The 109,291-nt window shown below is 46.4% G+C and overlaps 3 protein-coding genes across 9 annotated transcripts; 1 reads left to right on the top strand and 2 right to left on the bottom strand.

Moving 5' to 3' along the window:
• The first annotated feature begins 20,783 nt into the window (after nt 1–20,783).
• Nucleotides 20,784–37,682, top strand: LOC138821642 (semaphorin-6C). 5 transcript variants are annotated; one of them, XM_070014097.1, is made up of 21 exons: nt 20,784–20,999; nt 22,940–22,992; nt 23,752–23,852; nt 24,664–24,841; nt 28,510–28,624; nt 28,914–28,977; nt 29,135–29,191; nt 30,076–30,177; nt 30,388–30,478; nt 30,674–30,793; nt 30,934–31,022; nt 32,231–32,448; nt 32,733–32,864; nt 33,146–33,298; nt 33,524–33,697; nt 34,189–34,335; nt 34,615–34,692; nt 35,138–35,193; nt 35,330–35,374; nt 35,719–35,814; nt 36,189–37,682. In XM_070014097.1, the coding sequence occupies exons 4-21, from the start codon at nt 24,718–24,720 to the stop codon at nt 37,217–37,219; spliced, it is 2,892 nt and encodes a 963-aa protein (XP_069870198.1). In that variant the 5' UTR covers nt 20,784–20,999; nt 22,940–22,992; nt 23,752–23,852; nt 24,664–24,717; the 3' UTR covers nt 37,220–37,682. The 5 variants fall into 5 exon arrangements, with proteins under 5 accessions (XP_069870198.1, XP_069870199.1, XP_069870197.1 ...); XM_070014098.1 differs by having other exon boundaries at nt 20,784–21,003; XM_070014096.1 differs by lacking the exon at nt 23,752–23,852.
• A 14,878-nt stretch (nt 37,683–52,560) lies between these two features.
• Nucleotides 52,561–97,809, bottom strand: LOC138821500 (GA-binding protein subunit beta-2-like). 2 transcript variants are annotated; one of them, XM_070013793.1, is made up of 9 exons: nt 97,531–97,809; nt 85,727–85,866; nt 81,884–82,051; nt 80,706–80,900; nt 73,895–74,045; nt 66,706–66,813; nt 62,009–62,194; nt 58,008–58,138; nt 52,561–57,583 (listed from the first exon to the last, which is right to left on the bottom strand). In XM_070013793.1, the coding sequence occupies exons 2-9, from the start codon at nt 85,832–85,834 to the stop codon at nt 57,284–57,286; spliced, it is 1,347 nt and encodes a 448-aa protein (XP_069869894.1). In that variant the 5' UTR covers nt 85,835–85,866; nt 97,531–97,809; the 3' UTR covers nt 52,561–57,283. The 2 variants fall into 2 exon arrangements, with proteins under 2 accessions (XP_069869894.1, XP_069869895.1); XM_070013794.1 differs by lacking the exon at nt 66,706–66,813 and having other exon boundaries at nt 97,531–97,806.
• Nucleotides 97,810–100,527: 2,718 nt separating this feature from the next.
• Nucleotides 100,528–109,002, bottom strand: LOC138821501 (protein AF1q). 2 transcript variants are annotated; one of them, XM_070013796.1, is made up of 2 exons: nt 108,809–109,002; nt 100,528–101,781 (listed from the first exon to the last, which is right to left on the bottom strand). In XM_070013796.1, exon 2 carries the CDS (start codon nt 101,777–101,779, stop codon nt 101,507–101,509), a length of 273 nt encoding a protein of 90 aa, XP_069869897.1. In that variant the 5' UTR covers nt 101,780–101,781; nt 108,809–109,002; the 3' UTR covers nt 100,528–101,506. The 2 variants fall into 2 exon arrangements, with proteins under 2 accessions (XP_069869897.1, XP_069869896.1); XM_070013795.1 differs by having other exon boundaries at nt 100,528–101,785; nt 108,809–108,997.
• Nucleotides 109,003–109,291: the final 289 nt, after the last annotated feature.

Below are 109,291 nucleotides of genomic sequence, written 5' to 3'. Positions count from 1 at the left end.
TTAACCTCCTCCTTTATTTTTCCCGTACCATCCCTTCCCTCCCCTTGAAATCCTATTTCTGAGATACTGAGAAAGAAGCAAAGTCCAAATGGCTGCATTCAGATCCAGTGGGGAAATTTGTGAAGCCTGAAGAGTTTTTCAGAGAGGCAACATAACTTCAGGCATCTTCTTTTGCCTGGCAGGTAATGGTACAGATTGTCCCACTTGAAGAAAGTTACTGGAGCCAGACTGCTGAACCACCTGTGACCAGCAGGGGTCAGGAGTGCACTGAATTACTAGAGGATCAACCCTACAAAGTGGTGTAGCAGTTACAGAGAAGCAAACATAAAGGGGAAGTTCTTGAAAGAAGCAAAAGTATTTGCTATCAAGAATCTTACAGTAGTGCACAGCTGTTAACTCAGCTGCTTGGGAGGCAGAGTTAGGAAGATCTTAATCTCTGACTGTCCAGGGCAAATGCTTTGAGATCTTATATCTAAAACAGTAGTGAAGCTGAGCAGGTGGCTCACGCCTGTAATCCTAGCTACTCAGGAGGCTGAGATCTGAGGATCACAGTTCAAAGCCAGCCCAGGCAGAAAAGACTATGAGACTCTTATCTCCAATTAACCACCAGAAAACCAGAAGTGGCGCTGTAACTGAAGTGGTAGAGCACTTGCCTTGAGCTGAAGAGCTGAGGGACAGCGCCCTGGCAAAGAGTTGAAGCCCCACAATGGACAAAACAAAACAAAACAAAACTAGTGCAAAAAAAGGGTTGGGAGTGTCTCTCAAGTGCAAACCTGAGGCCATAAATGCAAACTGTAGGACTACCAAAAAAGAAAAATCTTACAACCTGGTCAGGGAGAAGAATTTAAGCATAGATAATGATAATACCAACAAAGTCCATTAGCCTTGATGGAGGTTTAAAGAAGCTTGGATTCACTTCGACAGTGGAGAAAAAAAGACTTGCAAGGGTAGATTAAAGTCTCTAGTAGAGATGGGGATGAAGCACTGTCCAGAAGATGGGAATAACCTAATAATAACACATGGAATAAACCTAATCCGTGGCACTCACCAGAAGCGATGGCTTGTTTTGTATGTCTGGAGAACAGGTTGTCTGAGAACTGAAGGAAAAAAGTCCAGGATATGAAAGGCTTTAAAGCATTTATGCTTAAGCAAGGTGCTGGTGTGGCTCATGCATAGAATTCTAGCTACTCAGGAGGCTAAGATCTGCAAATCCAAGAGTAGACAAGTCTCAAGAGATTCCTATCTCCAGTTAACCAGCAAAAAGCTAGAAATGGAGACACGGCTCATCTGGCAGAGCACTAGCCATAAATAAAAAAGGCAGAGTAATAACCAGGCACTGGTGGCTTACGCCTGTAATCCTAGCTACTTAGGAGGCTGAGATCTGAAGATCTCCGTTCAAAGCCAGCTTGGGCAGAAGTCCATGAGATTCTTATCTCCAATAAGCCACCAGAAAACCAGAAGTGGTGCTGTGGCTCAAGTGGTAGAGTGTTTGCCTTGAGTTGAAGAGCTGAGGGACAGCGCCCAGGCCCAGAGTTCAAGCCCCACAACCGACAAAAAAAAAAAAAAAAAAGCAGAGCAAGAGTTCAAGGCCCTAAGTTCAAGTGTTTCAGTTGTGGCAAAAGAGCTCGGGTTTACCAGGTACCGATGGCTCATGCCTGTAATCCTAGCTTCTCAGGAGGCTGAGATCTGAAGATCTTAGTTCAAAGCCAGCCTGGTAGGAAAGTCTGTGAGGTGTATGTGGACACACGTACACATGTGCTCCAATCCTGGAGCTTGAACCCAGCGCCTGGGAGCTGTCACAGAGCTTTTTTGCTAAAAGTTCATGGTCTGCCCCTTGAACCACACCTCTTCTTCCAGCTTGGTGGTTAATTGGTTTTGTTTTGTTTTTTGGGGGGGTTCCAGTTGTGGGGCCTGAACTCTGGGCCTGGGCGCTGTCCCTCAGCTCTTCAGCTAAAGGCTAGTGCTTTACCACTTGAGCCACAGCACCACTTCCAGCCTTTTTCTTTTTACTTATGTGGTGCTGAGGAATCGAACCCAGGGCCTCATTCATGCAAGGCAAGCACTCTACCACTGAGCCACCTTCTCAGCCCCTGTTTGGTAGTTAATTGGAAAGAAGAGTTTCACGGACTTTCCTATCTGGATTGTCTTTGAACCATGACCCTCAGACATTTCAGCCTCTTGAGTAGTTACGATTATAGGCATGAACCACTAGTGCCCAGATCTGAGCTTCATCTCCAATAAATTACTTTAAAAAAGCTTGAAACCAGGCGATGGTAGCTCACACCTGTAATCCCAGCTACTCAGGAGACTGAGACTAAGGATTGCTGTTCCAGCCCAGGCAAGAAAGTCCGTGAGGCTCTTATCTCCAATAAACCACCAGAAAACTGGAAGTGGCGCTGTGGCTCAAATGGTAGAGCACTTGCCTTGAGCTGAAGAGCTGAGGGGCAGTGCCCAGGCTGAATTCAAGCCCCTTGACCACACACACACACACACACACACACACACACACACACACACACACACACACACACACACACACACACACACACACACACACACACACACAGCCTGAAGTGGAGCTGTAGCACAAGTGGGAAAAAAAGAAATTTTAGTCAGAGAATAGTGGAACATGGCTGAAATCCCAGTATTTGGGAGGCTGAGGAGGGAAGATCTCAAGTTCTAGGTCAACCTGGGCTGCATAGTGAGACCATGTTTAGGATAGGGTGATCCTAGAAGGGAAAGTATTAAAAAAAAAAAAAACAATTGGTTAAAGAATGTATAGAAATTTAGAAGTAAAAGTAGTCAGCGTGCTTCTGATCTGAACCCATTTGTTCTCCACTTTGAAGACTTTGTACACGTATTCTCGCCTCTTTATCACCCTGAGTGGAGCTGAAAGTCCTTGTTACAACTTGGATTGTGAACAGTTGACAACTCCTTAAATTAATAGATAGGATCTCATTATGTAGTCCTTTGATGACCTCAAACTCAAGATCCCTTTGCCTTAGTCTCTCAGTACTGAGATTATAGTCAAGTGCCACTCTTCCTAGCTGGTTGACAACTCTTTGAAAGAGTTTAGTGACAAGGAATGAAGAGAAATAGAAAGCTTAAGGGAATGGAGAACTGGATTGAGAGGAAGACTATTTTTAGCTTTTGGTTTAGTATACTTGTCATTGGCTAAGAAAAGCGCCAGTGGAGAGATAGGCTAAGGAAATACAAAGGAGAACCATTCTCTTGCTGTTCTTACTATTCAGGAGGCTGACATCTGAAGAAAGAGGTTCAAAGTCAGCCCAGGCAAGAAAGTCTGTGAAACTCTTATCTCCAATTAAACAGCAAAAAGCCACGAATGGAGGTAAGGCTCAAGTGGTAAAGCTCTCACCTTGAGTAAAAAAGCCAAATGAGAGCATGAAGCCCTGAGTTCAAGCCCTAGAACTGGCACAAAAGAAAAAAAGGAAGAAAAGAAAATGGAAAAGAGTAAGGTGTAGGGGCAGATGGAAAAGAATGACACTGGGTAGTGGTGCATGCCTATAATCCCAGCTCTTAGGAGGCTGATACAGGAAGATTGTGAATTTGAAGCCAGCCTGGGCTACATAGCAAGACTGTGTCTCAAAACTAAAAATAAATAAAAACAATGAACTAAATGTTCAGAAGAAGGAAGTGAGAGGTGAGGAAAGGGACTAGCATTTGTGTAGTTTGTTAGATGTTACCAAAATCGCCTATTTAATCCTCATGGTACTTTGTGAATTAAATGTCACTACGTCCTTTTCTGCTGATGGGAAAAAAACCCGAAATCTTAAAGAGGTCAATGAGCTAGCACGGGGCAGAATGAGAATTTTATATGATTCTCAAGCACGTTTGTCAGTCATGGGGCCTGAACTCTGGGCCTGGGCGCTGTCCCTCAGCTCTTCAGCTCAAGGCTAGCACGCTACCACTTGAGCCATAGCACCACTTCTAGTTTTTTCTGTTTATGTGGTGTTAAGGAATCAAACCCAGGGCCTCATGCATGTGAGGCAATCACTCTACCCCTGAGCCACTTTCCCAGTCCCTCTCTTTTCTTTTCCTGATAAATTACCTGGCAAGTTTATGAAGTCATACATCATCAGCATGGCACAACAGTGTTCTGCTTCTGTATGCCCTATCAATACACTGAGCACATTATACTCTGGGGACAAAACACTTGGTGACACCACCAAAATCACAGAAGTAAGTCATCTTTATGAGAAACATATTACCTAGTTGGAAGATAAGAAGAAGAATAAAAACACAAGATGTGGGGGGGCTTGTGACTTACACTTCTTTGCTTTGCTAATTGCCCTAGACTAGACTTCCCATTAGACTGTAAACCCCTTGAAGACAGACACCAAGTTTTATTGTGCACAGTAAATACTTGCTGAAAGAATAATTTCAAAACATGTCCAGGCTTGGCTGGGAAGGTGGCTCAGGGGTAGAGTGATTGCCTCACATGCACTTGCCTTGCATGCCTGAGGCCCTGGGTTCGATTCCCCAGCACCACATAAGCAAAAAAATAAAAGAAAAAAGCCAGAAGTGGTGCTATGGCTCAAGTGGCAGAGTGCTAGCCTTGAGCTGAAGAGCTGAGGGACAGCGCCCAGGCCCAGAGTTCAGGTACCACACCGGACCCCCCCCCCCAAAAAAAAAAAAACATGTCCAGGTTTCAAGAGGGAAGGGAGGCTGGTGCTGCTGGCTCACGCCTATAATCCTAGCTACTCAGGAAGCTGAGATCTGAGGATCATGGTTCAAAGCCAGCCCAGGCAGGAATGTCCCTGAGGCTCTTATCTCCAGTTAACCACCAGCAAACTGGAAGTAGTGCTATGGCTCAAGTGGTAGAGTGCTAGTCTTGAGCTGAAGAGATGAGGGACAGCGCCCAGGCCCAGAGTTCAAGCCCCATGACCAACCAAAAAAAAAAAAGGTAAGGGAGAAGCTAGGCTCCGGTGGCTCACGCCTGTAATCCTAGCTACTCCAGAGGCTGAGATCTGAGGGTCAAGATTTGAAGCCAGCCCAAGCAGAAATGAGCTCTTCTCTCTAGTAATGACCAAAAAGCCAAAAGTAGAGCTATGACTCAAGGTGTAGAGCACTAACCTTGAGCAAAAAAGCTAAAGGTCAGACTCCCTGGCCCTGAATTCAAGACAAAGTAGCCTTGCGCATGTGCACACACATAACACACACACACACACACACACACACACACACACACACACACACACACACACGAAAGAAAGCCAGGTGCTGGTGGTTCAAACCTGTAATCCTACCTGAGATCTGAGAATCACAGTTCAAAGCCAGCCAGGGCAGAAAAGTCCATGAAACTCTTACCTCCAATTAATCACTAGAAAACTGGAAGTGGCACTGTGGCTAAAAGTGGTAGAGTGCTAGCCTTGAACAAAAGAAGCTCAGAGACAGCGCCTAGACCTTGAGTTCAAGCCAGTGACTGCTACCAGCAGGGGGACAGTCTCAGAATGTCCATTTAAATTTACATCGGAATAAGGCTTTCTTTTATTTTCTCTCAATCTATACTTCCTTATAGCAATCTCTGAACTTATCACATATAATTAGCAAATTAAAAGAGAAAGGAGGAACTTTTAGAAGAACAGTGATAATAAAATTAATACAATAAGAGAAGACTAGGGAGGGGTTGGGAATGTAGCTTAGTGGTACAGTGCTTGCCTAGTATGCACGAGCCTTTGGTTAGATTCCTCAGTACCACATAAACAGAAAAAGTCAGAAGTAGTTGGGCGCTGGTGGCTCATATCTGTAATCCTAGCTATTCAAGAGGCTGAGATCTGAGGATCACAGTTCAAAGCCAGCCTGGGCAGGAAAGTCTGTGAGACTCTTATCTCCAATAAACCACTAGAAAACTGAAGTGGTACTGTGGGTCACGCGGTAGAGCACTTGCCTTAAGCTGAAGAGCACAGGGACAGCACCCAAGCCCAGAGTTCAAGTCCCACAACTGACAAAAAAAAAAAAAAAAAAAAGAAAAAAGAAAGAAAAAGAAAAGTCAGAAGTCGTGCTGTGGCTTAAGTGATAGGGTGCTAGCCTTGAGCAAATGAAGCTAAGGGACAGTGCCCAGGCCCTGAGTTCAAGCCCTAGAACAAGAAAAAAAAAAAAAAAAAGGAAGAAAGAAAGGAAAGAAAGAAAGAAAGAAAGAAAGAAAGAAAGAAAGAAAGGAAGGGAAGGAAGGAAACACACAAAAACTAGGGAAACAAAGCCGGGCGCTGGTGGCTCACGCCTGTAATCCTAGCTACTCAGGAGGCTGAGATCTGAGGATCGAGGTTCAAAGCCAGCCCGGGCAGGAGAGACCGTGAGACTCCTATCTCCAATAAACCACCAGAAAACCGGAAGTGGCGCTGTAGCTCAAGTGGTAGAGCGCTCGCCTTGAGCTGAAGAGCTGAGGGACAGCGCCCAGGCCCGGAGTTCAAGCCCCATGACCGACAAAAAAAAAAAAAAAAAAAAAAAAAAAAAACAAAAAACTAGGGAAACAAGAAGACAGTTGGATATTGCAACATCTGTGGTCAGAATTCTCTATATAAATTCTAGGCTTTGGGGTACTTGCTGTCATCTGGATGATTTTAAATGCTACTCTGAATAAACAAAACCTGATTCAAGGGCTGGGAGCCTGGCTCCAGTGGTAGAGTGCCTGTCTAGCCAGCACAGGCCCTGAGTTCAAGCCTCAGTACTGCCCAAAACAAAAACAGAACAAACAAAAACCTGGTTCAATGATGGCATCTTAAATGTATGTACCACTCTGAGTTTATGAGACATTTCACAACCTCCATGAAGTAGGCAGTTAGGCACAACATCCATTGAATATAACTGGTTTGTCCAAACCTGTTAACTAGAAGTTAATCTAAGTCTTAATATCTCCAGATTGTACCCTTTTTACTAGTTAACCACAGGAAGCCAGTAATACCTTTTTGAATCATCTCTCTTTGATTATATTATATTTATTTATATACGGTAAAACTGAGGTTTGAACTTGGGGCCACGTGCTTGCTAGGCAGGCTGTCTACCATCTGAGCCATGCTACCAGCTCTTAATAATCTCTATTTGAAACAGAATAAAAGTTATGGGTAAAGCACAGTGGTAGAGCACTTGCCCAGCATGCATGTGGTTCTGGGTTCAATCTCAAGCATTAGAAGAAGAAGAAGGAGAAAAAGAAAGGAAGGAAGGAAGGAGGAAGGAAGCCGAGGAGGAGGAAGTTGTTGCCAGTTACAGTGTGGTTCATACTTGTAATCGTAGCTACTTGAGAGGCAGAGATTGGAAATATGGAGGTTTGAGTCCAGCACAGGTAAAAAGTTAGGGAGGACTCATCTCAATGAAAAAGCATGGTGGCTACGCCTGCTATTTTTTGCTTCTTAGGAAGCTTAAGTAGGAGGATTGAGGTCAGACTGGCATGGACAAGAATGTGAGACTCTACCTGAAAAATAACTGAAGCCTTAAGACATAGAGTGAGGATAGCTCAAATCATAGAACAGCTGCTTCCCAAGCATGAAGCTCTAACTCAACCCAGTATCACAAAGGAAAAAAAAAAAGCAGAATAAAAGCACTTAGAATGGAAAAGTCCCAAATTTGGCTCAGCTGAGGTTCATGTTTGGGCAGGAGATTGAACACAATACTTCATACGCTAATCTGCTTGTTTGCTTGCATTTTTACTGGTTTTGGGGCTTGAACTCTGGGCCTACACACTGTCCCTGAGCTTCTTTTGCTCAAGGCTAGTGTTCCACTTGAGCCACAGCGCTACTTCTGGCTTTTTCTGAGTATTTTACTCAAGATAAGAATTTCAGGGCTGTGAAGTTGGCTCAGTGGTAGAGCACTTACCTTGCATGCCTGAGGTCCTGGGTTCAATTCCTCAGCACCACATAAGCAAAAAGAAAAAAGCCAGAAGTGGCGCTGTGGCTCAAGTAGTAGAGCGCTAGCCTTGAGCTGAAGAGCTGAGGGACAGCGCCCAGGCCCAGAGTTCAGGCCCCACGACTGGACCCCCCCCCAAAAAAGAATTTCATCCGCCAGGCTCTGGTGGCTCACCCCTGTAATCCTAACTACTCAGGAGACTGAGATCTGAGTATCTCAGTTCAAAGCTAGCCTGGGGGGCTAGAAGGGTGGCTCAGTGGTAGAGCGCTTGCCTTGCATGCATGTGGCCCTGGGTTCGATTCCTCAGCACCACATAAGCAAAAAGAAAAAAAAGTTGGAAGTGGCGCTGTGGCTCAAGTGGTAGAGCGCTAGCCAAGAGCTGAAGAGCTGAGGGACAGCGCCCAGGCCCAGAGTTCAGGCCCCACAACTGGACCCAAAAAAACAAAAAAACAAACAACAACAACAATAACAACAACAAAGCTAGCCTGGGCAGGAAAGGCCATGAACCTCCTATTTCCAATAAACCAACAGAAAAATTGGAAGTAGCGCTGTGGCTCTAGTGGTAGAGCACTTGCCTTGAGCTGAAGAGCTGAGGGACAGAGCCCAGGCCTAGAGTTCAAGCCCCACAACTGACAAAAAAAAAAAAAAGAATTTCATGGACTTTCCTGATCAGGCTGGCTTTGAACCATAATCCTCAGATCTCAGCCACCTAAGTAACTATGATTACAGGAGTGAGCCACTGGTGCCCGGCCTAACATGCTTTCTACCACTGGCTATACCCCAGTTCTAGTCGAGCATCACCATTTTTTAAATTTTATTAAGGTGTCATACAGCTGGGCACTGGTGGCTCATGCCTATAATCCTCGCTATTCAGGAGGCTGAGATTTGAGGATTGCAGATTGAAGCCAGCCCAGGCAGGAGAGTCCATGAGACTCTTATTGCCAATTAACTGTCAGGAAATCTGAAGTGGTGCTGTGGTTCAAAGTGGTAGAACACTAGCCTTGAGTAAAAGAGCTCAGGGATAGTACCCAGGCCCTGAGTTCAAGCTACATGACCAAAAAAAAAAAAAAAAAAAGAGGTGTCACTCTGTAGGTCAGATAATGAGTTCATTGCTGATTTGGATAATATCACCCCTCCCTTTGCTTTCCTCATGTTTCTCCCTCCTGTCCCTGTTCACAAGTTACATAGTTCATTTTCCAGGGTTCACCATTTTAAAGATCAGTTTCTTTTGTCAGTTCAGGAAGAGAAAGTTCAATGTGACTTTAAACAGTCAAACGACTTGCAGCTGGAGATAGTTCACAGCTTTTCATCTTTTGTCCCTCTTTAATCTTTGGTGCATTTATTTCTTCTTTTTCTTGCTGCATGCCAGAGATTATGACAAAGTGCTAGGGATAGAAAGATAAAAGGCAAGCTTCCTAGCTTCACACTAAGTGGTAAATACACATTAAAAAAAATCCAAATCAAAGTATCCAATCAGCAATGAGTCTGGAGCTCAGGAGAAAGACCTGAAGACTTAGATTTAGTGGAGAGAAGCACGTCATTATTTTAACTTGGCGTGGATTGTTTTAACCAATGGGAATGTCCACAGCCAGGGGGTGGCTAAGTATGACCCCAGGGATCACCAACATTTAAGAAGAGGTCAGAGAAAGTTGAGAAAGACCACATTATTAGAAGGGAAGCCATTCATTCGCTTGAGAAATATATATGTATTAAGCCCCTCATCTCAGTCAAGAGAAAAAAGAACCCCAGGAGGCAAAAGAGGAGAAAATTTCAAGGAAGGAAAGGTCAACAGGGTCAAATGCCACAAAGAGGGCAAAAGGAAAAAGACTGAAGAGCTGTTCATTGAATATGACCAGGAGGTCTTTGGTGGCCTTGATGAAGCAATTTCCATGGACGGTGGGGGCAAAAATGAGATGGCCAAGTGGAAATCCTGAAGATGGATGTAGCCATCCGATAGAAAAGACACTCTAAGCCGGTGCTGATGGCTCACGCCTATAATCCTAGCTACTCAGGAATATGAGATCTGAGGCTCACAGGTCAAACAAAGCCAGCCTGGGCAGGAAAGCCTGTGAGACTCTTATCTCCAATAAACCACTATAAAACTGGAAGTGGCACTGTAGTTCAAGTGGTAAAGTGCTAGCATTGACCTGAAGAGCTGAAGGGCAGAGTCGAGGTCCAGAGTTCAAGAGAATTTAGGGGTGTAGAGGATTGAACTCATGGCTTCCTACTCTACCACTAAAGCTACTCCCTCAGTCTTTTTTTTTTTTTTTTTAAGATTTAAAAGAAATTAGCATTTAAAAGATTTAAAAGAAATATGCCTGGTGCTGTGGCTCATGCCTATAATCCTAGCTACTCAGGAGGCTGAGATCTGAGGATCATGGTTTGAAGCTAGCCCAGGCAGAAAAGTCCCTGTGGAAACTCTTATCTCCAATTAACCACTCAAAAAGTGGAAGTGGCACTGTGGCTCAAGTGGCAGAATGCTAGCCTTGAGCACAAAGAGCTCAGGGACAGTGACCAGGCCCTGAGTTCAAGCCCACAACCAACAAAAATAAATAAATAAATAATTAGCATGTATTGGGGCTGGGAAGGTAGATCACTGGTAGGGTGCTTGCCTTGCATGCAGGAGGCCCTGGGTTTGATTCCTCAGCACCACATAAGCAGAAAAAGCCAAAAATGGTGCCATGGCTCAAGTGGTAGAGTGCTAGCCTGGAGGTGAAGAGCTGAGGGACAGTGCCCAGGCCCACCCAGAGTTCAGGCCCCACGACCAACAACAACAACAAAATTAGCATGTATTACTGGTACAGGGAGAGTGTTCACTGTGACATTTCTACACATATAAGCATTCATAATACAATGTACCCCTCCTTCTCTCTCCCTCATTCTCCCCTCTTAAAAACACTATCATCAGGTTTCAAGATTCTGTTTTCATTTTTTTTTTTTTTTTTTTTTTTTTTTTTTTGTCGGTCGTGGGGCTTGAACTCTGGGCCTGGGCGCTGTCCCTCAGCTCTTCAGCTCAAGGCGAGCGCTCTACCACTTGAGCTACAGCGCCACTTCCGGTTTTCTGGTGGTTTATTGGAGATAGGAGTCTCACGGTCTCTCCTGCCCGGGCTGGCTCACCACGATCCTCAGATCTCAGCCTCCTGAGTAGCTAGTATTACAGGCGTGAGCCACCAGCGCCCGGCTTTCATTTATTTTCAAACACATAAAAAACATCCCACTGTATTTACCCTCTCCATTGGCCCTTCCCTTTTCCACTTGCACCTGCTGCCCCTACCCTATCACAGCCTGTTTTACTTTCCTGCGATTCTTTTTTCTCTTTTTCTTTTTTAATGAATATTAGTTGTACAAAGAGGTTTCACCATGGTAATGTGCACGTGCATACATTATACTTTAGTCAGCTTAACCTCATGTATTGAATTCTTGTTCCCCATCCCCCTTCCCACTCTCCTATTGTTCAGTAGCTGTCAGTGGATTTTTCTATGCCATCTTCATACAGAGACACTATGTATTTTAATATCCTCAATCATTCCCCTTCCTTCTCCCCGTCTCTCATCTCCCCAAACAGTCCTTCAGTTACATTCATTTTTTTTTCTTTTTTTCTTTTTTTTTTGGGGGGGGGTCTGGTCGTGGGGCCTTGAACTCTGGGCCTGGGTGCTGTCCCTCAGCTCTTCAGCTCAAGGCTAGCGCTCTACCACTTGAGCCACAGCACCACTTCTGGCTTTTTTCTTTTTGCTTATGTGGTGCTGAGGAATCGAACCCAGGGCTTCAGGCATGCAAGGCAAGCGCTCCATCACTGAGCCACCTTTCCAGCCCCATTCATTTTCTTTCTATATGGATGTACATACAAGTATGTATCTAAGCCGGGCGCTGGTGGCTCACGCCTGTAATCCTAGCTACTCAGGAGGCTGAGATCTGAGGATCTCGGTTCAAAGCCAGCCTGGGCAGGAGAGACTGTGAGACTCCTATCTCCAATAAACTACCAGAAAACCGGAAGTGGCACTGTAGCTCAAGTGGTAGAGCGCTCGCCTTGAGCTGAAGAGCTGAGGGACAGCGCCCAGGCCCAGAGTTCAAGCCCCACGACCAACAAAAAAAAAAACAAAAACAAAAACAAGTATGTATCTATGTATATCCTTTAGATCTAGACTCTGAAAATGTGCAAATATGTGATATTTGGCTTATTCCACTCAAGAAGATGATCTCCAATTTCACCCACCTTCCTGAAAATGTCATTCTTTTTTCTTTATGCCTGAGTAATATTCCTATCTAGCTAGCTAGCTAGCTAGCTTTTTTTTTGCCGGTCATGGGGCCTGAATTCTAGGCCTGGGCGCTGTCCCTCAGCTCTTCAGCTCAAGGCCAGCACTCTACCACTTGAGCCACAGCACCACTTCTGGCTTTTTCCACTTAGGTGGTGCTGAGGAATTGAACCCAGGGCCTCATTCATGCAAGGCAAGCACTCTACCACTGAGCCACTTTTCAGCCCTAGCTAGCTTTTTTTTTTGGTTAGTCGTGGGGCTTGAACTCTAGTCCTGGGCTCTGTCCCTGAGCTCTTCAGCTCAAGGCTAGCATTCTGCCACTTGTGCTACAGTGCCATTTCTGGTTTTCTAGTGGTTATAAGAGTCTTATGGTCTTTCCTGCCTAGGTAGCTTTGAACCGTGATCCTCAGATCTCAGCTTCCTGAGTAGCTAGGGTTACAGGCATGAGCCATCAGCGCCTGGCTTAGATGTCAGTCTCTTGAATAGGATACAAGTATGAGCCACCAGTGCCCAGTTTGCTAATTTGTTTGTTTTTCTGAGACAAAAAAAAAATCTCAATATGTGTCCCAGGCTGGCCTTGAACTCATGATCCCTCTGCGTCAGCTTTCTGAGTGCTGGGATTATAATGTCTAGCTGGAAATTTTTTCTTTTTGTTATCAGACTATGTATATATTAAAGGTAAGAAAGAGTTAAGAAATAAAAGAAGGAGGGCTGAGGGTATGGCTCAAGTGGGAGCGCCTCACCAGACCAGTGCAGGCCCTGAGTTTAAACTCCACTACAATAATAATAACAACATCTAAATAATAATAATAATATCTAAAGATGAAGGAAAGAAGGACCAGAGCATGGTGGTGCACACTTGTAATTCCAGCACTCTGGCGGCGGAGGCAGGATTGAAAGTTGAGGGTCAACCAGGGTTCCATAGCGAGTTCAAGGAAAGCCTAAGTTACGTAGTGAGATCTGCCTCCGTTTCCAGGGCAGCCCAATGAATAGCTCCCAGCCTTCTCATTTCTTTCCAGATCCAATGCTGTCATCCTAGCCGGCTGCCCCTCCTCCCTGGAGCTCTCCATTTGTTTTCTTGCTAATAGAGTTCTCTGTCTTCTTGCTTCAAAACAAATAAAACATTTCCACAACTTCAACCTTATAAAGAAAGGGCTTAAAACGATGCCCTACGCCTACTGGATCACTTGAACTCCTCACCTGAGTGTTGTGGGCCTTCCCGAATTTAGTTCCCCTGCTCCCAGCTAACCTCGCTGGGCCGTTCTCCACGAGCCTCACAGGACTTTGCTAGTCAGACTTCGGTCTCCAGGCTCACCAGCTCAGAGTTTTTTTTCTTATCTCTGTCCCCCTTTGGAACATTTTCTTCATTTTCCAAGTTAACTCCCACCAAAGTTCCCTCGTCCTCCACAAGAAAATGTATCCAGCAGGCTAGAGATGTGACTAAGAGTAGAATGCTTGCACAGTGTGCTCAAGGCTGACGGTTTGGTCCCAGAGCTGAAAAAGAAAAACAAAAATGTATCCAGCATCTTTCTCTAGAGTCTTCATGAGAATGAATTTTGGTATGGGTTGTGTGTGTGTGTGTGTGTGTGTGTGTGTGTGTGTGTGTGTGTGTGTGTGTGTGTGTGTGTGTGTGTGTGTGTGTGTGTGTGTGTGTGTGTGTGTGTGTGTGTGTGTGTGTGTGTGTGTGTGTGTGTGTGTGTGTGTGTGTATTATTTTGTAGGGTTTTTCCTTTTGTGTCAGGGTTTCACAGTATAACCAGGTTGTGCTCCTACCTTAGCATGTAATTGATTGACTGATTCATTAATGAATTTTGTGCCCTATTGGAGCTTGAACTCATGGCTGTGCACTGTCGCTTCACTTTTTTGCTCAAGGCTGCCACTCTACCAGTTGAACCACAGCTCTACTTTCTGCTTCCCTCCCCCCCCTTTCTTTTATGGTGGCCAAGCGGAGATGAGAGTTTCACAGGCTTCCTTGCCTTGTCTGGCTTTGACCTGTTATCCTCAGATCTCAGCACCCTGAATGGCTAGGATTACAGTTATGAGTCATTAGTGCCTGGATTGTCTTAGTTTTTAAGAGTGCTACGATTACAAACGCATACCACCATGCCCTGCTTTTGATATTGCTTTTTGACTACTTAGTAAATGCAAATCTTGTTTTAATTCAAATAAATGGTTATTTTCTTGTTTTTGCTGGTCATAGGGCCTGAACTCTGGGCCTGGGCGCTGTCCCTCAGCTCTTTAGCTCAAGGCTAGGACTTTTCCTCTTGAGCCACAGTACCACTCCTGCTTTTCCTGCTTATGTGGTGCTGAGGAATCAAGCCCAGGGCCTCATGCATGCAAGGCAAGCGCTCTACCACTGAGCCACCTTCCCAGCCTAAATGGTTATTTTGAAAACTAGGATAAAACCCACCATGAATTTTGCAAGAGATTATGCTGGAATTAAATGTTTAATACTTATTGGATTGATTAAAATCTGAGTTAGGCCTTAAAAACTTTTTTTTCTGTTTTTTTTTGTTGTTGTTGTTGGTCATGGGGCTTGAACTCTGGGCCTGGGCGCTGTCCCTCAGCTCTTCAGCTCAAGGCGAGCGCTCTACCACTTGAGCTACAGCACCACTTCCGGTTTTCTGGTGGTTTATTGGAGATAGGAGTCTCACAGTCTCTCCTGCCCCGGCTGGCTTTGGACCGAGATCCTCAGATGTCAGGCTCCTGAGTAGCTAGGATTACAGGCGTGAGCCACCAGCGCCCGGCTTAGGCCTTAAAACTTTTATTTTTATTCCAATGAACTGTGTTTTGTTTTGTTTTTTAAGAATTTACATAGAGCCGGGCGCTGGTGGCTCACGCCTGTAATCCTAGCTACTCAGGAGGCTGAGATCTGAGGATCACAGTTCAAAGCCAGCCCAGGCAGGAAAAGTCTATGAAACTCTTATTTCCAATAAACACTCAGAAAACCAGGAGTGGTGCTGTAGCTCAAGTGGTAGAGTGCTCACCTTGAGCTGAAGAGCTGAGGGACAGCACCCAGGCCCAGAGTTCAAACCCCATGAACTACAGACAAAAAACAAAAACAAAGATAGAAAGAAAAAGTATCACAGCTCCCTAGCCAGGTACTAACACCTGAAACTAAAACATTTTTAGTTAGTTCCCATCTTCACCTGTCAAATGTAAGAGTGACTTGACTAGGAAACAGCTGTGGTGGAGAAATTTGTAGGGAGAAGTTGGTGTCTTTTCCTTCCTTCCTTCCTTCCTTCCTTCCTTCCTTCCTTCCTTCCTTCCTTCCTTCCTTCCTTCCGTTCTTTCATTCTTCCTTTTCTTTTCTTTTCTTTTTTTGGCCGTCATGGGCTTGAACTCTGGGCCTGAGCCCTGTCCCTCAGCTCTTCAGCTCATGGCAAGCCCCCTACCACTTGAGCCACAGCGCCACTTCCAGTTTTCTGGTGGTTAATTGGAGATAAGAGTCTCACAGACTTTCCTGCCTGGGCTGGCTTTGAACCTCAATCCTCAGATCTCAGCCTCCTTAGTAGCTAGGATTACAGGCGTGAATCACCAGTTCCTGGCTTGCTTTATTTCTCTCTCTCTTTCTCTCTTCCTTTCTTTCTCTCTTCCTTTCTTTCTCTTTCTTTCTTCTTCTTCTTCTTCTTTTTTTTTTTTTTTTTGGTTGATTGTGAGGCTTGAACTCTGGGCCTGGGGACTCTCCTTGAGCTCCTTTGCTCAAAGCTAGTGCTCTACCACTTTGAGCCACAGCATCACCTCCTGTTTTGGGGTAGTTAATTGAAGATAAGAGTCTCACAGAATTTCCTGCCAGGGCTGGCTTTGAACTATAATTCTCAGATCTAAGCTTCCCAAGTAGCTAGGATTGCAGGTGTGAGCCACCAGTGCCCAGCGTGGTGTCTTTTCATTTGGGAAGAATGGCCACCTTGTACAATCCAAGGAAAAGGGGTCCTGAGAAGAGACTGCTTTTTAGAAAACAGACCTCAGAGAGGGAGGACTGAATTCTACCTAAAATGATGGGTGCTCACTTGAATGTAAATCTACTCCTATTTTCCTAGTAATATACCATTCAGCAGTCCTCAGAGTTTTTAACAAAAGCCAGTAGCAAAGTCAGCCTGGAGCCCCTCCTAGCCTAAGACAGCCAATAGCATAGCCCTTGCTCTCTGTGTCTTAGGCAGGGAGTTGGGCAGGACTTGTAGAGTGGGTCTGGTTCTCGATTTACTTGAGAAACTTCTACTGATGTGCAAATACTGGAGTTTTAGGGGAAAGGCTCGCTGATCTCAAGTGCCCCAGACATGCAGCCTGATATTTAAGAACTTTAGATTATCTAGGAGTCTGGGTCAGGGAGCTGTGAAATAATATCTAAGCCTCATAAGCAAAATATCAAAAGTGTTTTCCTAGCTACTTCTGGGCTTAAGGATGAGAATGAGGGTGAGGAAAATATAGGCACCCAGCCAGCTGGGAAGTCTAGCAAGAAGACTATTGCCCTTCAGAGTCCAAGATAAAAGTATTGGAAAGGGAAATATTGGGGCTTTTTACTGAAAGATGATATGTAAGCCACCTCCAAAGCCACAGACCCTCAGATTCTGGGGCTGTAGGCATCAAACTCAAGAGTTAAGAGTCAAATCAAGGTTGTGCTAAGAGGGCATTATAGGCTGAGGGGCATGGCTCAAGGGTAGACTGCCTCCCTACCTAGCTTGAGGACTCGTGTTCAGCTTCCAGGACTAACAACAAAACAAACAAACAAGAATAAGGCATATAGATCCAGTCTGATGGATTTGCTGGTGACATGACCAGCAGATTGTCACAAGTGGAGGCTGCTGCCTGAAGGTGACCATCCACTCAATGTGCTGCTTCCTGGTCACTTGGAGGGGCTGGGCAGCATCAGCTGCAACAGCCAGGGGTTCAGGGAGAGGAGAGTCATTGAGAGGAGAGTTGTTTCTTTTGCTTTGTTTTGTTTTAGTTTGTCATGGGGCTTAAATTCAGGGCCTGGATGCTTCTCCTCCAGCTCCTTTTGCTCAGGACTAGAGTTCTACCAGTGTGAGCCAGAGTGCCACTTCTGGTTTCTGGAGGTTAATTGGAGATAAGAGTGAGTCTCACGAACTTTCCTGTCTGGGCTGACTTTGAATCTCAATCCTCAGCCTCCTGAGCACCAAGGATTGATTTACAGGTATAAGCCACCAGCACCTGACAAGGTTTTGTTTTTTGTTTTTTGGCCAGTCCTGGGGCTTAAACTCAGAGCCTGGCCCTGTCCCTGAGCTTCTTTTGCTCATGGCTAGCATTCTACCACTTGAGGCACAGTACCACTTCTGTTTTTTTCTGTTTATGTGGTACTGAGGAATTGAATCCTGGGCTTTATGCATGCTAGGCAAGCACTCTACCACTAAGCCACATTCCCAGCCCTTGTTTATTTGTTTTTCTTTGTTTTTGTTTGCTTAGATCCCTCACTGACTATTTGAAGGTGTTTTCCCATTACACTAAAGGATGGATCAGAGTTCCTCTGCACAGCCATCTTCTGTAGGCGGTCCCTCACCTTGAGTTCCTTCCTGTCTCTCCTCTGACTCAAGTACTACAAACTCAGCCTTCCAATGGGCCTTGATCTCCATTTGCAGGCTCTTCTTCCTGTCACCCGCCTCTTCTCCCTTCTCTCTTCCCTGGAGGATCTTGTACTCCCGCCATTTACTTGCTCTGCCAACACTTTATTACTTGAACCATGCTTATACCATGGCTAATGGCTTTCGCTGATAATTTTGGAGGCAGAATGTCACAGCCTTTTCTGCTTTGCTGGCTTCAAAGTTCAATCCTCTGCATCTCAACCTACTAAACTACTAGGATTATAGGCATGAATCACTGGTACAGGTTCTTTCCAAACTTTTTAATGCTTTCCAGTTTGCATATGGTATTTTGCTCATCTGCCCTACTTTTCTCAAATTTATCTCCTGAGTAACTTACAAATGCACAGCTAGGGATACAATAGATATAATGTCTTAAAACTTTAGATGAGTCAAATCTTGGCTCATACCTACTCAGGAGGCTGAGATTTGAGGATTGTGGTTTGAAGCCATCTTGGGCAGGAAAGTCAATGAAACTCTTACCTCCAATTAACAACCAAAGAGCCAGATGGGGAGATGTTGCTCAAGTGGCAGACTTCAGTGAAAAAAATTCAGGATCAGCACCCAGGCCCTGAGTTTAAGTCCTAGTACTCACAGTCTCACACACACACACACACACACACACACACACACACACACACACACACACACACACACACACACACACACACACACACACACACACACACACACACACACACACACACACACACACACACACACACACACACAAACACACTTTTTTTTTTTTTTTTTTTTTGTCGGTCGTGGGGCTTGAACTCTGGGCCTGGGCGCTGTCCCTCAGCTCTTCAGCTCAAGGCGAGCGCTCTACCACTTGAGCTACAGCGCCACTTCCGGTTTTCTGGTGGTTTATTGGAGATAGGAGTCTCACGGTCTCTCCTGCCCGGGCTGGCTTTGAACGGCTATCCTCAGATCTCAGCCTCCTGAGTAGCTAGGATTACAGGCGTGAGCCACCAGCGCCCGGCCTAACACAAACACACTTTAATGAATTGTACTTTAATCTTTTTCACTAATCTATTCAATAAATACATATTTGAATAACTAAGCCCTGTGTTAGGAGCTGGAGAAATTAATTTTAACCTTTAAGTGCTTCTACACTTTGAATTATCTTTCTCTTAAAACTTCTTTTCAAGCTGGGCACCGGTGGCTCATGCCTGTAATCCTAGCTACTCAGGAGGCTGAGATCTGAGGATATATGATACAAAACCAGATCCAGATTCATATCTTCATTTAACCACCAGAAAACTGGAAGTGGCGCTATGGCTCAAGTGGTAGAGTGCTATCCTTGAGTTGAAGAACTGAGGGACAGTGCACAGACCCAGAGTTCAAGCCCCATGACTGACAAAACCAAAACTAAACAAAAAAAAAGCCTTCTTTTCAGCCTTTTAAACAATTCCTAATTTAACTATCTGCTAAATTGGCTTCGGTGGGGCTGGGAAGGTGGCTCAGTGGTAGAGTGCTTGCCTTGCATGCCTGAGGCCCTGGGTTCGATTCCCCAGCACCACATAAGCAAAAAGAAAAAAAAAGCTGGAAGTGGTGCTGTGGCTCAATTGGTAGAGCTCTAGCCTTGAGCTGAAGATCTGAGGGACAACACCCAGGCCCAGAGTTCAGGCCCCACGACTGGACCCCCCCCAAAAAAAATTGGCTTGGGTCCAAAATCCCTCAGTGGTTTACCAGGCCTGGATCTCTGTTTCTGTGTGTGTGTGTGTGTGTGTGTGTGTGTGTGTGTGTGTGTGTGTGTGTGTAGGTGAGTGTATTACTCACTAATGTACTTAGCCCAGTTGTTGATGCTCTACACCTTCATCCCCATCCAGTCAAAGCTGGTGGAAAAATGGTACCTGCCCTTCCTTTCCTCTAATCTAATGTCCAAGATGTGGATGGAAGTGCCAACTCAGATAAAACTGTCCCAGAATGTCAATGTCTCCCAGGCCACCTACTTTCCTGGGAACTTTGAGAATGTCTTTTGTTCCAGCCCCACGCAGGGAAGAATCTTAGCAGCCAATTTTAGGGTGGAAACCAACAGTACTGTTTGAAGTCGCCTATTCTCCCTTCTCATGGACATTCCTAAAATCGAAGGTCTTTATGGAGGAGCAGTTTTGCTAATTGGAGGGATGTTCAAGATCCTCCCAGGAGAGGTGGGATACTACTGAGCCTGTGCTAATGGCATAGAATGAAGATAGGATAGCTGGTCACTTTACGTCTTTTAGATCTCCAGAGTGGCTCTTCCTTCTCTATTTCTCTGAATCAGTTAGGCTCAGTTCCATGTTTCTCTCTTGGCTTCAGCTCTCTCACCTGTCTTCTTCCATCAGCCAGCAGCCTGACTACTAACACTAGTTTCCTGACTTGCGTATGGTGGCCCAAGTCCATCCTGCTTTGGGAGGAGATGATGGGGACAAGGAAAACATGCCATGGGTACTTTCTTTCCTTTCTCAGGCCTCACGCCCCCAAATATGAGCTAGGCCTTCCTAGTGGGGTCAGGATGAGCTGGAGGCGGCACATGGGCATATAGAGGGAAAAGCACATAGAGGAGGAACGGAGGGTTGGAGCAGAGAACAGAAGAAGCAGGAGGAACCCCTAGGGGACGTAGTCGCCAAAGCCATTGAAGGGAAGTGAGGGAGGACCGCGCAGGCTCTGACAGCCCAGCCCATTCGAGGCCCCCAGGTTTCCTGTCTCTATTTCCCTCAGCTTCTTTTCCCTCCTCTCTTATGACATTTCTCCCCAGGGCCTCTCCTCTGCCAGCTTGTCTGTTTCGGTGTGTGTCTCCTCTTCTGTCGGAGCGGGGAGGAGGGGGTCGAGGGGAGGGTCTCAGCGACTGTCCGTGGGGTCTCTCCATCTCGCCCCAGTCTCACCCTCCAGGTTCCGCCCTCTGGGTGGACGGTGCTTCTGGAGCTCCGCCCTCGAGCCATGCTATTGGTGGAAAGGTGGAGAGAAGGCGGAGTCTAGGCGACCTCTGAAGCCGCGATTAGTTGAGGCAACCTAGAGGCGGGCGGGAGGCGGGTCCTGCCAGGAGGCGGGCGGGGCCGCTGGGGCCGAGCCCAGAGCTCCGGGCGGTCGCATTGTTTTCCTCCGCGGATCCGAGGAGGGAGTGGGGGCCGCGACTCGAACCCTGGGCTCTCCTAACCCGACAGCGCCTGGGCGCCCACATCCAAGTACCGTTCAACCGGGACGCTCATCCCAGCTCACCTGAGCCCCAATCACGGATTTCGAACTCTGCACGGCGCGGAGCTGCTGACCGCCTGCTTCGAGCTCGAGCCTACTGACCCGGATCTCGAGCAAGTACCCCGGGGCGGGAATGGAGAGGTGGGGGGTGTGACGGGGGCGCTTGCAGGTCGGGGTCTGGCTTCCGCTGTGCCACAGCGACCCGGGAGGGGTCGCCGGCTTGCAGAGGGGGGGGTCAGCAGAGTTGGGTGCTGGGGGGGGAAGGGGTCCGCGGCGGAGGCCCCCCCCCCGCCCACCGCACTGTTGGGCGCTGGGGCTGCGCTCCGTGCTCCTCTTCCCACCATTCTCACTTGTGTCGCCTCCTGCAAGATTCCAGGAGCACCAAGATGGATTTTTTTTTTCCCCGAGGCGCGCACGGTACAGAGGGTGGAAAGCCGCCCCCCCCCCGCCTCCCCCGCAGGGAAAACTGAGGCTCGGAGACCCGCGGAGGGCCAGACTCCCGAGGCCCCTGCAGCGATGCCAAAGGCGATGTGTGGTTCGGACTTGGGTGTCAGGGCTGCAGCTTCGTCCTTGTGCAAGCAGACGTCCGAGCACTCCCTGGGGGATCGGCTTGAGTAGAGTCGGGGTCTGGGGCATCGTCCCAGCTCCCGTCTCCTTCCTTCGCCCCCTTACTCGGTCCAGGGCTTTGTTAAGAGGAGAACCGAGGAGGAGGAGAACCGGGCATCGCCGCTCGGCGATGCCGCTCAGCGCCGGCCCGGGGCCCCGGGGTCCGCCCTCGTTGGTGCTCGGCTTCTGGCGCCGGTTCCCGGGGCCGGGGAGACCCGCCTCCGCTCCCCCACCCCCGCCCGGTCCCCGCCGCTCGGCGCCTGCAGGCCCCTCCAGCCCCTCCTCCCGCTAACGTGGCTCTGGGACCCGGTCCCGGCCCAGACTCTGCTGCCCGCCCCTCCTTAGCTTCACTGAGCGGGAGACGTCGAGCCCCTGGCCCGGAGCCCCGCCGCCCGCGAAGCTGGGGACACCTGGCTTCTCCTCGTTGGGGGCTGGGTGGGAGGGAGGCGGGGTAGGGGCCGAGCGCGGAAGGGCGGAGGGGAAAGGTCTTGGAGATCCGAACGCGCCCCCGACTCCCCCTAAAGAAGGTGGGCTGAGGCGGGAGACCAGCCCCAGGGCTTCCTGCTATTGTCCCCAGCCCGGCCTCCTCGGTCCCTTCCTCAGCTCCGCTACACTCAGGCTGTGACCTCGGCCACTCCCCAGAGGTGGCTGCTTGCCCCACCGAGAGGAGGGCTGAGTCCTTCTCCCAGCCTGGGGGCTGGGGGGGAGGGATCCGAAAGGGGAGGACAGAGTGGCCAGGTGTGTTCCTAGGGTTCCCCCCAGTCCCTGTGAGCCTCTCCCCCACCCAGACGCGAGGTTGGGTGGGAGCCACCCAGATGCTGCTTCCCCCAAGCAGCTATGGGAAGTCCTCTTAAAGATGTATCACTGTTGAGTCTCCTGGGCCAAGGCAAAGGCCAACCAAGTGTTTTTAGAGGCTGGACTAAGCCAGCTGAAGTGTGTGCGAGGGGGGCGGTGTGGGGAGAGGTTGGTGGAAGGGGCCGGGCCTGCTTTCTGAAGGAAGAAGGGACTGGGGTGTGTGTGAGGGGGGTGCTCGCTATCAGAGCATTTTGCCTGGAAATGAAGAGCATGCAAATGAGATGTAAATTAGCCTCTATTGTCCCTAGCTAGGGCGCTTTTTGCTGAGAATGCTGTTGGATGTTGAAGGTTTCAACATGGGAGTGGTCATCGTGTCCCACAAACTCTCCCGGGCACCCCTTTTCCCAAGGCTGGTGCCCAGCTTTCCGCAGCTTCTGGCTCGGGGCTCTCCCCAGTATGAAGATGTCAGTGCCTTTGTCACCGAACTAAATGTCAGCACCCCTCCTCACCCACGAGGTCCCCCTCCCAAAGCAGCATCTCCCCGATACTAGCCTTGGCAGACTTTGCCTGAATTCTCACATTGACTTTTAAGGGATGTGTTCAGGAAAGTGTAACTTAGTCTTTTTCCTCCTTTTGTCCCTTCTTCTGTCAGGTCAGAGGTCTCCTAAGCCCCCCTCCAGTCCCCCACAGGACTCCCCACCCCAGGTAAGAAAGGGCAGCCGAGTCTTGGGGGCAGGGGCTACAAGCAGGCCACTGCCAGGGAGCAGGAAGAGGGTCTGGCTATTTTCCCCACTTGTCAGAGACCAAAGTTGTTTCCAGGGTGAAGATACCAGTTGCCCTGGGCAACTTGAGGGGGGGCAGGTAGGGGAGCACAGGAGACAAGCTGTGTCCCTTTCTCTTCCCCTGGGAGCATCAGCATCCGGAATCATGGGCTGCGGGAGAGAAGGAGGCTAGACTTTGCCACACCGGAGGGTCGTTAGCTCGCTGACTGTCTGCCTCTGGGGAAGAGGGGGTCATCATTAGGTGTTTCTACCCCTTCCCTTCCTCCAGCTCTCATGGGGCTCCACCTGACGTCAGCCTCCCCACCAGTGACGCTGGAATGGGGGTGGGGGACAATGGGTCCTGGCTTCGAGAGCAGAATTACTGGGGAGATGGAAAGAGACTGGGCTTTGGTTTCTTCTTTAGAGGGGGACATGGGCTGGCCATGATCTGTTCACAAAAGAAAGGATGCTTCCCCCCTCTTGACCTGATTTCCGGCGCCTCCTCAGCCCCTCATTTCAATGTCAGGGAAAGGCAGGAAGCTGGTGTGCGCCTCCCACTGTGGGTCCAGCCAGGGTCAGCTGGCTGGGGGGGCTGATGAGTGGGAAGGAGACCCGGCTCATCATCCCTTCCACCATATCCGTCTTTTCTCTGGACTTTGGGCTACAATTGCCTGTCATTGAATTATTTATATTTCAATTTCAGAGGCAGCCCAATGAGGGAAGAAAGGAAAAGAGAGGCGCGTTGAGCTATTAAGCTTCACCAGTCCCTTCTCTCCCCGGCTCCTCATAGTTGGGGAGGAGGAGGTCTGTTCTCCCCCAAATCAAGTCCTTAGGAACCAGGGAGGGAATAAGGGGCTAGAGAGGCTGGGAGGGGGCCCAGTGGTCGAGGAGACAGCTGCAGCCAGAGCTAAATTTAGCCTCTGATCTGGCTTTGATGCAGATTCATTTTTGGCTAAGATTGTCGCCCCCCCCCCCCCTTTTCTCCCTCCCTGCCCAGCTTCTTCCCTAGCCTTGGAAGGACCCCTGAAATAGAAGCTTGGACCAAGACAATACCCCCCCCCCAGACTATCTGCCCCTGCATTCTGGTCTTCTTCACCCCCTAGAGAAGCTGGGAGCTGCCACCCAGCTGTGGGTGCCTGGGCGTGGTGCTTGCATTGCTCCCAGGGTGCCGTTGGGGTCTGGGAGGGAAAAGGAGCAGACTTGGTGCCCTCTGCCTCTTCCTCGTGCCAAGGAGTCACTATTTATAATTTTAAGGCTTCAGCGTCTAATTATAGCTGGAGAAGGGGTTAGCACAAGGGGGGCCAGGAGGTGTCACCTACCGAGTGTCCCAGCCAGTCAGGAGAGAAGAGTGAGAAGTCTGGGAGGGGGAATGGGAGCTAGCGTGTCCTGTCCTTACCTGGGGTCATGGGGGGGGGGGCTCACACAAGCCAGTTTGGGCCAGTTGGAGAGGGAAGAGCCTTAGTGACAGTGACAGCTGGTTGGCACTGGGACAGTGCGGCGAGGAGGGCTCTAACCCCCACCTTACAAGGTCTTCTGGGGATAGGCGTGGGGAAGAGCCTACAACAGGGGTAGAAGGAAAGGGTCTCTTCCCCCACTTTTCTGTCTCCCTTTTCAGGGCCAGCTTATGGGTGAGGGGGCACCCCCTGGGGCCTGAGCTGCCCCGCACAGGATGCCCCGGGCCCCCTACCTCATGCCCTTGCTGCTACTGCTACTGCTGCTGCTGCTGTCACTTCCCCACACCCAGGCTGCCTTTCCTCAGGACCCCCTCCCTCTGTTGACCTCTGACCTGCAAGGTGAGTGCCCTCTACCCACCTCGCCCTTCTCATGAGCAAGGGGAGACTGAGATCCCTATGTGGGAGGCAAGGTACAGAAAGGCTCTGAGAAGCTAGGAGCCCAGCCAGCAACGGGGAAGAAACAGAGTGAGCTGGTACCTGATATTGGTTACTTCTCATCCTGGGGTCTGTATTTTTTTTATTATTATTTAAAAGGCAGTATCATTTAAGAATATGAGCTTTTGCCAGGCACTGGTGGCTCACATCCTAGCTACTCAGGAGGCTGAGATCTGAGGATCAGGGTTTGAAACCAGCCCAGGCAAGAAAGTCCGTGAGACTCCCATTAACCTTAAAAATGGAAGTAGAGTTGTGGCTCAAAGGGGTCAAGTGGCCCGGGAGCCCGGTGGCTTGTGCCTATAATCCTAGCGACTCAAGAGGCTGAGATGTGAGGATGGTGGTTTGAAGCCAGCCCAAGCAGAAAAGTCCCGATGAGACTCTTACTGTCAATTAACCACTCAAAAAAGTGGAGTGGTGCTGTGGCTCAAGCACAAAATGGCTCAGGGACAGACAACACCCAGGCCCTGAGTTCAAGCCCCAGGACTGGTGCACACACACACACACACACACACACACACACACACACACACACACACACACACACACACACACACACACACACACACACACACACACACACACACACACACACACACTGGGGAGGTTGAGACAGGAGGATCTCAAGTTGAAGGCCAGCTTGAGCTACATAGAAAAACCCTACTAACAAACACACACACACACACACACACACACACACACACACACACACACACACACACACACACACACACACACACACACACACACACACACACACACACACACACACACTGGGGAGGTTGAGACAGGAGGATCTCAAGTTGAAGGCCAGCTTGAGCTACATAGAAAAACCCTACTAACAAAACAAAACAAAAAACTTGAGCTCTCAGCCAGAACAAAACTTAGCATACTTGAGTATCTGCTAAGCTGGTTATTCGCTGTGTGACCTTGTAAGGTTATCTAACCTCTCTATGCCTCAGTCTCCTCATCTGTAAAATGAAGATAATAATAGTATTCTACTTCACAAAGTTATTTGGAGATTAAATGAGGTAATAGATACAAATGAAGTAAAGTGCTGAGAACACTGTCTGGCATGAAGTAAATGCCTTATATTTGTTTGTTTTATTTTTGGCTACAAAGTAAAAGCCTGGGACTACTGCAGTGGTTCCCAACAATTCTTACCTCCCTGTCAACTGCTTGTACCACCAATAAGCCTGAGTCCCAACATGACAAATTAGAAGCCCACTTTTTCTTTTTTTTTTTTTTGGGGGGGGTCCGGTTGTGGGGCCTGAACTCTGGGCCTGGGCGCTGTCCCTCAGTTCTTCAGCTCAAGGCTAGCACTCTACCACTTGAGCCACAGCGCCACTTTCTGGCTTTTTTTGTTTTTGCTTATATGATGCTGGGAATTGAACCCAGGGCCTCAGGCATGCAAGGCAAGCACTTCTACCACTGAGCCAACTTCCCAGCCCTAGAAGCCCACTTTTTCTAAAACTTGTATCTGTTGACAGGCCCTTGCTTATATATTTAGGTTTCTGTTTGTTTATTATTGTTGTTTTGGTCTTTTTTTTTTTTTTTTTGGAGAGGAGGGTCTTACTCTCAAGCCCAGGCTGGTCTGGAACTCATGATCCTCCTGCCTCAGCCTCCCAAGTGCTAGGATTACAGATGTGCACCACAAGCCCAGTTATATATAAGACTTGGAATAATTTTAAGGAGTTAGGAAATGCAGTTGAGATACTGGAGGTAATTGTTGGGGGACAGATAAGAATAACTGACAAAATGCCAGATGCAACCCTCTGTCATTTTATGAATAAAAAATTATCTATCCCTAAACTCTGGTCTTCCTTTGAACACTGATGACAGTGGGTTCAAATTACTTTTTTTTTTTTTTTGTCAGTCCTGGGGCTTGAACTCTGGGCCTGGACTCTGTCCCTGAGCTCTTCAGCTCAAGGCAAGTGCTCTACCACTTAAGCCACAGAGCCACTTCTGACAGTGGTTTCAATGATGAGACCAAGTCGACAGCTGGAGTGGGTCTGAAGTGGCAGAAGCAGCTGGGCGCTGGTGGCTCACGCCTGTAATCCTACCTACTCAGGAGGCCGAGATCTGAGGATCATGTTCCAAGCCAGCTCAGGAAGGAAAGTTCATGAAATTCTTATTTCCAATTAGCCATTAGAAAACTAGAAGTAGGGGCTGGGAAGGTGGCTCAGTGGTAGAGCGCTTGCCTTGCATGCCTGAGGCCCTGGGTTTGATTCCTCAGCACCACATAAGCAAAAAGAAAAAAGCTGGAAGTGGCGCTGTGGCTCAAGTGGTAGAGCGCTGGCCTAGAGCTGAAGAGCTGAGGGACAGTGCCCAGGCTCAGAGTTCAGGCCCCACGACTGGACCCCCCCAAAAAAAAACAAAAAAGAAGGAACTGGGCTCAGCTCTGGAATCAGTCTAATCCAAACGAGCTCCTAAGTTCCCTGGCGCTGTGGCTCAAGTGGTAGAGCGCTGGCCTAGAGCTGAAGAGCTGAGGGACAGTGCCCAGGCTCAGAGTTCAGGCCCCACGACTGGACCCCCCCAAAAAAAACAAAAAAGAAGGAACTGGGCTCAGCTCTGGAATCAGTCTAATCCAAACGAGCTCCTAAGTTCCCTGATGCTCCCAGCCTTATGCTCCTCATCTGTGAAATGGGGCCAAAGTGAGTACCTGCCTCAGAGGGTTTGTGTACTAAATGAGACAGTGCATCTAAAGTGCTATGTAACCCAAGTGTGGCTCAAATGGTAGAGCACTAGCTTTAAGCACAAAAGCTTCAGGGACAGTGCCAGGCCCAGAATCAGTACAAGAGAAAATTTAAAAAAATAAAGTACTAAACAAGTGCTTGGCAGGAATTAAGTGCTCAGGGTTACTGGTATTATTAATTTGTGTGTGTGTGTGTGTGTGTGTGTGTGTGTGTGTGTGTGTTAGGGGGTGGTGATAGTAGAGATGGAGGTCTTGGGGCTTAAACTCAGGGCCTGAGCATGGTCCCTGAGGTTTTTCTGGTCCAGGCTAGTGTTCAACCAACTTAAGCCACAGCTTCATGTCTGGCTTTTTGGTAGTTAATTGGAGATAAGAATCTCATGGCCTTTCATGCCCAGGCTGGCTTTGAACCTCTGTCTTTTTTTTTTTTTTAATATTTCTTTATTTGATTTGATTTGATTTTTGGGTCCGGTCGTGGGGCCTGAACTCTGGGCCTGGATGCTGTCCCTCAGCTCTTCAGCTCAAGGCTAGCGCTCTACCACTTGAGCCACAGCGCCACTTCTGGCTTTTTTCTTTTTGCTTATGTGGTGCTGAGGAATCGAACCCAGGGCCTCAGGCATGCAAGGCAAGCGCTCTATCACTGAGCCACCTTCCCAGCCCCTGAACCTCTGTCTTAAGATCTCAGCCTCCTAAGTAGCTAGGATTATAGGCATGAGCCACTGGCTCCCGGCTCACTGGTATTACTTTTATGAATAGCCTTGGGGCCCCTCTTACTTCACCTCTCCACTCTGTACATGGCCGTGTGTCACTGGTTAGACAGGGAGTCGTGGAAGAGGGTAGCATCCTGGCTGCTCTCAGCAGTCCACTTCTCTGTGTCTTCTAGGTACTTCCCCGTTAACTTGGTTCCGGGGCCTGGAGGATGATGCTGTGGCTGCAGAACTTGGGTTGGACTTTCAGAGATTCCTGACTTTGAACCGGACCTTGCTAGTGGCTGCCCGGTAAACTGGCCGAGGCCCAGTTGTGGGGCACACATGCATGCTCCTGGGCAGACATGGGACTTGCATGGCCACTGCAGCATCTTGCAGGGGACACATGCAGGTGCACAAGCCATGGGACATGGACATGCTTGGACCCAGTGCACAAATGCCAAGGCATGGAATAAAGGGGAGGGGAGGGGAGGAGGTCCGTGTGGTTTGTCCCTAAGCAGGTGATGAGGAGCAAGGTCGGGTAAGGAGCTCAGGCAGGGTGCGTTGGCTCAGCTCTGATCCCTCCTTACTGCCTCTTCAGGGACCACGTTTTCTCCTTCGATCTTCAAGCCCAAGAAGAAGGGGAGGGGCTGGTGCCCAACAAGGTGAGGAGCTGTGTGGGAGGAGGTGCAGGCCTGGAGAAGAGGCCGAGCAAGTTCTCCTGGGGGGCACGAGGGTGGGGAGAAGGCGCTGAAAAGAGCTGTAATGTGCAGAGAGGTCAAGGTTGTTCCATGGTTTGCCTTCTTTTGTGTTTCCTTTCAGTATCTAACATGGAGGAGCCAAGATATGGAGAACTGCGCGGTGCGGGGGAAGCTGACGGTGAGGAGGGGATGAGCACCGGAGCGGCCGTGCTCTGCTGCGGCCAATTCCTTACCCACTTCTCGCTGCCAGCCCACAGAGGACAGAGGGAGGAAGGAGAGCTCTTGCTTCTTATTTCCCTTTGGACACGAGAGAGAAAGAGAGAGAGAGAGAGAGAGAGAGAGAGCACGAAGAGGGGCTGAATGTGTCTTAGTGGTAGAGTGCTTGGCTAGCATGCATGAAGCCCTGGGTTCAATTCCTCAGTGCCACATAAACAGAAAAAGCTGGAAGTGGTGCTGTGACTCAAGTGGTAGAGTGCTAGCCTTGAGCAAAATAAGTTCATGGACAGCTTCCAGGTCCTGAGTTCAAACCCCAGGACTGGCAAAAAAAAAAAAAAAGAAAACAAAAGGAAGGAAGGAAGGAAAGAAGGAAGGAAGGAAGGAAGGAAGAAAGAAAGAGAAAGAAAGAAGGAAAGAGAGAAAGAAAGAAAAGTCGGTTGCTGGTGACTCACACCTGTAATCCTAGCTACTCAGAGGCTTAGATTTTAGGATTGTAGTTCAAAGCCAGCACCGGTGGAAATCCATGAGACTCTTGTCTCTAATTAATCACTTGAAAACCTTTGAGCAAAAGAGCTCAGGGACAGTGCCCAGGCACTGAGTTCAAGCTCCATGACTGGGGGGGGGGGGGGGGGGGGAAGGAAGGAAGGAAGGAAGGAAAGAAGAAAGGAAGGAAGGAAGGAAGGAAGGAAAGTGAGGCTCAGAGAGGCCAGAGGCTAGCAAATAGCTTAGTCTGGAAGCTTAGCCACATAACTCTGACTGGCTTAAGGATAGTAACCTTACTTCCTGTGACCCCCAATCCCAGTCAAGGGGTCCCCTATCACTAACCTAGAATTTTGGATTCTCTAGGACGAGTGCTACAACTACATTCGTGTTCTCGTTCCCTGGGACTCCCAGACACTCTTGGCCTGTGGGACAAATTCGTTCAGCCCTATGTGCCGCAGCTATGGGGTACAAAGGAGGTCTGGGGCGGGCCGGGGTAGGGAGGAGAGCTCAAGAGGAGCGATCGCTTTGGTGGGAAGGGACTAGCAGTTGGGAACGGGCCTGCATGGCATGCAAGGATTCTGAGGGTTTGGGGAAGGAGGCGAGGGGACAGGAGAGGGGGCTGCAGAGCCAGATTCCAGAACCCAGGGTTCTAGAACCTGCTTCCTCTGTCTCCAGATAACTTCGCTGCAGCAGGAGGGTGAGGAGCTGAGTGGGCAGGCTCGATGCCCCTTTGATGCCACCCAGTCCAATGTGGCCATCTTCGCAGGTGTGCACCTGGGCGTGAGGAGCCGCATATGGCTGGCGGGAGCTCCTTCCCCAGCTTGGTGTTTTCTCTGTGTCCCTGAGTTGGAGGGGTTGAAATAGGGGCCAGGGCAAGTCCTAGGTAGGGTGTGGGGGCCCATGCAACAGACAGGGAACAGACTTCTGAGCCCTTCCCTCACCTGCCTCCCCATATCTTCAGAGGGCAGTCTGTACTCAGCCACCGCCGCAGATTTCCAGGCCAGCGATGCTGTCGTGTACCGAAGCCTTGGGCCTCAGCCCCCCCTCCGTTCGGCCAAGTACGACTCCAAGTGGCTCCGAGGTCAGGGCCTGCCTCGGGAGGGAGGCTGGACTGTGTGGGGACAGTGGGAAGGTACTTGCCGAGGGAAGAGGGGGAGGAGCTAAGAGTGTCTGAGCAGCTATATAAATGCTCTTCCCTCCCCTTTCCCGTCCCACCCCTAGAGCCACACTTTGTCCATGCCTTGGAACATGGAGAGCATGTTTACTTCTTCTTCCGAGAGGTCTCTGTGGAGGATGCCCGGCTAGGAAGGGTAAGGAGATGGGCATCAGGGGTGGGTAGCCGGAGAGTCCTGTTGACCCTGAGGAGCTGGTTTGAGTCCAAGGGAAAGTTTCAGGTTCTAATCTCTACCACACAATTTCCTGAATGGCCCCCAGCTCTCTGCCGTGACAGAAGCTCTGAGCCTTATCCAAATTGACCCTTCACATCATTCCCTCTCTTTGCTATGGCCCATCTGCTTTTTTTGTGGAGGGGGGGGAGGGGACCGGTCATGGGGCCTGAACTCTGGGCCTGGGCGCTGTCCCTCAGCTCTTCAGCTCAAGGCTAGCGCTCTACCACTTGAGCCACAGCACCACTTCCGGCTTTTTTCTTTTTGCTTATGTGGTACTGAGGAATCGAACCCAGGGCCTCATGCATGCAAGGCAAGCACTCTACCACTGAGCCAACTTCCCAACCCTTTGTTATTTTCTTAAAGAAGCAAATGATGAGCCTAGTGCTGGTTATCTCCTACTAACCACCAGAAAACCAGTAGTGGTGCTGTGGCTCAAAGTGGTAGAGTGTTAGTCTTGAGCACAAAAGTTCTGGAACAGGGCTGGGAAGATAGCTCAGTAGTAGAGTGCTTCCCTTGCATGCATGAGGCCCTGGGCTCCATTCCTCAGCACCACATAAACAGAAAAAGCTGGAAGTGGTGCTGTGGCTCAAGTGGTAGAGCATTAGCCTTGAGCTGAAGAACTGAGGGACAGCGCCCAGGCCCAGAGTTCAGGCCTCACAACGGACAAAAAAAAAAAGTTCTGGAACAGTGCCCAGGCCCTGAGTTCAAGCCCCATGACAAAAAAAGCAGGGGTGGGGGTGTGTGGGGAGGTGGCTCAGCGGTAGAGTGCTTCCCTCAGGGTTCGATTCCTCAGCACCACATAAACAGAAAAAGCCGGAAGTGGCGCTGTGGCTCAAGTGGTGGCAGAGCGCTAGCCTTGAGCTGAAGAGCTGAGGGACAGCGCCCAGGCCTAGAGTTCAAGCCCCACAGCTAACCAACCAACCAAAAAAAAAAAGGGTAGCAGTATTAATCACTTTGTCAGGTCACAAATTATCAATGTTTTTATATACTTACAATTTAAAATGGCTAGCCTTTTCACTTAAATATTTACGTAATTCCTCTTTCCCCCGCATTTGCTTCTTGGTGCTGATCGCTCAGCACGTTCCTTCCAGCCAACTGGCCCCGTGGTTCTCCGCCTCTCTTGCTGGCAGGTGCAGTTCTCCCGGGTGGCCCGGGTGTGTAAACGGGACAGGGGTGGCTCACCTCGAGCCTTGGACCGCCATTGGACATCCTTCCTAAAGCTGCGGCTCAACTGCTCTGTTCCTGGGGACTCTACCTTTTACTTCGACGTCTTGCAGGCATTGACTGGGCCTGTGAACCTGCACGGTCGCTCTGCGCTCTTTGGAGTCTTCACCACTCAGACCAATAGGTTGGTCCTTGGCTGACTAGTACTGAATCTGTTCCTTGTTCTACCTAAGTTCAAACTCCCCTCTTAAGTTCTATTGTTGGAGACAGTGAGGGTGTACTTTAAACACATCTGGTTTTCTGTTCTGCCCACTTGTTTTTCTTCTTCTCCTAGCATGGCAGCCAGTGGCCGCCGAGCCCCGGCTCTGCCTCCTGGCGTAGTGCATGGAGGAAGGGCGGCCGCTCTTCTTACAGGCAGGAACTTTGCAGGCCCTTTCTTTCATCCTGCATTTTCTCTGGCTTCCTCAGCATTCCTGGCTCTGCAGTCTGCGCCTTCTACCTGGATGATGTTGAGCGTGGGTTTGAGGGCAAGTTCAAGGAGCAGAGGAGTCTGGATGGGGCCTGGACCCCTGTGTCTGAGGACAGGGTCCCTTCACCCAGGTACCCAGGATGGGGGTGGCTTTTGCTGGGGGGCAGAAGCAAAGTGTCTCGTCCCAAGATGGGATTAGGAGAAAGCCTAAGGTGGCCACGGCCTGAGCAAGGAGCTGGTGGGGGTCTGCAGTGACACTTGGGTTGCAAGAGGAAAGGGATGCAGTGGTGCCAGTGTCTGTGTGGAGGAAGCAGAGGTTTTTACCACCCCTGTTTGGGAGCAGCACTGGGGGCACGGCTTCGTGAAGGTCAGCTTCCCTGCCCTAAGGTGCTCCTTCCCACGTGCCCGCCAGGCCAGGGTCGTGTGCAGGTGTGGGAGGCGCTGCCTTGTTCTCCTCTTCTCAAGACCTCCCTGATGACGTCCTGACTTTCATCAAGGCGCACCCACTGCTAGACCCCGCTGTGCCACCTGCCACCCATCAGCCTCTCCTCACGCTCAGTAACAGGTATGGGGCTATGAAACACTTGACCATTGCCCCCTGTCCTTAGCCGCTCTTCCTTCTCTGGCTTTACAAAGTCAATTCCATTGGTGGGAGTAAAAGCTCGCGAAGGCAGAAGGGGGAGAGCGAAGAAGGGAGCCCAGAGGGTGCAAGGGAAGGACACTGGAGCGGGAACCTGGGTTCTCACCTTCAGCTAGACAGGTTGCCCTCACCCAAGGCCTATCACTCCAGGGCGCTATTGACCCAGGTAGCTGTGGACGGTATGGCTGGCCCCCATAGTAACACCACCGTCCTGTTCCTTGGCTCCAATGATGGGACAGTGCTGAAGGTGCTGCCCCCAGGGGGGCAATCCGGGGAGCCTGAGCCCATCCTATTGGAAGAGATTGATGCCTACAGCCCTTCGCGGTGAGTCTCTGGAGGGCTGCTCTCCGAGGGGCAGAGGTGGGCTGGGAGGAGGCGCATGGCTGTGTGGGAATGGACTAGGAACTCTAGTGATGGCTTTTGATGGGCCAGGAGCGGTGGGTCGAGAAAGGAGCATGGTGAGGAGAGCACCCAACTTAGTTTGTGATCTCCCTTCCTGTTCATCTTTTTTTTTTTTTTTGTCGGTCGTGGGGCTTGAACTCTGGGCTTGGGCGCTGTCCCTCAGCTCTTCAGCTCAAGGCAAGCGCTCTACCACTTGAGCTACAGCGCCACTTCCGGTTTTCTGGTGGTTTATTGGAGATAGGAGTCTCATGGTCTCTCCTGCCCAGGCTGGCTTTGAACCACGATCCTCAGATCTCAGCCTCCTGAGTAGCTAGGATTACAGGCGTGAGCCACCAGCGCCCGGCCCTGTTCATCATTTTGGGGAAAAGGGAACCTCGTTTGCTGCATTCTGATTCCTTCTGGCCTCACCCTAGGTGCAGCGGGAAGCGGGCAGCCCACACAGCACGACGGATTATAGGGCTGGAGCTGGACACTGAAGGTCACAGGCTTTTTGTGGCCTTCTCTGGCTGTATTGTCTACCTCCCTCTGAGCCGCTGTGCCAGGCATGGGGCTTGTCAAAGGTAAGAGGGGCCTGAAATCCAGTGCCACTGCCTCCCCAGGCTTCCTGGGTAGCAAGAGCACAGAGTGGGCTGGAGGGTGAAATGTAAGGGCATGCTTGGGGTAAAAGGGTACTTGAACGTTCTAAAGGGGACTAACAACCAAGGCCTTGAGGGCAGGCTGGGATGGGAATATGGGGCCGGGAACTTCCCGTAAGCCAGGGGAAGATTTGAAAAGGCTGTGAAATGGAATGTGACTGGAGTGAAGGGGGTCCCAGTCTCACATGACTCAGTTTCCCTTAGGAGTTGTCTGGCTTCTCGGGACCCATACTGTGGATGGCATAGCTCCAGAGGCTGTGTGGATATCAGAGGACCTGGTGGGTAAGTAAGGAGCCCGAAGATCTCCTGAGGATAATATTCTCCACCACTAAAGAAGGGGAGCCTGGGAAGCGGGGAGGGAGGATGAGAGGAGAGTAAAGCTAGGGGACTGTGTGCTAGGGAGTGGGAACAAGGGAGGGTGAAGAGAGGGTGAAGGAGGGGTGAATGTGATTGAAGTGCTTCTTGAGCAGGTATGAAAATAGAATAATGAAACCTGTTCCAAGTGTTCAAAAGGGGGAGGGGGGGTGAGAAAGATTAATAGGGGGGATGAATTTTATCAAAGTACATTATATGCATGTATGGAAATATCTAATGAAACTCTGTTCCAATTAATATACACTGATAATATATTAGAGAGAAAAGAATTAAAAGAATTGAGAAATAAAGGAGGTGTGGGAGATGGGGGTAAGGCACAGAACTGCTCTGAGTTGCCTCCTTTTCCTTCTAGGGCTGATGTGGCCCTCGCTGGGAACCATGAGCCCATGGAGCATGGTGACTGTCGAGGTAAACAGAGGCACACAGCTGCATGGTCTCATGGCCACATCTCAGGCTTTTGTCTCTCTTACCTTCAGTTCCACCTCCTTCAGTTCTTTATGAAGCTTCCTCCTACCCCCGTGTTTACCCTCTATTTTCTTCATAGATGGAGCCACCGGGAGTCAGTCTGGCCCTGGGGATTCTGCTTACGGTGAGTTCTCTCGTTCCAGCTCTCCTTCCCCTTGCTCAGCCTCCATACCAACTCTGTGGCCAAGAGCAGCAGCAGACAGCACTCTGCACACCTCATGGTCCCAGAAAAGGGTCAGCATCCTCCAGATACCAGCATCTGGCTCAATGCCTGGGTGCTTAATAAATAGGACTTAAACAAATAAAGGTTGTGTACGGTGAGCCCTTCCACCCCAAAAGGAAGTACAGATTAGAGTTCTGAACTCTTAGGTTCCCAAGATGGGGGCAGAGGGGAAGAGAACCTTTGTATGGGGGTGGCAGGGGGGAGAGCAGGAGCCTCACCGGCTCTGACCTGGTCTCTGTCACCAGTGCTTCTGGGTCCTGGCCCTTCCCTTGAGACCCCCAGTTCCCCCAGTGATGTCCACCCCGGGCCCCTGTCTTCCACTCTTGGAGCTCACACTGAGGGTAAGGGGACTTACCTGGGAGGGACGAGGAGTGCAGTGTGGGGCTGCTGATGGTTGGAGAATCCTAAGGCTGGTGTGGGGTGCCCACTAACGCCTGTGTGGGGCCTTCCTTGCCCAGAGCTGGGCATCGCAGCCCGCCTCCCCCTGCACGAGCAGTTTGGCAGAGGTTCTTGGCATGGCTCACAGGGGCCAGGCTGGGCTGGAGACCCCCCAGACCTACGGCCCAGCAGGTGTGGGGGGGGCCGCGGGGCGGGGTGGGGCAGGTGGTGAGGTCTGATCCGAGGCGCCAAGCGACTGGTGTTAAGACTTGCCCTGGAGGCCCAGCCTCGGCGGCCTCCGCGGGGCTGAGCCTCCCTCCTCCCTCTCGGTCGGCAGGCGTGCGCCGGGACCTCCTCCCCGCCTCGGCCTCCCGCTCCGTCCCCATCCCGCTGCTCCTGGCCAGTGTGGCGGCAGCCTTCGCCTTGGGCGCCTCGGTCTCCGGCCTCCTGGTCTCCTGTGTGTGTCGCCGCACCCACCACCGTCGGAACAAGGACGTGGAGTCGCCGGTGCTCCCGCGCCCGCTCTCGCTTCGCAGCCTGGCGCGGCTGCACGGGGCCGGCCTGGAGCCCCCGCCGCCGTCCAAGGACGCCGACCCGGCGCCGGCGCCGCAGCTCTACACCACCTTCCTGCCTCCGCCCGAGGCCGGGCCTCCGCCCGAGCTGGCCTGCCTGCCCACGCCCGAGTCCACGCCCGAGCTGCCCGTCAAGCACCTCCGCGCCTCCGGGGGCCCGTGGGAGTGGAACCAGAACGGGAACAACGCCAAGGAGGGTCCGGGGCGCGCGCGGGGCGGCCACGCGGCCGGCGGGCCCGCGCCGCGCGTGCTGGTGAGGCCGCCGCCGCCGGGCTGCCCGGGGCAGGCGGTGGAGGTGACCACGCTGGAGGAACTGCTGCGCTACCTGCACGGCCCGCAGCCGCCCCGCAAGGCCGCCGAGCCCCCGGCCCCGTTCACCTGCCGCCCGCTCCCGCCCGAGCCGGCCCCCAGCCCCCCCCTCTTCGCGGACTCGGGGGCGCTCCCCCGGGAATGCGCGCCGCCCCTCCGGCTGGACGTGCCCCCCGACGGCCAGGGTGCCGCGCCCGCCGCCCCCACGCGGCCCGCGCTCTCCGCCCCGGCTCCCCGCCTCGGGGTCGGGGGGAGCCGCCGCCTGCCGTTCCCCACGCACCGGGCGCCCCCGGCGCTGCTCACCCGCGTCCCCTCCGGGGGCCCCTCCAGGTACTCCGGGGGGCCCGGGAGACACCTCCTGTACCTGGGCCGGGCCGAGGGCTACCGCGGCCGCGCCCCGAAGAGGGTGGACGTCGACAAGTCCCCGTTGTCCCCCAAGTCTCCCCTGGTCGGGGCCGCCCCTCAGGGCAGCCATTTTAACTTTTAGAGGCTGCTGCTGGGGCGCCCGCCCCCCCCCCCCCAGCCTCCCCGAGGATCGCCACCGCCCTCTCCGCCCCGCGCCTCCAGCCTTCCTGGACTCTGAGAGTCTCCCGGGGCCCCCGTCTGGCCCCGGGCTTATTTATTACCGTCGATTGTCTCCCCCCCCCCCCCGTCTCCGAGAGGGGGGTGGGAGGCGCGAAGCTCGTCCTCCCGGTGAGCCAGCGTTTTGGGGGGAAACGGCCGACTCCCACCTCCCCCCCCTTCCCTTCCAGCCAAGCTGCCTTAACTCGCCCCTCCGGCGTCCTCGGAGGACTGGGCCCCGGGCGGGCCGCACGGCGGGCCGGAGGGGGGATGGACCGGGCTGGGGCCACGCGCGCGTTGTGTACAGAGTTCTCGGCCCCCCCGGGACTGGGACGTGCCTCCTCCTACTATGTAGGAGCCCCCGCTCCCCAATACAGCTGTGTCCCCGAGCCGCTGCCTGACTTCACTCGCGCCGGGGCGGGCGGGCAGGGCGGGCAGGGCGGGGTCGGCCGGCGCCCCCCCCCCCCCGCGGCCCCCGCCGCCGCCCTCACCGTGGCCTCGCGCGCTCTCCCGGGGCGTTGGGAAGGCTGCAGTCCCGCCGGGGTTAATCAGGAAAGGTTTCCTGAAGGAGACGCGCGAAGACACGGCGCGTGGGGGATGAGCCGGGGCCCGCGGGACCCGCGGCGAGAGGTGAGGGACGCGCAGGAGGGAAGGGGCGGTCTCCAGGCCTAGGCTGGGGGGGAAGAGGGAGTTTTCTTTTTTTACCCCCTTTGAGAAATAAAATGAAGCAGCTTGATCGGAGTTTCACATCAGGAAATCTCGTCCTAAAGAGAATTAGACTTGTAGAGTCTGCAAAAACAAACACCCAGCAGAGAGGATTCCTCAGCCCTGTTGGGGGCAAGAGTTTGCCCCAGCAGTTTGGGGGGGGGGGAGCAGCTCCCCTTCAGTTAGCGGTAGAGGGTTTCATGCACGCATGCGCAGCCTCCCCTCCTGGAGCCTCCTGGCCGGCCGCTCGCCCAGAAACCCAGCGCGCCGCGCCGGGGATCAGTTCGCGTGTGCCCGTCGTGATGATGCTCCATTCCTTGGGCCGGTGCTGGCTGCAGATACCTGTTTATAGACCCTTGGGTACCGATGGGAAGCACCGGACCATCTGCCCCGCCCACCCCTGGAGTTAAGGACACTTAAGGCCTCGCGTGGGCGGCGCCTGCACTGGCGGATTTGCAAGTCCGGCTTTTCGCCCGCGCGTGGTGAGAACCATCCGCCCACTTGCAGCCCTGAGCCATCTCCAGCGCGCGCCGCCTGGAGGTAGGCCCAAGTCCTGCAGCCCAGGGACTCATCAGTTCCTCTCTCCATTAGCTTAAACGGTCTTGGCTCAGACCAAGAAGAAGAAAGAATTACTATCCCTCCTCCCGTCACTACTTGCGAAATAATGGGGTCGCTCAAGTGCTAAGGAGAAAGCGTGTTGGGGGTTCCTACAGAGTCATGCTTAGCAGTACGCTTTTACTAGGCAACAGTTTCCTTTTGCATCCTTATAAGCTTTGCGTGCATATTTTCCCCTCTGAATGGTTCTCGAATGTCACTTAAGCTTATTTGGACAAATTTGGTTGTCCTCCAGAATTTAATCTTTCTCCTTAGCAAGTTTTCCAACCAACCTCGGTTTTTCCCTTCTTGGATTCTGCTTTGGGGCCATCGTTACTGAGACTGTATAAAATAGGGGCGGAAGGTTTTTCCAGTCACCTGACTTCATTAAAACTTCTTCAAATCAGTATGGTAAAGCAAGGATAAAGAAAAGAAAACCTGAAGCCTAAAAACAGCCTCTGAGGAACTACTTTCACAGTTCTTGCCCTGAAGGTAGCTATAAGCAAAGGGGTAAATGATCTTAAGGTTTAAAACAAACTGAGAACTGGCGCTGGTGGCTCACGCCTGTAATCCTAGCTACTAAGGAGGCTGAGATCTGAGGATCTCGGTTCAAAGCCAGCCTGGGCAGGAAAATCTGTGAGACTCTTATCTCAAATTAACCACCAGAAAACGGGAAGTGGTACTGTGGCGCAGGTGGTAGAGTGCTCAGCTCGAGCTGAAGAGCTGAGGGACAGCACCCAGGCCCAGAGTTCAAAGCCACACAACCAACAAAACAATAAAACAAAAGAGACAGATAACTATAGCTTATGTTTGTAATCCTAGTTACTAGAGGCTGAGATTTGAATTGCAATTCAAAGCCAGACAGAACTGGAAAGTCTCAGACTTTAATCCATCAAAAAGTCAAGAATGAAACTTTGGCTCAAGTGGTAGAGTGCTAGCCTTGATCAAAAAATCTCAGGGAAAAAGCCGGGCAGTGGTGGCTTAACACCTGTAATCCTAGATACTCAGAAGGCTGAAATCTGAGGATCATGGTTCAAAGCCAGCCTGGGCATGAAAGTCTGCAGACTCTTATCTCCAGTTAAACATCAGAAAACCGGAAATTATGCTATGGCTCAAGTGATAGAGTGCTAGCCTTGAGCTAAAGAGATGAGGGACAATGCCCAACCCCAGAGTTCAAGCCCCAGGACTTGCACAAAACAAAACAGACAACTGAGAAGGAAGTCTTTTCATGGGGGAGTTGGTTCTACTAATTGGTTCATACTAAAATCTGTGGATACTCAAGTCCCTCATATAAAATGTCATTGTAGGGGCTGGGAAGGTGGCTCAGTGGTAGAGTGCTTGCCTTGCATGAATGAGGCCCTGGGTTCGATTCCTCAGTACCACATAAGCAGAAAAAGCTGGAAGTGGCACTTTGGCTCAAGTGGTAGGGCGCTAGCCTTGAGCTGAAGAGCTGAGGGACAATGCTCAGGCCCAGAGTTCAGGCCCCATGACCGACAAAAAAAAAAGTCATTGTATTTGTATATAACCTATGTGTATATACTTCAGTATACTTTGAAGCATCTCTTGATTAAAATCATAATCTCTCAAAACAATAATCCCTAATGCAATATAAATACTATGTAAACTGCTGTTAATACTGTATTGTTTAGAAACAATGGCAAGAGATAAAAAGTCCACATATTCAGCAAAGACAGTTTTTTCCCACCAAATATTTTTGACCTGTGGCTAGTTGAATCTGTAGATTCAATCCAGACACACTGAGGTCAAGTATATATGCAGTAGAAATTTAGTGTTATAATTCTTTGCGAGCAGCAGCAATTTACAGATAAAGTCTTGGTTGTAATTTAATTGTAAAGGATGGTCATTTATTAGTACATATGACTATGGTGACTTCTCTTGCCCATAGTGTCTAATCTGGACTCTCAGGGCCAATAGAAACTCTTATGTTGTATTAAGTATAATGGGCCAGGCACTGGTAGCTCATGCCTGTAATCCTATTTACTCAGAAGGCTGAGAGCTGAGGATCGTGGTTCAAAGCCAGTTTGGGCCGTAAAGTCCATGAGATGCTTATCTACAATTAACCACCAGAAAACTGAAAGTGGCACTGTGTCTCAAAGTGGTACAAGGCTATCTTTGAGCAAAAGAACTCAGGGACAGCCTGGCCCCTGAATTCAAGCCCCACTACTGAGCAAAACAAACAAACAAAAAACAGCCCTACTACTTGCTTTGTATGTGATGTTAGCAATTCAACTAACTCTCCTAGACAGTTTCATTTATTTATTTATTTATTTATTTATTTGCCAATCGTCGGACTTGAACTCTGGGCCTGGGCGTTGTCCCTCAGCTCTTCAGCTCAAGGCTAGTGCTCTAGCACTTGAGCCGCAACACCATTTCTGGCTTTGTCTGCTTATGTGGTGCTGAGGAATTGAACCCAGGGCCTCATGCATACAAGGCAAGCGCTCTACCACTGAGCCACCTTCTCAGCCCCTTTTATTTATTTTTTTGTTTTGTTTTTTGTTGGTCCTGGGGCCTGAACTTTGGGCTTGGGCGCTGTCCCTCAGCTCTTCAGCTCAAGGCTAGCACTCTACCACTTGAGCCACAGCGCCACTTCCAGCTTTGTCTGCTTATATGGTGCTGAGGAATTGAACTCAGGGCCTCATTCATGCAAGGAAAGCATTCTACCACTGAAGTCACCTGTGAAGGGGCTCAGTGAGGGGGTTTGAATTCAGGGCCTGGGCACTGTTCCTGAGCTCTTTTTGCGTAAGGCTAATACTCTACCACTTGAGCCACAGAGCCTCTTCCAGCTTTTTCTATTTACATGGTACTGAGGAATCAAACCCAGGGCTTTATGCATGCTAGGCAAGCACTCTGCCACTAAGCTATGTTCCTAGCCCTGCAGTTTCTTTTGTAAGGAATGGAGAGAACATATAACTTTTTTTTTTTTTGTCAGTTGTGGGGCTTGAACTCTGGGCTTGGGCGCTATCCTTGAGCTCTTCAGCTAAAGGTGAGCTCTCTACCCCTTGAGCCACAGCCCCACGTCCAGTTTTCTGGTGTTTAATTGGAGATGCCCGGGCTGGCTTTGAGCTTTGGTTGATATCTTCATATATCAACCTCTTGCGTAGCTAGGATTATAGGCATGAGCCACCAGGCCTGGCAAGAACATATACTAATAGAGGTTTGTGAAACACTATATAAATAAATATTTAAATTACGTACTTCAGTCTGGGGATCTGTTTTCGTGGTAGAGTGCTTCCGGAGCATGTGCAAGACCCTAGGTAGATTCCTAGAACTGCAAAATAAAAACCTCAGTTAAGTTATTTAGCCAGTCATGGTAGTATATGCCTTAATCACAGCTGTTAGGGAAGTTAGGAGGATTGTGAGTTCAAGGACAGCTTTACTCTGCCTCACAAAAACCCAAACAAGGGCTGGGAAGGTGGCTCAGTGGTAGAGCACTTGCCTTGCAAGCATGAGGCCCTGGGTCCGATTCCTCAGTACCACATAAGCAAAAAGAAAAAAGCCGGAAGTGGCGCTGTGGCTCAAGTGGTAGAGCGCTAGCCTTGAGCTGAAGAGCTGAGGGACAGTGCCCAGGCCCAGAGTTCAGGCCCCATGACTGGCAAAAAACAAACAAAAACAAACAAACCCTGCTATTTGCCTCAAAGTACAATACTACCAAGTATGTAATTCACTATACTTGTGAGATACTTCCTCCTGATAGATTACAATAGTGAATAAAGGGGATGAATTCAAGAAATTATTATTGTGGATGACAGAAGTATAAACATCTCTTTAGCCAGGGGCTGATGGCTCACAACTGTTATTATAACTGCTCAGGAGGCTGAAATCCAAAGGATTGAGGTTCAAAGCCAGCCTGGGAAAAAGATCAAGAAACTTTTTTCTCCAAAATAACCAGCAACAAATGAGGTAGAAATGTGGTTCAAGTGGTAGAGCACTATCCTTAAGCAAGAAGACTGAGAACTTGAGGCTCTGAGATTAGGTGCCTAGCAAAAACAAAACAACAAATGTGTCTGCAGAAAACTAGAATAGGAGTGGGGTGCCCTTAGCTCATGCTTATAATCCTAGCTACTAAAGAGGCTGAGATCTGACGATCATGGTTCAAAGCTAACCCAGGCAGGAAAGTCCGTGAGACTCTTATCTCCAATGAACCACCAGAAAACTGGAAGTGGCGCTGTGGCTCAAGTGGGAGAGAGCTCACTTTGAGCTGAAGAGCTCAGGGACAGCGCCCAGACCCAGAATTCAAACCCCACAACTAACCAAAAAAAGAAAAGAAAACTAGAATTGTCAGGGCATGGTGGTTCTAGCTTGCAATCCCATTTACTCAGGAGGTGGAAGCAAGAGGGTTTCTGTGCCAGCCCTGACAAACTAAGTCAAGACCATAGCTTACAAACAATCTAAAAACAAAAAGTATGGGTATGGCCGGGCGCTGGTGGCTCACGCCTGTAATCCTAGCTACTCAGGAGGCTGAGATCTGAGGATCACGGTTCAAAGCCAGCCTGGGCAGGAAAGACTGTAAGACTCCTATCTCCGATAAACCACCAGAAAACCGGAAGTGGCGCTGTAGCTCAAGTGGTAGAGCGCTCGCCTTGAGCTGAAGAGCTGAGGGACAGCGCCCAGGCCCAGAGTTCAAGCCCCACAACCGACAAAAAAAAAAAAAAAAAAAAGTATGGGTATGCCTCAGGTGGTGGAGCAGTTGCCTAGCATGAACAAGGCCCTGAGTTCCATCCCCAGTACTAGGGGGAAGTGCCAACCGGAGGATAGCGTTGTCATCCTTGGGGATTTCTAAGCTGATTTCTCAGAAGTATTCTAGTTATGGAGAAACCAGCTCCCCAGCAGACAGGGCCTATCAGCTTGAAAAAGGCTTTGGGGACCTGACACACAAAAGGTTCCCAAGTCACAGGGCTTGAAAAGCTGTTTAACATATTGAGTTCTTTGGGAGCTAAGTCACAAGGGCCTGAGCTATTACTATCAGAGTTGTTGTTCCTGATGCCACCATTCCATGCCTTCAAACACACAGGTGTGAGTCACTCTTTACTACATTATCCAGCATTTGATTCTTCAGAAATGTTGAGTCATAAGAATTTAAGGTTAAATCTGGACGCTGGTGGCTCATGTCTCTAATCATAGCTACTCAGGAAGTTGAAATCTGATGATTGAGGTTCAAAGCCAGCCTAATCAGGAAAGTCTATGCCACTCTTTGTCTCCAATTAATCACCAAAAAGCTGGAAGTTCAGCAGTGGCTCAGTGGTAGAGCAGTATACTTGAGCAAAAAAACAAGGGACAGTGCTCAGGCTCTGAGTTTAAGCCCCAGGATCAACACACACACACACACACACACACACACACACACACACACACACACACACACACACACACACACACACACACACACACACACACACACACACACACACACACACACACACACACACACACACACACACACCCACGTGAATTTAAGCTTATACATATAACAGCTAGCCTCACGTGCATGGGTAAAATATGAGACATAAATTCAGAAGATCAACTACCTTTTATTAGGTGTATTAGGATTCCAACAGGGTGTAGATGACATGCTTAAAATAATGAAGGTGCTTAGATTACAGTCTTGTATCACCATGCCTGACTCTCCCATATTTATTTATTTATTTATTTGGGTCCGGTTGTGGGGCCTGAACTGTTGACCTGGGCGCTGTCCCTCAGCTCTTCAGCTCAAGGCTAGCGCTCTACCACTTGAGCCATAGCACCACTTCCGGCTTTTTTTTTTTTTTTGCTTATGTGGTACTGAGGAATCGAACCCAGGGCCTCAGGCATGCAAGGCAAGCGCTCTACCACTGAGCCACCTTCCCAGACCCTCCCATATTTATTTATTTGCTATTGTTGGTTTGAAATGAAGGGCCTGGATGCTCTCCCTTAATTTTTTTTTTTTTTTGTCAGTCATTGGGCTTGAACTCTGGGCCTGGGCGCTGTCCCTGCGCTCTTCAGCTCAAGGCAAGCGCTCTGCCACTTGACCCACAGCACCACTTCCGGTTTTCTAGTGGTTTATTGGAGATAAGAGTCTCACGGACTTTCCGGAGCAGGCTGGCTTTGAACCGAGATCCTCAGATCTCAGCCTCCTCAGTAGCTAGGATTACAGGCGTGAGCCACCAGCACCCGGCTTTCCCTTTTTTTTTTTTTCTTTTTTGCACAAGGTTGGTACTCTACCACTTGAGCCACAGTTCCATTTCCAGGCTCTTGCTGGTTAATTGGACATAACTATCTCATGCAGCCAGGCGTAGCCTGTAATCCTAGCTACTAAGAAGGCTGAGATCTGAGGATCACCATTCAAAACCAACCCAGGCAGGAAAGTCTGTGACACTTAGCCACCAGAAAAAACAGAATTGGCTCTGTGGCTCTAAGTGGTAGAGTGCTAGCCTTGAGCAAAAGAACTCAGGGACAGCATCCAGGTCCTCAGTTCAAGGCCTGTGACTGACAAAAAAAAAAAAAAAAAAAAAATCTCAGAAACTTTCAAACCTTGATCCTCAGATGTCAGACTCTTTTTTTGGGGGGTCCAGTTGTGGGGCCTGAACTCTGGGCGTGGGCACTGTCCCTCAGTTCTTCAGCTTAAGGCTATCGCCCTACCACTTGAGCCACAGTGCCACTTCCGGCTTTTTTCTTTTTTTTTTTTTTTTGGTCGGTCGTGGGGCTTGAACTCTGGGCCTGGGCGCTGTCCCTCAGCTCTTCAGCTCAAGGCAAGCGCTCTACCACTTGAGCTACAGCGCCACTTCCGGTTTTCTGGTGGTTTATTGGAGATAGGAGTCTCACGGTTTCTCCTGCCCGGGCTGGCTTTGAACCACGATCCTCAGATCTCAGCCTCCTGAGTAGCTAGGATTACAGGCGTGAGCCACCAGCGCCCGGCTTCCGGCTTTTTTCTTTTTGCTTATGTGGTGCTGAGGAATCGAACCCAGGGCCTCATGCATGCAAGGCAAGCGCTCTACCACTGAGCCACCTTCCCAGCCCCAGATGTCAGACTCTTAAGTAGCTAGGATTACATTTGTGAGCCACTGGGTGCTGTCCCCGTGTTCTTCAGCTCAAGGCTAGCGCTCTACCACTTGAGCCACAGCGCCACTTCTGGTTTTCTAGTGGTTTATTGGAGATAAGAGACTCATGGACTTTTCTGCCCCGGCTGGCTTTGAACCGTGATCCTCAGATCTCAGCCTCCTGAGTAGCTAGGATTACAGGTATGAGCCACCAGCGCCCGGCTCTCTCTTATTTCTTAAGTGCAATCTGAGATAAATGAAGCTGCCTAAATCCAGTGAGCAATATTCTGACTAAAGGACAAACTACAGAGGGATTAACACTAACAACTAGTATAGAAACTGTAGTTTTAGAAAGACTAATGTTTACAAGTTGTGAGGATAAGCAAAGACATAACTTGTATGCACTATATGAATGAGGATATACCTTGCAAGAGAGGTGTGTGTGTGTGTGTGTATCCATGCAAAGTGCTAAACTCATTGCCAGATATGTAGCAAAAATTTAAAGCCTCATAATTATTATTTATACATTGGGGCCTCTCCCAAACATCACTTTTTCTTCTTTTCTTCATTCCTTCCTCTTTACTATGCTGGTCCTGGGGCTTGAACTCAGGGCATGGGTGCCATCCCTGAGCTTTTGGCACAAAGGGTGCTCTACAGTTTGAGCCACACCTCCACTTCCAGAATTTTGGTGGCTAATTTTAGGTAAGTCTCAGGACTTTCCTGGGGAGGCTGGCTTTGAACCAGGATCCTCAGATCTCAGCTTCCTGAGTTGCTGGGATTATAGGTGAAAGCCCCTGATGCCCAGATTATTATTTTTCTTTATAATAATCTTTCATAAATTGAACAGCACCGTGTTTTTGCTCAAAGGTCCCCTCTCATCTTACTCACTCATGCCTCCTAGATGTCTTGCCTAAGGCGTTCATAGGTGTAGTTATCACCAGGTTGCTCCCATTCCAGTCTTTTTTCCTCTTTTCTTTTGTGCTGATACTTGGCTTTATCTCAGGGTCTTCAGCTCTTCAGCTTTCTCACTCACAATTGGCCTTCTATCACTTCAGCTATACCTCTAGTTCTAGCTTTTTTTCTGCCCCAGCTGGTTCTGAACCTCAATCCTCATTTTTTCGGCTTCCTGATTGGCTAGGATTATAAATGTAATCTACTGGTGCCCAACGTCTTCTGCATTTTCTATCAATCTAGGAGTAGAGGAATCTCGTCACAAAGAAAATATTAGTGGTGCCGGGGGCTGGTAACTCACGCCTGTAATCCTAGCTACTCAGGAGACTGAGATCCGAGGATCATGGTTCAAAGCCAGCCCTGGCAGGAATGTCCATGAGACTTTTATCTTCACTTAACCACCAGAAAGCCAGAAGTGGCGCTGTGGCTCAAGTGGTGGAGCAACCACTTTGAGCTGAAGAGCTGAGGGACAGTGTCTAGGCCCAGAGTTTAAGACTCAGGACTGCCAAAAAAAAAAGAAAGAAAGAAAGAAAATCTTAGCAAAGTCACCATAGTTCTTGGGGTTTTTTTTGGCCAGTCCTGGAGCTTGAATTCAGGGCCTGAGTTTCTTTCCTTCAAGGCTAGCACTTACTACTTCAGTCACAGTACCACTTCCAGCTTTTTCTGTTTATGTGGTACTGAGGAATGGAACCCAGGGCTTCATGCATGCAAGGCAAGCACTCTACCACCAAGCCACATTCTCAGCACTGGTTCATTGTTCCCCCCATTACTTAGGAATATGATATAGAACTTTAGTTGTTGTTTTTTGTTTTTGTTTTTTGGGTCTGGTCGTGGAGCCTGAACTCTGGGCCTGGGCGCTGTCCCTCAGCTCTTCAGCTCAAGGCTAGCGCTCAACCACTTGAGCCACAGCACCACTTCCGGCTTTTTTCTTTTTGCTTATGTGGTGCTGAGGAATCGAACCCAGGGCCTCATGCATGCAAGGCAAGCGCTCTAACACTGAGCCACCTTCCCAGCCCCTAGGATTTTAATTCAAACAGTTTGCTTCTCAAGGCTCCAGTTTTCCTACTCTCTTTCTTTCAGTATAGCAATGATCACGTATACATTTGTAAGGTACCTTTCAGAAGTACTTTGTAATTCATATATACATATTTATTCAATATATGTATTTACCAAAAAGTAATTTACCGGGCCGGGAAGGTGGCTCAGTGGTAGAGCGCTTGCCTTGCATGCATAAGGCCCTGGGTTCAATTCCTCAGCACCACATAAGGAAAAAAAGAAAAAAGCTGGAAGTGGTGCTGTGGCTCAAGTGGTAAAGCACTACCCTTGAGGTGAAGAGCTGAGGGACAGTACCCAGGCCCAGAGTTCAGGCCCACAACTGGACCCCCCCCCCCAAAAAAAAATTTTACCTATAGTCTAAATATATACTTTGAGAGTATCTGAGATTCTCATTGTTGAATCATAACTTTTTGTTGTTGTTGGTTGTGGGGCTTGAACTCAGGGCCTGTGCTTAGCCTCTGTGCTCAAGGCTAGTGCTCTACCATTTGAGCCACAGTGCCACTTCCAGTTTTTGAGTGGTTAAAGAGTCACAGGAGGCCTTTCTGCCCAGGCTGAGTTTGAACCTGGATCTTCAGATCTCAGCCTCCTGAGTAACGATTACAGGTGTGAGCCACCAGCACCCAGCTCAAAGCCAGACATTTTTGTTTTTGGCCTTGGTATTATGACCATTTTTTTCTTTTTCTTTTTGCAGGTCCTGGGGCTTGAACCCAGGGCCTGGGTGCTGTCCCTGAGCATCTTTTGCTCAAGGCTAGCACTCTACAACTTGAGCCACATTGCCACTTCCAGATTTTCTGAGTAGTTTATTGGAGATAAGTCTCTTGGACTTTTCTGTCTTGGCTTTAAACCAGGATCCTCAGCTTTCAACCTCCTGAGTAACTGGGATTACAGGCATGAGCCCCAGCGACCCAGCTTATTATCATCTTTGAAGAAAAGCATCCTTATTGCCAATGGAGCATCTTTTATGTGTGTGTGTGGGTGCCAGTCCTGGGCTTGAATTTAGGACCTGGGCGCTGTCTAACTTTTTTGCTCAAGGCTAGCATTATAGTTGAGCCATGGCTCCATTTTTGGCTTTTCAGTAGTTAACTGGAGATAAGAGTCTCATAGACTTTCCTGCCCGGGCTGGCTTTGAACCTGGAGCTTTAGACCTCAGCTTTCTGAGTAGCTAGAATTACAGGCATGAGTCACTGGTGGCCACTGGATAGAACATCATTTGAAAACACTATACATTAAATGGGAGCACCTCTCACTGGCCTAATCAGCTTATTCAACCCTAGCTAACAAGGGGATCATGCTACTATCAGACCGCTCTTTGTATATAATTAATAAATGGGTGCTGAATTTGGGCTGAGAGCAAACACCGTATTATCTAAGCAAATCCACTCTTTCCAAGCCTCCCTGAGCTCAGTGTTTTCCTCACTCTGGCTCAGCAATGACTCCCACATAAGACATAGGACACTTTCAGTTACCATTCTCCTCTCGTAGACGTCTACTGCTAGGCAAAGGGTAGAATTAATTTGCTCTGCCTGTCAAGAATACCCAGCCATGGAGTCACTAGATAAGGAGAAGGCAGAAGGTAGGAATACGATCAGAAGATAAATGTAATTTTTGCCTATGTGATGAAAAAGAATTCAATGACACTGATGTTTTATTAAGAAACATTTTTATTTTAACTGACAGTAGAAAAATTGTATGTATATATAGATCTGTGTAAGTGTATATTCACATAGCTGCTCATTCACACACACATCCACACAAACTTATCAGAATCAAACTATTTTATCGCAAATTTTAAAAAAAGGAAAGGATATTTAAGTTTTCCTAAAATTGAAGTTTCTGTACATAAAGCTGTCAGATGCCCTGGAAAACCAAGGACATTGTGAAGAGTCTAGGGACACGCCCCTGCCTGAAAAAACACAGTGGCCTTGGCAGAAGGAGAACACACAGGGCAAAGCCAGGAACAGAGTTGCTACCATTAAGCCAGGGAACAGAGTGGCTACCATTATTGTTGACAGAACAAGACGCTACAACCAACTGGGAAGAGGGTGTGACCTAGATTAATTCTCAGAAACAAATCAACGGCAGAATAAACAAAGTATGTGGTAATGGGGAGAGAAGGGGTCCAAAAGATAAGGCCCAAGGATTAAAGATGACCTACTAATTAGGTTCTAGTGCCTGGGAAAGCCTCAGTGAGATAAGAACAATGGAACCACAGAAGCAGTCGTGGGGCAGGGGGAAGGGGAAGGGAGAGAGATAGGGAATACAATTTCCTGCTATTAACAAGCCAAATTGCTACTGTAGAGTCTAGGAATGTCACCCCACCCCCTAATCCTAAAGAGGTTAATTTTTTTTTTTTAAGGGCAGCACCAGAGGCTCAAAGCTATTTAATTCCAATTCACATTCTTCTCAGTTCTGGTCTCTTGTTAGATAAATTGGCATAGCAAAGAGTACAAACTTAGAAGGGGGAAAGAATCACCACACAAAGTGGAGATAGATAAGGGCTGAAAGTGCATACAGGTGTCTTGACATGTATTCCATTTGGGGCTGCACAAAGACTAGAGAACAGCAATTCTCTAATAAACTAGGGCAAAAACTTATCCCATCACATTGTTAAACTTCTGGGCCAAGTTCATTCTGTGCTGTAAATCTTCTAGCCTGAAGGATCTTAATGTGAGGACATGGTCACACAGGCTTTCTCAAAATGAACATCATTTGTCAAAATGATGAGATTCTGAACCACAAAGGTAGCTATATTACAGAATGTTTGTTCTGTTCCTTTTACCATGACAGTTTATCGGGAGACTTCTGACTTGCTGGGATGTATAAGGGATTTTGTGTCAAAGTATCTTCCATAGGAGTAAAAGTAGAACTCTCAACCTTTCTGCATACATCATGTCATCACACTGTTGGCTAATCAATTCCATTTATTTATAACTTTTTAATGTTGTTTTTCTGGGGCTTGAACTCTACCATGTAAGCCACATCTCTACTTCCAGCTTTTTGGCTGGTTAACTGGAGATACAAGTCTCTAGGATTTGTCTGCCCAAGCTGGCTTCAAACCTTGATCCTCAGATCTTAGCCTCCTGAGTAGCTAAGATTACAGGAATGAGCCACCAGCACTTGGCAATAATTCCCTTCACAACCAGGCACTGGCTCTCCCTGAGACTTCACCCCTTGGGTTTCTCTTTACTGCTTGACAGAGAAGGGCAAGGTAAAGCAGTCTTCCTCATTTTCAGCCCATTCATTGGATATAAAGAAACCTCTGTGTTTCATTAAATTTAAAATTTCCAGGTTATACCAGGTAATTTAGAGATGAACCTAAAATGAACAATAGTGGGAAAATCCATATATATATATATTTACAAACATGTACACTAACTTACATCTAGAAATACATATAAAAACTACCTATCATTCAATACCAAACAAATGGAGTTAGCTAGTAAATTTCTTTTATATCAGTATAAAAAAGGAAATCACTTTGTATGTCACAGATTTCTAGTATTATTGAGTAGACAAACATTTAATGCAATAGTAAAGCTGAAGTAGAGGGAAATCAAAGTAAAAAATAATAATATTTGACAAAAAAAAGTATCTTTTAAGGCACTGAGTTCAAAACAGGTAACCCTATAGCCAAATATTCTTACAGTTCAATCAAGATATCTTAACTCTGGCATTACAACTTAGAGGTCCCACAAAGTTAGGCACGGGAAGGGAATGTATATTTATACATTTACAATTAATTTCCCTGAAGTTAGGAATAAGAACAGAAGTATTAAAATTCTTTTTTTCCATCTTTTTACAGCAAAGGCTTAAGACCAAAATGCAAACATAGGGTCAAAATTCCTGACATTAATACTGATATTGCTAAAGCAGCATTATTTTAAAGCAAGCACCACTCTAAACTCCAAGTTCTTCTGGTTCAAACGCCAACTCTGGACTACTTGTCTGATGATTCTCAATAAACCAACTACGCCAAAAAGAAAAAAAAAAAAGGAGGGGGGCTGGGAAGGTGGCTCAGTGGTAGAGTTCTTACCTTGCATGAATGAGTCCCTGGGTTCGACTCCTCAGCACCACATAAACAGAAAAAGCCAGAAATGGCACTGTCCCAGGACCAGACCCCCCCCCCCCAAAAAAAAAGGCTAGCGCTCTACCACTTGAGCCACAGCACCACTTCCGGCTTTTTCTGTTTATGTGGTGCTGAGGAATGGAACCCAGGGCCTCAGGCATGCAAGGCAAGTGCTCTACCACTGAGCTACATTCCCTGCCCGAGCGCTAGCCTTGAACTGAAGAGATGAGGGACAGTGCCCAAGCCCAGAGTTCAGGCCCCATGACGGACCCCCCCCCCAAAAAAAAAAAAAAAGTATCACCAGGTGTTGGTGGCTCCTAACTACTTAGGAGGCTGAGATCTGAGGATTGTGATTCAAAGGCAGCCTGGGTGGGAAAGGTTATTAACTATCAGAAAACTGGAAATGGCACTGTGGCTCAAAATGGTAGAGCTCTAGACTTGAAGGAAAAAGCGTAAGGACATTGCCCAGACCTTAAGTTCAAGCCTTATAACTGACAAAACAAAAACAGCTGGAATCTTCTAAACTGAAAGAATTAAGCCACATCTTAATGACTTCCATGACTGATTGAATTATGTAAAGTCATAAAATGGTAGTGCACTAGTTTGTTCGCTATTTACTTTTTTATGCTGGTAACTGAGGCTTGAACTGAGGCCTCAGTGCTGTCTTCTAGCTTTTTCACTCCAGTGCTCTACCAAACCTGAGTCACAGCTCCACTTCTGGCAGCTCTTCTGGCTTTTTGCTGGTTAATTGGATCCTTTTGTCTGGGTTGGATTCAAATTGTGGTCCTCAGATCTCAGCCTCCAGAGTAGTTACTAGGATTACAGACATGAGCCACCTGTACCCAGCTTTCTCCGCCACCCCCCCCCCCCCCGCCCCACTCCTTTCAAATTTATCTTTTATTTTCAGACAATATTTCTATGTAGTCCAGGCTGGTCTCCAACCTCAGCTTTCTGAATGCTGGGATTAATGGTCTAACCCTTCAATATTTAATTTTTTTCTTGTGTGTGTGTGTGTGTGTGTGTGCCTGCGTGCGCGCACGCACACATGTGTTACTGGGGCCTGAACTCAGGGTCTTGCACTCTTACTCTTGCTCCAGGTTAGCCCTCTACCGTTTGAGCCACACCTCCAGTCTTCAATATTTAATTTCTAACTACTTGAAGGCATCCTGACCCACCCCCCTCTCCATGGTAATATAACTGGAGATCAAATCCTATGTCCCTTCTCTGGGATGTTAAACGGCCTATTCCTGTGCACCTCTTTCAAACATTTCCATTCTCTCCCTCCCTACCTTTTCTCTAACAAACTTCTTTCTTACTCTATTGTCAAAAATGACTTGACCTGTATTACAGGTTTTTTTTTTTTGTCGGTCGTGGGGCTTGAACTCTGGACCTGGGCGCTGTCCCTCAGCTCTTCAGCTCAAGGCGAGCGCTCTACCACTTGAGCTACAGCGCCACTTCCGATTTTTCTGGTGGTTTATTGGAGATAGGAATCTCAGGGTCTCTCCTGCCCGGGCTGGCTTTGAACCACGATCCTCAGATCTCAGCCTCCTGAGTAGCTAGGATTACAGGCGTGAGCCACCAGCGCCCGGCTATTACAGGTTTTTTTTTTTTTTTTTTTTTTTTTTAGTGCAAACATATCTTTTACAATTCTCCTTATAGGTGGAGACTCTTTATGCAGGAAAGAGAGTGTCAGATGGATACTCACCATCCCCAATCAGTATAGCCCACAGAATGAGGTGGTTAGACTTGGGTGTGTTGGGTTAACCTCTACTCTCCCTTAATGGTGGAGGAGGAGTAAAACCAACATGTACACAAAGAACAAAAACAACTAACATCTAAAATGATTCTTGGTCCTTGTAGTTAAGCTAAGGTTTGAAATGCTGTACATAACAGCCTAATTATTAGCACTTGATTTCCAAAGGGACACAGAAGAAAAAAAAAAAAAGCACTTCAAATGGGAACAGGATAATTTGATAGCAGATACAATTTCACTTTTTCTCTTATTGATGCATTTTGGAAGTGCTAGGTACTCAAAACCACAGAGAAAACCTAGCTTAGGTGGCTAGAAGCCAAGATTAGTTTCAAAACCAATCCTTTCTCTAAATGCCTCTAAGCCAATTCTGTTTGCTAAATTTGGTTTTGGGAATTATATTTTCAGTGTATTTTGAGCCCAAAATGATTCTGCAACTTGAAACACTACAAATTACTTCACTAATCAAGGTAAAGAGAATCAAGTTAACTTGTCAAATTCTTTTTTTTTAAGGTCAGTCGTGGGGCTTGAACTCTGGGCCTGAGCACTGTCCCTCAGCTCTTCAGCTCAAGGCTAGTGCTCTACCACTTGAGCTACAGTGCCACTTCCCACTTGTCAAATTCTTTTCCAAATTAAAAATCCATGTGTTTGATTGGTGCTGGTGGCTCATGCCTGTAATCCCAGCTTCTCAGGAGGCTGAGATCTGAGGATCACAGTTAAAAGCCTGCTTGGGCTCCAATTAACCACCAAAAAAAGCCTGAAGTAGAGCTGTGGCTCAAATGGTAGAGTGCTAGCCTTGAGTAAAAAAAAAAAAGCTCAAGGGGCTGGGAAGGTGGCTCAGTGGTAGAGTGCTTGCCTTGCATGCCTGAGGCCCTGGTTCGATTCCTCAGCACCACATAAGCAAAAAGAAAAAAGCTGGAAGTGGCACTGTGGCTCAAGTGGTAGAGCGCTAGCCTTGAGCTGAAGAGCTGAGGGACAGCGCCCAGGCCCAGAGTTCAAGCCCCACGACCGGACCCAAAAAAGAAAAAAGAAAAAAAAAGCTCAAAACAGGGTCCAAGCCCTGAGTTCAAGTCCTAGGACTGGCACAAAAAAAAAAAAAAAAAGCATGTTTTCCCCATGACCTTTAATTAAGAAAACCATATTCTAAACAATCATTCAAATGTTTACTTGGGGGCTGGGAATGTGGATTAGTGGTAAGTGCTCACATAGCATGCATGAAGCCCTGGAAGTGGTGCTGTGGCTCCAGTGGTAGACTGCTAGCCTTGAGCAAAAGAAACTAGGGACAGTGCCAGGCCCTGAGTTCAAGCCCCAAGACTGCCCCCCCCCCAAAAAAAAAAGTTTCTCTCAAGTTTCTTCTCATTTACAAACAAGCAAGCAAGTCTAAAATGGTGAGGGCTGGATTTCAAAGGCAATAATCTATCCAATGTAACCTCCTCACAACTTTTCTCTCTCCATCCCTTTCTCTCTTTCTTTTTTAAACCCTCATGCTGACATACCAAGAAAACCGAGCAATGAAACCACTTAACCAAAGCCTCTGGACAGATGGAGTAGGCAGTGGGAGAAAAAGGAGGAAGGTAGACAAAGGGGTCAGACACTGGTTTCTTACTTTATCACACGAATAGTTGCTATTCCCCTGGTCATACATACTGAGAAGGCATAAAGCTCTGTATTAGGCCCAAGCTTAGAGAAACAGAGTGATTTACTCACTCAAAATCAAATGGAAATGAAAATGATAGTCATCAGCATTCATCATCTCTACTCCATGACTTTTTTTTGCATGTAAGATACAGGGCCATAGAAAAGTCCATGTATCCTAAATGACAGGAGATTCAACAAAATTTCTAAAATTAAAGAGTTTGAGTTCAATTTTATATAAATAAATGTCTGGAAACAAGTTGTTCAGACTATCCTCCTGATTACAATTTTCTACAATACAGTCAATGTTAAGTTTTTATATCAAGACTAGTTTCACAGCCCAATAAGCCTCTTGTTGGCCGTTTTCCAGCACTCTGAAACTATAGACAGAGGACTTGGGTTTTATATACAACACTTCTCCCACATAAACAAGTGTTCTTTATAGTTTTAAATTTTTTGATTTCAGATTTTTTTTTCTTCTTTGTGCCAGTACTGGGGCCTGAACTTATGGCCTCGTGTTCTTGCAGGGCTTTCTTGCTCATAGCTGGTCCTCTATTAAACCTCCAGTCTGGTATTTTGCTGGCTAACTGGAGACTGTGTGCTGTGCTTTTCTGCCAGGTCTGGCTTCAAACATCAACCCTTTAAGTCTCAGCCTCCCAAGTAATTAGAATTATAGGCAAGAGTCACTCTCACTCAGCTATTTTTTTTAAAATTATGTATATGTTGCTAGAAATAGAACCCAGCTTTATCCATGCTAGGTGCCCATTCTACCACTGAATTACATCTCCAGCAATATTCCCACTTTTTAAACTGATATCTGAGCTATGGACACATAATGGAGACAGAGCTTAGTTATGTAGTCCTGGCTGGCCTACTACCTAAGTCTCCTGAGTGCTGGGATTATTGATGTACACCACCATTCCAAGCTCATAATTTATTTTTGGTAAAATTACCTCAGGATAGTTGAGAGTGCCTCATTCTTTAGAAGTAGAATACATTCCTTTTTATTTCCCCAAAGTTTGCTTCTAATCTCCCTGCTAATCAGTTCCAAAGATATAAGGCAAAAGGCATTAGGTAACTTGAAATTTTCAGGCACAATTATTATTATTATTTTTTTTTTGTCGGTCGTGGGGCTTGAACTCTGGGCCTGGGCACTGTCCCTCAGCTCTTCAGCTCAAGGCGAGTGCTCTACCACTTGAGCTACAGCGCCACTTCCGGTTTTCTGGTGGTTTATTGGAGATAGGAGTCTCACGGTCTCTCTTGCCCGGGCTGGCTTTGAACCGCGATCCTCAGATCTCAGCCTCCTGAGTAGCTAGGATTACAGGCGTGAGCCACCAGTGCCCGGCTCAGGCACAATTATTAAAGGCTCTTCGTGTGTGTATATTAGAAGTATTATTTTGAAACCTTTTTATATAAAACCAGTTATTTATAAAAATAATCAACTTACAACATTCAGCACACATTTGCTTCTATGCTTAAAGCATTCACGATAGCTGAGAAATTTGGTCCTAATAAGTTGGGTCCCTTAGAAGTGTTTCCAAATATGGCTTTGAATTTTCCAGTTGCATACAGAGCCTTCGTGGGCCCAACCACTGTATCTTGCTATAGTTTTCTTCTTAAATATGTTCTTTTTCTTTTTTTGGTCAGTCGTGGGACTTGCACTCTGGGCCTGGGTGCTGTCCCTCAGCTCTTCAGCTGAAGGCTAGTGCTCTATTACTTGAGCCACAGTGTCACTGCTGGTTTTCTGGTGGTTAATTGGAGGTAAGAGTCTCACAGCGTTTCCTGCCCAGGCTGGCTTCGAATCACAATCCTCAGATTTCAGCCTCCTGAGTACCTAGGATTACAGGCATGAGCCACCGGCGTCAGGCATTCTTAATTATTATTTTTTTTGTGTGTGTGGTCGTGGGGCTTGAACTGAGCCTGGGAGCTGTCCCTAAACTCTTCAGCTTAAGGCTAGCGCTCTACCACTAGAGCCACAGAGCTACTGCAGGTTTTCTGGTGGTTTATTGGAGTTTCATGGACTTTCCTGTCCGGGCTGGCTTTGAACCACAATTCTCAGATCTCAGCCTCCTGAGTAGCTAGGATTACAGGCGTGAGCCACTGGAAACCAGCTCCATTCTTAATTTTTATTCGTTTGTCTTTGTATTTTCTTCTTAAAAGGAACAAGATGTACTCAATGCAAGTTGTGGCCCCTGCATGTTAAGATGAAACAGTTTCTATGGAAACTCCAATGTTGTTTTCTGTGGTGCCTCCTGACCTCCTCACTTCTGTTTCTCTTTCTTCCACCTCCCCCTCTGTTACTACTACAGTGTCCACTTCAGCTATCTCTTCAACCACAGTGAAATCAACTCCATTAGGCTGGTGTTGGGCCATAGCCTCTAGCTTAAGGCGGTACTGTTCTGCCTCCTGCTCTTTCTTTAGGAGCTGGTGTCGGTATTCTTGAGCTCTTCGATTGGCCTCCTGGAGTTGCTGCTGTAGTAATTCTCTTTCACTGCCTTCCTGTAAAGTGAACCGTGTCACCACATGGTAAACATTTCTTAATCCTTATTACCCACATCATATCACATATTATCCAGAAAGTAGATAAAAAAAATGAAGAAAGGTTCAGAGCTTAATAGTTACAGTTTTGGGTTTTCTCTTTTCTTTTTCTTTCTTTTTTTTTTGATCGGTCGTGGGGCTTGAACTCTGGGCCTGGGCACTGTCCCTGAGCTCTTCAGCTCAAGGCTAGCTCTTTACCACTTGAGCCACAGCACCACTTCCACTTCCGGTTTTCTGAGTTGCTTATTGGAGATAAGAGTCTCCTGGCCTTTCCTGCCCAAGCAGCCTTGAACCACAATCCTCAGATCTCAGCCTCCTGAGTAGCTAGGATTATAGGCATGAGCCACCATGCCTGGCTTCTCTTTTCTTCTAAAAATTACATTACCTTGCTCTCATCCACATTGTTTATTAATTCTTCCATCCTTGCTTTCTTTGTCAGTGGCAACTTCTCTGCCTCTTCTTCTTCCTCTTCAATTATAGTCTCCTCTGCAACCTGACCAGCAGGTACAGTTAGAACTATAAGCCAAAGGACACCAATTGGAAGTGATGAATACATAATAAAACAAAGAAGCTTTGTTTTTGTTTTTGGTTTTTTTTGGTCAGTCCTGGGGCATGAACTCTGGGCCTGGGCGCTGTCCCTCAGCTCTTCAGCTCAAGGCTAGCGCTCTACTACTTCAGCCACAGTGCCACTTCCAGTTTTCTGGTGGTAATTAGAGATAAGAGTCTCACAGAGTTTCCTGCCTGGGCTGGCTTTGAATTGCAATCCTCAGAACTTAGCCTTCTGAGTAATTAGGATTACAGGCGTGAACCACCAGTGCCTGGCTAGTTTTGCTTTTTACAAAAAAAAAAAAAAAAATGAAGTGAAGGGGGCTGGGAAGGTGGCTCAGTGGTAGAGCGCTTGCCTTCCATGCATGAGGCCCTGGGTTGATTCCTCAGCACCACATAAGCAAAAAGAAAAAAGCCGGAAGTGGCACTGTGGCTCAAGTGGTAGAGCGCTAGCCTTGAGCTGAAGAGCTGAGGGACAGTGCCCAAGCCGAGTTCAGGCCCATGACTGGACCCAAAAAAACAAACAAAAACAAAAAACAAAAACTGAAGTGAAATATATCCTGATACATTGTTTTTGATATCTCTGGGGTCTTAGAATCCACAGGTGTGGAAGTGGTGCTGTGCTCAGGTGGTAAAGTGCTCACCTTGAGCTGAAGAACTCAGGGACTGCGCCCAGGCCCAGCAGAGTTCAAGCCCCATGACCAAAAAAAAAAGAAAGAAAGAAAGAAAGAAAGAAAAAGAAAATTAGGGATAAAAATAGAGTCAACAGGTAAGTTATGGCTGTGTGTGTGTGTGTGTGTGTGTGTGTGTGTGTGTGTGTGTGTGTGTGTGTGTGTGTGTGTGTGTGTGTGTGTGTGTGTGTGTGTGTGTGTGTGTGTGTGTGTGTGTGTGTGTGTGTGTGTGTGTGTGTGTGTGTGTGTGTGTGTGTGTGTGTGTGTGAGAGAGAGAGAGAGAGAGAGAGAGAGAGAGAGAGAGAGAGAGAGAGAGAGAGGTCCACTTGTGGGGCCTGAACTTTGGGCCTGGGTGCTGTCCCTCAGCTCTTCAGCTCAAGGCTAGCGCTCTACCACTTGAGCCATAGCACCACTTCCGGCTTTTTTATTTTCTGCTTATGTGGTACTAAGGAATCGAACCCAGGGCCTCATGCATGCAAGGCAAGCGCTCTACCACTGAGCCACCTTCCCAGCCCGAGAACTAGTGTTTTATGTTGTTGTTGTTTTTTGTTTTTGCCAATTCTGGGGCTTGAATTCAGAGCCTGGGCACTGTCCCTGAGCGTCTTTTGCTCAAGGCTATTACTCCACCACTTGAGCCACAGTGTTACTTCTGGCTTTTTCTGTTTATGTTGTACTGATGAATGGAACCCAGGGCTTCATTCATGCTAGGCAAGCAGTCTACCACTAAGCCACATTCCCAGCCTGAGAAAGAGCTTTTATCAGACTGCTTCTTATCAGACTGTTTCTTTTCTGAGAGATTCTTTGTATCTGGCATTCTCCTGCTCTCACTATTAGTCGTTTTTTTGTTTTTTGCAGATCCTTGTACTTGCTGGGCTTCTTTGGCTGGTGCTTTACCACTTGAGACATGCCTTCCAGTCCTGCTTTTTGCTGGTTATTTAGAGACAGACCTTCAAGGACATTTCTGCCCAGACTAACCTTGAATTGTGGTCCTAGAGGTCTCAGCTACCTGAGTAGCTAGGATTACAGGCATGAGCTACCTGGTTCTATTATTTGTTCTTTTTTTTGTTTGGTCTTGGTGCTTGAACTCAGGGCCTGGGCGCTATCCCTGAATTCTTTTGCTGAAGGCTAGTGCTCTACCATTTTGAGCCACAGTACCACTTCTGGTTCTTCAGTGATTAATTGGAGATTAGAGTCTCACAGGAACTTTTCTGCCCAGGCTGGCAGAAAATCCTCAGATCTCAGCCTCCTCAGTAGCTAGAATTACAGGTGTGAGTCACCAGTGCTTGGCAAATATTATTTTTTTTTAATATTTCTTTTTGCTGGTCGTGGGGCTTGAACTCTGGACTTGGGCATTATCCCTTCGCTCTTCAGCTCAAGGCCAGCACTCTACTGCTTCAGTCACAGTACCACTTCTGGTTTTCTAGTGGTTTATTGGAGATAAAGAGTCTCACAGAGTTTCCTGCCTGGGCTGGCTTTGAACTGCAATTCTCAGATCTTAGCCTCCTGAGTAGCTAGGATTACAGGTGTAAGCCATCAGCTCTCGGTAGCAAATAGTATTTTTATTGTTTTGTTTTTGGCCAGTCCTGGGGCCTGAACTCTGGACCTGGGCACTGTCCCTGAGCTTCTTTTGCTCAAGGCTAGCACTCTACCACTTGAGCCACAGTACCACTTCTTTGTCTATTTTTTGTTGTTGTTTTGTGCCAGTACTGGGACTTGATCTAAGGGTCTAGATGCATTGTCCAGAGCTTTTTCACTTAAAGATGGCACTCTACTACTTGAGTTCAGCCTCCATTTCCAGCATTTGGTGGTTAATTGGAGATAGAGTCGCATGTACTTTCGTGCCTTGTCTGGCTCTGAACCTCAATCCTCAGATCTCAGCCTCCTGAGTAGCTAGGATTACAGACCCAGCAGGACTAATTCTTTTTATTTTATTTTTTATTTTTTATTTTTTTGCCGGTCATGGGGCCTGAACTCTGGGTCTGGGAGCTGTCCCTCAGCTCTTCAGCTCAAGGCTAGTGCTCTACCACTGGAGCCACAGCGCCACTTCCGGCTTTTTCTGTTTATGTGGTGCTGAGGAATCGAACCCAGGGCCTCATGATTGTAAGGCATGCACTCTACCTTCCCAGCCCCTCTTTTTATTTTTTTATTTATTTTTTGGTTGTGGGGCCTGAACTCTGGGCCTGGGCGCTGTTCCTCAGCTTTTCAGCACAAGGCTAGCGCTCTACCATTTGAGCCACAGCGCCACTTCTGGTTTTTTTTGTTTTTGCTTATGTGGTGCTGAAAAATCGAACCCAGGGCCTCAGGCATGCAAGGCAAACGCTCTACCACTGAGCCACCTTCCCAGCCCATGGCTCTCAATTCTTGCTTAGGTTTTCTTACTCAAAGCTGGCACTCAACCACTTGAGCCACACTTGTACTTCTGGCTTTTTGCTAGTTAACTGGATCCTCTATGATCCCCATATTGAGTTTCTTGAATAGTCAGGTTTATGGGTGTGAGCCTCCCAGTACCTAGACTACTATTTGTCTTAATGGATCATTTTTGGGAACTGTTGAATGTCTAAAATACCTTTTTTACAGTTTTATGTGGAATTTGGGATTGAATGTAGGGCCTCACACATCCTAGGCAAATGCTCTACTACTTGAACCATACCCCAAGTCTTTTTGTTTGTATTTTACTTTTGAGATAGGGTCCCCATAAATATACCTGGCTGGTTTTGAGCTTGTCATCCTTTTGCCTCTCTCTTCAGTAGCTGGGGTTACAGGTACGTACCACCATACCGGGCTTAAAATACCTTTTTTTTTTTTGGGTCTGGTCCTGGGGCCTGAACTCTGGGCCTGGGCGCTGTCCCTCAGCTCTTCAGCTCAAGGTTAGCGCTCTACCACTTGAGCCACAGTGTCACTTCCGGCTTTTTTTCTTTTTTTTTTTTGGGTCCCATCCTGGGGCCTGAACTCTGGGCCTGGGAGCTGTCCCTCAGCTCTTCAGCACAAGGCTAGAGCTCTACCACTTGAGCCACAGCGCCACTTCCGGCTTTTTTCTTTTTGCTTATGTGGTGCTAAGGAATCAAACCCAGGGCCTCATGCATGCAAGACAAGCACTCTACCACTGAGCCACCTTCCCAGCCCCTAAAAATATCTTTTAATAAACAATTGTCTATAGGCGATAACTTACCTTGATGTCCATCTTGCATAGTTACAATGAACGGCTGGCCAATGCCTCCAGTAGGAATTGCCGTTTGGATATTACTCAGAGGAACTCCATCCGTCACTATGGTGATAACTCTCTGGCCTCCACTGCCCATCACTTGATGGATTGATGAATCAACAGAATTCCCCTCTATGAATTCCTCTGAATTAGCTAGAGAAAACAAAAGTAAATTTAAGATTTCAACTTTTTAAAAAATAAGAATGTAATTTCAGCTGGGAGCTGGTGGTTCACACCTGTAATCCTAGCTATTCAGGAACGCTGAGATCTGAGGATCATGGTTCAAAGCCAGCTTGGGCAGGAAAGTCCATGAGTCTCCTATCTCCAATAAACGACTCAGAAAACCAGAAGTAGTCCTGTTTCTCAAGTGGTGAAGCGCTAGCCTTGAACTGAAGAGCTGAGGGACAGCGCCCAGGCCCGGAGTTCAAACCCCACAACCAACAAAAAAAAAATGTGTAATTTCATTCTCTTAGAAAAAGACACTATTCAGAGAAAGGAAAAACTGAAAAAAATAAGTTATTCCCAATACTTTACAAAAGCTTTCCTGAACAATGCTAAGTCAGAGAAGAAAAGAAAATAGGGAATGGATTAGAATGTATTTTCTGAAATGTCTTTGTTGAGATGCTAATTGCTTTCAACATGGATGGGTTTGATGTATAAATACATCTTCAAAATGCTAATTTAAATATATATATATATATATATTTTTTTTTTTTTTTTTGTCAGTCGTGGGCTTGAACTCTGGGCCTGGGCGCTGTCCCTCAGCTCTTCCGCTCAAGGCCAGCGCTCTACCACTTGAGCTACAGCGCCACTTCCGGTTTTCTGGTGGTTTATTGGAGATAGGAGTCTCACGGTCTCTCCTGCCCCGGCTGGCTTTGGACCGAGATCCTCAGATCTCAGGCTCCTGAGTAGCTAGGATTACAGGCATGAGCCACCAGCGCCCGGCCTAATTTAAATATATTTAAACTTTTTTGTTTTGTGGCAAGTATCAGAGGCTTCAGTAGGCTAAGGAACATTGTGATTCTCCTACAATGTGTAAGATATGTTGAGTTTCCCCAATATATTTGTCTTGGAACCAATTTTTAGAAACATTTTATTTTTTTATTTTTATTTTTTTTTGGGTCCGGTCATGGGGCCTGAACTCTGGGCCTGGGCGCTGTCCCTCAGCTCTTCAGCTCAAGGCTAGCGCTCTACCACTAGAGCCATAGTGCCACTTCCGGCTTTTTTCTTTTTGCTTATGTGGTGCTGAGGAATTGAACCCAGGGCCTCAGGCATGCAAGGCAAGCGCTCTACCACTGAGCCACCTTCTCAGCCCTAGAAACATTTTAAAAGTCTAAATATATCTATGAAACTTAGAAAAATAACTGTAAATGAGAGTAGATAAAATGAGAACATTTAATAACAAGTTAACAAACTACCATGTATAGTAATTAAAAGATTGAAGTTTCACAGAAAAACATATGATACAAAGCTTTCCCATCTGATAAATCAACAGTAATATAAATAAGTGTTGAGCTAGGAATGTGGCTTCGTGGTAGAGTCCCTGCCTAGCATGCATGAAGCCTTGGGTTCAGTTCCAAAGTACCACATAAACAGAAAAAGCCGTAAGTGGCACTGTGGCTCAAGTGGTAGGGTGCTAGCCTTGAGTAGAAGTTCCATAATAGTGCCCAGGCTCTGGGCTCAAGCCCCAGGACTGGCAAAATAAATAAACAAATAAGCATTACATTTACCACTTACTATGTGGCAGGTTCCTTTCTAAGAGTTTTATATGAAGTATACTGAATTCCTATTTTGTTTAAGTATCTGAGCACACTAAGAAATATTAGACACACAGTTTCTACCACTGTGGGTAAGATTTTCTCTCTCTCTCTCTCCCCTCCCTCCTTTTTTTTTGAGCCAGTTCTGGGGATTGAACTCAGAGTCTGGGCACTGTCCCTGAGTTTCTTTTGCTCAAGGATAGCACTTTAAGCCGGGCGCTGGTGGCTCACGCCTGTAATCCTAGCTACTCAGGAGGCTGAGATCTGAGGATCGCGGTTCAAAGCCAGCCCGGGCAGGAGAGACCGTGAGACTCCTATCTCCAATAAAACCACCAGAAAACCGGAAGTGGCGCTGTAGCTCAAGTGGTAGAGCGCTCGCCTTGAGCTGAAGAGCTAAGGGACAACGCCCAGGCCCAGAGTTCAAGCCCCATGACCGACAAAAAAAAAAAAAAAAAAAGGATAGCACTTTATCACTTGAGCCACAGTACTACTTCTGGCCTTTTTCTGTTTATGTAGTACTGAGGAATCAAACTCAGGTTTTCATGCATGCTAGGCAAACACTCTACCACTAAGCCACATTCCCAGTCCTCAAGGCTACCTCTTGAGTCATACTTCACTTCAGGCTTTTTTGGTAATTAAATGGATGTACAATTCTCAGGGACTTTCCTGCCTCAGCTAGCTTTAAACTAAGATTCTCATATCTCAGCGTCCTGAGTAGCTAGGAGTACGGTATGAGCCACCAGCACCTGGTTGTACTTACATTTCTTGGGAAGAAATAGTAGTTAAATGTTAGATGTAAGGGCCTTGATAATTTAATACAACTATCATGCCAGAGATGAGAAAACTAAAGACTTAGTGAAGTTAAATGATTTATCCAAGATCAAAATAAAAGAGCAGCATGGATAAATTTAAGGTGAACAAATGTGACAGTGGTCTCACTAGACACTTTGCTGAAAATGAATTATATAACTTGTGGGTTGGGATGGGAGGGAAAAACAGAGAGAATGAAGGAAGGGGTATTACTTTCCAAAAAGAAATGTACTCATTATGTGGCTTACATAATTGTTACCTCTCTGCATATCACCTTTATAATAACAATAAAAAATAAAAATTAAAAATTAAGCTGGGCACTGGTGGCTCATGCCTGTAATGCTAGCTACTTAGGAGGCTGAGATCTGAGGATCGTAGTTCAAAGCCAGCCCAGGCAGGAAACTCAGTGAGACTCTTTTTTTTTTTTTTTTTTGTCGGCCGTGGGGCTTGAACTCTGGGCCTGGGTGCTGTCCCTCAGCCTTCAGCTCAAGGCGAGCGCTCTACCACTTGAGCCACAGCACCACTTCCGGTTTTCTGGTGGTTAATTGGGGATAGGAGTCTCACGGTTTCTCCTGCCCGGGCTGGCTTTGAACCGCGATCCTCAGATCTCAGCCTCCTGAGTAGCTAGGATTACAGGCACGAGCCACCAGCGCCCGGCTCAGTGAGACTCTTATCTCCAATAAACCACCAGAAAACTGGAAGTGGCACTGTGGCTCAAGTGGTAGAGTGTTCGCCTTGAGATGAAGAGCTCAGGGACAGCACCGAGGCCAAGTTCAAGCCCCACAACCAACCAAAAAAAATTTTAATTAATTAAAAATAAATTTAAAAAATACTTCCTTTCCTCAAGCAATGTCACTCATTCATACATATCTGAGCAGATATCCTTTATAGTTACTGATAGTAAGAAAAATAAGACTAGAATTAGAAGAGTGTTCTTATCACCCTACTGTCAATAGCACAAAGAAATCAGAGCAATCTGCTTTCATTTATTATAGAGTAGAACCCTATCAGAGTTCTATAAAGATTTCTAGGTGATTACTGAGCCCTACCTTTGACAATCTGCCCCCAGGTTTTCCTTTACATTAAACTATCTGTGGCTAAGTGATTTGGAAACTTTTATGTTTTTAAATATTAGAAGGGATATAACCTATAGATTCAAATAAATCCATTGAAAATGCCAAAATAAAACATGTTCAAAAACCAAAGCACATCAAAATTAAGTTCACAGGGTAAGACAATAAGAATGTGTATATTTAATTTAACTTAATTTATTTATTTATTTTTGTGGTCGTGGGACTTGAACTCTGGGCTTGGATGCTGTCTCTCAGCTCTTCAGCTCAAGGCGAGCGCTCTACCACTTTAGCTGCAGTGCCACTTCCGGTTTTCTGGTGGTTTATTGGAGATAAGAGTTTCACAGATTTTCCTGCCCAAGCTGGCTTTGAACCATGATCCTCAAGATCTCAGCCTCTTGAGTAGCTAGGATTACAGACGTGAGCCACCAGCACCCAGCTAAGAATGTATATATTTTAGTACTTTAATACAAGATATCTAGACTGCTACTTTGAATAGTTCTAAGATAGTTTTAGTCAAAACACAGCACAGATTATCTTTAAAAATCTAGGAATTTAAAACAAAACATTTCAATCCAAAACTATTAGTCAAGGCAAATCAATTTTTTTTTTAATCAGTCATGGGGCCTGAACTCTGGGCCTGAGCTCTGTCCCTCAGCTCTTCACCCCAAGGCTAGCGCTCCACCACTTGAGCCTCAGCCCTACTTCTGGCTTTTTCTGCTTATGTGGTGCTGAGGAATCGAACCCAGGGCCTCATGCATGCAAGCAAGGCAAGCACTCTACCACTGAGCCACCTTCCCAGCCCCGGCAAATCAATTTTTCGTAAAAATACAAAGAAATAAGTCATTCTCTGTTATTCAACTCTCTGATACTATCTCTTTCTCATTGATTCAGTGATTCCATATCCTTTTCTCTAGCTTCCTTTAATTAAACTACAATTCTTTGATATTTCATGCAAATTAAATCTGCTGGAGATTTAAAAACAAAAGAAGACTGGAAATTCACCCAGCAGCTATCCCTTACCTACCTCTGTGTGAGCTGGCGAAGGGGGCTGAAGCCTCAGCAAGGGCTGCGAGGGTGGCCAGCACTGAAGTGGTGGGATGTGGGAACTGTACTGTTGATACATGGGGGTCACCTATTTCAGTAGAAAAGGCAAATGAGGTGCAGCGGAGTGAATAAATGGAGGCAAACTGAAAATGGCGTATTAAAAACTTCAGCTTTTCTCACTAATGTTCTTAATTTTGTTTTCTAATCCAAAATGATGCAAACCAATGATATCATGGTATCAAAACTCTTAAGAAACTAGAGTGTGGCTCAAGTGGTAGAGCTCCTGCCTAGCAAGTAGGAGGCCCTGGGTTCAAACCAGAGTACCAACAAAACAAAACCTTTTAAAAGTTTTACCCTGGGGGCTGGGAAGGTGGCTCAGTGGTAGAGTGCTTGCCTTGCATAAGTGAGGCCCTGGGTTCAATTCCTCAGCATTACATAAGCAGAAAAAACCAGAAGTGGTGCTGTGGCTCAAGCGGTAAAGTGCTAACCTTGAGCTGAAGAGCTGAGGACAGCACCCAGGCCCAGAGTTCAGGCCCCATGACCAACAAAAAACAGTTTTTCCTTTAAAATGGATTAATTTAATATGCTTGGTAGTAAGCCACTACAATCTCCTAATTGGATCATTCTCTTAGCACTGCCAATGCTGAGCATTTTAGCATTTTAGCAGTTTAACAGACTACAATCCACCCACTCATGAGTCTGGTTGTACATCTCTCCTTGGCAGCAGGTTTACAAGCATGCTTCACCTTGAGCTAAGTATGGAAAGGGAGCATGCTTTTCCTGCCTTTGTTCTACCATACGACCTCCGTTCATCAGCTAGAAAGATGAGAATAATATTGATCTCTAGTGCAAGGACAGTTAAAAACCTGGCATTTCATTGGCAGTACAATGGATTAATATACAAATTGATCTATTTTATAATATGATTTTTTTGTGTGTGTGCTACTGAGGTTTGAACCTAGGCTTTGTGTATGCTATGCCAGTGTTCTGCCAGTTGAGCTACATCCATAGCCCATGATGTGCTTTGTTTCTGAGGCAATTTCATTAGATAGTCCAGGCTAGCCTTGAACTCACAAGCTTCCTGCTTCTGCCCCTGAGTGCTAGACTTGATGAACTTTTAAATAACTCTATTTATAACCTTTTACTCACAGAGGCCAGCTCAGACCTGTAATCCTAGATACTCAGGAGGCTGAGATCTGAGGATCACAGTTCAAAGCCAGCCAGGGCAAGAAACTCTGTGAGACTCATCTCCAATTAACCACCAGAAAACCGGAAGTGGCACTGTGGCTCAAAGTGCTAGAGTGCTAGCCTTGAGCTAAAGAGTTGAGGGACAGGGGCTGGGAAGGTGGCTCAGTGGTAGAGCGCTTGCCTTGCATGCCAGAGGCCCTGGGTTCGATTCCTCAGCACCACATAAGCAAAAAAAAAAAAAAAGAAAGAAAGAAAAAAGCCGGAAGTGGCGCTGTGGCTCAAGTGGTAGAGCACTAGCCTTGAGCTGAAGAGCTGAGGGACAGTGCCCAGACCCAGAGTTTAGGTCCCACGACCGGACCCAAAAGAAAAACAAAAAACAAAAACAAAAACAAAGAGCTTCTTGCTGGAGCTGGCTTTGAACCATGATCCTCAGATCTTGGCCTCCTGAGAAGCTAGGATTATAGGCGTGAACTACTGGCACCAGCTTTTTTATTTTTTCCTTTTTCTCATGGCTAATACTCAACCGCTTAAGCCTTTTTATTTTTCATTTTTTCCCTTTTCTCATGGCTAATACTCAACCACTTAAGCCATTCTTCCAGTACCACCTTTTTGCTGGTTAGCCGGATGTAAGAGTTTCTCAAATTTGTCTGCCATGCTGGCTTTGAACCTCAATCCTCAGATCTCTGTCTCTAGAGCAAAGGCATGCACCAATGGGATCTGGGCTCAGTAATACTGCATTGTGCTAGACATGAGCTCTTCAGCTCAAGGTGAGCGCTCTACCACTTGACCCACAGTGCCACTTTCAGTTTTCTAGTGGTTTATTGGAGATCAGAGTCTCATGGACTTTACATGAGCCACCAGCGCCCGGCTACCCAGCCCTGATTTTTGCTGGTTATTTTGGAGATGGAATTTTCTTTTTTCTGGTTTTCTGAGTGGTTAATTAGAGATAAGAGTCTCACAGAGGGGCTGGGAAGCTGGCTCAGTGGTAGAGCGCTTGCCTTGCATGCCTGAGGCCCTGGGTTCGATTCCTCAGCACCACATAAGCAAAAAGAAAAAAGCCGGAAGTGGCACTGTGGCTCAAGTGGTAGGGCACTAGCCTTGAGCTAAAGAGCTGAGGGACAGTGCTCAGGCCCAGAGTTCAGGCCCCACAACCGGACCAAAAAAAAAAAAAAAAAAAAAAAAGTCTCACAGAGTTTTCTGCCCAGGCTGGCTTAGAATTGTAATCCTCAGATCTCAGCCTCCTGAATAGATAGGATTATAGGCGTGAGCCACCAGAAACCAGAGAGTCTCAGGACTTTCCTGCCCAGGCTGCCTCCCAACTGTGATCCTCACACCTCAGCCTCCTGAGTAGCTAAGATTACAGTTGTGAGTCACTCACACCCAACTGGCTAATGTAAGTAAACTTACTGGTAAACTTATTTATATATTTATTTTGTGGGTTGTGTTGTCACTGAGCTCTTTTGCTCAAGGCTAGCACTCTACCACTTTAAGCCACAGCACCTCTTCCAGTTTTCTGGTGATTGAGGGTAAGATTCTCACAGACTTTCCTTCCTGGGCTGACTTCAAACTGTGATCCTCAGATCTCAGCCTTCTGAGTAGCAAGGATTACAGGCCTGAGCCACCAATGTCCTGCTGGTTTTTACTTTAAACAGTTAGGTAGAGCCAGGCACTCACTCAGACCTATAATTGTAGCTACTCAGGAAGATAAGATCTGAGGATCTCAGAAGCTAACCTGGGCAGGAAAATCTGTCAGACTTTTTTTTTGTTTTTTTGGTCAGTTGTGGGGCTTGAACTTAGGGCTTGGGTGCTATTCCTGAGCCTAGCCTCTTTGTGCTTAAGGCTAGCACTCTACCACTTGAGTCACAGCGCCACTTCTAGTTTTTGAGTGGTTAATTGGAGGTAAGAGTCTCATGGGGACTATTCTGCCCAGGCTGGCTTCAAACAATGATCCTGAGATATCAGCCTCCGGAGTAGCTAGGATTACAGGCATAAACCATCAGTGTCCTCCCAGATTTTTTTTTTTTTTTTTTGATGGTCCTTGGGCTTGAACTTAAGGTCTGAGAGCTGTCTCTGAGCCTCTTTGTGCTAAGGCTAGCCCTCTACCACTTGAGCCTCAATGTCAAGTCTGGCTTTTTCTGTGTAGTTTACTGGAGGTAAAAGTCTCACAGACTTTCCTGCCAGGTTGGCCTTGAACGGCAATCCTCAGATCTCAGCCTCCTGAGTAGCTAGGATTATAGGCATGAGCCACTGGCACCCTGCCAGCCATGAGACTGTTATCTCCAATAAGCTACCTCCCCCCCCCCCAAAAAAAAAGCTAGAAGTGGGGCTGTGGCTCAAGTGGCAGAGTGCTAGCCTTGAGCAAAAAAGCTCAGGGACAATGCCCAGGCCCTGAGTTCAAGCCCCAGGACAGGCACACAAATACATACAAATGGTAGATAGCTTGGCATGATAACTGTTGCAGTGGAAATGAGGGGGAGACACGATACCATATCAATTTCATTCTAATTCTCTCAAAAAACCCAGGGAACTAAGTGATAAGGGTGGAGCACAGTGTTTCACCTCCAGAAGATTCTGTATGTATTTAAAGACTCCCATATAGGGGAACATTCAGTTACCTATCCCTGAATTTTCCTGGTTAATGCACAACTATCTTATTATTTAGCCTGTCTTACCAAATGCTAAAATAAGAACTCACAATTCTTCCTGGATAATAGGGCATAAATGAGAGACCCTATTGGAAAAATAACTAAAGCTAAATGGGCTGGAGATATGGCTGAAGTGGTAGAGTATCTGCCCAGCAAGCACAAGTCCTGAGTTGAAACTCTAGTACTGACACACAGCAAAAATAAACTTATCTGCATGGGTAAGTCAACTCTAGTATGTGATTGTTTAGCAATGTCAATTTGCAGTTGTCAACACAGAAAAAGCAAAAGATCTGCCAACAGCTACTGACAACAATACTCATCTAAAGGGACCAAAGCAATGAATCTCTATTGAGAATATGTTTGGCTTTATTCCAGATCAGATAAGAAAAATTTCAGTAGTTAACCTAAAGACCATCTCTAGCTCTTTTCACGAGTTTTTGAACATATAAATATTAGCTTCTAAAGACTTTCTGGAGGTTGGAAGCATGGATCCTGAGTTTGAGTCCTGGTCTCAGACCAAAAAAAAAAAAAAAAGACTTTTTGGATTATAAAAGCACTTGCTTCTAAGTAATATAACCCAAACCACTAGGAACCAAAAGGTTTTGAATGTTTTAGATTACAAATGTATATATATATATATATATACACACACACACATGTATATATATATATATATACACACACACATGTATATATATATACACACACATATATATGTATATATATATACACACACACATATATATGTGTGTATATATATATATATCACATGTATATATATATACACACACATATATATGTATATATATATATACACACACACACACATATATATGTGTGTATATATATATATATGTATATATATTTAACTACTTTTTTGGTTAGCGCTGGGGCTTGAACTCAGGGCCTGGGCACTGTCCCTGAGCTGCTTTTGCTCAAGGCTAGCACTCTACCACCTGAGCCACAGCACCACATCTGGCTTTTTCTGTTTATGTAGTAGTAAGGAATCAAACCCTGGGCTTCATGCGTGCTAGGCAAGCACTCTATCACTAAGCCACATTCCCAGCCCTTAACTGCACATTTTTTTAAACCATTGAAATAAATTGACTTTAACTATTGATAGTCTATGAAATGAAAGTCACTATTGCCCCCTTGTGGGCATGGTATAGTCACCCTTCATTGAAAAGTTAAATTTTCTTTTTCTTTCTTTTTTTGGTTGGTGATATGGTTTTTGTCGTTATTTGTTTGAGGCGTCTTACTATGTAGTCCAAGTAGGTCTCAAACTCACTATGTAACCCAGGCTCATTTAATCTCAATTAATCTTCTTACATCGGCCTCTCAAAGGCTGGGATTATAGGTGTTCACTACCATGCCCAACACTATGTCATTTCATAGCTATTATTGAAGTATTGTTATAAAATTATACTGATATACAAAGCCTCAACAAGAAACTTATAAGAAAGTATCATTATATTCCAATTCCATGGACATGTAAACAAGGTTTATTAGAGAAGTACTTTTCCTATGTCAAGCAACTAGTTAGTCAATCAATAAATATTTCTGTCTGAAGTCTAAAATTCTATATGTATACCTGTTTCTTCAGTTTTATCAAACTGCCTTTCAATAATACCTCATTCAGGATACTTCCTTTAGCTGGGCACTGGTGGCTCATGCCTGTAATCCTAGCTACTCAGGCTGAGATCTGAGGACTGTGGTTTGAAGGCAGACAGACAAGCCTGTGAGATTCTTATTTCTACTAAACTATGCAACTATGGCCCAAGTGGTAGAGCACTTAGCCTTGAACAAAAGCTCAGGGACAGTGCACAGGCTGAGTTCAAGGCACAGGACTGGTATGAAAAAAAAAAGATACTTCTTTGATGTTACACAATTTAACTGGGAATATATTTATTTATTCTTATTTATTTTATTTATTTATTTTTCTGCCAGTTCTGGAGCTTGAACTCAGGGCCTAAGCGCTGTCTCTGAGATTCTTTTGCTCAAGGCTAGCACTCTACCACTTTGAACCAAAGCTCCACTCTGATTTCCTGGTGGTCAATTGGAGTTAAGAGTCTCATGGACTTGCCTGACTGGGCTGGCTTAGAACCATGATCTTAGATCTCAACCTCCTGAGCAGGATTACAGGCTCACTTTTACTGATGCCCAGCTCACTTCTAGCTTTTTGCTGGTTAACTATAGATCAAAGTCCTTTGAACTTGTCTGACCAGGCTGGCTTCAAACCATGATCTTCAGATAGCAAGTTACTAGCATTTGGCTATATTTTACTTTTTCTTTTTTGGTTGGTTGTGGGGCTTGAACTCTGGGCTTGGGCGCTGTCCCTGAGCTCTTTAGCTCAAGGCCAGCACTCTACCACTTGAGCCACAGGGCCACTTCCAGTTTTCTAGTGGTTTACTGGAGATGAGAGACTCATGGACTTTCCTGCCCGGGCTAGCTTTGAACTGTGATCCTCAGATCTCACCCTCCTGAATAGCTAGGATTAAAGGCATGAGCCACTGGCACCCGGCTTATATTTTACTTTTAACTTAAGTACTTTATGTATAATCCTAATGTGTGATCTTCCTTTCCCCCAGAAAGAATAAGTGCCTTGGCTTCAGAAGCTTTTTATAAATCTTTTGTTCAGGATTTTTTTTTTTTTTGGGGGGGGGGATTTATACCCAGGCCTTGCACATACTAGGCAAGTGCTCTACCTTGACCTTTAACCCCAGCACTGTTTTGGGAATATGTTAACAAAACAATGAGTATCAGCTGGGCACCAGTGGCTCATGCCTGTAATCCTAGCTACTTAGGAGGCTGAAATCTGAGAATTATGGTTCCAAGACAGCCTAGGCAGAAAAGTCCATGAAATTCTTTCTTTCTTTTTTTTTTTTTGGTGGGGGGGTCCAGTCATGGGGCCTGAACTCTGGGCCTGGGCGCTGTCCCTCAGCTCTTCAGCTCAAAGCTAGCGCTCTACTATTTGAGCCACAGAGCCACTTCCGGCTTTTTTTCCCCTGCTTATGTGGTGCTGAGGAATCGAACCCAGGGCCTCAAGCATGCAAGGCAAGTGCTCTACCACTGAGCCACCTTCCCAGCCCCTCCATGAAATTCTTATCTCCAATCAACCACCAGAAAACCAAAAGTGGAGTTGTTGCTCAAAGCTGTAGAGCACGAGGCCTAAGCGAGAGAGCTCAGGGACAGAACCCATGCCCTGGAGTTCAAACCCTACAACCCCCCCCAAAAAAGGATGAGTATCATACCTTTAGAGTATTCATTCATTTCTAGAAAAACTTGGAGTTCTCTTCATTTTAGGTCTAAAAGCAATGTCATGTTATTGACCATTACCTGAGGTTGTTTTGGTGCTGGTTGAAGAAACAAAGCTAGCGAGGTTAACTACCTCTCCTGAGGTGAAGATGAATGGAGCAGCCACAGTCACAGGGTTAGTCACAGGGTTGGCTCTCTCTGGGTTAGCATTCACCTGATTCTGCATTGCTTCCTACCAAATGAAGCAGGGTATTTCAAAGTCAGAACACTGATTAACCTTAGTTATACAGTCATTGAACAGAAATGCACCTCCTCAATTGCCAGTGCTCTATCAAGCTGAACTAGTTCTGGCACACAATGTCCCAGGGAGCTCAGATCTCATTAAGAATACTGTTTTTTCTGTTTTGTGTTTTAAATCAGAGTTAACAGAGATGTTAGGTTGCTTTCTGAAACTTATTTCTGCTTGAGAAAAAGAAAGATGTATTATTTCCAACAACTTCTAGATAATTCACTTACCTTCTCTGGAAATTTTTTTCTTGAAATATGACGGAATTGATCTAAATAGTCTAAAAAGTAATTTACCTCACTAGAGATCAATTATCTACAAGTCAATGTGCTAGCAGGAGATCTCTAAAGAGAAAAATATTCTCTAGAGTTTTGTCCAACTACTTGTTCCATTCTGCCACGAAGGAAATTCCTAAGAGAATATATAACGAGCAAATAAATGAGTGCCAGATTTCAAAATCAAGTAGACTTTAAAGTACCATATGTTGTACTTTCATTTCCAGGGATATTTGCTCAATTTTGGTAAAAGGATGCTTCTCTATTATCTAATTAATTTTTTTTTTTTTTGGGTCCGGTTGTGGGGCCTGAACTCTGGGCCTGGGCGCTGTCCCTCAGCTCTTCAGCTCAAGGCTAGTGCCCTACCACTTGAGCCACAGCGCCACTTCCGATTTTTTTCTTTTTGCTTATGTGGTGCTGAGGAATTGAACCCAGGGCCTCAGGCATGCAAGGCAAGCGCTCTACCACTGAGCCAACTTCCCAGCCCCTCTAATTAATTTTTTAAAATATTTTTTTGTTGATTGTGGGGCTTGACAGTACCTGGGCACTGTCCCTGAGTTCTTCAGCTCAAGACAAGTACTCTACCATTTGAGCCATAGCACCATGTCCAGTTTTCTGGTAGTTAATTGGAGATAAGAGTATCATGAACTGTCCTGCCAGGGGCTGGCATTGAACTGCGATCCTCATATCTGAACCTCCTGAATAGCTAGGATTACAGGCCTGAGTCACCAGTGCCCAACTACTTTCAGAACTTTTATAAAAACATGATCACTACTTAAAAAGCCCAGTTATGAAAGGGCTCTATAAACAATTATTGGAAGTTGAAGAGAATAACCAGTCTCTGGGAAACCATCTGTTAGGGAAAACAAAAAGCTGAAACTGCAGCAGAAGTGGCTATTTTTCATATGCAATTATCCCCTTGACTAAGAATTTCAATTGAAACAGATTATTCACTCTGAGCACTGTTAAATTCCTTCTTCACTCTGCCCCTTTTTCTATCCTTTACCATCACTTCCTTAGTTCTAGCTCTCATCAGCGCTTGCCTAGTCTAATGAAAGTCACCATATGGTTATTTAGCATTGTCTTCCCTCTCCAATCTGTGTGCCATACTCCAAACAATTACCTTTTAAAAACAACAAATGTAATCATACCAATCCTCTACTATAAAACTTCCTTGAAGGTGGGTGTGATGGCATACACCTATACTCCCAGCACTTGGGAGGCTGAGGCAGGAGCTCAAGGCAAGTGCTCTACCACTTGAGCCACAAGTGCCACTTCCCATTTTCTTTTTTTTTGGTCGGTCGTGGGGCTTGAACTCTGGGCTTGGGCGCTGTCCCTCAGCTCTTCAAGCTCAAGGCCAGCGCTCTACCACTTGAGCTACAGCGCCACTTCCGGTTTTCTGGTGGTTTATTGGAGATAGGAGTTTCACGGTCTCTCTTGCCCGGGCTGGCTTTGAACCATGATCCTCAGATCTCAGCCTCCTGAGTAGCTAGGATTACAGGCGTGAGCCACCAGCACCCGGCTCACTTCCCATTTTCTGGTGTTTAATTGGGTATATGATTTCATGGACTTCCCTGCCCTGGCTGGCTTTGAACTCCAATCCTCAGATCTCAGCCTCCTGAGTGACTAGGATTATAAGCGTGAGCTGCCAGTGCCCCGAGAAGCAGTATCCTGTCTTAAAAGAAAGAATAGGGGCTGGGAAGGTGGCTCAGTGGTAGAGCGCTTGCCTTGCATGCATGAGACCTTGGGTTTGTTTCCTCAGCACCACATAAGCAGAAAAAACCGGAAGTGGTGCTGTAGCTCAAATGGTAGAGCGCTAGCCTTGAGCTGGAGCTAAGGGACAGTGCCAGGCCCAGAGTTCAGGCCTCACCACCACCAACAACAACAAAAGAACAATAAACAAACAAAACCCCACTATTACATATCCAAAAAGAAACGTAAAATTATATCATTTGTAGGAAAGCAGATGAAACTGGAGCTCACCATGTTGAATCAAGGTAAGACAAGTTCAAAAGCCAAATATTGCATGTTTTCACTCAGTTGTGGAATTTAGACTTAGAAGATTATTATATATATATATATACTTATATATATGCATATATATATATGTAAATATATGTGTGCATATATTTATTTGTGCTTTATATATATACATTTATATTATATATAATGTAACTGTATGGGATGGCTTGGAGGAGTAGTAGAAGATAGGAAGAGAATGATAAGAGATGAACTATTGAAATACATCATGTCTCTTATGAAGATGACATAAGGAAACTCACTGAAAGCTACTGAACAATGAGGGAGCTGGGAGGATGGGGAAAGAGACAGCAATAGATGAAGTTAAATTTAGTAAATTATATGTAAATTACCATGGTAAAACCTCTTTGAATGAAATATCCAAACAAATGATATATCCAAAAAAATCACAGAAACTAAAACAGGCTATATTGGGGGGAAGGTAGCAGATGGAGTAAAGAAGGACCAATAGAGAGGACGAAGGAGGGTGAATATAGCAAAGTACTTTATATGCATGCATGAAAATAGAATAGCACCTGGTAAAATTGAAGAAGGGAACCAGGAGAGATAAAGGAAAGAGATGGAGAGATAGGGAAAGCGATGGATAAGGGAAAGAGATGAGTTTGATTGGTGTACATTGCTTGTATGTATGGAAGTATGACAATGAACCCTGCCTTGTACAATTAATATATTCTAATAAAAATATTTTGAAGGCTGGGAAGGTGGCTCAGTGGTAAAGCGCTTGCTTGAGGCCCTGGGTTCAATTCCTCAGCACCCATAAGCAAAAAAAAGCCGGAAGTGGCGCTGTGGCTCAAGTGGTAGAGCGCTAGCCTTGTGCTGAAGCGCTGAGGGACAGCGCTCAGGCCCAGAGTTCAGGCCCACAACTGGACCCCCCCAAAAAAAATTAAAATTAAAAAAAAAATATGTATATATATATATATATATATATATATATATATATATATATATATATATATATATATATATATATATATATTGAGGGCTGAGAAGGTGGCTTAGTGGTAGAGCACTTGCCTTGCATGCTTGAGGCCCTGGGTTCGATTTCTCAGCACCACATAAGCAGAAAAAAAAAAGCCGGAAGTGGCGCTGTGGCTCAAGTGGTAGAGGGCTAGCCTTGCGCTGAAGAGCTGAGGGACAGTGCCCAGGCCCAGAGTTCAGGCCCCATGACCGGACCCCCCCCCAAAAAAGAAGTCTGAACTGGAGGTATGGCTCAAGTGGTAAAGTACCAGCCTTGAGTGAAAATGGTAAACAAGAATGTGCAGCCCTGAGTTCAAGCCCCAGCATCAGAATACATACACAAAAACTAGTCAGTAGATGGGTGCCAGAGGCTCGTGCTTATAATCCTAGCTATTCCAGAGGCTGAGATCTAAGGATCATAGGTCAAAGCCAGCCTGGGCAAGGAAAGTCTGTGAGACTCTTATCTCCAATTAACTACCAGAAAACCAGAAGTGGCAAAGTGGCTCAAATGGTAGAGCACTGCCTTGAGCTGAAGAGCTCAGATACAACATCTAGTCCCAGAGTTCAAGCCTCATGACCAATAACACAAAACAAAACAAAATTTAGTCAGTAAAAGTATTTTGAAAAACAACCAAAAAAAAAACCCAACAAAAAGAAGCTTCTATTAGATTCTTAATACCTATATAATAATTCAGGGTCCAGTCTAACTCTCAAGCCTTAACACTTGCTGTTCCTTCTTTGGCCATTCATTGGTCATATAATTATTTATTCTTTCTTAACACTTCATACTTCTTCATATCTCTATGTCTTTCATTTGCCTTTTCTAGCCTAGAATATAATTCTTTTACTTCTATCTACTTGTTCAAAACACTGTTTGAATTATACATATACTTCAATCCTTTTAAGTATCAATAATATTCCTTTGTGATCCCCTAATTTTTGCTAGATAGTATATGGTACACTAATGCTTTGTCAGTTGACCTGATGTGATCATTCCAAAGGCAAGGCCATATATCCTACCAATTTTTGTATGAGGGCTGGAGTTTTGGCTCAAGTAATAGAGTTCCTCCCTAGCAAGTGATATACCCTAAATCCAAAACCCTAGTACCTCAAGGGAAAAAGTTCTGTATCCTCTGTCCAATTGTTCTATGATATACAAATGCTGGCTTAAGAAATTAATGAGCCGGGCACCGATGGCTCACGCCTATAATCCTAGTTACTCAGGAGGCTGAGATCTGAGGATCGTGGTTAAAATCCAGCCTGGGCAAGAAAATCCATGAGACTCTTATCTTCAATTAACCACCAGAAAACTGCAAGTGGCTCTGTGGCTCAAGAGGTAGAGTGCTTGCTTTTTGCTGAAGAGCTCAAGGACAGCGCCCAGGCCCAGAGTTCAAGCCCCATGACCAACCAAAAAAAAAAAAAAAAATTAATGGAAAAGGGTTGGAGGCCTGCTCAAGTGGTAGAACAACAGTTGCCAGCAATTGCCAGCAAGCATTAGACCAAGTTTAAAGCCTTTCTCAAAAAAAAAAAAAAAAGAAATGAATGAATAAAAAGCATCATAACTGGGGGGGGAGGATTGGGTGGGGGGTCAGGGGCAGATGAGAACGGATGGGAAAGGAAAACAAAGGAGGCTACAATGCTTGATAAGAAATATACTCATTATCTTGCCCATGTAATTGTAACCCTCTGTTCAGCATTTTCACAATAAAAAAAAGGAAAAAAAATCATCATAACTGGGGGCGGGGAGGATTGGTTGGGGGGTCAGGGGGCAGATAAGAACGGATGGGAAAGGGAAACAAAGGAGGAGGCTACAATGCTTGATAAGAAATGTACTCATTTTTTTTTGGGGGGGGGGTCCAGTCGTGGGGCCTGAACTCTGGGCCTGGGTGCTGTCCCTCAGCTCTTCAGCTCAAGGCTAACGCTCTACCATTTGAGCCACAGTGCCACTTCCGGCTTTTTTCTTTATGTGTTGCTGAGGAATCGAACCCAGGACCTCAGGCATGCAAGGCAAGCGCTCTACCACTGAGCCACCTTCCCAGCCCCCAAGAAATGTACTCATTATCTTGCCCATGTAACTTAACTGTAACCCCTATGTTCAGCATTTTCACAATAAAAAAAAAAAAAGGAAAAAAAAACATCATAACTAGTTTTAATTCTGAGATGACTTTTTCACCCAATATGCTTTAGAGCTAAATACCATCTCAGTTGGTATACATTCAGAAAATATAATTTTTTTTTTTTTTTTTTTTTTTTGGTGCCAGTCCTGGAGCTTGAACACAGTGCCTGGGTGCTGTCCCTGAGCTTTCTTTTGCTCAAGGCTAGCACTCTGCCATTTGAACCACATCTCTACTTCTGGCTTTTTGGTGGTTAACTGGAGATGAGTTTCAGACTTTCCTGACCCGGCTGGCTTCAAACCATGATCCTCAGATCTTAGCTCCTGAGTAGCTAGGAATACAAGCATGAGCCACCAGCGCCTGGCTTATGTGTTTTAATGTTGTTCTAAGTCAAGTTTCATTAGAGAAAGGGAATATTTCATGAAAGCATATTCTAAAATAAAATAAAGGTGTTTGCTTTGGCAGAACTGGGGTTGAAACCCAGGACCTTACACTTGCTAAGCAGGTGCTCTACCACTTGAGCCACTGCCTCCACACTAATACTGATCATAAAAAAAAAAAAAAACAACAACTGACTGTCTATTTTTAAGCAAAAAGTGATTTTTCAATCAGGCAACCTTCAGAACATGAAGAGGTTCAGAGAGCTCTCCTCTGCAATGGGGGGCAGCGAATCTTTCCACATTCTTCTTTAACTACCTTCAAGGCTTTGTAGTCTTCTTAAATGCATTTATAACCAGGCATCCCAGTACTGGGAAGGCTGAAGCAGGAGTACTTGGAGCCTAATGCTAGCTTGGACTATCTAGTGAGACCCTACTTCAGAAAAATAAATAAATTTAGGGGCTGGGAAGGTGGCTCAGTGGTAGAGCACTTGCCTTGCATGCCTGAGGCCCTGGGTTCGATTCCTCAGCACCATATAAGCAAAACGAAAAAAGCCAGAAGTGGCCCTGTGGCTCAAGTGGTAGAGCGCTAGCCTTGAGCTGAAGAGCTGAGGGACAGCACCCAGGCCCAGAGTTCAGGCCCCACGACTGGACCAAAAAAAGAAAAAAAAGAAAAAGAAATAAATTTAATAAAAAATAAAAGTACTAATAGCAATGCGTTATAATATTAAGACACATTGGTAAGATGTGGAAAATTCACTTTTAATTCAACTTCCACCAAAAAAAAAGTCTTTATACTTTATTTGAAGTATACTTTGGGGAGTATAAAAAAGAGAACCATACCTGGAGGATGACCAAAATCTCAGCATTGTTTTTCTCCAGCGCTATGTCAAAGGCAGATTTATCAAACTTGCTGAAAGCATGGACATCAGCTCCATATTTGATAAGTAACTCTACAACATCTCGATGGTGATGCTCTGTAGCCCAATGTAAAGCTGTCATCTTCAGCATGTCCTTGGCATTCACATCTGCACCATTCTGTCATAGAAAAGCAACATTTCAATAGACACTGGTTACCACAGCACAGGTGCAAAATCCTATCACTAGATACAGAAGACTTCCATAGAGATCATACATACTTAAATTTAGATCACATTTACAAAATAGCAAAGAGAAAAACATTTCTCAAGTTCTCCTAAATGCTGATAAACATTATGCTTTCAATGAGTGGGTCTTCTAAGGACATTACTGGGAAATTATAGCAGATGGGAGAGGAAGGGGGAAAGAACAGATTTTTGTTGTAATTATTTTCAGAGCTGAATGCCAAAAAAAATATGCATAAGCACAGAAAACCTGCAGAAAAGGAATGAAGAAAAAAAATCAATAAAATCTATTTAGCCCTTTAAAAAATCAGAAAACAGGGCTGGGAAGGTGGCTCAGTGGTAGAGCACTTGCCTTGCATGCCTGAGGCCCTGGGTTCAATTCCTCAGCACCACATAAGCAAAAAGGAAAATGTCGGAAGTGGTGCTGTGGCTCAAGTGGTAGAGTGCTAGCCTTGAGCTGAAGAGCTAAGGAACAGCGCCCAGGCCCAGAATTCAGGCCCCACAACTGGACCAAAAAAAAAAAAAAAATTAGAAAATAATGATCATAGCCATGACAACTATAAAAAAAGAGGTACAACTCAATACTGTAAGTCATCTATACCTAATCTTTCCCAGCCCATTTTCCTACTGCTATTTAAAAAACAAACAAACCAGGAGGGGGCTGGGAAGGTGGCTCAGTGGTAGAGTGCTTGCCTTGCATGCATGAGGCCTTCGATTTGATTCCCTCAGCACCACATAAGCAGAAAAAGCCGGAAGTGGCCCTGTGGTTCAAGTGGTAGAGTGCTAGCCTTGAACTGAAGGGCTGAGGGACAGCACCCAGGCCCATAGTTCAGGCCCCACAACATACCAAAAAAAAAAAGGGGTGGGGTTGGGTGGTATATTTTCTATAACATATCTCTGCCATTATTCTTGCTTTACCCTAACAAGCAGTTCCACGATGTGTGCATGTCCATCAGCGGCAGCCATATGCAGAGGAGTCCTATCCACTTTGGTCCTGGCATCCCTGCTAACACCTGCACGAAGGAGCACTTCTGCTGTGGAATAATGACCATACTGGGCTGCAAGGTGGAGGGGTGATGTTCCAAGCTGTAAGGAAATAATACTCATTGAATATTTATTATGTGCAGAGTTCTAGAACATTGCTGGATACACAGCAGCAAGGTGAATCCTATGGTTCCTGTTCATGGAGACACAATCTGGGCAAATAAGATTAAAGAAGCCAGTGGCTCCTGCCTATACTCCTATCTACTAAGGAGGCTGAGATCTGAGGATCACGGTTCAAAGCCAGCGCGGGAAGGAATGTCCCTGAAACTCTTATCTCCAATAAACCACCAGAAAATCGGAAGTGGTGCTGTGGGTCAAGTGGTAGAGTGCTCACCTTGAGCTGAAAAGCTGAGGAAGGGCGCTCAGACCCAGAGTTCAAGCCCCATGACCAACCAAAAAAAAAAAAAAATTAAAATAGTAATGGACAGATAAATCCCTCATGTGCATGAAGCCCTAGGCGCCATTCCTCAGTACCATATCAACAGAAAAGCTAACCTTGAACAAAAGGAGCTCAGGGCCTGAGTTCAAGCCCCAGGACTGTCAAAAAAAAAAAAAAAAAAAGATTTTAACCATGGTTATTTTAGAAAGTGGTTTTTTTTTGTTTGTTTTTTTAAAAAAAGGGCTATTAAAAAAAGATTCTAGCCAAGCACTGGAGGCTGAGATCAAGGTTCAAAGCTTGCCTGGGCAGGAAAGGCCATATGGGACTCAGCTCCAATTAACCACCTGAAAACTGGAAGTGGTACTATGGCTCAAAGTGGTAGAGCATTAACCTTGAACAAAAAGCTCAGGGGTAATGAGTGCCCAGGCCCCAAGTTTAAGCCCACAACTGACCAAAAAAAGGGGGAAAAGAGAGAGAGAGAGAGAGAGAAAGAGAGATTCTAAAGCTGGATATAGTGACAAACATCTGTAATCACAGAAGGCTAAAGCAGGAAGATCATAATTTCTAGGCCAGTGTGGGCTACATGATTAAGATGATGTCAAGTGGTGTGGCTGATGTAAGGGCTTCTCTGGGGCTCCCGCTTGCTGTGACACTGGCAGGCACCCAGCCCCCTCATAATGGACTATGGTGGGAGCACAGCTGCAAAGGTCCTCTAGGCCAAGTCTACTCACAGTTTCACCTGTACCAGTCTGGTTTCTTCAGAGGTGTGAGGTGAGCTAGCAGGAGCTTTGATTTCATTCTAGCCTTCCCTACACAGTCTGGAAGTCTGAACCCAGTTGTCCTTGGTCGGCTAATGTCAGATGGGCCATCAAAAGCCCACTCAGGACAACTGGTGGATCTGAGTCGTGTGTTGGCCTGGGATGCTTGCCTGAGCCCTAGTTCCCAGGAATCAAAAGTGACCCAGGAGAGCCAGGCACTGGTGGCTCAGCCTGTAATCCTAGCTACTCAGGAGGCTGAGATCTGAGGATCACGGTTCAAAGCTAGCCTGAGCAGGAAACTCTATGAGACTCTTACCTCCAATAAACCACTAAAAACCAGAAGTGGCGCTGTGGCTCAAGAGGTGGAGTGCTCGCCTCGAGCTAAAGAGTGCAGGGATAGCACCCAAGCCCAGAGTTCAAACCCTACGACTGACAAAAAAAAAAAAAAAAAGTGACCCAGGAAAGGAGACAATGTATTTTTATTTTGAGTGTGTTGTAGGGCTTGAACTCAGGGCCTAGGCACTTCCCTAAGCTTTTTGTTCAAGGCTAACACTCTATTAATTTGAGCCACAGTTCTACTTTCGGCTTTTTTGGTGGTTAACTGGAGATAAGACCCTCATGGACTTTCCTGCCCTTGACTAGCTTTTTGAATCTTAATCCTCAGATCTCAGCCTCCTGAGTAGCTAGGATTACAGGCAGGAGCCATCCAGCACATGTCAACAATTATTATTTCTAATGGAGACCTGGGTTTCCACACAGGTCTTGATCTCTGAGGGCATCCCAATGAGGTATATAAATTCTCATGGCTGCAGCCTTTTGTCATTGGTCTGCCTCTTAAGGTCCTTGAGTTAAGGGATTAACGTTCTACTCAGCTTAAAGTTAGTAAATACATAGATGCCTTTTGTTGTTGTTGTTTTTGGTCATGGGGCTTGAACTCTGGGCCTGGGCACTGTCCCACAGCTTTTCAGCTCAAGACTAGCGCTCTACCACTTGAGCACAGCGCCACTTCCATAGATGCCTTCTTATTTCTAGTACTGACTGGAGGCCCTGAAGATGCACAATCAGTAGATGAAAACTTAAAATCCTATGCATTAACCTGAAGTTAATAAAGGGTTAAGAAGCCTCACCTTTTCCCATTCACCTCAGTGGCAACCAAATATCCCAAACTTAGTTTTAAATCCATGATCAGAGTTGGGCATAAGTGCTCATGGCTGTAATTCTAGCTACTAAGGAGGCTGAGATCTGAGGATCACAGTTCAAAGGCAGCCTGGACAGGAAAGTCCTTGAGAATCATCTCCAATTAATAACAGAAAAAACTGGAAGTAGCACTGTGGCTCAAGTGATAGAGAGCTTGCCTTGAGCATAATGAGCCCAGAGTTCAAGCCCCAGAACCAGAAAACAATGATCAGCATAAAACTATTTACTGAATTCACATAAATAAAAAAAAAGGATTTGAAAAGAAAAGGAAAGGAAAGGGTAAAGAAAAGAACATTCTGAGTCAGGGGTAAAGACAGACTCCAATGATCCTCAGGAAAAGACTGGTTACTGGAAGTTATGTGGAATTCAGGGTGAAAATTGCCTGGAATAGAAGTTTGTTGCTACAGTAAAGCAGAGCAAAAAAAATGATGAGATGAAGAGGCACCAAAAATTTAGAGATGGTGTTCTGACAGCAGTTAAGTTTGTATACCATCTCTGCAACCCTTGTAAAAGTTATCCATCAGCATCCGTTCTGCACACATATCTGTCTCTTTCCTTATGTTGCTCTTTAATCTGTTCACTTTAGACTCAGCCTCCATGCCTGACCGAATTTAATTCATATTGCTTCCTAAAGGTTTATTTATAGAAATGCTCATCTCATAGATTTCTTTCAACTCTTTTTGCTAAGAGGTTGTGCCTTCTTTTTTTTGGTCAGTCATACAGCTTGAACTTTTGGCCTGGGTGCTGTCCCTAAGCTGTTCAGCTCAAGGCAAGCACTCTTCCACTTGAGCCACTTCCAGTTTTCAGGTGGTTAATTGGAGATAAGAGTCTCAGACTTTCCTTCCCAGCCTGGTTTTGAACTGTGATCCTCAGATCTCAGCCTCCTGAATAGCTAAGACGTGAGCCACTGGTGCCTGGCAGAACCTGTGCCTTCTGAAGTTATTAATTAATTACCTCCACAATAGAGTTCATTTGTTCATTAACATTATTAACATCTTTGTTAAAATGACAAAATCCATGAACTTCACAAAAACCTTTTTTTTTGGGAGGGGGGCAGAGAAGAGGTGGAAAAGGGAGGTAGAAACTTCCCTCCCTTTTCCTTATTTATGCAGCACTTTTTTGCAGTGCGTGCTGGTACTGGCGTGCTTGAATTCAGGGCCTGGACACTGTCACTGAGCTTTTTCCACTCAAGGCAGGAACTCTACTACTTTGAGCCACAGCCCCAATTCTAGGTTTTCACTGGTTAATTGGAGATAAAAGTGAAGGAGGGCATTAGTTTAAGCCCTAGTACCAGCACAAAAAGAGAAAAAAAGAAAAGAAGAGACAAAGGATGGTAAAAGCACATTTTTGAAAACAATTAAGAGACATTTCTGCTAATCTTACCCAGTCTGTGGTGAATGGGGCACCGTTTGCCATCAATGTTCTTACTTCGTCATCTTGGCCTTTTCTTGCTGCTTCTAACAACCTCTTCCCCAAGTCCACCAAAGACATCTTTATGCATAGGAACAAAAGGTTTTGGGTGGCTAAAATTCAAACAAAAGGAAATAAGCCTATAAAATGTTTTTAGAAGACTTCTTATATAATAAATGCATGTGTACATGATACATCTCAAGTAGACTGTCTTGGGTCCAGGAAAGTGGCTTAGTGGTAGAGTGCTTACATAGCATGCAAGAAGCCCTGGGTTCGATTTGTCAGTACCACATAAACAGAAAAAGCCAGAAGTGGCGCTGTGGCTCAAGTGGTAGAGTGATAGCCTTGAGCAAACAAAGCTAAGGGACAGTACCCAGGCCCTGAGTCCAAGACTCAGGACTGGCAGGCATGCAGGCACAGACACACAGACACACAGACGACACACAGACACAGACACACACACACACACACACACACACACACACACACACACACACACACACACACACACACACACACACACACACACACACACACACACACACACACACACACACACACACGCAGACTGTCAAGTGGTCCCTTCTTTTTTGTTTTTTTTTTGTCGGTCATGGGGCTTGAACTCTGGGCTTGGGCACTATCCCTGTGCTCTTCAGCTCAAGGCGAGCACTCTACCACTTGGGCCACAGTGCAACTTCCAGTTTTCAAGTGGTTTATTTGAGGTAAGACTCTCATGGACTTCCCTGACCAAGCTGGCTTTGAACCACGATCCTCAGATCCCAGCCTCCTGAGTAGCTAGGATTACAGGCGTGAGCCACCAGAGCCTGGTGGTAGTCCCTTCTTTTCTTTTTTTTTTTTTTTTTTTTTTTTGGGGGGGGTCTGGTTGTGGGGCCTGAACTCTGGGCCTGGGCGCTGTCCCTCAGCTCTTCAGCTCAAGGCTAGCACTCTACCACTTGAGCCACAGTGCCACTTCCGGCTTTTTTCTTATGTGGTGCTGAGGAATCGAACCCAGGGCCTCATGCATGCAAGGCCAGGGCTTTACCACTGAGCCACCTTCCCAGCCCTAGTCCCTTCTTTTCTATTTCAACTAATACAAACCAGATATTTGGGCAAAGTTTTTGATTCTAAACAATAGTTCCCTCACTTTTAATCTCTAGACCAGTACTATACACACACACACATATGACACAGTACAACCTTCCTAATATAAAGAATCCATAAAACAGAATTTCATTCCATTGAAATGACTCATGGTAGAATAGGAGTTTAGAAAACACACTGCAGGGCTGGGAAGGAGGCTCAATGGTAGAGTGCTTGCCTTGCATGCATGAGGCCCTGGGTTAGATTCCTCAGCACTACATAAACAGAAAAAGCTGGAAGTGGCACTCTGGCTCAAGTGGTAGAGTGCTAGCCTTGAGCTAAAGAGCTGAGGGACAGTACCCAGGCTCAGAGTACAGCCCCATGACCAAGAAAAAACAAAACAAAACAAAAAGCACACACTGCAGGGCTGGGAATATGGCTTTGTGGTAGAATGCTTGCCTAGCATGCATGAAGCCCTGAGTTTGATTCCTCAGTACCACATAAATAGAAAAAGCCAGAAATGGGCTGGGAAGGTGGCTCAGTGGTAGAGCACTTGCCTTGCATGCATGAGGCCCTGGGTTCGATTCCTCAGCACCACATAAGCAAAAAGAAAAAAGCCGGACGTGGTGCTGTGGCTCAAGTGGTAGAGCGCTAGCCTTGAGCTGAAGAGCTGAAGGACAGAGCCCAGTCCCAGATTTCAGGCCCCACAACCGGACCCCCTCCCCCCAGCAAAAAAAGAAAAAAGAAAAAAGAAAAAGCCAGAAGTGTTGTTATGGCTCAAGTGGTAGAGTGCTAGCTTTGAACTGAACTGCTCAGGGACAGCACCCAGGTCCCAAGTTCAAGCCCCACAAGTGACAAAAAACAAAAAACAAACCAAAACCCAGAGTGCAAAGTAATAAAACATTCATCCTAGTTCCAAGCAGGATGCAAAAAGGATGCCCATGGTGAAGCTTTTACTTGATGAAAATTGTTAGATTCCTTATTAGCAAATGATTTATTGCCAGTCCCGAGATTTGAATTGGGCCTGGGCTCTGTCCCTGAGCTTTCGTGTTCAAGGCTAGCATTCTACCAACTGAGCCATAGCTCTACTTCTGGCTTTTTTAGTGTTTAATTGGAAATGAGACCCTCATGGACTTTCCTACCCAGGCTGGCTTCAAACCTGATCCTCAGATCTCAGCCTTCTGAGTAGCTAGGATTAAGGCATAAACCATGGGAGCCTAGCTTACTTCTTCCCCTCCTGTTCCAGGGATCCAACCAGAGCCTCTCATTTGTTAGGCAAACGCTCTCTGAGGTATACTCTTGCCCCTCATTTCTTTCTGGAGGTGTATAGGTCTTTAGATGCCACAATGGAATAGGATACATCAAAGGCTCTAAATTTTTATCTTTTTTTTTTTTGGTCATGGGGCCTGAACTCTGGGCCTGGGCGCTGTCCCTCAGCTCTTCGGCTCAAGGCTAGCGCTCTACCACTTGAGCCACAACACCACTTCCAGGTTTTTCTGCTTATATGGTGCTGAGGAATTGAACCCAGGGCCTCATGCATGCAAGGCAAGCATTCTACCACTGAGCCACCTTCCAGCCCCCATCTTTTTTTTTTTTAATATAACTGTGATATACTGATATAATAAGGACCAAAATGTATAGAGGGCAAATTCCTAGTAGTTAAATACTCATCGGCTTAAGCTAGCAGTTAAAATCTGGTTCATGGACCAATTCACAGTCTTTCAGGGATGCATAGGACAAAACATTATCTGCCTTTTTCACTGTTAGGATTGCTTGTGTTTTAGCAGAAATCAAGTTGTGAAACAAACTTATTGTATTCTTTTTTTCTTTTTTTTTTCATTTTTGGAAATGTTTTTATTTACTTGTCTTCTATTTATTTTTCTACTTATGTTTTTATTTTATTTTTTATTGTGCAAATACTGTACAGAGGGGTTACAATTACATGGGCAAGATAATGAGTACATTTCTTATCAAACATTGTAGCCTCCTCCTTTATTTCCCCTTCCCATCCCTTCCCATCCTCTCCCCACCCCCCACTTACTGTATTCTTTACTGGCATGTTCTTTGAGAAAGAGGGGCTGGGAGGCCAATTCTACTTCAGAATATCCTGGACGCAATAGTAAACATTACTAACTTTATTTATTTTTTTGGGGGGGGGGTTGGGGATTGGGGGCCTGAACTCTGGACCTGGGCGCTGTCCCTCAGCTCTTTATCCCAAGGCTAGCGCTCTACCACTTGAGCCACAGCGCCACTTCTGGCTTTTTTTTTTCTGCTTATGTGGTGCTGAGGAATTGAACCCAGGGCCTCATGCATGCAAAGCAAGCGCTCTACCACTGAGCCACCTTCTCAGCCCTTTATTAAATTAACATCCAAATGAGTGTTTATAATTCCTGTAACAGAAAGGGAAATAAAATATAAAGCACTTCTGCATGCCAAAATACAACAGGTTTCTTGGGAAACAGGATTGTGCAATTAAGTTGCAAACTGAAGTAACTTCTTTTATTACTTAGCACCATTAGTATTTTTTATTTTATTTTTATTTATTCAATTTTGTTGGTGGTGGGGCTTGAACTCTGGGCTTGGGTGCTCTCTCTGCACTCTTTAGCTAAGGCGAACTCTCTACCACTTGAGCCACTTCTGGTTTTCTAGTGGTTTATTGGAGATAAGAGTCTTATGGATTTTCCTCAGCCTCCTGAGTAGCTAGGATTACAGGCATGTGCCACTGGCACTGGTCTGGGCCCTGTACCTGAGCTTTTGTGCTGTAGACTAGAGCTCTATCACTTGAGCCACAGCTCTTCTGGATCTTTTGGTGCTTACTTGGAGATAGAGTCTCACAGGTTTTCCTGCCTGGGCTGGCTTCAAACTGTGAACCTTAGATCTCAGCCTCCTAAGTAGCAAGGATTACAGGTGTGCACCAATGGTACCTGGCTATCACTCCATTTTTATATGAAAGAATGACTAACAGAGGTGGACACTCAGGAGATAGAAGCCGGAGGATCAAGAGTTTGAGGCTGGTCTGGGCTACATAGAAAGAACCATTTTTACTTTCTTTCTTTTTTTTTTTTTTTTTTTGGGGGGGTCCGGTAGTGGGGCCTGAACTCTGGGCCTGGGAGCTGTCCCTCAGCTCTTCAGCTCAAGGCTAGCGCTCTACCACTTGAGCCACAGCGCCACTTCCGGCTTTTTGCTTATGTGGTGCTGAGGAATCAAACCCAGGGCCTCATGCATGCAAGGCAAGCACTCTACCACTGGGCCACCTTCCCAGCCCCCATTTTTACTTTCTTTAAAAAAAAAGAGCTGGGTGCTAGTGGCTGATACCTGTAATCCTAGCTACTCAGGAGGCTGAGATCTGAGGATCACAGTTTCAAAGCCAGCCCCAGCAGGAAAGTCCGTGAGACTCTTATCTCCAATTAACTACCAGAAAACTGGAAGTGGCACTGTGGCTCAAGTGGCAGAGCACTTGCCTTGAGCTGAAGAGCTGAGGGACAGTGCCCAGGCCCAGAGTTCAAGCCCTACCACCAAAAAAAAGAAAGAAAGAAAGAAAGAAAAGAACAAAAGAAAAAGAAAACAGAAACTAAGAAACTAAGAAACTGAGATCTGAGGCTCCCAGTTCAAAGCCAGGCAGGAAACTCAGGTAGGAAAGTATGAGATGGTGCCTACACCCTGAGTTCAAGCCTCAGTAACAGCCAAAAAAAAACCCCAAAAAACAAAAAACATGCTCCTGTGGGAAACTAAGATCTGGAGGACAGTGGTTTGAAGCCAATACATGCAGAAAGGTTCACTCAAGCTATGGGTTGAGGGCGAAGCTGAACTCCCTGGCATGTGCCTGTGATCTCAGAAACAATGGGAAGCCTACAGTAGATACAATTTCGGTTTAAGCCCATTTCCAGGCAGGAAATATAAACCTATCTCAAACACAGTCAAGAAAAAACAGGGACTAGAGATTGTGGTTCAAGTAGTAGAATGCCAGCCCTGAGCAACAAGGCCCTGAGCCTAAACCTCGGTACTGCCCAAAGCAAAAAGACACCAAATCCAGTGCAGCAGCTCATATCTGTAATCGCAACTACCTAGGAGGTAGAAATCAGGACTTCAAGGGCAGCTCAGGCAAAGAGTTAGTGAGACCCTCACCTCTTTCAGTCTTTGAGACTACCTATCTCTACAAATAAGCAGGGTGTGGTAGCCTGTACCTATGATTCTAGCTACAACTACATGGGAAGCATATGTAGGAGGAGCATGAGCTGAGGCTAGCTCGCAAAATACAAGACACATCTGAAAAATATAGTGAAAAAAGGCTGGGAGTATGACTCAAGAGGTAGAACACCCGCCTAGCAAGCACAAAGCTCTGAGTTCAAACTGCTCAATTCCCAAAATGTTTTTTTAGAAAACTTGAATCTACCATCATGAGCTTGATAGCTTACTACTAAAGACTTTTGACAGAATTAGTGGTGATAGTAATGTGATTTTTGATACTGTACAATGAAATGAAATGAATCAACATTTGGAATTACACAATTTTGTAAGCCAATGCTTTTCCAAAGACCAATACTTGTTGACAAAGTGCTTTGGAGTACAGAGTACAAAAGTTCATTGATATGATTTCCAATTTCTCATTTCAACTAATTTTTATTCCCTTTTTATTTTGTCTGCTTTTTTAGTAGCATAAATAAGTTATACAAGGGGGGGTTCATATGACATGTCCATATATACATATAATGTCCCCCCTCCTCTCATCCTCGCTTCCCTCTTGTAACTAACTTTTAAGAAAAATTTAGCACAGGGGGGCTGGGAAGGTGGCTCAGTGGTAGAGCGCTTGCCTTGCATGCCTGAGGCCCTGGGTTCAATTCCTCAGCACCACATAAGCAAAAGAAAAAAGCGGACGTGGCACTGTGGCTCAAATGGTAGAGCGCTAGCCTTGAGCTGAAGAGCTGAAGGACAGCGCCCAGGCCCAGAGTTCAGTCCCCGCGACCGGACCCAAAAAAAAAGAAAAAAGAAAAATCTAGCACAGAATATAGTCCAGGGCTGGGAAGGTGGCTCAGTGGTAGAGTGCTTGCCTTTCATGCATGAGGCCCTGGGTTCAATTCCTCAGCACCACATAAGCAGAAAAAGCACTGTGGCTCAAGTGGTAGAGTACTAGCCTTGAGATGGAGAGCTGAGGGACAGCGCCCAGGCCCAGAGTTCAGGCCGCACAACCAAATGTAGTCCAGTGGTGGAGTGCTTATCTTGCATGCAGGGCCCTGGGTTTGATTGCTAGCACCACAAATAAAAAGACCATTTTTCAAGTTTTGATGCAGCATCAAAGCAAACCTACAATTATCTGACAAAGGTATTAAAGAGCTGGGTGTGGTAGCAAATGCCTGTAATTTCAGTGTTTGGGAGATGGAGGCAAGGAAGACAGAGGCCAACCTGGGCCATTTGGCAAGAATGTCCAATGTGGATGAGTACTGTTCTACTCTGCCATTCTTTCTGCACCAGAATGGAATGGGTTTTCTAAAACCATGACTATCACAGAGTTTAGACATCAAGCAATTAAATGAGCTGAAGATGGTCAAGTGATTCATTTGCATAGGAACTGATACACAAACCTGAATGCCTACTCTGTACTCTGTACATGTATGATAATTGACATTTCATGTAGGATCATTTTGATAATTAAGAAAATTGTCTTAAAACAACAACAACAACAACAAAAAAAAAAAAACAGCTGAATATAACTGTGGATGCCTGTAATTCTTGCAACCTAGGATCAAGACTTCCAGGGCAGTCAGCCAACAGTGGTTTATGCCTGTAATCCTAGTTCAAGGGCAGCCCAAACAGAAATGTCTGTGATACTCTTATTTATAAAATGAACAACAACAACAACAAAAAAGCTAGAAGTAGAGCTGTGGCTAAAGTGGTAGAACTCTAGTCTTTTTTTTTTTTTTTTTTTTTGGGGGGGGGGTCCAGTCGTGGGGCCTGAACTCTGGGTGCTGTCCCTCAGCTCAAGGCTAGCACTCTACCACTTGAGCCACAGCACCACTTCTGGCTTTTTTCTTTTTGCTTATGTGGTGCTGAGGAATCGAACCCAGGGCCTCATGCATGCTAGGTAAGCACTCTACCACTGAGCTACCTTCCCAGGCTAGAACTCTAGTCTTCAGCTTCAACAGAACTCAAGGACAGTGCTCAGGCCCTGAGTTCAAACCCCAGGACCAACACACAAACAAATAAAGAAGTCGGGCAGTAGTGGCTCACGCCTGTAATCCTAGATACTCAGGAGGCTGAGATCTGAGGATCACAGTTAAAAGCCAGCCCGGGCAGGAAAATCTATGAGACTCTTATCTCCAGTGATGCTGTGGCTTAAGGGGTAGAGCACTTGCCTTGAGCAGAAGAGCTGAGGGACAGCACCCAAGCCCCCAGAGTTCAAGCCCCAAGGTGGCATATGTGCCGGGGGGGGGGAGGGGGTTGGGGTGGAGACAGAGAGAGGTCATATTTAGATCAGTTGCCATTTAGTGGTAGTGATATCTGACTTACAAATAGCATCTTTTAGTGCTGGGAAGGTGGCTCAGTGGTAGAGCACTTGCCTTGCATGCACGAGGCCTTGGGTTCGATTCCTCAGCACCACACAAGCAAAAAGAAAAAAGCCAGAAGTAGTACTATGGCTCAAGTGGTAGAGCACTAGCCTTGAGCTGAAGAGCTGAGGGACAGCGCCCAGGCCCAGAGTTCAGGCCCCACGACCGGACCCCCAAATAGTATCTTTTAGCTGGGCACCCATAGCTTACACCTATAATCTTACTACTACTCAGGAGGCTAAGATCTGAGGATCACAGTTCAAAGCCAACCTGGGTAGGAAAGTCCATGAGACTTTTTTCTTTTTTTTTGGTCAGTCATTGGGCTTGGACTGTGGGCCTGGGCCCTGTCCCTCAGCTCTTCAGCTCAAGGTGAGCACTCTACCACTTGAGCCACAGTGCCACTTCTGGTTTTCAGGTGGTTAAATGTAGATAAGTGTCTCACAGATTTTCCTGCCTGGGCTGGCTTTGAACTGCGATCCTCAGGTCTCAGCCTCCTGAGTTGCTAGGATTACAGGTGTTAGCCATTGGCACCTGCCTAGGAGACTCTTATCCCCAATTAATCACAGAAAAAGCCAGAAGTGGTGCTGTGGCTCAAAGTGGTAGAGCACTAGACTTAAACAAAAGGAGTGCAGAGACAGTGCCCAGACCCAGAGTTTAAGCCCTAGGACTGGGGAGGGAGGAGATCATTTTCTTTCAGGCCCAAGACTGGGACTCAAAGTGAGTACCTGCTGCTACATTTATTCATTGGCTAGCAGTGTACCAACTGATCCATACATACGAGTTTTAAAAAGCACTATCGCCAGGCACTGGTGGCTCACGTCTGCAATCCTAGCTACTCGGGAGGCTGATATCTGAGGATCATGGTTCAAAGCCAGCCTTAGCAGGAAAGTCCATGTGACTCTTATCTCCAATTAATCACCAGAAAACTGGAAGTGGCACTGTGGCTCCAGTGGTAGAGTGCTCGCCTTGAGCTGAAGAGCTAAGGGACAGCACCCAGACCCAGAGTTCAAGATCCGCGACCAACAACAAAAAAAAGCACTAAGTACCTATATGAAGGCAACTCTTAATCCCTTTTGCTTCTCTTAAGTGCTGTACAAGCTTGTGCCACAAAACTCATCTGCAATCTCATTCTTTAAGCCATGAAAAAGACTTTTTTTTCCTTTGTATTACTAGGATTTGAACTCAGGGCCTTGTGCTTTCTAGACAGGAACTCTACCACCTGAGCCAACCCTTTTTGATTTAGTTGCTTTTCAAGTAGGGCCTCACATTTCTTCCTGTGGACAGCTTGGACTGTGATCCTATTTTATGCCACCCTCACAGGTGAGGATTACAAATGAACACCACCACACCCTACTTGGCCTCAAATCATTCTTCTGATCTCTACCTCCCAAGCAGCTAAGATTACAAGCATAAACCATTGTGCCCAGCTGGGAAGCCTATACAGAGATATAATTAAACTTTGAAGTTAGAATGTAAATAGGCCCTTATGTCCATCACCCTGGTATAAAAGAGCATCTTAGAAATGTGTTCTTTTCTTGCTCTTTCCCAAGTTACTGGGTAACCTTTTTTTGTTGGTCGTGGGGCTTGAACTCTAGGCCTTGGAGCTGTCCCTAAGCTTTTGTGCTCAAAGCTAGCACTCTATCACTGGGCCACTTCCAGTTTTCTAGTAATTAATTGGGAGATAAGAGTCTCATGGGTTTTCCTGTCTAGGCTGGCTTCAAATCTCAGCCTCCTAAGTAGCTAGAATTACAGATGTGAGCCACCAGTGCCCTCCAAGTAATGGGGTTGTTTTTTTGTTTTGTCTTTTTGGGGGTGTGTGTGTGTGTGTGTGTGTGTGTGTGTGTGTGTGTGTGTGTGTGTGTGTGTGTGTGTGTGTGTGTGTGTGTGTGTGTGTGTGTGTGTGTGTGTGTGTGTGTGTGTGTAAACTGAGGGCCTAGGGCTCTGAGTGCTTTGCCATTTGGCTTGTCTTTTCCCTGGTTAACTGAAGATAAGAATGGTGAAGATTTGTCTGCCCAGGCTGGCCTTGAACCTTGGATTGTCAGATCTCAGTCTTCTGAGTAACTAAGATTATAGGTATGAACTACTGGCAACTGGCTAAGTTACTCTGGATTTAACCTGAAGTACCTATCTGAAGTAAAAGTAAAATGCATTTTTAAGTAATAATGTTGGGGGCAGTGGGACTCTCCCAGTCATTCTCCCAGTACCCTATCTCAAGAGAAAAATCTAGACAATTTTACTAACAAATAGAAAACATTTTCCTTTAGTGGATTTACTTTCACTTCTATCAAATAAGAAAACAAGGGACTGTGAAGGTGGCTCAGTGGTAGAGTACTTGCCTCACATGCATGAGGCCCTGGATTCAATTCCTCAGCACCACATAAGCAGAAAAAGCCGGAAGTAGCACTGTGGCTCAAATGGTAGAGCACTAGCCTTGAATTGAAGAGCTGAGGGACACGGCCCATACTGAGTTGAAACCCCACGACCAACAAAACAAAAAATAAAAAATAAATAAAACCTGGGCCAGGAATGTGGCTTAGTGGTAGAGTACTTGCCTAACCTGCATGAAACCCTGGGTTCGATTTCTCAGTACCACATAAACAGAAAAAGCTGAAAGTGGTGCTGTGGTAGCCCTGACCACAGAGGCACTCAGGGACAGAGCCCAGGCCCTGAGTTCAAACCCCAGGACTAGCAAAAATAAATAAATAAATAAATAAATAAATAAACCACTTGGTGTAATGTGTAGCATTCTCCCCTCTCTCTGTCCTCCCCCACCCATTCTGGTGATTGAGTCAAGGGCCTCAGGAAAGCACTACAAGCTACCACTGAGCTATCTCTACCCCTAGCCCTGCCTCATAGGTCCTGTGAATAAAATAACAAAGCACAAAGCACCCATTCCACCTCCCTAATAAAAACACAAGAACTTCCAGTAAGTGTGTTTTAATAACTATGAAGTATTTGAGCCAACACAGCACTCTATTATCAAAGAGTAATTACTTTTGTTTACATAATAACTTGGAGTAAGATAGTTGTCTTTATCAAAAACGCGTTGGAAAATGTTGTTAAAGATCATCTCTCAGGCTGGGAAGGTGGCTCAGTGGTAGAGTGCTTGCCTTGCATGCATGAGGCCCTGGGTTCCATTCCTCAGCACCACATAAGCAGAAAAGGCCAGAAATGATGCTATAGCTCGAGTGGTAAAGCACTAGCCTTGAGCTGAAGAGCTGAGGGACAGTGCAGTGCCCAGGCCCAGAGTTGAGGCCCCATGACTGGTCAAAAAAAAAAGAAAAAAGAAAAGATAATCTCTCCTGGTCTAGGGTGGATCGAATGGTACCATGAAAATATGGTTACAGATCATCAAAAAAATAGTTAAAATTGTTCAAGGTAGACTGCAGAATGTCCTTTTCAATAGATGGTGAGACAGACAGAAGACAGTAGAAAAGAACCTTTATGGGACGAGGGAGAAGAACAGAGTGATGGTTCAAGGAAATCTGTAAGAATAGGAGAAAATTAGAGAGGGGAAACAATTGCAGAATCCATGGAAACGACTTTTTTTTTTTTTTTTTTTGCAGCTGTGTAAGTTCCCACTGGGCGGCTAGCTGCACAAACAACTGTGCAAGCACTGAGGGTGGGGCCAGGATCGCTCGGGTTCAGATTACAGAGCTGGCTAAATGCTCAAATTATTCCTGAAACCAGAGCGTAAGGGGTCTCCGTCTGCTCCTCTATCACAACCCCCTCACTGCTTCACACCTAGATTTTCGTAGCAAAAGAGGAGGGTCAGTGTATGCATCCGGGAGCACTAAGGTGGGAGCCCCTGCAGCCCCCACCCCGCCCCTCCGGCCTGGCCTGCTCCGCGCCGCCCTCTAGTGGTCACCTCCGTGTCCTTGGGCTTCCCTCGGTCCAGCTCCCCGGCCCCAGGTCTTGCACCCACCCCCTACCTCACCTCCTTCCAGTCCCCTCCCCTTCCTCTCCACTGCATCCCCTTCCTCCGTCTCCCTCCCCCGAGGGGTGGGGGGGGGTGTCGGCAGGTCGGCCCCCACCAGTCTGGGGCCGGGCTGGGGAGCGGTCCTTGCCCCGGCCGGTCCAGTCCGCCCCTGGCCTCCCTCCCGCTCTCCCGCCCTCCCTCCCTCCCGTCTCCACGCATCTCTTCTTCCCCCTCACCTCCTCGTCCGGGGCGCTGCCAGCTTCGCTGTCACCGAGCCCGCCAGTTTGGTCCTGTTTCTCTCTCTAGTTAAGACTCCCTGTCAGTGACGGCTGCTTTTTGTTTTTTGGCTTTTTTTCATATATGCATATTTTGGGGGCCTCCCCCCCCCCCCGCGTGGAGAAATGGAGGCATCAAAATGGCGGTCCCGGAAGTGGAGGCGCAGCCAATGCCTCGGCGGAAGAATCTGTGGAAGGGAACTGCAGAGAAGGCTCACGTTTCCCTTGGAAGGGGACTGACGAAGCACCCTCGAGGCTCATTTCTTATCTCCTTGAGGCCGCCTAAGCCCCGGGGAAAGAGCGTGAGGGTCGCCTCTGGATGGGACTATTTGCTGTGGCGGAGGGTTATTGATTACGCTCTCACGTGAATGTAGATCCGGCAGGGGACGGGCCGCGGTGGTGATTTTGGCGCCAAGAGCCTGGGAACCTCCACGGAAGATCCACCCGGGGTCTTTTGAGCTCCCCGGGGGAGCGGGGAGGGGGAGGGCTGACTGAGGGGGAACACCTTCTTTGTCCCAACCCTGGGTGGTAGTATTCGGGACATCCCTGGCTTTGCGAGTGAGGCAGGCTGTGCAGCCTGAGGGACACACTTCCTTGTACAGCCTCCATAGAAGCGCCCTGCAGCAAGCTGTCAGGGACTCCCGAGACCTGCCTGTCCTGGGCCCTGCAAGAGGATGGCCCATGGGTTCAAAGTTCCTTGTCACTTCACCTACTACATAGTCGATCCTCATCTCCACAAGTTCCATGACTTCCGTGAGCAGTCAGCAAAGGACCTGTCATTTACCTTTTCTGCTTCCAGGATGTACCTATCTATGTAGACATATTTGATTGTTGAGGGTGGACATTAGGAAATATTACAAGTCTCCCCTTCTAAGTTCTGTTCTCTTTTTTTTTTGGGGGGGGGGTCGGTCATGGGGTTTGAACTCAGGGCCTGAGCTCTTTGCTCAAGGCTAGCACTGTACTACTTAGCCACAGTTCCACTTCTGGTTTTCTGGTGCGCGCGGCTCCATGACAGTTTTTGTTTTGTTTTTTTGTCAGTCATGGGGATTGAACTCTGGGCCTGGGCACTGTTCCTCAGCTCTTCAGCTCAAGGTTAGTTAATGCTCTTGAGTCACAGCGCCACTTCTGCTTTTTCTGTTGATGTGGTGCTGAGGAATGGAACCCCAGGGCCTCATGCATTTGAGGCAAGCACTCTACCACTGAGCCACCTTCCCAGCCCCTCCATGAGACTTTAATCTCCAACTAGCCATCTCAAAGCCAGACATGGAACTGTGGCTTAAAATGGTAGCTAGCTACTCTTGAGTAAAAGCTCAAGGATAGTGCCCAGGCCCTGAGTTCAATCCCAACTGACAAAAAAAGAAAAAAGTATACTTTCCATATGGGTTATGTTCTTCTCTCATTCCTGTGAATATTCTATTGTCTGGCTGTGCCTTTCATGTAGTAGGAAAACTATATATTTTTTTTTTTTTTGGTCCCGTTGTGGGGCCTGAACTCTGGGCCTGGGCGCTGTCCCTCAGCTCTTCAGCTCAAGGCTAGCGCTCTACCACTTGAGCCACAGCGCCACTTCCGGCTTTTTTTCTTTTTGCTTATGTGGTGCTGAGGAATCGAACCCAGGGCCTCATGCATGCAAGGCAAGCACTCTACCACTGAGCCACCTTCCCAGCCCCGGAAAACTATATTTTTCATTTGCTTTTTTTTTTTTTTTTTTTTGGCAGTCATGGGATTGAATTCTGGGCCTGGGTGCTGTCCTTCAGCTCATCAGCTCAAGGTTAGAGCTCTAGCACTTGAGCCACAGTGTCACTTCCAACTTTTTCTGTTTATATGTTGCTGAGGAATCGAACCCAGGGTTTCATGCATGCTAGGCAAGCACTCTACCACTGAGCCACCTTCCCAGCCCTGAAAAAAACTATTTGTAAATTCCAAATAGTCTTTTGGAATGAGGTGAGAAATATGCACATAGCCAGGGCCCGGTGGTGTATGCCTGTAATGCTAGCTACTCAGGAGGCTGAGGTGTGAGGATTGCAATTCAAAGCCAGCCCAGGCAGGAAACTCTGTGAAGCTCTAATTTCCAATAAATTTCTTTTCTTTTTTTTTTTTTTTGCCGGTCATGGGGCCTGAACTCTGGGTCTGGGTGCTGTCCCTCAGCTCTTCAGCTCAAGGCTAGCACTCTACCACTGGAGCCACAGCGCCACTTCCGGCTTTTTCTGTTTATGTGGTGCTCAGGAATCGAACCCAGGGCCTCATGCTTGCAAGGCATGCACTCTACCACTGAGCCACTTTCCCAGCCCCCAATAAATTTATTTTCAATAAATCCAGAAAACTAGAAGTGGCACTGTGGTTCAAGTGGTAGAGCACTAGCCTTTAGCTGAAGAGCTGAGGGACAGTGCCCAGGCCTAGAGTTCAAGCCCCACAACTGATGAAAGAAAGAAAGAAGCACATAACATTTGATCAAATAAGTTTCTTAGGCACCTAAGAAAATTACTACTTGAGGGGCTGAGAATGTGGCTCAGTGGTAGAATGCTTGCCTTGCATGCATGAGGCCCTGGGTTTGATTCCTCAGCACCACATTAGCAGAAAAAGCTGAAAGTGGCACTGTGGCTCACATGGTAGAGCGCTAGCCTTGAGCTGAAGAGCTGAGGGACAGCGTTCAGGCCCCAAGGATGGACCAAAAAAAAAAAGAAAGAAAAAGAAAATTACTACTTCAAACCTGTTGGTACTATAAGCAAGCAGAACTTTCTACTTTAACTATGTTAATCTTAAATTGAACTCACTTTTTGTTACCTACCTGTTCAACTTGAAATGCACCATATAATGTATAAATGCTATTCAAATTGTTCTTCCTCAAAGCAGAATATTAGAAAGATAAATGTATATGCTATGTGTGTGTGTGTAGTTAGGAGCAATTTCTGGGTGTGTACTGTTTCCCTGTGGGAAGAAAGAGACAACAAGAATCCAGCCTTGGGATTTAATGTCTTTATTAAATAAATGAGTAAATGGCAGCACAAATCAGCAGCAATATTTTGGAAGGGGAGGGGAAACAAGGTATAGGGCCTGAGACCCATTGATCAGTATTATATATTGAAAATTCAGGGAGAGGTGGGGAGACATATTAAAGACCAAACCCTCTGTTACATGACTGAGTCAAAACTTTACAAATTGTTCTAATGGAAGGGTAACTTTTTAACAATTAAAATATTTTTCCTCAGTTCTAGATTTCAGCACAGAGATAAGGGCAAAGTTGTAAAGTAAGTAAGCTAAGTTCTCTCGAGAAAGTACTTCAGTATTTCTGAAATGTTTCAGTATTTTCCCCTAGTTTCATTTTCCATGATGTATTATTTCCTCCATTTTTATTAAACTCTCCTCAAATTTTTTTTTTGGAATAAAATGTATTGTATGAAGGAGCAGACTCAAAAAAGCAAAAGTCTTATTACCTTAATATTTTAGAAATCCTACTTGTTTTGTAGCAAATATCTGGAAACTTCCACATTTTCACCCTTGAGGAAATATTTATTGGCCTAGAGCAGGAATTAGGAAGATGTGAGTAATCTTTGACGCTGACTAAAATGGAATGAAATAACCCTCCATTTTTCTCTACTATACTACTCTTTAGTCCCCACCTTCTCCATAAACTCTGTTTTTCTAGGATTAATAATCCTGGAGTTTGGAGTGTGAGGAATCCCTGTTATCAACTACGCCATTGGTTGAACCCTATACATTGTGAAGGCCTTTGAGAGAATTTGAGTATACAGATCATTCAATAAATGAATAAATAAATAAATAAATAAATAAATAAATAAATAAATAAATATAGAGATACAATTCAACTGGCAAATTCATCAGCACCACCAACACAATAGAGAAAAGAGAACAAGATTGAAATGGGAAAGGACTTCAAAGGGAAGACAATAAAGGTAAGATCATGGGAGAGGTCTTAGCCTTAGAGCAAGTCCAAATCAAAGGAGTGGATGCTGGCAATGGGAGCTCTCCAGAAGTTGAAGGTGCTGTATTCAAGGAGACTATCACCTTCAGGGCTTTTCTCCTGATCTGCTGCAGTTGCTTGTCCGGTTACTTTGCCAGGGCCGCTGTCTTTGATCTTGTAGGTAGATGTATCGGAGAGACCCAGGTCCTCCAACTCTGACAGATCCAGTTCTGGGATGGGCATCCTCCAGAAAAGAAAGGAGCTGTATTGGCTGCTCACAGGATCCCTCATAGCTTCCTAGGAAGAAACCGCTTGTTATTCTTATTGATAAAACTCCCTGGTCTTTCCATACTCAAATTCCGCATCCCCAGCTGGGCACTGGTGGCTCACACCTGTGATCTTAGCTATTCAGAAGGCTGAGATCTGAGGATTATGATTTGAAGCCAGCCTGGACAGGAAAGTCCATGAGCCTCTAATCTTCAATTAAACACCAAAAAGTCAGAAATGGAGCTGTGATTCAAAGTGATAGAGTGCTTGCTAAGAGACAGTACCTAGGCCCTGAGTTCAAGTCCCAAGACTGGCACATATATAAAAAGTTTCCAGGGCCAGGCGCTGGTGGCTCACGCCTGTAATCCTAGCTACTCAGGAGGCTGAAATCTGAGGATCACGGTTCAAAGCCAGCCCGGGCAGGAGAGACCGTGAGACTCCTATCTCCAATAAACCACCAGAAAACCGGAAGTTGCGCTGTAGCTCAAGTGGTAGAGCACTCGCCTTGAGCTGAAGAGCTGAGGGACAGTGCCCAGGCCCAGAGTTCAAGCCCCACGACCGACAAAAAAAAAAAAAAAAAAAGTTTCCAGGGGCTGGGAAGGTGGCTCAGTGGTAGAGCGCTTACCTTGCATGCATGAGGCCCTGGGTTTGATTCCTCAGCATCACATAAGAAAAAAGAAAAAAAAAAGCCAGAAGTGGTGCTGTGGCTCAAGTGGTAGAGCGCTAGCCTTGAGCTGAAGAGCTGAGGGACAGCACCCTGGCCCAGAGTTCAGGCCCCACGACTGGACCCAAAAAAACAAAAAAAGAGTTTCCACACTCCCTACTTATCTCTATAAGTAATCCAAGATCCTCAAACAGGAACTTTTCTTCTATTATTTTCTATCATTTCCTAACTTTTCCTATATTGGTATGATTTATTTACTGACTACTGGATTGTTTATCTTGGATCTGATTTTTAAGTTCTAAAATCTGTTTCCTCTCTTCCTAGCAATAGTACAGCGTCTACTAATTGTACTTATGCTCATTGTCTTGTTCAACTCCTCCACTCTTCTACCTTAAAATACTTCCCAATTTTTTTGGGGGGGTGGGGTCCAGTTGTGGGGCCTGAACTCTGGGCCTGGGCACTGTCTCTCAGCTCTTCAGCTCAAGGCTAGCGCTCTACCACTTGAGCCACAGCACTACTTCCAGCTTTTTTCTTTTTGCTTATGTGGTGCTGAGGAATTGAACCCAGGGCCTCATGCACGCAAGGCAAGCGCTCTACCACTGAGCCATCTTCCCAGCCCTACTTCCCAATTTTTTAAGGCTCTATTTAGGTCCTTAGAGAAATCTCTAACTCTTGGTATTTACAAGTAACTTTTTGGTTTTTGGTTTTTTGTAGGTCCTGGGGCTTGAACTTGGCTTGTGTGCTGTCCCTGAGCCTCTTTGTATTCAAGGCTAGCACTCTACCACTTGAGCCACAGCACCATTTCCAGCTTCTGAGTAGTTTATTGGAGATAAGAGTTTCAGGACTTTCCTGCCCAGGCTGGCTTAAACTGGGATCCTCAGATCTCAGCCTCCTGAGTAGTTAGGATTACAGGCATGAGCTACCAGCACTCAGCTACAAATAATTTTTTTCAGGTGGCACAATGTTCAAACCAAGGGCCTTGCTCTAGCACTACACAAGGCTTCTATAACATTCTGCTTTGTATTTTCCTTCTTCTAAACCCTACTATTAACTCATCTCTTCCAGAACAGCTTCCATTAACTTACTCAGCTCTGTCTACGCTACTCCCCCCTGCATCTCCCTCCTCTGGAGAGTTTTACCTGACTTCATTTATGATTACAGATAATGGTTATGTGTTTATAGGATGGTCTTATCTCCTTGAATAGATTAAAAGTTTCCCTGAGGGTAAACTTTCCCAGTCTATTTTCTGAGTACTACAGGTGCTAGACTTGGCAGAAAAAGACATTCAAGGCTGCTGATTAATTTTCCTTCACTATTTAAGACCATAAATACTTTGCCAACTCTCACCTATTACTTACTACACAGCAAAGTCTTGGTTTCTCTGTAAACTACTTTCTTCTTTTTTTTTTCTTTTCTTTTCTTTTTTTTTTTTTCTTTTTGCCAGTCATGGCAAAACTCAGAACCTGGTCACTGCTCCTGAGCTTCTTTTTGCTCAAGGCTAGCACTTTAGCCACAGCTCCACTTCTGGCTTTTTCTGTTTATGTGGTACTGAGGAATGGAACCCCAGGGCTTCATGCATACTAGGTAAGCACTCTACCACTAAGTCACATTCCCAGCCTGTAAACTGCTTTCTTTCAGACCAAAATCCAGTGCAAGAAAAAATTTTCTATGTTACAATAGGTTCTTTTATCCTAGTGCTAGAGTATCCCTAGCAAATTAACTGGAAATATTATTTAAGGAAGTAAAGTTTAGGTTGGAAGAAAATATTGTAACAAAATTATATATTTTTCCTTTTTGTTATTGTTGTTGTTGTTGGTTTGGGAGCTTGAACTCTGGACCTGGGCTCTGTCTCTCAGCTCTTCAGCTCAAGGGTAGCACTCTACCACTTGAGCCACAGTGCTACTTCTGGGGTCTTTTTGGTGGTTTATTGGAGAGTTTCACAGTCTCTCCTGCATGGGCTGGCTTTGAACCTAGATTCTCAGATCTCAGCCTCCTAAGTAGTTAGGATTACAGGCGTGAGCCACCAGCGCCCGGCCTTCTATCACCTTTTCTGTTCATCCTATCTGTGCCCTGCCCGATGTTCTATGACTACTATAGCTCCCTGGAGCTTCCACCCTGTTGCTTACTAGCCAAGGAAAGGGGTAAGAAGCTTTAGTTGAAATGTTCCTAAAGGAGCAGAAAGAACATTCCGCTGCCTCCAAAAATAGAACCCTAAGTTTGAAAAAGCTTTTTCTCCAGCACACTCCATGGGCTCTCACCAAGCCCAAGACGTCTAAATAGTGGCCTTAAGTAGGTTCCAAAATGCTTCCATATAATATGAAATGTCTGTTTATAAGTGGGAAAAGAAATCCTTTAATTTAGAACACAACACAATGATCTGCGAGAGTGTAGAGATTTTAGGAGTGCTGGGTGGGTAGACTAGATTGACTTATTTATTTATAGGATCTACACCTAAAAAGTTAGGCAAGCAAGCCTTGAGTTTGTGATTCTCCTGCCTCAGCCTTCCAAGTAGGATTAAAGGGTGTGTCACCAGAATCCTAGTTGCCTGTGAGGTAATACATGCCTATAATTCCAGTAATTGGGAAGCAAAGGGAGAAGGCTAATAAGGGCTACATGTCGAGTTCCAGCCCAGCCAATGTTCCATAGCAAGACCCTTTCCCAAAGAACAAAACAAACCAGGTGCTAGTGGTTCAAGACTATAATCCTAGCTGCTCAAAAGGGCTAAGATTTGAGGATTAGGGTTTATAGCTATACCAGGCAGTAAAGTCCTTAAGATGCTTATTTCCAGTTAATCACCAAAAAGCTGGAATTGGAGCTGTGACTAAACTAGCATAACACTAGCCTTGAGTGAGAGAGTTAAGGGACAGGCCCTGAGTTCAAGCCCAAGTACCAGCACAAACACAAAACAAAAACCACATTCTGAATTGCTGAGTTAGGTATGGTGACACAGCCTGTAATCCCAGCAATCAGGAGGGAGGCTGAAGTAAGAAGAGCATGTTTAAAGCCAGGTTGGGCTACATAGCAAATTCCAGGCCAGGCTGGTTTACATAGCCTTGTCTAAAACACACACACACACACACACACACACACACACACACACACACACACACACACACACACACACACACACACACACACACACACACACACACACACACACACACACACACACACACACACACAGTTTCAAACTCCAAAATAAACCCTGGGAACTGATCATTACTCAGCAGACAAGCTCTTAAAAGGAAAGTGATTCAGGATGGGGGAGTAGGTTGGAAAGGTGAGATCATCCTATGACACTCATCTCTGATCATCTCCACAGTAATTTGCAGAGACATGAGCATAGAAAGTGAGCAAAAAGAAAAAGAAAAGGTTATACCTATTAATCAACCAATGCCAATTTTGAACTGGGAGTACAGAGATCCTAAAAAGTAGGCTTTAGGAATAAACAATGGATTCTATTGGGATTGTTTACTATATTTGTTTTTTCCCCTAGTTATCTGGCTTTTGTTGTTGTTGTTGTTGTTTGTGGGGCTTGAACTCTGGGCCTGGGCACTGTCCCTCAGCTCTTCAGCTCAAGCCAGTGCTCTACCACTTGAACCACAGCACCAGTTCCAGTTTTCTGGTGGTTGGTTAATTGGAGATGAGTCTTTCTGGGGTTGGGAAGGTAGCTCAGGCTGGGAAAGTGGCTCAGTGGTAGAGTGCTTACCTCGCATACATGAGGCCCTGGGTTTGATTCCTCAGCACCACATAAGCAGAAAAAGCCTGACGTGGCACTGTGACTCCAGTGGTAAAGCACTAGCCTACCCAGAGTTCAAGCCCAGAGTTAAAGCCACACCACACGATCGACAAAAAAGAAAAAGAAAAAAGAAAAAAAAAGTCTTTCCTGCCCGGGCTGGCTTTGAACTGCAATCCTCAGATCTCAGCTTCCTAAGTAGCTAGGATTACAGGTGTGAGCCACCGGCACCCAGCTCATATTTTTTTTTTTTTTTTTTTTGTTGGTCGTGGGGTTTGAACTCTGGGCCTGGAACTGTCCCTCAGCTCTTCAGCTCGAGGCAAGGGGTCTATCACTTGAGACACAGCACCACTTCCAGTTTTCTGGTTGTTTATTGGAGATAAGTCTCAAGGACTTTGCTGCCTGGGCTGGCTTTGAACCGTGATCCTCAGATCTCAGCCGCCTGAGTAGCTAGGATTACAGGGGTGAACCACTGGCGCCCAGCCGGGCTCTTAAGTCTTAATATAGTCCTGCTTGTATTATATACAATTGCATACAGCTTTATATAACCCTATATCTGTATTCTCAAAACTTATGATTATCCCTGTGTAGGGAAAATGTGAAGGGCAGTATAGACTAAGCTAGAATTTGAGAAAAGTGAAAAGACCTTTTGAACAAACTCCTTTTCTTAAAATTATAGTATATATAAAAATTGTCTGAACAGTCTGAGTATTTGGGAGAGGTTTTTGTTTTTGTTTTTTTGCCAGTTCTGGGGCTTGAATTCTGGGTCTGGGTACTTACTGTCTCTGAGCTTTCTTTTGGTCAAGGCTAGCACTCTACCCTTGAGCCACAGTGCCACTTCTGGCTTTTTCCGTTTATGTGGTACTGAGGAATCGAATCCAGGGCTTCATGTCCACTAGGCAAGCACCTTACTGCTAAGCCACGTTCCCAGCCCTGGTAGAGCTATCTTGCAGTTTAATATAAAAAAAAAAGGGGGGGGCTGGGAAGGTGGCTCAGTGGTAAAGTGCTTGCCTTGCATGCTTGAGGCCCCAGGTTCGATTCCCCAGCACCACATAAGCAAAAAGAAAAAAAGCCGGAAGTGGCGCTGTGGCTCAACTGGAAGAGTGCTAGCCTTGAGCTGAAGTGCTGAGGGACAGAGCCCAGGCCCAGAGTTCAGGCCCCATGACCGGACCCAAAAAAAAAAAAAAGCTTACAGCTAGGTGAACTGGCACACACTGGTAATCCTGAGGAAGGAGGATAATGACAGGATGGCTATATAACGGGCCCCTATCTCAAAAGAATAAAAAATAAAACTAAATAAGGCTAAAGGAAATTCTGTGAAACATAATGCAAAAAGACTAAAATCTCTAGCTATGTCATGGACCCAAAGACATGGAATGAATACATGGTAGATGCCCAAGCATATGTGCATTAAAATTAAGAATATAATGTAAGGAAGTGACGCTGTGGCTCAAGTGGTAGAGCACTTGCTTCGAGCTGAAGAGCTGAGGGGCAGCGCCCAAGCCCAGAGTTCAAGCCCCATGACCGACAAAACAAACAAAAAGAATATAATGTAAGACAACACAGAAAACTGAAGCTTAAATACCAAAGGTTATTTATTAAAAAAGACAGTAGTAATGAAAACATTAATCCCTAAGTCCTCCAGTTTTGTAAAAGCAACCTTTTCTGCTCGCTTCCCTTTCCCAATATTCTCCACCATGCATGATCTCATCTTTCTATTAGTTTTGACAGTGTCTTGTTCCATGGTATATATGCCCAATGAATCTTCCCAATATCCTTCAATGTAGTGGGGTATTTTAGACAAAGGTAATTTCTAAACAGTCTATTCTTAAGAGCTATTAATACATATATACATATTAAAAGGACATACTTTCTCTGAACCATATAGACATGCTCAAATACCCTTTGTCCAGATCCTTGGTGGGCCTTCAAGGCCTAGTCCACACAGCCTTGCTGTGTCATGCTGCCACCATAGGAGCGAGGGTGGAGAGGAATGGAAGCTCTCGGATCTCACGTGCCTCTTCTGAGCTTGGATTTTGCTATTAGCCACAACCTTCCCCCAGTTTTTTTCATAGCTGCAAACCCTCTGGCTATACTGATTTCAATACAAGATGAGACTTTTCTCTGACACACAGGTCCCCACTTTTCCTACCTCAAACTGCCTGGGAAAATTTGCAATGGGAAGGATCTATTAAAAATAAAGGTCAGGATTACTCTAACCCATACCCCACCCACCCAAATTCTCTCAGAGACAAATAGAACACTGTTGGGTGAGGTAGCGGGGGAGATATAGGGAGGTAGAGGTTAGAGAGATTATAGGAGTAGAGATTCCACAAGCAACTGGCAGAAAAAAAAATTATAGCTTGAGAAAGAAGATAGAACTGGAGTGAAGAAAATACACAGGACAAAAAATTATAGGAAAATGGATACTTGAAATAAGGAGGTAAGTGTCGGGATGTAATCACCTGAAAATTGCTAGAAATTAATGCCTAGGTACATGATAACAAGGCATGGATAGAGATCTTAGTCAAGAGATCTAAATCGGTGAATACTATTGTTCACAGCGCCCCCTTCTCTCTTCTTGAACACTTCCCCCACCCCAATCTTATCTGGGGGGGTCTTCAGTCAGATCCCCCTTCCTCAATTTATTTACCTGTTATCAATGAATTACTAGCGAGTTCCAAAGATGGAGGGGATGCCTCAGAGGCTCCGGGGTCGGGCGCTGGGCTGGAGAAGGAGGAAGCTGGTAGGGGCTTTGCCGGCTTTGTCTCCTCGCTCCTCCCTTCAGTGACAGAGTCTGCAGCTCCGTCTCCCCCTGCAATGCAGCCCCTCCTAAGAAGGGCGGGAGGACTCCCCGCCCGCTCCCAGCCTGACTCGGCTAATTCAAATGATAGGTTCCAGAACACTTTGGGGAGGGAGGGGCGCTGAAAGCATCTCCACCGGCTTATTGGTCTACCCCATTCTTCCTGGGCCTCTCCAGCATCCCTCCTGCTGACCGGGTGGTGGTGGTGGTGGTGGTGGTGGTGGTGGTGGTGGTGGTGGTGGTGGTGGTGGTGGTGGTGGTGGTGGTGTGTGTGTGTGTGTGTGTGTGTGTGTGTGTGTGTGTGTGGCGGGGTGGTGTGTGTGTGTGTGTGTG

This window comes from Dipodomys merriami, unplaced genomic scaffold (genome assembly GCF_024711535.1).
Source record: "Dipodomys merriami isolate MVZ:Mamm:240054 unplaced genomic scaffold, mDipMer1.0.p SCAF_92, whole genome shotgun sequence".
In the NCBI taxonomy this organism is placed as follows: domain Eukaryota; kingdom Metazoa; phylum Chordata; class Mammalia; order Rodentia; family Heteromyidae; genus Dipodomys; species Dipodomys merriami.
Note: the sequence above shows the minus strand (reverse complement) of the source record. Positions and strands in the feature narration are given on the sequence as shown.

Excerpts from the sequence above, each read along its gene's own strand:
- LOC138821642 (XM_070014096.1), top strand. The coding sequence starts at position 24,718 with ATGCCCCGGGCCCCCTACCTCATGCCCTTGCTGCTACTGCTACTGCTG. Across the intron at positions 28,625-28,913 it reads ACCTTGCTAGTGGCTGCCCG|GGACCACGTTTTCTCCTTCG; the intron begins GTAAACTGGCCG and ends CTGCCTCTTCAG. Across the intron at positions 34,693-35,137 it reads GATATCAGAGGACCTGGTGG|GGCTGATGTGGCCCTCGCTG; the intron begins GTAAGTAAGGAG and ends TTTTCCTTCTAG.
- LOC138821500 (XM_070013793.1), bottom strand. The coding sequence starts at position 85,834 with ATGTCTTTGGTGGACTTGGGGAAGAGGTTGTTAGAAGCAGCAAGAAAA. Across the intron at positions 82,052-85,726 it reads CCCCATTCACCACAGACTGG|CTTGGAACATCACCCCTCCA; the intron begins GTAAGATTAGCA and ends ATTTCCTTACAG. Across the intron at positions 80,901-81,883 it reads TCGTGGAACTGCTTGTTAGG|AATGGTGCAGATGTGAATGC; the intron begins GTAAAGCAAGAA and ends TTTCTATGACAG.
- LOC138821501 (XM_070013796.1), bottom strand. The coding sequence starts at position 101,779 with ATGAGGGATCCTGTGAGCAGCCAATACAGCTCCTTTCTTTTCTGGAGG.